General features: G+C 41.2%; 7 protein-coding genes and 1 long non-coding RNA gene across 18 annotated transcripts in view; 3 read left to right on the forward strand and 5 right to left on the reverse strand.

Annotated features, from left to right (window-relative positions):
* wdr70 (WD repeat domain 70) overlaps positions 1-10,127 on the reverse strand; it is a 49,616-nt gene extending 39,489 nt beyond the window's left edge. The window contains exons 1-9 of the mRNA XM_033646131.2: positions 10,056-10,127; positions 9,084-9,143; positions 8,880-8,963; positions 8,689-8,794; positions 8,357-8,558; positions 7,475-7,534; positions 6,776-6,909; positions 5,398-5,551; positions 2,023-2,099 (exon numbers count right to left, since the gene is read on the reverse strand). Coding sequence (XP_033502022.1) covers positions 2,023-2,099; positions 5,398-5,551; positions 6,776-6,909; positions 7,475-7,534; positions 8,357-8,558; positions 8,689-8,794; positions 8,880-8,963; positions 9,084-9,143; positions 10,056-10,080 — 902 coding nt within the window. The 5' untranslated portion in view covers positions 10,081-10,127. The remainder of the gene's footprint in view (positions 1-2,022; positions 2,100-5,397; positions 5,552-6,775; positions 6,910-7,474; positions 7,535-8,356; positions 8,559-8,688; positions 8,795-8,879; positions 8,964-9,083; positions 9,144-10,055) is intronic.
* A 10,409-nt stretch (positions 10,128-20,536) lies between these two features.
* cplane1 (ciliogenesis and planar polarity effector 1) lies at positions 20,537-38,309 on the reverse strand. Of its 4 annotated transcripts, none has more exons than XM_078161986.1 (50): positions 38,151-38,309; positions 37,721-37,858; positions 37,490-37,625; positions 37,285-37,404; positions 36,972-37,204; positions 36,771-36,874; positions 36,535-36,691; positions 36,329-36,432; positions 35,822-36,004; positions 35,262-35,511; positions 34,978-35,160; positions 33,617-34,377; positions 33,274-33,464; positions 33,018-33,098; positions 32,775-32,930; positions 32,230-32,394; positions 31,918-32,149; positions 31,680-31,816; positions 31,372-31,589; positions 31,128-31,292; positions 30,791-30,938; positions 30,594-30,703; positions 30,358-30,507; positions 30,142-30,253; positions 29,326-29,641; positions 28,108-29,232; positions 27,835-27,986; positions 27,671-27,756; positions 27,520-27,584; positions 26,977-27,247; positions 26,555-26,890; positions 25,835-26,452; positions 25,558-25,739; positions 25,387-25,474; positions 25,206-25,290; positions 24,968-25,102; positions 24,730-24,792; positions 24,527-24,612; positions 23,987-24,224; positions 23,653-23,906; positions 23,451-23,535; positions 23,095-23,262; positions 22,836-22,878; positions 22,589-22,720; positions 22,323-22,503; positions 22,162-22,217; positions 21,920-22,087; positions 21,621-21,748; positions 21,214-21,497; positions 20,537-21,114 (listed from the first exon to the last, which is right to left on the reverse strand). In XM_078161986.1, the coding sequence occupies exons 2-50, from the start codon at positions 37,799-37,801 to the stop codon at positions 20,959-20,961; spliced, it is 9,678 nt and encodes a 3,225-aa protein (XP_078018112.1). In that variant the 5' UTR covers positions 37,802-37,858; positions 38,151-38,309; the 3' UTR covers positions 20,537-20,958. The 4 variants fall into 4 exon arrangements, with proteins under 4 accessions (XP_078018112.1, XP_078018113.1, XP_078018114.1 ...); XM_078161987.1 differs by having other exon boundaries at positions 22,323-22,500; positions 32,230-32,397; XM_078161988.1 differs by having other exon boundaries at positions 22,326-22,503; positions 32,230-32,397.
* Positions 38,310-46,226: 7,917 nt separating this feature from the next.
* Positions 46,227-72,764, forward strand: LOC117269305 (protein FAM222A). 3 transcript variants are annotated; one of them, XM_033646241.2, is made up of 3 exons: positions 46,227-46,527; positions 58,901-59,069; positions 70,148-72,764. In XM_033646241.2, exons 2-3 carry the CDS (start codon positions 58,940-58,942, stop codon positions 71,569-71,571), a joined length of 1,554 nt encoding a protein of 517 aa, XP_033502132.1. In that variant the 5' UTR covers positions 46,227-46,527; positions 58,901-58,939; the 3' UTR covers positions 71,572-72,764. The 3 variants fall into 3 exon arrangements, with proteins under 3 accessions (XP_033502132.1, XP_033502133.1, XP_078018199.1); XM_033646242.2 differs by having other exon boundaries at positions 58,904-59,069; XM_078162073.1 differs by lacking the exon at positions 46,227-46,527 and adding an exon at positions 49,142-49,338.
* Positions 72,765-74,194: 1,430 nt separating this feature from the next.
* On the reverse strand, positions 74,195-77,961 carry LOC117269540 (glycolipid transfer protein-like). The gene is made up of 5 exons (XM_033646605.2): positions 77,754-77,961; positions 77,308-77,366; positions 77,041-77,174; positions 76,785-76,935; positions 74,195-75,432 (listed from the first exon to the last, which is right to left on the reverse strand). The coding sequence occupies exons 1-5, from the start codon at positions 77,854-77,856 to the stop codon at positions 75,250-75,252; spliced, it is 630 nt and encodes a 209-aa protein (XP_033502496.1). The 5' UTR covers positions 77,857-77,961; the 3' UTR covers positions 74,195-75,249.
* Positions 77,962-78,069: 108 nt separating this feature from the next.
* git2b (G protein-coupled receptor kinase interacting ArfGAP 2b) lies at positions 78,070-96,451 on the reverse strand. 3 transcript variants are annotated; one of them, XM_033646601.2, is made up of 20 exons: positions 96,242-96,451; positions 95,557-95,690; positions 95,267-95,379; positions 93,776-93,881; positions 92,923-93,009; positions 92,698-92,828; positions 91,504-91,598; positions 91,357-91,402; positions 91,025-91,076; positions 90,849-90,921; positions 90,653-90,750; positions 90,432-90,543; positions 89,754-89,905; positions 89,492-89,644; positions 86,275-86,484; positions 86,027-86,116; positions 85,343-85,425; positions 83,377-83,532; positions 82,068-82,131; positions 78,070-81,786 (listed from the first exon to the last, which is right to left on the reverse strand). In XM_033646601.2, exons 1-20 carry the CDS (start codon positions 96,291-96,293, stop codon positions 81,577-81,579), a joined length of 2,217 nt encoding a protein of 738 aa, XP_033502492.1. In that variant the 5' UTR covers positions 96,294-96,451; the 3' UTR covers positions 78,070-81,576. The 3 variants fall into 3 exon arrangements, with proteins under 3 accessions (XP_033502492.1, XP_033502494.1, XP_078017980.1); XM_033646603.2 differs by lacking the exon at positions 86,027-86,116; XM_078161854.1 differs by lacking the exons at positions 86,027-86,116; positions 86,275-86,484.
* LOC144458712 (uncharacterized) lies at positions 81,747-85,401 on the forward strand. The gene is made up of 2 exons (XR_013488094.1): positions 81,747-81,883; positions 83,449-85,401. It is a non-coding gene; the product is annotated as an uncharacterized LOC144458712 (long non-coding RNA).
* A 2,504-nt stretch (positions 96,452-98,955) lies between the features above and the next one.
* sgsm1b (small G protein signaling modulator 1b) lies at positions 98,956-113,862 on the forward strand. Of its 2 annotated transcripts, XM_033647446.2 has the most exons (25): positions 98,956-99,130; positions 99,235-99,278; positions 101,502-101,577; positions 102,420-102,582; positions 102,798-102,950; positions 103,258-103,325; positions 103,781-103,923; positions 104,017-104,148; positions 104,316-104,440; positions 104,525-104,592; positions 104,673-104,836; positions 104,937-105,066; positions 105,500-105,626; positions 105,711-105,775; positions 105,877-106,022; positions 106,861-106,989; positions 107,086-107,259; positions 107,401-107,472; positions 108,185-109,435; positions 109,516-109,640; positions 109,718-109,800; positions 109,910-110,019; positions 110,112-110,208; positions 110,333-110,500; positions 111,436-113,862. In XM_033647446.2, exons 1-25 carry the CDS (start codon positions 99,124-99,126, stop codon positions 111,522-111,524), a joined length of 3,909 nt encoding a protein of 1,302 aa, XP_033503337.1. In that variant the 5' UTR covers positions 98,956-99,123; the 3' UTR covers positions 111,525-113,862. The 2 variants fall into 2 exon arrangements, with proteins under 2 accessions (XP_033503337.1, XP_033503336.1); XM_033647445.2 differs by lacking the exon at positions 98,956-99,130 and having other exon boundaries at positions 99,137-99,278.
* Positions 113,863-115,452: 1,590 nt separating this feature from the next.
* srsf9 (serine and arginine rich splicing factor 9) lies at positions 115,453-120,066 on the reverse strand. Of its 3 annotated transcripts, none has more exons than XM_033646136.2 (5): positions 119,933-120,066; positions 118,024-118,200; positions 117,649-117,836; positions 116,567-116,739; positions 115,453-116,354 (listed from the first exon to the last, which is right to left on the reverse strand). In XM_033646136.2, exons 2-5 carry the CDS (start codon positions 118,179-118,181, stop codon positions 116,127-116,129), a joined length of 747 nt encoding a protein of 248 aa, XP_033502027.1. In that variant the 5' UTR covers positions 118,182-118,200; positions 119,933-120,066; the 3' UTR covers positions 115,453-116,126. The 3 variants fall into 3 exon arrangements, with proteins under 3 accessions (XP_033502027.1, XP_033502028.1, XP_033502029.1); XM_033646137.2 differs by having other exon boundaries at positions 118,024-118,203; positions 119,933-120,037; XM_033646138.2 differs by having other exon boundaries at positions 118,024-118,223; positions 119,933-120,029.
* Between the last annotated feature and the right edge of the window lie 1,943 nt (positions 120,067-122,009).

Genomic DNA, 122,009 nt, shown 5'->3' on the forward strand with positions numbered 1-122,009 from the left:
CTCGACTCCCTGCTGGATAAGCAAACTTTCTGTTGCTGCATTTACATTAGAGCCGCTGTGACACCCAGCTCCATGGGGTTTGCACTGGCTGAATTTAAGCCGCTACCAACTGAAGGTCAGTCTCCTGAGCTGCTGCCTGCTTTCCTCGCGGGGAGGCAGTCCAGAGCAGCGGGGAGTGAGGCAGGGGGACCATGGGGTGGCTAGCTAGCTAATTCTTGCCTTATTTGTGGTTTGATAAACAGAGAGAGAGAGCGAGAGAGAGAGAGGGAAGGTGCTGAGTGAATGCCATGCTCACATTTCTACAATGAAATGAAATGAAATGAAATAAATCAATGTATGGGAAAAACTGTACTGCATGAAGCGCATGTACATGCCCGTGGTCATCTGGTGGATGGAGCTTAGGACGGAGAGAGGGAGCAGGGTGTATTTTCCAATTATGCAGTATTTACTTTAACTCTGCTTTAACTCTAAAAATGAGGAGTTACCAGAGTACAGAAAGGACTAATGTAATGTGATCAGTATGTCTGGCACCTGTTTAAACCCTGGTACCAACACTCTGTTTGCACTGGAGGACTGTGAAAAAAGGGAGTTTGATTAAAGAAGTGTGAAGTTTGAGCGGTAGTGGTTCGACCAAGAAAATCAAATACAGCACGTCAACACCAGGCAGCCCCTGAATTGCACTGCACATTACTTGAGTGATGATGTGTAAACATGCAATGTGAGAGCTTTGACATGGGGTTACATGGACAACATCTTTCACCTGTAAATCACTATAGGCAGTCACTGCCTCTTTACATCTCTGAGAAGCAGGTTGCTGTGCTGACCTGCTCTGCTGCTGTGAACCCTTCTCGAAAGCAGCTGCTCTGCCTGTGAATGGTTCCCTGTGCGCTCCTCTCCGCTGTTCTACTGCAACTGGCCAGGGGCAACACCCAGTGCTAACGTGCCAGGGGAGGATTTCCAGAGCCTCAATAAGAGCTAAATAAACCAGCCTCCACATCTGGAAGAGCAGTAACACTGGTAAACACTGGGTCGCGGCCTGCCCGCAAAGCCAGGCCCTTGTTTCCACTTAATGATGATAGCCCTGGATGTCTGCACTGCTGCCTGTCACACTCACTTAGACTCATCACTGAGCTCACACTCAAAGTCACACGCTTGCAAATATTCACTCACACCTATACACACGGTAAAGGGTTACAGCTTCAGTCATACAGGACTGGTGCTGCTTTTGAGGAGGCAGAAGACTGCTAAAGCTCTGCTTCCTCAAGTGAAAAGATTAGAAATATGTGTGTGTGACGTCTTGTTATCTCCAGCAGTGTTGCTCTGGTCCAAATCACTGCGTACAAATAAAGGGCTGCATTTGGACTACATCCAGTATAAAATGTGCCATGTGTCAATGCACAGCTGTGAGGCCAAGCTACCCTTTCCAGAGACATAATCTGGACTAGAGGACTCCCTGCTGGTGACAGAGGATGAGAGCAAAGAAACATCTTAGCCATGACATGCGCTAGTGAACTGCCCAGTAAATGACGATAATATTCAAGAGGGGTGTCTATTAATGTTATAATTAAACAAGCCACAACCAAAACGAATTTCACCTAACAAGATAAATGGATATTTTGGTTGTTTCTGAATGTCACTGTGCAAAAGATTGTTTTTCTGCACTTTCCTGGTGCGTGATTTGGAATAATGACACAGTATGAGCAAAATTCTTTTTTACAATTAGAAACAGTAAACACACTTGGCAGGATGTAGTATTTAATATAATAACTTTTACGCACTGAAAGTCTCCCGTTCCACCCAGTAAAGACTGCTCCCTCATGGAGTTATTCAAAATCTTTTAGTAATAATTGCATACTCTAGTGGTAAACCATGGTGTGGCTACTTTGGTGTCTATTCTCTCCCTCTGAATGTAATGGATGATGGTTTAGGTTTACAGTATGTACAATACTGCAGCTACACCAAAGACAACATAATAAAAATCTACCTACAACTCAGAGCTCACAACATTTATTTAAAACTCACCCATCATTAGAGCAGGTCATGAACTCTTCTTTAATTTTGGGATGCCAGCAGCCAGAATTCAGCATGGCTGTGTGGCCCTGAAAAGAGCAGAAAGTGAAAATGAACAAACCACACACTTTTAATAGGCACTAAACTGTTGCTGGCAAGACCCTGTGGCTAGCTTCCAGTTGCTCTGAGATGCAGCAGCAAACACCTGTGAATCATGTGGTTTACTGTGGATCCAGAAGGTATCATGGACATTCAGGGCTGCCATTTGCCCTTCAACTGTTTTGAAACTCATTTGCTGTAGCAGTTGGACTAGGCAGTGGAAACATGAAAGGTTAAATGTCACCAGGAGGAACTAATGAAGGCTGAGTTCACAAAGATGTACTTTGCAATCTTACTGCACACAAATTATGTGCAAGACAGCTGTTGTTCTTCATTGTTGAATCTCGAGCCAAAACTGCTGCGCCAAAGGTCACCTGTTAATTGTTTCAGGGGTGCTATTACGTTTGTGTGACGATGCATTTTCAGAGTTGCGTAGTTTAAACTGCATGGCAACCGGCGGCCTGTATCCACAGAGACTCAGTCATCTACTACGCAAACAAAAATTCCCAGGAGGCACCATTATGTTGCTTGGTCTGAATGCACCTTAAAGGGCTCTCCCTTGAGGAGCCAGTTCTTTTAGGACCTTTAATTTGATCATATTGTAACCTTGACCTTTAGCCTTCTTCGACATGAGCTTTGCCCTACACCTGACCTGTGAACTCTGAGGCAGTGCGGCACGCTGTGTCACAGCTTCAAACAGCGAGCCCTTACAAGAGTAACTTTTAGACATTTCCTCTGCTGGGGTAGTCCTGCGGAGAATTATTCATAACAAATGACTTCAAAGCGGGATAACCCAGAACGCGGCCTCCCCCGGTGCCAGGTCAGAGAGGACCACTTCAGTCAGCGTGCTGCAAAGAGGCTTCAAACATGACGTACCGCTATTTGACAGGATGCTCAAGAAAAGCAGAGCCTTGCATGAGCAGAAGTTGACCAAATTACATTGGTATGTGTGCATCAGAGAAGAGAGGTCTGCCTGTTCTCTGTCAAATCCTTTAAACACACCACTTTAATAATCGATAAAAGGGAACTGCCTAGGTCTTAAATTTTATGGTAAAACACACACACACTATATGATGAGGTTAAAGCTCAAATGGGCTGTGAATGATTGCTTCCCTGCTCTGTGCAGTAGCATTAAAGTAGACTGAATCATGCATTACAACAGCTTCATGATGAGGGTAAAGGAGCCGATATCTTCCTAAACAAATGTGATTCCTCTTCCTCAACAGTTTAGGATGACAAATTGCCAATGACTAAAGAGAAACAGACTGATGCTCATACTAACAGTAAACTAAAATAGAGCAGGTTAATGACAAACAGCAACAAGAATAGAAACCCATCTGATAACAAGAAATGACTAACCGGGACCACACATGCATGCCTAGTTTGTTTTCATTGCAGTAGCATTCAGCAAAGGCTAAACAGGTTTCTGTATTTGTTAGTTAATTAGTTGACTGGCTAAAAACTGGAGCTGAACAGTCAATAAATCAGTAAAGCAAGTTGACAGAAAATATATTTTCATAACAAACAAACCTCAGCAAACAGACATGTGTGTGGCAAATCTATCTGCACACAGACAGATGAGGCAGGAGGCAAGCAATTTTCTGTCAACAGAAGCAGAGCACAAGCTCGGACCTAATTATCACATGAGACACAGCTAATCGACTGGGACATTGTCGGCGGGCCAAAAGGCATTTCCATTGAACCAAACTCTCCCATCAGCTCCAGATGGGACCGAGCGGACAAGAATGTAGGACATCCAGGAACACTCCAGGAAACTCTACTTGCAATCAATGGGCCTTCACTTGTTCAAGTAATTCATACGGGTGGTATAAACTATGTCTAAATGCACTGCAGCTGGCACAGATGGTTACTGACCACCAATACAGCTTTCTTAAACACAGTAATACCCAAACACGGGCAATCAATTAGGATCCTTCTTTGTAGAGGCAGGTACAAGCAAGAGATGAACCACAACAGTCCTGAAAGCATGTGGTGGTCCTCTCCCCCGGAGACTGCCTCTAGCTGGTTAATGCAATACAAAAGCAGACCAGCTCATGGCTACACCTTGCTACCATTACGCGCTGGCAGGATCTACGCATCTATCCAACAGAAGAGCAGAACATCCAGCCTGTGTTTAGAATTAGAAGTCACTCTTAGGCCAATGTTGCTACAGAAGAGAAAACATGAATGCCTGTAACACATTTAAAGTGGCTCTAATCAATATTTATATAATAACCAATCAAATGACAAACTGAAAACAACGTGGAAAGGATCACTTGCAGTGATGAACCTTAAGAGAATTATCCCCTGAATCTGCAGCTCCTCTCGGTTTTACAGGATTACACAGTTTAAGCTCATTGTTTAGCGGTCAGCCCACATATTAGTGTTTTGGTCCACTCTCACCGCTCTCATAGCGTCATTTTGGCCGCAGCAGGCAGCTGTTTTCAGTGAAAAAGAACTCTTAAGACCCACTGTACACTCTTTGCTCAGCACCAGACACAGTTAGCAACTGGCTGGAATACAGTGGAGCATTAAAGAAGAGCTGCCAGATATTTCCCTGAGGAGTTGTTGAAAACCAAAAACAGAGCTAAAAGAAGAGTAAAAATTTAACTTACATTAATCAACTGTTCAGAAACATGACTGGATGTGTCAAGAAGCAAATGTTTGCTAACAAATTTGTAATATCAACTTAAAAGGTGACGATATGTCAATGTTGAAGTCACAAATCTTTACACTGCCCCCAAGTGGCCAAAAAAAATTGTTATTGCAGGATTACCGTTAACTCCAGTTTACTAAAACTTGGCTTTTATTTTGATAGTTTTTGGTTGTCAGTTTTATCAGTAGTAACAACACTGTACTTATCAAGACAATTACTGAATGTAAGAACACTGCGACATTACTAAAATTATATAACACATGGCAAAAAAAAATGTGTAGTTCAACACCCACCAACCCCTTATTACGAGGAGAAAAACAGCTTCATGATTACCAAAACTGTGGTAAAAATCCATCTCAGTTTGAAGATTTTTTGGCTCAACTTTGACCCACCATACTTGCCATACCTGAATGCTTTTTTTTCTCTTAACAAGTTGGTCCAGGATGTGATTAAATCCTTGGCTTGTTCACAACCTGTCTGATCATCTGACTACTCGTCTTTATTGACCTGTCAGACCTTATTGCTCCAGATCTCAGCAGTTACTTTGGTGAGTACAATATTATCATTACGAGGTCAAACAATTACCAAAATTATGAAAATACAACCCAAACTATTTGCAAGCGCCACTTTACCTTGGTTTTAGCCATATCCACAATATACTGGTCTCCCTTCACACACTCCATGACATTGAAGCCATCACGGTCCAAAACCTTGGCCTGTGCATTGCCAGAGACCACCAAGAGGACATCACCAGTGATGCTGTACTGCAGGGACTTGATCTGATGGCTGAGGACACAAACACACACGACACACATGAAGAGGACATCTGAGGCAAATTTTAGTTTGGATTTCTGTGGTGCTGATAAGTTTTAATAAGTGTCTTGGTGACTGTTTGCGAGCCATCTGCGAGCTGTTATTTTATAAGACTTCTGCTCCAAAACAATGTTATACAAGAGGTTTTTTAATCCTTGAAAGGGTTCATATGAGTAGCTATAGGAACAAAACAATACAACATCTGATGTGCATGTGATGATTGGGCTCCTTGATAAACGACACACAACTCATACAGAATAATGGTAACAGTGAGCATAATGGCATTTTAAGCTAGGACATGGAAAGAACGACAACACATGCTTGGAAACATTTTACACCCACAACACATAATGAAACATATTGAATGAAAATAAACACAAAACAACATAAGAAACATTATAAGATATGCACGTATAAACTTGAGCAAAGAAACACAAATATTATTCCTCAATCCACACAGCAGTGCACACAATTGAAGAGACAGATAACTATCTGAACCACTTAACCAGAGTGAGATTTGCAATTCAGGTCAGAATCAAATAGCATTAACACAGCAGGCGGTAGATGGGGCACCAATATTTCAGTACACAGAGCGAGTGAGGCTAGCACCAATGCTGTTTAAACTGTGGGGGGCTTTGGCATCTTCAAAGCTCACTACATAGCACCAAATGCTCATTATCCTCATTGATTTAGATTGACTGAGCTCTTAAGTTGCCTTTTTTGGGTCAAGAAACAGGAACAGTGGACCTCAACCACACAGCTTTCTATATGAAGCCCAGCTTGTTGGTAAATTAAACAGGCTACTGGATCACACTGCAATCAAATTAAATGTAGCGTACATTTCTGTTAATAAGAGGAAACCTGCTCCAGCTCAGCCCACTGGTTCCCAAAAGCAAAAAAGAATTTGATCTTTGATGATGGCTTCAGTGACACACAGTATAAACACGCGCAGACACACAAACACCCACATATCTCCACCATCTGCTTCTGAAAGGCTCATTTTGAATGAAAAGAGAGGATGTCACAGAGTTAACATGAGGCTCAATGAAGCTCAACAAATGTGTTTCTGTGTGTGTGTGTGTACACCTTGGCACAAATAAATGCAGTGAGTGTGCTGGATGTTTGCATGAAACAAATTAACCACATGTTAAGCAACTGTGTTGATGTTCCACGTTGTGTTCTCAGAAGTGGACTCACCACTCACAGGGCTGAAGGGATCGGAAGGCCTGCAGAGCCTGGTCCATCCCGGCAAAATCCCAGAAACGCACATCATAATCGTACCCGCCAGTCACCAGTCGAGCTCCAGAGGGGTCTAAGCCAAGAGCCGATACCTGAGGAGACAATGACTTTATTTAGAACTAAAAGACGACCTATAAGCCTGTAACACTCAGAGGCCAACCGAGTGTCAAAGGCTGCATCTGCTGCTTGAAATATCTGAGTTTAGTTATACTGCCTCCTCTAAAAGGCAGCAAAAATAAATAGAACCCAAATATTTAAAGTTTGTTCTTGTGTAATGATCAAATTAGTCAGATCTAAACTGTTTTAAACCTGAAATCAGGATCTGGATACCAGATTGACTCTGCACTGATGACACTCAAGAAAACATTTTTTTCCTTACTGCTACAGAACAAAATATCATGGAAAACAGATTTGCTGCCACTCTTATTGCTAAAATTCAGCACAATGTGAAGGGACACTGGCTGAAAATCCAATAACTGATGCAGATCTCCAGATGTTTTAGCGTGTGCATAATGTAAACAAAATATGGTGAGGATTATAAGCCACTTAGCATGAATATAGACCACCACCTCCCTCTTCTTTCTAACAGAGAGTAATTGAATAAATTTCCATAAAACCACATGAGCAATTGAGAGCGCTGACAGAAGAAGTCCTTACTGTCTTAGTGCCGTGCTGCAGAGTGATTTCATGAGTGTCTGGAATCTTCTTCACTGGATTCTAGGGCGGAAAGTTGAAATGCATGTGAGGGAATGGTACAAGACTGAAAAGGCTCAATAAGATGTGTTTTACACTGTGGCATTTCACTGCAAGATTCAATTACACATGACATTTTACCTTTAATAGGCTGTGTAACTAAAAAAGTATGGAATCACAGCAATCATCTGCAAATGACTGACTGGGAACAATTACACTTTTGGATGTAAAAGGTTAAGATCTGAGCTTTTTTACTCATAACCTGAGGCATGTGCCTTCCTATGTGAGGGTGTTACACTCTTAAGGCAAAAACCAATGAATCATCACACTGCAAGAAAATGCATGAAAAATGTTGCATCCAATATGCTGATATGTTTCAGGTGGCACTGGCATTTTGGTGTGAGAAAAAAAAACTAGGAGAAAACACCTGAGACAACACTGCAATTACTGTAAAGTGATACTAGATCATATTTGCCTAAGCCTGTAGAACCACTGAATATATTTTCTTGTACTGCCATCTAGTGGTGAAATCTTAAAAGCACCCTACAACTCAGAATAAATAGGTGCCTTTATCATTCACCTTTTTCACTTAAGACACTGTGACATGTCACAGGTTTAAATAATAAAATGAATGATGGCTGAATTACATTTAGCTGCTTCAGTTCCTGGGTCCTGGTACTGTGCATGCTTTCTCACTGCTACACTGAGGCAGCAGGAGGACAGATTGGATGTTTTTAACAAAAAAAAAAAAAAAAAACCCCAAGGAGACTCACTGATAGACCTATATGGAAATATTTTGTAAGCAACCTGTAATGCCTGCTGCTTAGTGAGTTATTTCAGACATACATCATCGTCATCATCTTGTTCCTCCTCTTCATCATCATCTTCATCACTGTGAACCGTGCTGCCAGCTGGACGTGCAAGCTCATCAGCATTGCCCTGGGCTGTGTATTGAGGAGGCAGTGGAGGACCAATAAGCTCTGAGTCTGAGTCAGAGTCGGAGTCTGAGTCTGAACCACTGTCACTACTGCTCTCGCTCTCCTGTTTTCTAAAAAGAAAAAGAAACATAATTGTCAGGAAAAGGAAAAAGGTATCTTACACTTGAATGACAGACAGGTAACTAACCTCTGAGGCAGTGGCACCCTGACAAAACACACAAACAAAAAATTTGCAGTTACCTGGAAGATGCAGCTGCAGCCTTGTCTTTCTGAATGTGGACTGATGACTTCACTGATTTGGAGCTCTCCGCTTCTTCCTCCATCTGACAGTCCTTCTCTCGCTCATCTGAGGAAGCAATAGTTACAGAACAGTTACACACACTCTAGTGACAGAGGCACTACCTAACAGCTTGTTATGTTGGTTATCCTACCTAATACACGCTGACTCCTCTCAATGGCTGTTCGACGGGTCTGTTCAAAAATGGCATCCAGGTCAAATGTGCGGGCCTTCTTACCTGGAGGGAATAAAGACAGAGCTCATTTGAACAATAACCAACACAACCCATACTGTTAGTATACCATTTAAGAAATGAAATAAGTCAAAATATTGACCATCTGGACTGGACTGTACATACCAAACCCAGAGAATCCCATGACAGACGCAATGTCGCCATCGCCACTCGACTTGCCCGATGCTGCAAAAGAGCAAAACTGCTTCATCATAACCTGGGTTATCTTGTTTATCATGAAAGCTGTGGTGACATTTTGCTTTTCATGTAAATGCTCAAGAGTATAGAACGCAGCTCTCTTGGTTGGGTTGTTTTTCTTTATAAGCGCTTGAGAGGTCATTTTTGCTGGAGGGGGGAAATTGCTCCAATGAGAAGGAAAATACTACTAGTATCGAGGTGTAAAAGAAACGCACGACAAACAAGAAAAGAATCCTGTTATATCAATCATGACATATTAATGAACAAGAAAATAATGTTGGGCTACACGTGGTCATAAATTTCATATAAGTCACCTATTGAAAAATGTACACAAAGAAAATAGGCTAGATTAAATACCTCTAAGTTACCTTTGTGGACTACCACATATGTGACACCCAAACACTGCTTTTATACGACGTTACTGACGCCTGAACATCTACCCGAGTTGAAACATAACTTAATTGTTGTCTCAAATGTAAAAAAAAGTCGCTTAAAAATAATATTATGTTAGAAAACGGTAAAATATTAAAACATGGCTGTTTGCTAACTATACTGTATCATTTCGGCTTGAATGACAGTAGCTTTAACAATGAAAACGACAAGAGCACAAATTACTCCTCTTTAGAAAGCCAACTGCCGCTTTAAACGACAAGTAAGCAAGTTAGCAACATTTAAACAGTTTAACTACACAACATTAATAGAAATTGGAGAGCTCCACAGCAGAAAGCACAAGCTAACACGAGCTAGCAAAACCAGCAACAACTGCTGTTTCTTTCGCCCTATTAGCCGATAAAAGTAACGAAAAACTACAAATGTAGCCAAATATAAATGCAAATACATGTAAGTCGTGTGAAATAAATATATATAACTTAAAGACGTGCAACAGCTAAACTTTGCTACCTTCATCCACTTTGTTGGGATCCATGTTTTCAAATGCGCAGATTACCTCTGACCACCGGAAGTTGTTTCTTCTTCTTCTGTTGCGCATATTGCGGTAGTCTCCAACGAGTTTAGTGATGCTTGGGTTGGCTCCGTTGTCCTTGAGTGCACAGTAATGACTGTTCCATGACCAGCTAACTTTACTTTAACAGGTTTGCTTTGTAAATAATAATAATATATATATATATATATATATATATATATATATATATTTTTTTTTTTTTTTTTTTTTTTAAATTTCTTTGGAACTATACGGTCAATATTGTCTGTCACACAGATGCCAAGTATCGTTATTTTATTAAATAAAAAATATATATATAAATTAAACTTTTGGTAGACAACTAGAATGATATAATCAATTGCCTTCTCAGTCCACTAGATGCATGTTACTGCAATAAAATCATTGATGTAAGATGAACAGATTGAAAACTATATCTCATTAGATAAAACAGATGTTGACAGAGTTTTCCTTTCCTTTCTTATGATCTTAGGTCTGATGACTTGAAAGACTCCAGTAAACTGAGACCACTTTGGCGAGTGGAGGACTACTCTGAAGATACCCCATTTGTGTTACAAAGAGAGTTACTCTGGTCTGTCAACATGGCAGAGCACCTTGCACAAGACCTACAGCTAAAGTAAACTGGCAAACAAAATTGTATGTATAGTTAAGCAATTGAATGACTGCTGTTAATAGAGTGTGGTGGCTTTGATAAGAGCATAGATGGGAACTGAAGACATTAATGGCTTCCCTGGTGGAACGGGCTTGGTTGGTAAAGTGGTGAAAATACTCTCAATGTAGCATATTGATTTTTCTAGGTGGGAATTTGTTTTTTTCGGTGGCTAAAATATGTTTTGTGTCTGACCCCCATCTACAGCATGACATTGCTTGGCTTCATTGTTGGACTCCTGCCTAATTCTCCAAACTGTTGGTGTGCTGACTGACATCTGCTGTATGTGATACACTGACTATGGAGAAGTATGTCAAGGTATGAGGGTACCATTCGTGGAAACACAGATATTTGGGTGTGAATGCTTGTTTGAGTCTACCAAAACCAAATGAAATGTTTAAGCTCATAAAAAAACATATATCTATATATTTATTTTTTATTTTAAATAAATGTTGTATTTTTTTCAATTTAAATCATCTTAACTTGAAGTAGCAAGTCATATAATTGTCCATCCATCCATCCATTTTCATCTGCTTATCCAGGGCTGGGTCGCAGGCGCAGCAGGCCAAGCGAAGCCACCCAGACGTCCCCCTCCCCAGCCACACTTTCCAGCTCCTCCTGGGGGACCCTGAGGCATTCCCAGGCCAGATGGGATATGTAGTCCTTCCAGTGTGTTCTGGGTCTGCTGAGCAATGTGGAATAATGCAGGAATGTGCATTTGTTTGATGAGGTAAGGAAAGTTTTTAGCACTTCTTGTGTCATGTAATTATTTGGGTTAACTCACAGTAACAAGTTGAAACAACAAGTGATTAAAAGGTCAATCAACTTTACAACTTAAAAAAAAATGTTAAACAACTAGGACACTGTCATTAAATCAATCTTATGAACTTTATTTTTTGAGTTGAAACAAAGGTAATCCTCAAGTTGAGTTAACTTACATTTTCGAGGGAGCAGGTGAACTTTCATTTCCAAGTTTAAGAGAGTTCCTGGTGTGAACCCGGGGTGGAGGAGCCCTTCTGTGCAGAGTTTGCATGTTCTCCCCATGTCAGCGTGGGTTTTCTCCAGGTAATCCAAAGACATGCAGGTTAATTGGTGACTCTAAATTGTCCGTAGGTGTGAATGTGAGAGTGAATGGTTGTCTGTCTCTATGTGTCAGCCCTGTGATAGTCTGGTGACCTGTCCAGGGTGTACCCCGCCTCTCGCCCAATGTCAGCTGGGATAGGCTCCAGCCCCCCTGTGACCCCCAACATGATAAGCAGTTACAGAGAATAAATGAATTAATTAATGAATTTTATGAAATCTACCATCCTATTAAGTTAATGTGCTACTTAATTTTTACTTAGGTGGTATTTACTCATATTTATCTGTTTGTTTCTTCCTTTCCTTTTGTTGGTGTAGCTTATTCTACTTAGGTAAACTGTTATAAGTGCCCAAGTTGATTTAATTTGTTGATTCTGCTTTGTTAATGAACAGACAAATAAAAAACTGGCTCTATAAAGTCATTCCTATTTTCATATTTTTGCATCAGCCAACATAGTTCTCCAACACACTTGGCACAAGGGAGAAGTTTCAGTTCTGCAACCTCAACTAAATCCTACACACTGGACCTTTAAGTTAAAGAGCTAATATTTTTTATGCATACAAAAGACTTATTTCTCAAAGTGACTTTTGGAGCTTAATATAGTCTTTCATATCTAACTGAATGTGTACAAAAAAAACAAAACGCTTCTTTGAATATAAATGTGATATGATAAAACATGGTCTCAAACCAAAGTTTGAACTCAACAGAATATTATGAGCTTCATAAGGATAGTATTTATCACAGGGCTATTGTATTGGGTTGGATTGGATTGTTGATGGCTTAATTTTTCTGTTCACTGAGCTTGTTGTAATGTGAAAAGGTCTAAAAGGCCACCCTGAAAGCACTTAGCCCTGCTGCCCCTTTTATTCAAGCTGTTTATTGCAAGGTAACAGAGATTTAAACACAAAGAAGCATTAATACAACAAAAAACAAGAACAAAACAAACAAAAATTGTTGAGAAAAAACAGTAGTTGTATTTGGTGTATTTTGTCATTGTGAAATTTCACATTGCTAAGCAGTCACACCTTTGTGTCGACTTATTTAGTCAGCTCCTCCAAACTTTCAGTGTATGATTCTATGAGAAGGACTTTTACTGTGTTTGGTCATAACATTATATTAATAATGTATTATCATTCATTTTGTTATTGTTGCTGTTGTAACTGTTATCATTATTGGCGTTAGAAATGGGCTTGAAATTGGAATTAGAACTGGAACTGGCAGTGGAACTGGACCTGGAATGTTATGCATTTCAGAATGTCTTTGTTAGTCAGTATATAAGACCAGTTCACCTCATAACAGTCAGACGCACACAGACCAACATTCGAGTTACACAACTGTTAACTACTTAGTTACGAATTATTTCCTTGAATAATTTCATTGTATCAGCATTTAACCATCATGGCTGATAAATCTGCACGGGAGTTGAAGACTCCTCACGCTCTGGCCTCTGGAGAGGATCAAGGTGAGTGTCAAAAAAGAGGGATGAACAGTAACTCTGACATGGTAACTAAAATAACTCAGTCAGTTTCCTCTCATCCTGATAAAATATATGAGATTTAGAGAAATGGCTTCCAACCTGTCAGGTTTGTGAAACATTTAAGGGGCAGTGTATGATTGCACCTCACCCAGTTTGCATGGGTCCATCAATTGTGGACAGTTTTTGTGATTTTCTTTCGGATCAAGAAATTAAATTTCAAACACCTAGAAAGGTAAACTATCAAATATATCAGAAGGGAACATGCAGTAGATAAAGATTTAGGGCACAAGCATGCATTGGCAAAATTAACACCAGCAAATGTTCACCGTCTGTTCACTTCAATTCAATATGTGTCAAAGGGGGAAAAAAAACCATTTGCTTCCGGTAGCAAAACAAATTTGAATCTTCAGATCGCATGGAGTTGCAGCCTCAACCAATATCAAAGATGTACATGTGAAAGAGACATTTATTGATTGCCATGTCTAACCAGCCAATAGGCTATTATGATACTGGTCATGACAAATACAAGCAGTCCCACATGAGAGACGCTGCCTGGTTGGCAGTGAGTCAGGAGACAGGCATGTAACGTAAGAAGACGTAACATGTTTCAATAACATCATATTTCACTGTGTGTATTAGCAAGCTAGCTTTTAGGGCCATTACAGGCACTGCCCACATTCAGCACAAATATGGCCTCGGCAGATGATGGTCACTTGCGTGCAGTTGTATATGTGAGCATGTGGGAGAAAATGCACAATTCTAATATGTTGTGACACATTGGGAAGGGGGGGGGGGGGGGGGGGGGGGTTGAGAACCAACAATTTAGTGCCTGTGAGTTAATACAAAGGCCATTTGTTAAAATTATTGACACAACACCACTAAATGCCATCAACTAATTGGTGTTCCCCTTTGTTTTTCCTTTGATTTTAGATAATGACTCCAGACACAACATTGTGGAAGAAGTCAAAGAGCGGTCGACCAAAAGGAAGGCCAGCACCCATGAAGGGCCCTCCAGGAAGAAAGTCAAGACTGACGACAGTACCCACACCCCGCACTTTGAAGGTGCAAGTGTGAGGGGGAGCAAGTGGAAGGCTCAGGAGGCTGATGAAGAGCGCCCCAACAAAAAGATCAGGGGTAGCGATCACGTCAGCATCACTGAGCCCAGCAGTGTGGTGTTTGAGGGTGTCAAAGTGAGGCAGAGTGAAAGAAAGGCCCACGATGACGGAGACAGAGCCTCAAACAAGAGCTCTGACCTCAGCCCAAGGATCAGCGCATGTTCATCCTCATTGTCAGATGAGGAGGAAACATACGACTTGTCCTTCACAGTCAAAACCAACCGAGGTAAGCTGATAGTGTGAAAGAAAGTTAGGTTGCACCTGATTCATGGTACAAAATTTTGAAGAATATGCTCATTTGCTTTGCCAGAAGTTAGATGAGGAGAGTAATACCACTCATGTTTGTACCCAAAATATGAAACTACAGCCAGAAGTCTGATAGCTTAGCTTAGCACAAAGACTGAAAATAGCAAGTCTAGCTCTGTCTGCAGTAAACAAAATCCACCTATCAGCATCTCTAAAGCTCACATTTTAAAAAGTTATATCTTGTTTGTTTAGTCCATCCAAAATCCGAAGGGTAAAATTGGCACATGCCCCTGTTTGCAGTCTTTGTAGGAAAGCTTACTGCTGGCGGTAGCTTCATATTTAGCATAAAGACAACAGCTGAACTTAATTTTCACATCTGAATCTTGGCAAGAAAGCAGATGAGCATATTTCCACTCAATAGGCATCCCTCTAAAGTTACAGTAGTACAAATACACATCATCTCTCTGTGTCTGTGTGCAGCTGAATTTGAAGGCGACTACTACGAGCTTTCCCAGCTTGGTGAAGGTGGATTTGGAGCCGTTTATGAGGGCTACAGAAAAAATGACATGGCACCAGTAAGTCTTACACATTATCCTTCTCTTTATCTCTCTCTCTCTCTCTCTCTCTCTCTCTCTCTCTCTCTCTCTCTTGCAAAAACAAATGTTTTTTAAGTGTATTCTTGGAAAGTGCCAAACACTTGTGTTTCCGTCTTTCAGGTGGCCATCAAACACATAAGGAAAGAAAAGGTCCTTTACAAGGAAGTGGTAAGTGATTCAATCTGGTGTCCTAAGCACTATCATCTGAAACATGTTTGTACTTCAAGTGCTGTTGGTCAGACCACGCAAAATGATAGAATGATAAATGTTGGTATATTTTCATTTCTACGTTTTCTGTATTTGCTTTAGGTCCAGAACGGAGAGGTGTTTCAAGTCATTGAAGAAGTCGCCCTCATGGTGAAAGCAGCAGGTGGAGCTGATTCACCTGGGAAAACTGCAGTCATCTCCCTTCTTGACTGTTTTGATCTGGAGGAGGAGCTAATCCTGGTTGTGGAAAGACCAGTCCCCTCCATGGATCTCCACAAGTACCGCAGGGCCAAGGGAGGCTACCTGCAAGAACACGAGGCTAAGGTACTGAAGCTAGGTGAAGGATGAAGAGTTAGGCTGCAGTCCCTTTATTATTTATTATTGCCATAATTTACATTGTGTAGCGATCACGCATTAATACGTCTATCTTGTTTGTTTAATCCGTATCGACACTGAGGTGTAAAACACACTATGGTGTTCAGGGTGTATACACTGGGCTATTTCCTAGCCCACTAAGCTAACAAATTTTGCTGACGTGAACGTTTAACTTAAACCCCACTCCATTCACTCGTCTGTTTCACTCTCTCCCTCCATCACAGATCATCCTGAAGCAGATGATAGATGCAGCCATTGAGATGCACTCGAACGGCGTCTTTCACAGGGACATCAAGCTGCAAAACGTCCTTGTGGAAACTGGACCCACTGTCCCACGCGTCCGAGTGATCGATTTTGGTTGTGGCTGCCTCGTGAGAAAGCAATACTACAATTACTACTGTGGTATGATATCTGGCCTCTCCTGATATTTTATTTCTACGTCTTGCCCTATGGTTGATTGTCTCTGACTGTGTCCCTCTGTCTTTGTGTCTCACATTGTGTATTTTAGGTACCTTCTCAAAAGCCCCTCCAGAATGGTTTCTGGTGCGAGAATATCAGGCCATTCCCACAACAGTGTGGCAGCTTGGAGCACTGTTGTGGGACCTGCTCGACCGTAAACATTCATTTAAAACTCAGGTTTACTTCCAGGAGGGGCTTAAAATCAACAAGAATCTGTCCAGAGGTAAGACACACACACACACACACACACACACACACACACACACACACGCACACACACACAAAGTTTGCAAGGGTCACTTAATTGAAATTACAGAAGATGATATTTCATACTACAATACACTACATATTTTTATACCTTCATGCCAGCGAAAGCCGTTGCTGGAGGCATTATGTTTTTGGGTTGTCTGTTCATACATCCGTACGTCTGTACGTCCGTACATCCATACATCCATCCCATTCTTGTGAACTCGATATGTCAGGAACGCTCTCAAGGAATTTCTTTAAATTTGGCAGAAACGTCTCTCTGAAGATTTTGTTGGTCATTGGTCAAAGGTCAAGGTCAATGTGACCTCGTCTGTCTTGTTCTTGTGAACGCAGTATCGTCAGAAAACTTTGAGGGACTTTTCTTTTTTCAAATTTGGCAAAAATGTCCACTTGGACACAAGGATGAACTGAGTAGATTTTGGTGGTCAAAGGGAAAGGTCAAGGTCACTTTGACTTTGCAGCTGCCTCATTCTTGTGAACTCGATATCTCAACAACACCTTGAGGGAATTTTTTCAAGTTTGACATAAACGTCCACTTAGATTTAACAATGAACTGATTAGAATTTGGTGACATGAAATAAGTCAACATACACAAATCTTTGGGAGGATTTTTTGTTTTACAGTGGATCACCTCGCTGCCACTGAAACCACTGATCTCCCTAACTCCCCCCCCCCCCCCTCTCTCTCTCTCTCTCTCTCTTGCTCCCCAGGCTGCAGAGGTTTCTTGCAGATATGTCTGCAAAATGACCCTGAGATGCGTCCCACATTAGAGCAGCTACAGCTTCATCCGTGGCTCAGATAATCAGCGACAAGTCACGTGTTGTCAGCTCTGTCCCTCTCATGCATGGTTAGATCACACTCCTATTTTTATTCTTTTTTTAAAAAAAAATGTATATCTATTTTTCATATTTATTCTGCACTTTAAAAACCAGATGCCTCCTAGTCAAGGTCTCTGCTGGAACTGTCCTAACATTCTATGTGTGCTTTTATTTATCTGTATATGCATTCTTTGTGATTTTCTGATTCTGATTCAATCTGGTGTCCTAAGCACTATCATCTGAAACATGTTTGTACTTCAAGTGCTGTTGGTCAGACCACGCAAAATGATAGAATGATAAATGTTGGTATATTTTCATTTCTATGTTTTCTGTATTTGCTTTAGGTCCAGAATGGAGAGGTGTGTCAAGTCATTGAAGAAGTCACCCTCATGGTGAAAGCAGCAGGTGGAGCTGATTCACCTGGGAAAACTGCAGCCATCTCCCTTCTTGACTGTTTTGATCTGGAGGAGGAGCTAATCCTGGTTGTGGAAAGACCAGTCCCCTCCATGGATCTCCACAAGTACCGCAGGGCCAAGGGAGGCTACCTGCAAGAACACGAGGCTAAGGTACTGAAGCTAGGTGAAGGATGAAGAGTTAGGCTGCAGTCCCTTTATTATTTATTATTGCCATAATTTACATTGTGTAGTGATCACTCATTAATACGTCTATCTTGTTTGTTTAATCCGTATCGACACTGAGGTGTAAAAACACACTATGGTGTTCAGGGTGTATACACTGGGCTATTTCTTAGCCCACTAAGCTTACAAATTTTGCTGACGTGAACGTTTAACTTATTTCATACTACAATACACTACATATTTTTATACCTTCATGCCAGCGAAAGCCGTTGCTGGAGACATTATGTTTTTGGGTTGTCTGTTCATACATCCGTACATCTGTACGTCCGTACATCCATACATCCATCCCATTCTTGTGAACTCGATATGTCAGGAACGCTCTCAAGGAATTTCTTTAAATTTGGCAGAAACGTCTGGTGGTCAAAGGTCAAGGTCACTGTGTGTCAGCACCTTGCGTCAGTCTCATTCTTGTAAACGCAATGTCTTGAGAAGACCCTGAAGGAATTTCTTCAAATTTGAGTTACTTGGCCTCAAGAATGAACTGATTAGAATTTGGTGACATGAAATAAGTCAACATACACAAATCTTTGGGAGGATTTTTTGTTTTACAGTGGATCACCTCGCTGCCACTGAAACCACTGATCTCCCTAACTCCCTCTCTCTCTCTCTTGCTCCCCAGGCTGCAGAGGTTTCTTGCAGATGTGTCTGCAAAACGACCCTGAGATAATCACCGACAAGCCACCTGTTGTCAGCTCTGTCCCTCTCATGCATGGTTGGCCTCCTCGTCAAGGGCTCTGCTGGAACTGTGCTAACATTCTACATGTGCTTTTATTTATCTGTATATGTATATACAGTATATGCACCTAGGGCTTCTTCTCAGGAGAGAAGTTCGTAACGCAGCTACGCCTGGATGGTGTGTCGTGGGTGTGCTGCTGCCGTGGCCCTGCCTGATGCCTCCTATTGCTACTGATGTTGTCAGCTATTGTCACTACTGTCTGACCTGTTTCTTGCTCAGTCTCTGACTCTCGTTATGTATAATTTTGTCATATGGATTACTGTAAATGTATTATGTTGCTCTGTCCTGCTCCTGTCCGACATCTATTGCACATCTGTCGGTCCTGGAAGAGGGATCCCTCCTCAGTTTTTCCTCATCCGCTGTGAGGGTCTAAGGACAGAGGGATGTCATAACCTGTAAAGCCCTCTGAGGCAAATTGTGATTTTTATGTTTTTATGTTTTATGTTATTTATATCTATAATATATGTAATAAAATTCAAAAAAATGGAATATGTATATATGTGTGATGTATATATATATATATATATATATATATATATATATATATATATATATATATATATATATATATATATATATTAAACATTTTATCTTTATATTTTTGTACTTGTATGTGTGATATGTATATTCATATTTGTCTGTGTATGATGACACCTTGGTTGGGAGAAAGGGCAATTTCATTCCCATGTACTCTGTATGTGGAAATGACCATAAAGTTGAACTTGACTTGACTTGATTTACTTAATCTTTTTATACAAAAAAAAAAAAAACTGATTTGATGTAGGCCTATTACAACTGTCTCCATCCTACATCACTTCAGTGCAATCTTTGTATAGAATCAAAAGCAGATTAAAACATTACCAAGGCAGCCAACATGGGGATATGTTAGCAATATAAGCTCCACTTCCCATCTAACACACCATTCAGAACAATATCTGCATAGCAATAGTGGCGGGACATTACTCTGCTCTTGACCAGGAAATCACAGTGGATGGATTGGGAGAAGAGAACATGGTGGATAGATGCAGAGAAGATGAAGAGAGCATAGCGGATGGATATGGAGAAGAAAACAAGAATGTGGTGGATGGATACAGAGGAGGAGGAAAAGATAATGTTGAGAACAGACATATAGGAAAGGGCATGTCCCAGTGCATTCAATCTGCAAAACTTGCATTCAGGAAGAAACTGAAGTTGTTACGGGATCATTTTTATTTATCTGAAGACCTGGAGACTTTCGAAAGATCAACTGAAGTGCTGAAGAATCTAAGAAAATCCTTTGTATCAGTGCAGGAGAGAAAAAGTAAAGAAAAAAACATAAAAAGGTGAAGTAAAAATAAGGCATTCCTATAATTGTACATGATGCAAGCCATCGAGAAAGCACATCAGGCACACCACACTCTGTTTGCACACACAAGTTTTGAAGGCGTCCCCACATTTGATATAGGGTCTTCCAACTGTTTTGCAGCTTTAGATAAAGTTCTGTTTAGAGTGTTAACACCAAAGCAAAGTTCAGTTAACATGATTAAAAACTGGACCTTTACACAGTATCACTTTGTTTCAGTTTTAAAAGCAGGTGTGAGTGTGTTTGGATCATATATAAAGATAATAAAGATCTACTGTATATAGATTGTTTATATGTCTATGATTTTAATGAACACAAGACTGGTAAACAGCATGTGATCTGTCTCATGTAGGAGAAGTTTATGGTTTGACCACAAAATCCTTTGTGTAAGGCAATAAAATAATGGGATGAAACGGCTTTGCAACGCTTAGATCCACATATTTAATAGTTGGAACTGTCAAATCTGTACAAAAATAAATTACAAATGTAGAAAACTTTATGCACAAATGGCTAAACCTAAATTCCAAGAGGACATCATTGCTGATGTCAGTGCAACAGATATTGTTTTACAAATTAAATATAAAGTGATTACATCACATGTAATTTATTGTAGGCCTACTTTACCAATAAAAAAATCTGTCCTTACATATTTAATGCCATCACTGACCATATCAAATTCAATAAACATGTCTAGATTCTAAGCACTAAAAATGCTTCAGTGTATTATAATTACAATACATTTATAGGCACATAAAATATAAGAAGCGTTTTTCTCAGTAATATAACATCCACTTAAGTGACAACGTAGCACTGTTCTTCCTTTCCTTGAGAGGCTCAGCTCAGTCGTCCTCTGCAGCCACCATCCTCTCGATAGCCGCCCAGTCTATTTTACTGAGGTTGCTGCTGGCGGTGTCGGAAAGATTGTCCAGCCAGTCCATCGCTGACACACCAGCTGTGGCACCATCATCTTGCTCATCCAGCAGTCCAGCCAAAACCTGACAAGTGCAGCAGTGTATGAAACTGGACATGAAACCAAATAATGTAGTTACAGTTCTCCCAGATGTAGGCTAATATGTGATGAATGTGAGTCTTACTATGTTCGACTCTGACTCCTCTGGGCCCAGCAGCCTATTCAATTCCGAGGTGGGCTCCCAAAGGTTCCCCTCTTCCCTCTCTTCCATCCTTGTCTGGTCCCTCAGGATCCCTCTCCCTGCAGTAGTCCCTGGTGAAAGACCTCTGTTCGGCCCTGTCTTTCTCTGGTGTCCGACACGCCTTTCCTCACTCTGGCTGGCTGTTTGCTGTTTAGTGTGGCTCTTTGTGTGTGTGAGCATGCCACGTCTGGTAAGCTGAGACAGTCGGTCCCTTGGCAGAGACGTAACTAACACAAAATTCACACAACATAAACAAGTTAAGTGAATTTAACATGGTTTGGACAGTAGAGTCAAAACACATCTACAGGCTCATCTCAGTGAGCAATGTAGTAAAATATAATAAATGATACCTGGTCTATGTAGTCCCAGTCTCCTGCGGTAATCCTCTGAAAGCAGTCCCTGTGTCTCAGCAGTCCATGGACGAAGGTGAGGTTGAGCTTGTCCTGACTTAAGACTTCTTTTATCATTAGCAGATACACTGTAAGCCCAATGAAAAGATATTACCTCCATCACCAAATCAGCCAATTCCAGATGTTTAGAATGAACACCCTGTACAAAATCTGATTAATGCCTTGTTCAGACGCTAGATCAGAGTGCAGTTACTATCTAACGAGAAAGATCCTGGTCAGATAACTGTTGCAGGGGATACCTGTGAGTGCTGCCAGAGGGTGGAGCAGAGTTGGGTCGTGTAGTTAAGAGTGCAGGTGAAACTTCAGTCTTTGAAGAAATGAGCAGGGTTGGAGGATTGGTGAGAAACTCACTGGCCAAAGAACAGGCCTCACGGGTCCTCTGGTTGTATTGCTCCAGAAGCATGAACCTATTACATCAAATGGAAATAAGAGTAATGCACATGCATGTTTATTGTGCACAGACAATGTAACAGTTACGTACTTTTCTTTTTCCTCCCTGGTTCTCCAAATGGTTGCTCGATTCTTGGTTGTTGGTTTCTGTGGAGGCACACAGAGGTAACGTCAACAACAATGTGGATAGAATATTTCAATAAGAGCATACAATGGATTATCAGTTCTAATAAAGAGGCAAACACATCTCACCACTTTTCCAGAGGTAGAAAAAGGTTTGTGTTCCCTCTCCCTCAGGCTCTCTCTGTGTTTCTGATAAACAGCCAGTCTTTCCCTCTGTTTCCTTCTCATCCAGATCCTCAGCTCTCTCCTCTCCTCCTCTGGAGGAGCACGTTTCTGCGACATCCAGCTACTCTGCTGCTGCTCCAGCCTGCTATGGGTCACATTACTCTCCAGCTCAGTCATAAATCATAGCTGTTTCAGTAGTCATTCGGACGAAATTTCAGTAGGTACCATACCTGCTATGTGGTGCAGTCTGTGAATTGGACAAATCCAGGTCAGTCGGGGATAAATAGCCTTCCCTCACCAACTCGTCTAGGATTTCGGCTGTATCGGATAACCCAGTCTGACACAGATTCTCATCTGCACGTCTAGAGATGGACAGGTAGAGAGAAGAGTATTGGGAAGTAGGAGAAGTTACAGTGAGGTTTGCACATCTACAACAGATAATGGGCGTCATAACACTTCTGATGTACTTAAACCTACTCAGGAGATATTCCAGATGCTTCAATCAGCTGATCTTTCATTTCTGTGGGAGCAACACAAACAGATGAAATAATTACTTTTAAAATTATGACTACTGAGAAAATATCCATGTATCTGACTATAAAAGAATAAAGTATGCATCTGCATTTGCATTTTAATAATTATTCATCAACTAAGAAGTGCACTTTGCCAAGATACGTGGAAATTGTTTATGTAAGTAGAAATGTTTAGGAAGCGTTTAAGTAAATTGCATCCTTACTCTGAGGAGTGTGAAGGTAGGAAGGAATAGCATGGTGACCAGGCCTCCTTTCGTGAGCCCAGGAGTCGTTATGAACCTCATATTCTTCTTCCTGATTTTCCTCCTCCTCCTCCTCCTCCTCCTCACAGGTATCCAGGTGAGCTGAAGGGTTCAGTTGTGGTAACCATGCTGTTAGAGACAGAGAATATGCATGAATGTCTTATAGAGTTTTTTCAAACAATATTCAAGTTATTTATTATTCAATTAAACCTGCAACTTTGTTTTTTGTATCTAAATTTCGAGGACCTGCTTTGTAATTTAAAATGCAACATAAAGAGTTTTGGCTTTTATTACAGAAAAACAGTTTTACGTCATACCTTCCTGTGGAACAGACAGTCTGACAGTTTTTTTCCTCACATCAGGAGCCAAGACTGGTGTCAGCTTTTCAATAGTGTTCACCAGCTACATAAAGAACAATAAATTGCATTTTAATGTCAACTCTCAAAGACAATTTCTATATTTGGGTGTCACTACTAATAAAAATCAGGACAAATAATGAGAAGCAACATGCTTATATACCATCCTGGAGTTGGTAAAGTCCATTTCCAGATAGTCTGCAATGTTCTGTAGAGCAGCCAGCTGAGCGTCCAGCTCTGAAAGGCGGGAGGAGAACCAAACTGTAGGCGGTGTGGATGAGGCACTGTGAGGTTGAGTGCTCTGGGTTTTTATGGCTTGACAGATTTCAGAGTCAGGTTCATCTACCACATCTTGTGTAGTGATTCTCTGTGGATCCCTGTTAGGCTGAATGTGGCTGGCTGGCTCCTCTGGGATATCTAGAGTGTTCAGTACAACAGATATTTAGACCTCACTGTATTCAGTATAAAGTGATACCTGTATTAGACAATATAAAGACCTGTGTGTGGTCTCCAGTGGAAGTCCCCTGGAACTGTGACTGCTGGTTGTGGATCAGCAGCAGCAGAAGCACTCCTGATAACTGACGTCGCAAGTACATGAAGCTGAGCAGAGGTAGGTGAAGGATGGCGAAGGGGAGGTACATCTTGTGCTTCTGGGCTCAGACAGTGAGGCAAGTCCTGATGCAGGGCTTTGTCTTCTAGATCCAAGACACTTATGAACTGGCGGCCACCAGGACCCTGAGACAAAGACAGAGAAACAGAGAAAAGTGAAGTAAAATGTCCATCAATCAAAGTTAAATCCTGCTCAAATGCATGAATTGGAACATTAGGTATGGAAACTAGGTAACTACATGACAACAGCGCTCAAGAGGCAATGCTTTTAATTGTCATCAACTCAAGACAAGCACGTCATCAGTTAAAGCCACACCATGAAGTGAGTAGCCCTGTTGTATGGTGATGCAAATCCCTGCTGTGCTCGGCTGATGCGCCAAGCCAAACCGAGGCATGGAAAAGTGCTACTTGTATGTCTGGCCTCTTACCAGATTCTGCCCCGGCCCCTGTGGCGTTTCCTCTTTGTCTTGAACAAGGCGCTCTTTGAAAAACTGCAGATTCTCTGAGCTTTGTGCTGGGTGGAGAAAGCACACACATACACAAACACTCAATGTTTAACTCTTCATTATGTGCCCAACAAATAAAAAAAGCAGTGTGTTATCCTTGTTCCTGAGATATCAAATCCACTTACATTTAGGGCTACTAGCAGGCACGGAGGCAGACACAGCTTTATCCACGAGTGCGGGAGGACAAGCTAAAAGAAAAACAATCAACATGTTACTTGCTCAGAATCTAGAATATGGAAAACATGTATCTGAAACAACCCAGGCAAAACAGAGAAATTCAACTACAACTGTGTAATAATATTACAGCAGTCCAAAACTATTACAGTATCAACATGGCATAACTTGTAATGCAAACTATCTCACCTGGGTCTGTGTTAGTGAAAGCATCTTGGCACTCTGGGGGTCTTTTATGTGTGGAAGCAAAGGCATGGAGCTCAGCTGACGTGGACACGGCCCTGTCCAATAATCTCTGACCAGTCAGCAGAGAATCAAAGGACCCTGGGAGGCACAGATAAGAGGGAAAAAAACAATAGATCAATAGAATTATAATATTTCAAAGTGTCCGGTCATGACCTTAATTATACTGTATACTGACACCAACCAAATTGAGCAAAATTGGGAACATCCTGCTCAGGGGTGATCTCCTCTGCAGCTGCAGGTTCCTCGTTTACAGGCTCATTTGTTGGCTGGAGATATATTGGAACAAACAAATGACAGTGAAATTACACTTAAGGAGGAGTAGCAGCACAAAACACTTCTTATTAAAAGTAATACTGCTCTACCTCTTGTGTAGGGATAATAGACTCATCTGGTCTGAATGTGACCTCTGCTTTTCTTCCCCTCTCTGCCTTCTCCTCTCTCCTCTTCCGTCTATAAACAACACAGTGTATTGTGAGTAAAATTATCAGCTTAAAAAAAGAAAGTCAATAGCATGAAAACATAAATGTGATTGCCTCTTGCTGGAGTTTAAGGTGGGGGGAGTGGTAGCTCTTCTAGTGCTTTCAATAGGTGGGTCCACTCTGAGCAGCCGCAGTCGAGCCTCTTCAGTATTCTGCCTCCCCATCACTGAACTTGTCAACTCCTCCATGGACATGAGACGGGCCATTTGGCTTGAAGGAGCTGCCTCGGGTAACATCTGTGGCAGAGACAGATATATCTGTTTGTAAACTACAATGCAAGATTTTATGATACATCACTTTACAGTCTTGAAATAACGGAAGTGCTGCTTGCCATTTGTGGTCCAGGTTCTATATGCAGAAGCTTGATCATAGGTGCTTCTCCCCTCGGAGCTGCAATGACAGAAGAGGGCCTGAAGGAAGGTGCTATGGGTAGTTTGGGGAACGTGGTGTTGCTTTGTGGAGCAGGCTCGAAGCGCAGCAGACGAAGGCCCTCCATTGGTGCAGGTGTATGAGCAGGAGGAAGTAGGGTGAAGCTTCGCCCCCCGGACCTGTCTGAAATCTGACTCTTGGGTTGAGAGTTCATCGGAGTTGTATTAAAACTGAGTTGTCTTTTTAGCACTGAGACAGTTTGGTTGTGTTTTAGCTTATACTGATGGGATTCCACAGTTGCAGGGTTTGTCTTTTGAAGCACCTGGGGGCCTTGGGGATGGTGTGGCGCACTCTGCTGGGGCAATGGAGGACGGCGGAGCTGAAGTAACTTCAAGCCGAAGACCTGGGGAGCAGAGTCCCTTTGTATGCTGTCATTAGAGGGCAGTAATACGGGGGCACTGTGAATAGCGTGGCTGGTGTCAGTAGTGGCCAGAAGCCCCTGTGAAGGTGGGATCAACCTCCTGCTCTCCATAAACTGGATTTCTGGTGACACCGCCTGGACAGAAAGTGGCTGCATTTCCTGAAGAAGAAATAAAAGTTGTATTCAGCTTAGTTATTGTTTACATAGAAGCAAAATGTGACACAACCTGACAGAAAACTTGAGCAACATGTGATAACTTACACCTGCACTATTAGCAGTGGACGTGGTGTGATGCTGGACACCTGTTGGGGAGGTTTTCCCTGAGCTCTGGATGGCGGTCTGGTCTGTAAACATACACGCAGGGACCTGATGGGGCTGAAGGTTGTTGGATCTTGAACTTGGCACGAATGCTTGTGTCTGAGATAGCACTGGCATGTTGGCATTTGGTTGAGGGATGAAATTAGTCACGTAAGATGATGGCACATGAGGTTGTGAGGTGCTGATGTTAGACTGAGCCATGGAAGAGCTCTGCTGGGCAAGTTGAAGGTTAGAAAATGAAGCTCCCAAAACCTCCATCAGGCTCATGTAGTTGATATTCTGCAATGAAACAAAAACACTTCAGATCAAACTCAATCTTGAAAGTCACCTGACTCCAGACATTTTTGTGGTTAGTCTCTTCTTACCTGAACCAATCTGAATAAGTCTTCACCCAGACGCTGTTGCACTAGTGGAGTCTGAGCAGATAATGGCTGATTAGGGGCTGTGGAATCCGCAGGGGGGGCACCAGATGTGGAGCTTTGTGGCTGAGCACTTGGAGGATCCACAGGTGTGTCGGGGAGCAGCACTCCAGTGGAACCAGAAGGCTCCGCATGGACCTGTGCCTCAGGCTGTACAGTAGGAAGAGCTTGGGGCTCTGAGTGCAGGGGGGCTTGTAGGCTTTTAGAATCACTGTGGCTGAAACAACAAAACAAACAACAATGCTAATAAAGATTTTGTTTGTTTTGGCCTGAGGCTTGTAGAAATAACTCAGCAGGGATTGTGCTTCATTATATTTTTATAATGTCATAGTGTAATGTGGAAGAATATAAGTAAACAACAACTATTATTAACATTACATAACACAATAAGGCTAAAAATCTCAAAGAATTCTGCCATCATTTTGGCACTAACTTACGACACTAATGGAGAAAAGATGCAAAGTTATTAAGTTTACATTAAAAACTCACAGAGAGCTGGAACTGGACACGTCTTCAGCACTTTCTGAGAGGTCCAGGTCTGCGAGCTTTAAACTCTGCAAAGAACAAAAACAAGGTATTTGTGTTTTGACAAAGTTGACAGTATGTATGAAGAATGGGAATCCTGGAAGGTAATATTCACCGTTTCAGGTGTGCAGATGTTTCCAGAGATGTTCCCATTGGAAACAGAGGACGACACTTCCAAGCCATCACTCTCACTACTTTTGCCTACAAATATCAAACACATTAATTCACATTCTCTGCATTACAGCAACTTTGAGGATCCAATTTAACTTAGTGATATACCTTCTTTTTCAGGTGTAACATCCAAGTCATCAAGAGATGGTTGTTGTGAACTGGACTGTCTCTGCTGAGCATCAAAGGTCAGCTGATCCTGGTCGTTAGGGAGAGGTGTCCTGTGAAATGTCAGTTCCTCTGGTTCATCTGTAGAAGAACCACTGCAGGGAAACACAGTAAAAAATGTTTTGCTGCTACATTTTTGTTAAATCGCCATCAGTTGGTTGATGTATCTGAGCTAGATTTAGCCCAATATTAAACCACCATAAATAGGGCACTCACATGGACAGTTCTTGTTGTAGATTCTGATCAAGACCAATGATGGGAGTGTTGGCTGATCCAGGGTAGCCTGTATCGACACTGCTCTCTCTCTCCAGTTTCCTATCCACCTCAGGGCGCAGCATGGGAGCTACAGTCCACTGTGTTTCTGGAACTTGGATGTGAGCACTGTAGCGGTCTGTCCTGAGGAGAGCAGTGTACTTACGCTTCAGCAAGCTGAGGGAAGTGAGGACAGCAGGCGCAGAGGCTTTGACACGGATCACCACTCCTTCATCAGCTGTGCCTCCAACTCCTCCTCCCTTCTCTTTCTTCTTTTTGCCATGATGTCCTAGCAGCACCCTCCTATCAGCCCAGCGGACCATCCACTCCAGCAGCCTGCCAAGTTTTGGAAACTGAGCCTCTAGTTTAGGGTCTAGGCCCTGCTGAAGTTCAATCACGGCTTCAACAGAAGTTGAGGAGCCAAGTTTCAAGCTCTCTGATTGCTGCCCTGTGGTAATGGCACTTCGAATAGGACTAGTATCAGATCCATAGTGTCCCCCCTTCAGTCTTTGGCCTGAATGCACACTGCTTTGCTGTCGGAGCCCAAACAAACCTTTATGCCTGCCTGTGCTTAGCCCAGGAAGAGAACTGACAGAGAGGCTAGCTCTGGATATGGGTGCTTCACTCCAGATGGAGGACGTTTGCATATCAGTTGCTGCACCTTGTTTGACAGGCTTGTAGCAGTAGCCGGCTCTGAACACTGGAGGATCATTGCCCACGTGTTTTCTGGCTGGATGGTGCGCATCTCTTTGGCGGCGATGAATGGTTGTGAGCACATCAAAGGTGAGAGAATGCAACTCTCTCTCCCTCAGCTGGCAGGAGAAGCCCCTCAACAGAGGAAGTTCATTGCCTGAATCCCCTCCATCTGCACTGTCCTTCTCTAGCACATAGCTGAGGAAGAGCTCCAGGAAATTTAGATACTCATCATCTTCCAGCTCAAACTCCCAGGTGCCAACCACTGGTAAGGAGGGCTGCTCATTCTCCTCGGCGTCGTCTGGGTGACTCTCCTCCTTGATGACACTTTCAATCTTAACAGCAGTCTTCTTCGCATGTTCTCTGTCTCTTGCTGTTTTTGCTTTTTTGCCCCTGCTAAAAAACAACAACACAGAGCACAGAATAAGGCACAACACAGATACATGAAACCTCAATGTAATGGTATTGCAACTATTCCACGCTGGCTACCTTGTTGTGGCTCTGCTGTGCATTTCAGGAGAGACGGCCTCAGATGTATTATCCACTGTGTCTCCATCGCTGTAAACTGGGGGGAACCCAAAGTCAGTTAAGGTGCTGGTGCTCAGACTTGTACCCAGTGAGAATTGCTTCCACACAGCCATCCCGTGTTTGCTTCCCCTGTCTTCCTGTTCCTCCTCCTTCTCCCACAAATGGAGTTCAGGGGGTGCCAGATGCCTCGTCAAACGCCCAAGATGTTTTCTCCTCTGCCTGAATTTGTCTTGAATGACGATCATCATCAACTCGTTCACCTCCTCTTTTTCGCCCTCTAGAAGCAAATGCAATAACATAGATTGACATTTATAACATATGTTTAAGGAGTCGTGGACAATAAGTAAAATCAGCCTACATCCCTCACTTAAAGGAATACATCGAGTGTTGAGGATGGGTGCTACGCTTCGGTGACAACACTGTTCCGCCACCATGAGTCGGGAAAGCATTATAAGCACTAACCGCCGTACAAGCTTAGTGCAGAGCGGCGCCAATAAGCTAGCCAGTGGGATACACACACAGGGACTCGCATGCGAGGACTGTCCGTCTACTACCACAAAGAACAAAGAGCTGCAGAATACAACAGACAGCGGTAGCATGACTGCATTCTCTGCTCCGGAGGCCATAACTCTAGTGGTTTGCTGCAATATTAATGCTCTGAATGTCGCACACAGCTTCTTCAAAATAAAGAAATCAGTGTCTAAAAAGTGACATTTCTACAGTAGAAGTGCTGTACAGTGCTTCAAAGCAGTTATTATAAAACGGAAGTGTTCGTACCAAGGACATTGCATCGCCTCAGTCTCTGCAGCAGTGAGTTATACTTTTCTCTCAGAGCGACTCTTACAGACTCTTCCTCCTCTGGGAAGGCACGTACCAATGCATCTGCCACCTACAAATAGGAACAAGCAAGGATGAGAATTTTATTCACTCAAGGTCATTCTATTTCACTTCAATAAGCACTGTTTATGTAAGAAAAGGGCATGAAAAAATCACCAGAGAGAGGGGAGGAAGTTCAGACACAAGGCTGAGCAGTATGTCCTGGAGGATCTCCTCAGCGTTGAGAAAGCAAGAGAAAGGCAGGAAGCGACAGGCCCAGCGGAGAGCATCAACACAGGTAGCTCTCACTTCTGAACCACCAGGGATCTACGGGACACAAATACACACAGATATTTACAGGACCTAATGGGCATATTTATACATAAACATGTCATCAAACACAAATGGAATACCTGCTCATCTCCACCATGCTGTCTGGCTGCCTGATACTTCCTGCAGGAAATGGAGAGCTGGTCCCTGACATGAAGCATCCAGCATAAACCACACAGCTCCCTGAAACAGACTTGTAGGAAAAATATAGTCAATAAGCACTATTTGAAAGTACATCATTGATTATGATGACCAAAATTCACTATGAGTGGCGTCTTACTTATAGTTTGAATGGTGTCAGGGTCCAGGTGACCGTCTTTGTTAGGCCCCCGTCTGAAGAATCCGCTGCGGGTGACGAACTTCATCAGGCCCTCTGGGAAAGCCTTTTCTTCTTCAGTGGCTGATGGATAGGAGTACTTCTTCTTGATCTGAAAACATCATCAGATATTTGCACTACTTATTTCTTTTTTGCATGATAAACCAAAAAAAGTATGGTAAAATGAAAAACAGCATTTCTTCAGAAAAACTGGACTGTCGCCATCAAACTGTAAGCCATACTTGAGGACCTTCAATTTTCTTATTAAACCAAATCAAAACCCCATAGTCTTTTAAAGTACCTTGTATAGTACGTGTCTGGCACGACGCAGATTACTGATGTACCACTGAGCAGCAGGATGGCAACAATGTGCAGATCTCAGAAGTAACAGTAATCTCTGAAGAACTCCAGACACTTTGTGACGTGATGCAACCTCTGCAAACTGCCCCATTGTCCCTACTGGGTCCTGAACATGAGACACACACATTTAATGTTATAATTTACATGTTCATACTGTTTGTAAAAGCTGATCTGCTGTTACGTACCTGTGTGTTGGGGGAAGGCTGAGGGCAATAAAGAGGTGGCGAGGGCAGATACAGTCCATTGGGCACCAAGGCAGGCAGACAAGAACACAGGTCTTTGGCTGTGTCCAGCAAGGAAGACAAGGGTGATGACATAACATTCACTCCAGCCATGACTGAAGCCTTCAGAATCTCCTGTATGGAAACCTGTAACAAATCCCAGTCTTCTCCTTCCAAAGGGTCTGGTAAAAGAAGTGGAGACAAAGCACAGATTCCATTTAAACAGTGCTACATGCATTGTGGTCCTCTTACCATTGTCAGATCTCACCAACCTGTAAAGCTCTTGTCACCATCTTCATCTCTGTGCTCTTGGGAGTCAGACTTATTGCCAAGAAGACACTCCAACTCAGCCTGAAAAATGCTGTCTGGTTCTAAAGCTGTTGGGAGGTGGAGCTCTCTCCTCCTGAGCCTGTCATAAAAGATGTCATTGAGATGTGCGTGAAAACAAACATGGTAAAAGTTTGAAATTGAATTTATTCTAGTGAATATACTGTATGCTTTCAAACTGACTGAGTGAAGTCGAAGTGGTCGGCGCAGTAATTTGTATACGCCAAGCTCAGAGAGGCTGCTGTCTTCCAGTCCCCAAGATGATAAGCCAACCACACAGTCTCAGGAAGCAGACCCCCGAGCAGGAGCAGGTCCTGGGCGTAGTCCACTGTCCATACTTCTGACAGCTGCTGCTGTCGCACTGCCCTAGCCACCTCCTCCTGACACAGTGGCACCAAGCGCCCAACACTGGGGGCTGAAAAAGACCATATTACCTAATAGCAATAAAACTTAAAAAATATATATTTTTATCTAGCAAAAATTATAGAAACACACCATGAGGTAGATGTAGTGGAGGCAAGACGGTAACATGGTGAGGGGGCAGGATGTAGAGGGGTTGGTTGGTAAAGTAAGAGGCCATGAATCTCCCCAGGGTCTGAACCACAGCACAAGCTGTGTCACTGTGAAGGTCCATCGGCAGCCACGGGCAGGGAAGAGAGTCTGCTGCAGTGCAGGGCATAAAAGCAGAGCTTATAACTAACTACAGAGACTGAGAATGAGGTCATTTGTGATGAAGCACAGTGTGCTGCAGTAACTGTGTCAAACTACTGATCATCATGGAGCAAGATCTAAGTTTCTAGCAGCTGGATTATTTCATTCTTCTCAGAGTGATAAGTGCCAAAATGACGGACAACTCCCCCATTTACTACATTCATAATCCAGAGAGGTGTTGGAAATAGATTAACCAGATAAAGCACAAGAGAGGACATGTCTCTTTGTCCCCATAACAAAAAAATATTTTTGGCCACACAGCCTTTAAAGGGAGACATTCAAAGCTAACTCACCTCTACAAGACTGAGTAATTATGGACCATTGCTGACCTGTCATGTTGTCTTTCTGGTGTCCGGCCCTGTGCAGGATGAGACGGGCCATGTGGTCCCCTAACTCCTGAGCTTCTCTCAGACGGTACTGGGATAACAGACTGTATAGGAGTGCCAGACAAAGCCGTGTCTCCTTGAAAACGGCACGATCAGAGCCTAATGGAAAGATTTATGATTACTATTTCAGACTGATGATGAGCATGTGGTGTACTTAAATGAAAAAATGTAAGCAGTGGTTCTCACTTTTGTTACTCTCCTCACAAATTTGTGACCGCCATGTATCAGCACTTTTAGGGTACGAGCCAAACAGGAAAAGGTGTTCACCTGGGGGAGAGGAGGGAAATAGTAGATACATTCATGTTTAACTCTAAGTCTTTTTTTGACCTGAGCCACAGATACATTGTTTTGCATTCGGTTTGATTTGATTTAAACTCCCTAGTTTACTTCCTGTAGCTAGTACAATTATTAAAGTTAGATAATTAGTCCTTCTGCTACAGACCTGGGTAACTCAGCAGTGCAGGACCCTCCTCTAGCCTTTCTCCTGTAGCCTGCAAAGCTGTTTGGATCTGGGACATGATGACGGACAACTGCTGCTGTTCCTCCTCCCAGCCATCACAGCCTTGAAAGCTTTTCAGTTCCTCCATATACTGCAGGGTGATCTTGTAAACCCACTGCCACACTCCAAACAATCTGGTCAAAAAGGAAAATCATCAATCTTGTTGGACTTTGTGACAAATTTAAATTCCAGGCAAAACATGACATGCAATGACTAAGGTTGGTATCCACAGCAATAAATAATGGACAATTAAAAACACATAAAAAGCCAGAGAGATGGTCTGTACCTGCTAGACGGTCGCTGGGGAACAGATTGTGCCTGACGTACAAAACTGGACTTCTGTTCCTTCTCATGCTGTAACAGAGGCACACAGTGTGCATCGGAAGACCAGAGATGTGACTCCTTCTCTGCAGAGGACCAGACAGTTTTTTGCTGCAGGCTGTAGGTGTGATCAAGACAATCAGAGACCAGCTCCAAGACATGCAAGACGGACGAAAGACTATGAGAAGATAACTGACAGTGACCAGTCTGGTGGGACTCAGGGTGAGGGGTCAGCAGGAGGCGAATCAGCCGTTTACTGAGCTCCACCACCAGCCCCAGGCAACATGGCCCATCTGAGTGATTGCTATCCAAGGGAAGAAAAGACAGAAGGGCTTTAAGAAGGTGCAGCAGGCAAGGAGAAACCGAGATATTTGTCTTCCCTGTGTTCTCGGAGCTGGGGATCAGATGGAGTAGAGCAGCAAGTCGCACCACACAGAAGAGGGTGTGCTGTAGCAGACGAGTTCTGTTTTCCACAGCGTTTCCGAGAGACATGCCAAACGCCCAAGCTGTTAACAGCTTAGTCTGGATTTTTCCAAGTTCACGATAAAGACGAGGTGTCTTCCTCTCTGTATCACAAAAGTCCCTATCAAAATCTGGGCTAGTGTCGGTCCTTGTGTCCAGGGCGTGGAGCGTGTCAAACATTGAGGCAAACTCTAGACGTCCGCCATCCTCCATGTGAGAACCAGCAGGAGGTCCGTCTACATCTGAGTCATCCTCAAAGAAAGTCTGGGAAGCCACACAAACAAACAGCAGGTTAAAGACAGTTAACATAAGTAAAGTAAGCAACTAAGGGGCCTTTAACACCTAACTCATTTGGTCCGGACTTTTAGACTTTTCAGTTTGAGTCAAACCAAAATTACAAATGTTAAAAATCGCTTGGACCACATTCTGGACCAAAAGGCCAAATCTTGGTTTGACAAAAGCGGTGGTCTCAGTACAGATCAAACTGAACCTTGGTGGTGAACACATTTTTTGGATGGTTCCGACTTTGGGACCAGTAACAGGAAATTTTGGCAGGCTATCATCACGATAGGTTATCAGATGCACTATAGTAATTTGATAGTCATTGTTAGCAGTAATCTGGCATTAAAAATGTCCATATAGCAGAGAAAGCTGCTTTTTTTTACTGAGACAATGGGATATAAACTTTAAGACCGTGAGAATATGTCAGTGCTGTTACAAAAATATGGTTGGGATGGGTGAGAAACCTGATTTATAATCTGCTTTTTACCTTCATGTAAACGCAGCCACAGTCAGTGTATATAGTCCACCGACAAAACTTGAAATCTAAAGCTATACCTTTCTAGTTTACACTATTTGACTGACCTGTACTTTTTCAAGAAGCTCCTTGGTACCACCCAATGTCCCCTGATCCTGCAGGAAAGGTGGCAAAGTGGATCCATCTGTAGCTGCTGAAATGACAGAGTCTGCGGTGTTGGGCCCACATGTGACAAGGATGCTGTCAAGATTCAGGCAAGACAAGGACTCCAACCATGCCCTCGCATGTATCTGAAAATAAGAAAATGTAATGAGAAAACTGTATCGTCAAGAATAGCTCTGCAGAGAGTAGCTAAGTAAGATCCCTGTTCTAGAAGTCCCTGAGTTACCACCTGTGATTTATCCAGTATCCGACTGGCCTTCTCAAGGTCCTTGCTTGCGTCCTTTAGAAGTGTTTTCAGCAACAGGGCAGGAGAAGGCCTATCTTGCACCCTCATAACTGTGGCCATGTAGCCATCAGACACAATGAGGTACATTAGCCGTGGATGCCAGGTCACGGAATACCGCTGTCTCAGGACATCCCGCACAGACAAGCTAGAGCTGGACAGAGAGGGATCTGCTTTCCCTGCAGACATTGGTGCCCTGTAGAGGGAAAGTATCAGGAACATAATCAGTAGATTAATTTATAATGAAAATAATCATTAGTTACCACCCTAAATTATACATAATAAAATAGAACGTGTTTCACACTGGATTTGTACAACTCTTGGGACAACAGACAGGTGAGATGCAATGAATTGGCTCACATAGGGAAGAGTGTAAGTGAGGAAATCAATGGCAAAGATGACTGCAGATGAGAGAGGAGGAATAAGAATTAAGAAATATCAGCACAAATAAATCAATAAATTGTAACAAGGGCTCATGAGTGAGGCAAAATGTCTCAAATGTGTACCGGTAAGTGACGAGAGGGTGCAGGGGTAGGAAGTGTGCAGGCCCAAAGTCAACACTGCAACCACAGCTTGTTAGAGTGAGGAGCCTCCCAAGGCGAGCCAAGATAAGAAGGGAGCCTCTCTTAAGAACACAGGCCAGGAACAGACCGCCTGGTGACCAGCTCACACTGCCCACCCAGTAGGACCTTAAAGAGAAGATATGTAAAGTACATTGGTAAATAAATACACACTGTACATCAAAGATATGAAAGAGGTGCTAATGACATTCAGGTAAAGCAACACATCCTTTAGTGGCAATCATTCCCTGGTGGCTTATATTTAGACAGTCTGGAAATGGCGTGCTTAACGCAGACACACTGTTGACACTACTGTGTTTGTTTAGAGTAGTGAAGAATGAGTCATAAAGCTTCACCAGCAATATTTTAGACAGTGTGACTGAGCAGATGTTGACCCCAGGTTAAACCCTCACATTGGCTGATCACTGCATAACACCAACATGCTTTCTGTACCTTATGTATTTAGAGGGGATGTCCATTTTCTTGCTTCCACATCCTCCAAGGCCACTTGATATTGAGACAAAATTCTGTGTGCTCACAAAGAGGACCTGTGTGGCCTGCATTCAACAGGAAATACAAATCATGAGTCACATTTTCTAGAGATGGACAGACCTGCAAAAACATATAAAGATGTGAAAAAAGAAACAGATAGGCCTCACCTTTGGCTGTCTCTGGTTCAGGACTATGGCTAACAGTCGGCCATCTGGGGAGAAAGCTGGCACCAAGGCCCCTCTGGACTTCACTGGTTGGCAGGGCGGGGTGAGACGAGACATGGGGTATGTCTTGGTGGCCCACTGTATGCTGTATCCCACAGAGCTACAAAGAGAAATACGTACTTTTAACCACTGTAACACCCAGTGAGAGCCCTGCCTGTTATATAGACCTGCTCACTCACCCCGCTCTCATGTGGCCTTCTTCCCATTGAATTTTCAGGCAGGTGAGAACTAGCTTCTTCCCAGATGTGAAAACAAAGGCTGATAAGCAGGCATCACCCATAACCTGAGCGAGTTTGTGGAAAGATAAAATAAGATATAATATAATAAGAGTCATTTACTGAAACATATGTCAACATGTTAAATATGTATTCTATTCAGACCTCTGTCTTGATGAAGATGGTGTGTTGGGATGCTTCTTTGTCTTGCGAGGAAGGCAGAATGGAGTCTTCAAGGGGTTGTATATGTGCCCAGTGTCCCTTGACCGTGCCATCTCGTACCCCCGTCAAATCCCTGACATCCATACACTCCCACAGGAACACTTGCCCTGTTATGGCTACCACCAGTACACGCTTTCCATCCCCTGAAACTTGGAGTGACAGTCTTGTGGCATTCCCTGTGAAAACATACACACATAAATCCAAACACTTCCCCATCTTCCAGGTAACTTTACACATGTACATATACTGCACATACCTTGAACAGCATTGGTCATCTGAGCTACTTCTGGGACCGCTGCAGCAGTCTTCAACAAGTCTTTATCCCTGTTCCACAGAAACAGCTCTCCTGACACCAGAAGTCCACATAGCCACATACCTGGAAAAGGAAAAGAGACAACAAATGTACTCTCTGAAATGACAGCAGACTTGTGTTTTGCTTTGGGTTTGCACATTAAACTCACCATTGTGGGATGAAGCCATTGTCACCACACTGTTGAGCAAAGGATGGAGTTTAGGAGTCCTCTTCTTGGTGCGTCCAGACACCATGTTGATCTCACTGATCCGTTTGTCATCTAACAGGAACACAGACTCCTTCTCCTAAAGAGGGACATGACACAGGATCACAGTCGTGTTCCTCTGACAAGGGAGGCAAAGTTTCAGTGTCTCTGGCTGAAATGTTTGACAGTCCTCACCTTGCCAAGCCAACAGAATCGCGGCCATGGTTTCTTCCGTTTGATGCTGGATGACAAAACAACCTCCAGCTTTAGCTCCATGTTTAAAAGACAGCATCGGTGCCTACTCTTGGTTTTGGGAGGGTTTGCAGGATCTCACTAGACAAGCAAGACGTTTAAGGTTAGCAGACAAGCAACAATTTTACATGTTGCACTGTAAACAACATGATTAGCGACGCAGATAGTAAGAAATATTACTCTTAATTGTGTATATGTTAACAGAAGAGTGACGTATACTGACAATGTCAAAGTACCGTGTTGTTAGCTGGTGTTATACATTGATTAAACCAACAAAAACCATCACCAATGTTAGCCATACCGTTAACTAGCATTAGCCACCTAGCTAATTTTGTTTACTGCGCGGAGCATTGGTTCCGACAAAAAGCCTTACCTGAGCACTCACACTACATTGGTTATAGTCAAATGTTGAAGGGCTCACATTTTTTGGTCGTGTAAATGTTAATATAACTACAGTATTACATGTTTTACCGCAGCTAATCATGAAATATTTCGAAACTCCCTCCGCTCCAGTAGCCAGAATTGTTTCCCATGATCCTCTAGGAGGAAGCTTCAAAGCGTTGCCGTAGGAACGCTGTAACCTAGTGATGTAGCCGACGCCCTGCGGGAAATAATGTGACCACAGACATAAAATGAAATAAAATACAATATTATTTACATGACTGTGGCCCAAACCCTTACAAAAAAAACAACAACTTTAATATTTTTAAACACAGACGTATTCATTTATTGTAGTTTACTGAGCGTGATGTTTTCTGAGAACAGCTTTTCTGCTTCACTTCGCTTTCACTCCTCATTTTTGACTTTTAAATAAAGATGCAACCTCTCGACAGAGTACAGCGCTGTGTAAATGAGTGATGACACAGATTATGTAAACAGTGCAAATATAAGCGATCTTTTTTTATTATTATCATCATCTCTGGTATTTCTTGTTTGGAAATTGGAGTATTTAATTTCCTTTTTTTCTTCCTTGGTCTTTCGTAGGCAATTACTTATTTGAAGATTGTAATCCTTTCCTTTCTTTTTTGTTCTTTTTTTTCAATATTATATATCATATAATTATATAATATTGTGTGTATTTGTAAACTGCTGATAAGTACATACAACTTAATTTCAGTTTCACGAGCCATCAGGGTTTTTTTCCATCTCACCTGTGCATTTTCTTATGTTACTGTATTTTTTATTTCTTATCTTATTTTTTTTATTATTATTTATTTTCCCAGATTCCCTACAATATTCCAAATGAAGGGCTGGGTGTTTTTTTTTATCCTCCCAGAGAGTTTCAGAGCAAGGCCTTTCGAGACAACACTAGGATGGGTTGGCCTTAGATTGACCTAGCTAATGGACTATTCACATTGCCAATGTTAATGCATGTCAGGGTTTTTGTGAATGTATGTTTATGTGACCCATACTTAACCAGGTAAGTCCTATTTTGATCAACAATCTCTTTTCCAAGGGAGACCTGGCCAACACAGCAGCATAAAAAAGTTACAAACAACAATAACCACAATAAAACCCCAGAAGATAAACATTAATATGTCAAAATATTGAAACACCTATGTACAACGACAAGTACCAACTGATTATGAGAGCTGTGAAATAAAGGGAGAAAGACCACTTCTTGTAGTTTCCAATATTTTTGAAGGCTATTCCAAGTGAGGGGAACAGAGCACATTAAATCTTAATTTCCCAGCTCAGTCCTAGTGCAGTGCGCATGGAACAGACAACAAGACTAAATCTGGAGATCTCAGACTGTAACTACAGTCAGATCTCTATCAAAGTGCAAATGCATGAGTTTACCCAATATAGCTTTATAAATGAACAAATGCTGTCCAGCATTTGAACAAAGGACTATAATTGTGTGCTTTGTCATATTATGTTTCAGCAATTATGTTTGGGGATCTTCGTGTTTAATGCCCAATGCTTAATACTACAAAAAGACTGATAACACTCAACAAATTGCATTGCACATTCACAGGTGCCTCAGGGTATTTCTGCACAAGCATACATTTGCCAGCAGATGGCAACCCTACAACAGACACTACTGTAAGCACCCAGCATAGCAAAGTGCCTGAGTCCACATGAAAGCCAGTTCAGGCTAGAGCAGCAGAGATCACTGTGGTAGATAAACTATGGCATAAGAGGCTTTTTGTACTTTGCCTCTGGGCTGTTGCGGATATCTCTCCACAAGGTCAATTTTCTCAGAGGAACACGCAGGCCTATTAACTATCTGAATGTTTGTGTGCAGTAAGTGCTCCTCTTCACTATTAACATGCTTTGGGTTGTGTGAACTCTAGAGCAATAAGGTCTCTTATTGGCTTGTTACAGAGAGTTATTAGGTTTGCCCCCCCGGCCTCTGCTGGTATTTAATTACCCTTGCTTTCTCTCTCCTTTTCATCATGATGAAGACGACAGCAGCCGATAGGTGAAAGAGGAGACTTCACCAGGCCTTAATTGGTTCATTTGCTTCTGCCTGCCAAGCGCAGATGGAGCACTTTATTACTGTCACTGCCAGGTACATGCTGGAGAGCTTGACATCATATAAGGACATGATGACATGACCAAAACAGGATGATAATCAGGATGAGAGTTTGAGAAACAGTTACAGGCCCACAGACTTTGTGCATTCATAACATAAGCTCACCCATTATTTTGTGACCAGTTTGTTATATTGCCATACTGTTATCGTCATGCTTATGAGCTTATAATTCAAAAAAAAAAAATCTAGCTTGGTCCAGGGTTTCAATTGTATATACATTGTATGGTAGCTGTGATTGCATTGTGTGTCTGTTTGTACAAGTTTACAAATGTTTGCAGAAGTGCATAGACTAATCTACAACAGACAGACAGATGTGCAGAAAGAATCACTGATGCCAGCCTCCTCCACCCAGGACTGGCAGGTAACATCACTGCAGACCCTTCAGCCCCCTGGACACAACCTGTCTCAACCTCTCCTCTCTGGTGGGTGCTATAGAGCACTTTATGCCAACACAAGAGCAGCTCCTTCCCACAGGCCATCACTCTGATGAAAAATTTAATCAGTCATACACTGTCAATAACCCTGTAACACCAGACATCCTCTGCTCCTATTATAGACTATTATAGATCACATTTTTGCTAGACATATCATCTGTTACTGTCTATATAAATCCTGCATGCTGTACAGTATACAAACATGTGCATTATCATCCAGTGCATGTTTATATCCATTTAATATTAATTTATTTGCCCTGATTGTAAAGTATTGAATTGGATATAAACATCACATAAATATAATTTTTGTTGTCAGTTATTGGTGCTTTATATATATATTTACTAGTCCATACCCATTGAGTGCACAGTTGCCCATGTACAGTTTCACATGGTGTGTGTTTGGGATACAGGTCATAGGAAATTGCAGATTAAATAGTCAACTGAACCCATTAAGAAGAGCAATGTATTCAGACAGAGTTTTTGTGAATTTGATAGTATGATTGCTTTATTGAAAGTACAGTAGTATCATTGCCAATAGTGGGATAGTTAGTGGGCTAAAACTGTAAATTAGTAGTTGAGGTAGCACGTTGAAAGGCAAATACTTAAAGTTTTTATATGTTGTATTGACTTAAAAGTGGGGCGCACTGGTAGTTCACATGGGAAGGTGCGGCTAGCCCTTGTTGCAGCGGTGGGGGTTGGAATCTGGCCTTTGTTCTTTGCTGCATATCTTCCTTGCTCTCTCTCTCCCATCCTTCCTGTCATGCTTCACCGTCCTGTCAAATATAGGCAAAAAATGTCACCCCCCCACACCCCCCCAAACACACACACACACACACACACACAAAAAAAAAAAGAGGCGTCCTGCTCCACATATCTACCAAGTTTAGTAAAAATCGATATGGCGGTTAGGCCTAGATAAGAAATTAGCTCTCTAGCGCCCCCATTTTGTTTGATCAGGGTCAATAATGGAGGGGTCCCCTCAGATTATGTGTGGTCATATGCCTACAAAGTTGTGTGGTGATGGGTGAAACCCTTGAGATGTTATACACCTTTATGTGATGAGCCACGCCCTCTACAATATACATTGCCTTATAGAAGCTCAGTTTTAATAAGTTTTCCAACTTTTGCCAAGAGGGAACTTTAGATATTGGCCCCTAGATTATGTTCACAGAGTTTCATGCAGATCGGTCAAACTTCCCAGGTAGAGATCGATTTTAAGTGTTTTTCAAAAAATTCAAAATGGCAGAAAATCTATATAACCTGAAGTTATGGGTTCTTGAGGCAGATTTGTTCCTCATGAAGAGAGGCATCTCTGTGCAAAGTTTCATGTCTGTACGACATACGGGGCATGAGATATGCCCATTCAAAGTTTGCATTTTCAATTGGTTGCTATAGCGCCCCCTTTGGCCAATTGATGTAATATTGCTTCATTCGCATCCTCCCATGACCCTCTACCACTGTGCCAAATTTCACATGGATTGACTCAGTCAGTGAGGAGAAAAACGTAGAACAGACACACTCACACACAGAGTTTTCGTCATTATATAGTAAGATATAATATTCATATAAACACCTATTCTTTCACATTCTTGTATACGTAATAGTCCTGTCAATGTTTCACCTTTATTTGTGCAGCTTTGTTGCCCTTCTTTCTGGCTGTTATGTCTATTTTTGTGTCAGTACACTGAGAGCAATGCAAAATGCCAAGTCAATTCCTTGTATGTGTGCATGAACTTGGCCGCTAAAGTGATTCTGATTCTGATAAACAGTATGTTCTTCTTGCAAAGTATCATATTGCTGAGATATTATAATCCCTTTACGTGTTTCATGATGTGACCTTAGTCTACAGTCCTGACTTTGGACATCTTCAGCAGTAAAATGTCTTTACACAGGAAAATATGGCATAACTGAGGACTATAAGTGTATGAATAAAATATTTATAAGCATTACTTGTTAACTCAGTAAGTGTATAAATCCTCTACTTGATTCTGACATTAAATCTCTCTGTGTCATACAACACCCATCAGGAGAGACGTAATAAAATTACCCTAAAATACCATTAGCTAATTGCATCACTAAATGGGAGTAAACAGTTTTTCCACACAAATCTTGTCTCAATTTGTTAATTACTGATCATAGCACACAAGCAGGTTACGACTAAAGGATGTCTGTAAATCTCCCAACACCCACTCTGCTTCAGAAAGAAAAGGAAAGGTCTACTCTGTAATTACTCTATAATTACTATTTATTTGAATGCTGCTTGCCTCTAAATAAAGCATGCCTGCACATAAGGTGGTGACAGTTGGGTTTGGATTTCTGAGTGATCCTCTTGCAAATTGAACAATCACTATGTGTGGATCGTAGAGTGTTTATCGTGTGTTTGACCACAAAGGATCAGTATGATGTTTGCATAATGCTCTTCAAGCACATGCTAACAGTGGACTCCGTTTAATTTCGATAGGCTGTACGGCCGTTACAACAGCATGCCATCAGCCGGAGAACAATAATCCATCTCCGTCTTTGGTGTTCAATATAGGGACATTAGTTGGCATGGTAACCTCATTTGCCATCTGCAGGTCTCATTCATACTGAAAAATGACACTCACGAAGCTGTAAAGAAACAATTCAATATTCTTTCTCACAGCAACGGTGGGTCAGAGTACGTCTGCTGAAATTCTTTGGATGTGCACTCACTCTTTCTTGGGAAAGAACAAACACCTGTATTTGAATGGTTGAATTTGTAGTAATGGTTTCCGTCATCACGTTTGTTGGGGAGATTTGTTGGTGTACGGAGTGCTGAGTGCTGAGTGCAGCACTGCGTGTAAAATATTGACAATTGTTTGCTTTCATGTCAAAAGGTAGATGAGCAAATCAATACAACTCTGATAACTGTCAGTTAAATACTAAGTTAGAGCCAGCAAGGAGCTAGCTTAGCTTAGCATACAGAGTGAAGACAGGGAAACAGCTAGCCTGGCTCTTTCCACAGGTCAATTGTAAATCTATGCAAAAACAGAAGTGTAAAAATGATAACTTGTGGTTTCAGAGGGGATTATGCGGGATTATTTTTTGGCCGGGCACGGTGACTTCTGCAAGTCTAAGAACAAGACCCCAGCCAAGAAATGATCCTGGCCAAATAACTCCCCATACATGTACACATATTTGCTTTCTTGTCAAGAGTTAGTTGTGAAGATTGATTGCATTCAAATTGTTAACAAGAAAGCTAATAAGTGTATTCCCAAAATGTCTCTAACTATTCCTGCAGAAGTGAGTGCAGCTGTGTTTGCTCATCAGACATACCAGTGGTGGAAGTGGGGTCAATGGGCCTTCTTCACAGCTGACATTCTGACTTGCCATAGGCTAGTAGGAGGAGCACAGATGTTACTTGTTTTCAGCAACAAATCATGACAAGCTCTTATTTAGAGATATTTCAAACCTGAAAGACAGGTTTGGTAAAATTAGTTTTCTCTTTGCTGTCAGGCCACATTAGTCATGAAATAATAATTTGCATTGGAAAGGTTTTCCTGTACGTTTTTAAATACTATGTTTTGTCTGTGAAGATTCATGAGGTTAACCTGTACCTGCACACATGGTCAATTTTTAAGGGTTTTTAGGATCAGCAGGCCTCTGGGGTCACAGTGTATCATCCGCTTTGTAGACTGTGTCAGAGAGGTGCTGATTCAATGCTTTAGTATTCATAAGACGACAGTTTGTGGTGTCACTGTGTTTGATTGCATATTACTTTAAGGCAGAGGTTCCCAACTGGTCCAACCACTGGGTCCAGATTTCTGCTTAGTCATTAGTTCAAGGTCCACACAGTTTAATATATTCAGCGCCATACTTGCATTCAGCCATGTCGTCAAGCTAGTTCACTGCCTCTGTTAAGTGGCTGACAGATAGTCACTCACTCTACAGCAGGACACGGAAAGCTCTATGCCGTAAATTCATTGTACTTAATAATAAAGTGTGTTTATTACAAACTTGACACTTTTCCGAGTCACTTGCGGTCCACCAGTTGGGAACCACTGTTTTAAGATGTATCTATGATTGTGTCTGCTCTCATATTCCAATCAGTGGTGGAAAGTAGCGGAGTAGGGTGAAGTCAGGTAATTTGAGACATCAGGTCAAATGGGACAAGTATGGTTTTACATCTTGGGCTCTTTAAATATTAGTTGCCAATCACCAAACATGTTATTGCATTGTTACTATAAATGTCTTTTACATGAAACAGTCATTTTGATTGGTCTGAGATAACTAGGATGGGCAGAGCAGAGAGTCAAAAAATCACTGGTCTCAGAACGTACTGCAGCTGAAACATTTTTTAACTGTTTGACTTAGAATCAAAATATTTCCACAGTACACTTTACTTTTTATGGGAGAGGGTTTTGAGGGAGTACTTACTGCATTCAGATAAAATGGGACAAAAAATTAAGCTAAAATGGGACATTTTCCTGAAGTGAAACCAGCATGTTTTTAGGCTACTATGTGCCATAAAATAAAATAGAGTTATTATGCTATTGTTTGCCACCCTGTCACATTACTTCTTTGCCACTTAAAAAATATTACAGACAGTGCAATGAGTCCAATGCCTTGTCATTCACAATAGTCCAGAATTACCATGACTAATACATGCACACAGAGCACAGGCATTTCCATTGTAGACAATATGGCAGCAAGGAAAGGGCAGCATGAAAACAGGGAAAACATGGCAGAAAAGTTGGACAATCTTTTAAATGAATAGGTAGGTTGCATTAATGATATAATTTAGCTATGAATGTGCTGATAAATGGATTTGACCACATAACAAACAAACATGACTGTCTCACTTTTTCTCACTTGAAAGTGTCACTGGAGTAAGGGAGGGGTTCTTGTTGTGTTTGATGGTCCAACGTTTCTGAAATATTTTACTTGGCAACATATTTTGTGTATAGAAATATAGCAGAGAGCCATAACAAGCTCTAAAAGTAACATTCATGATAGTCTGAAGACTTTTAGGTGGTTTTCTTGATAATCTACCAAAAAAGTCTCATTTTACCTGACTTCACCTGTGGTATTTTATTTGGAGGACATTTATTTGTAATTTCTATCTATTCATTTATTATGTGGCAGTCCCCTCTCCCCAAGTGACAGCTCTTTTTCCAGCTCTGCTCCTGCACACCTGATCCCATTAAGAGTGCATTAAGCACTGCTGATTGGCTGAGCTGTAGAAACACATCAGCTGCACATACAGGATGTGTATGTTTCCTAATCCATTAGTGCAGAAGTCAAAATGGACCTAAAAACTTGCATTAGTTTTAAGCTTCCAAATCAGTTCCTCTTCTCCTTTAAATCTTTCCGCGAAACAGCAACGTGCTTACTTTGACGGGTTTGGCATCACGACAGCGGCCGCCTTCCCTTTCATCCGATTGGCCGAGCCGTGGGAATATTCAAATCCAGCCTTGATTGATTGGCCCACAGCCGGTTTCAACAGTGCAGGGGACTCATTTCCATTCCGACATCACTCTCTGTGGCACACACTGCTTGGTCGGCTGCCGAGATGAGACACAAGCAGCTGCACGGAAAAACACAATCGGTGAAATTATCTTTCTACAACCACTGCTGAATATGTCGAGGAAGTACAATTAATGGAGCCGGCTTCATCCATGGATATATCCCCGGAGGTTTCGCGAAATCTGTGGCGAGATTGCTTTTGCAGAGGAAATACGCCTTCCGAGCAGGAGAACAACCAATCAGCCGTGGCCAACCAAAGATAAACAAGCCTTATGATAAGACTAAACTCTGTAAGACATTCATTATGTTTCTTATAGCCATTCTTAATGTGCAGGGGACACTGTGTGGGCGCATGGGGGATAATCCTCGGTGCGTAAAATGTTTTGTTGGAATTGATTTCTAGTGGTAGCTGTGCAACTACACGACAGTAACAGAGTAAGATAAATATTTAGGTTGTAAAGATGCTTCATTGCATGATGTCAGGATTTGCCCTGCATTGATTTTAAGTCGGCGGCGTTAAAGTGGTGAAAGATGCCCAGTGCGCACTAATGGATAGGAGCGTCTCGCCCTTACTATATATCAGTGTGATGCTATTGGCTAATGTGTATTTATATGGGCCGAGTCCAACTGTGAGGTTTGTAATTTATATTCACTTTGTAGAATAATTCATCCAATGGCAGGCTATTCCCATAAATGTATTTAATGGTTAAATATATGCGCAAAAGACCTAATTTGGATATTAATATACGAGTTATATTTGTATAACAAAATATATAGTTTCTTTTTTTCTCTCATAACTGTTCTGTTGTGATCCAATCCAATCTCTAGTCCCATCCCTTTCATCCACAAATGGCACCTTCAGTTGGGATGATGGTTTTACGCGCAGTAAAAAAAAAAGCGCTTTATATGTCAGCATCACAGTGGATACGGGAAGTGCTTTGAAGTATATTATCGGTCATTCAGGGCTGCCTCTGAAGGTTTCCATTTCTATTGTCTAGAAGCCGGAGGTGGGATCATCGCACCTCACTGCACCGGTGGCAGCCGAGGTTGAAGGTTAGCCGCAGCAGAGGGGCCTATAGATTATTGGCCAGGTGTGAAATTCTACCCCGCATGCTTTTTTTCTGCCTGTGCCAGATCCTTTATTACCCAGAGAGATGGGATGTCACAGCTTCCCACCAGAGGCAGAGAAGGAGAGGTTGCAATTTGGTGTTTTATTGTCCTCTTTTTTTTTTCTTTTCTGGCTGTTTTGTGACCAAAAAGAGGAAAAATACTACAATTTTCCCTTGGCTTATTTTTATTTTGAAGCATGTGGCCATCAGGAATAGGCTCATCTTTCTTCTGATTTCTTATAAACATATTCAAATCGTGGCATTGTGGCTTTAGATTTACCACAATGTCATAATACAGAATTTAAGTGCCTTCTCCCCCTTTCATTATAAACTGAGGTTTGCTTTATTCAATATAAAATCTACAGTCAGACTACTTTATAGAAGCCAGTAAATGTTTAATGTTGCATGTTTTTCATGCCATATAATCTAGCATAGGCGTAGATTTGAGGTGCACAGGGGTCACTCTTCAATATTAAGGACGTGTGCATATGTCCCCCCCAAGAACCCCCAAACCATCAGCTTCATGTGTCCCCCCCACAATGTTGAAACAAAACCTACGTCCTTGCAATCTAGACATCACTGTGGTCTTCAATTATAGACTGTAATGGTAACTACCCTTAATGACATATCCATATTTTGTTTGTTGGAAATGCGCTTTGCCTTTGCCTAGGGTTGTTTGAGAGGCTTGTAAATTGTGTCGTGTTATGAGCAGTCAGTGTGCAGGTATCCCATGGGGGTTTCCCTCTGATCTCACATCACACCCCAGCAGTAATTCCAACTCTGTGAAGGGAAGGGATTTGTCATTTGGCTGCCTGCTTCCCTTTGCTTTCTCAGGAGCGAAGCTGAGCTCTGATTTATTGTGAAGTTTCCCCAGGCTCACTCAATCTCCATGCCTACCGAATTACTGAATGGAGGAAATGGCTCACCACGAGAATGACCTTTTCTTGGATGACTGTTAGCCAGGCCAGTGCAAGGACTGATTAAGGTCGTGCCTTTTTCTGCCATGTCATCGGTAGCTTCACGTTTGAGGCCAGTTGAGTGTACAGTGAGTTGTGGGTTAGTTGTAGGAGCCAGGATGATGAGATGATGCAAAATGACTTGAAAATATTTATGCACCCAACCTTTCTGCCCTTTCTTAGGAATAATGTCAGTGGCTTGGTCGCTTAGCAGTTTCTCTCGTGCACCCTTTGTGATCACATTTTTATCTGCTAAGAGATGTCATGTGTAATTACAGGCAGCCTGCCATCATTTGCAATCTGTCTAATTGGTCTTTTCATTCTAATAGGATGAAGGGGGAGTGAGACGGGGGTTAAGGGTTGAAGGTTAAGGACTGGGCCTCCAAGGTCACTGGGGAGAGGACAGGACTGCAAGGGTTATTGGGAGCTCCAGTCATTTTTATTTTGCCTCCGTGATGGTGCTCAGTCGTTACATCAAATTAATGAATAAGACTGCCGAATTGCAATTGATGCATCATCATTTGCCCTAAATAGAAAAGCAGTGAGATGATGACATTTTTAGATGGTCCAGAGATCAAAGCCCCTTTTTTTCCTCTAGAACATTTTGATGTTTCTGTGATGCATGCTAGAGAGCTTATCATTAGGTTATCTCCCACATTAGAGCCATACAGGCAGCATTTTCTCTGCAGTTTCTAATGAGTTTCATGTTTGCTTGAAAATTTTTTAATGACCTGAAGGAATCAGTGACCCGTAACAGTGTTGAGGTAAAGTAAACAGCCAAAGGATAGGGCTTGGGCAAAGGGGGTGGGGAGGATTGGAGTGTTTGTGTAACATAAAGTCATTTTTCTGTCATTGTTATCCTCTTTTATGGTTTTAACTTAAGTTGATGAGAATGGGAGACTTAAACGGATACTTTGCCGAGTTTCAATCAGTGTGAATGAATTATGGTTAACTTCCTCTCTATCTTGCCAGCACCCAGATATCCCTGCTTGTTTGGCACATGGATGTATTAAGAGACCTGGATACAGCATTGGAGGTGGGATCCCGTTTATTCCTATAAAAGTTGCTCAGTGGTGCATGAAGCTAAAAAAGCTCTATATCCATGGTATGACATTACCCAGATCTCCCGCATTATGGGGCCCATAGAGCAAGCACACTACAGATTTAGGACAGCCAAGTGGTTAACTTCCACTGACCGAATGGCTAACTTCCTGTTTAGCGCTCTGCTAACTTGAAAAATTGTTTAGTCGTGTGGCTCTTATAGACTTTCCAAGTGTTATCAGACTGAATGGATTAAAACTAGATAATGAAACAAGTTAATTTGCAGGGGTTGTGGTGTTTTAAAAATGTATTCACTGATTTCTCTTTCACAATCTTAAGTCTATGGCAAAAAGTCTTTTTGGCCCAGTGGCATTAGTGATGGACCCGGACGGTGTAATTCCACTTTTGGCATTCATGTAAAATTGGCTTCAAAGCCTGGCACTGCCTGGGGGCTTGGGTTGTCAGCAAAAGTGCATCAGATGACACGAAACAAGTCACATGAGCTGAGGCTGTTGGTCAAACTACAGATTGTACTTCTCTATTGTACTACTCATTTTTGTATGCCTGTTGCCACCATGGACACAAAGATAATAGAAGCGGATCAAGAGAGAAAGCTGGCTCTCTTTCTCTCTCTATCATATTTTAAACTCATATCAAACAGTAGCCTAAAACCAGGCAGCCCTTATCAAATCCAAACCAAGATTCTGATACTGCATTGCCCATTTCTTGCCTCAAATGTTAGTGCACTGATTAGCTGTAATATGAGAGTTTGTGGACAGGAAGTGGGCACCATACTGTTTAATGTATTGTGCAAACAAAAGCAGAAAAATCTGAGATCAAACAGTAAAACTAGGCAGCACTGACTAAATATAAACCAAGATTCTGATACTGAATTGCCAGTTAGTGCACAAATGTTAGTGCACTGTTTAGCTGTAATACGAGAGTTTGTGAACAGGAAGTGGACACCATACTCTTTCCTGTATTGTGTAAACAGAAGCTGAAAAAACCCAGAGAGTAAAACTAGGCAGCGCTAATCAAATGTAAACCAAGATTCTCATACTGCATTGCCATTTCTTGCCTAAAATGTAAGTGCACTGTTTAGCTGTAATAAGAGAGTTTGTGAACATGAAGTGGACACTATACTATTTCCTGTATTGTGCAAACAGAAGCTGAAAAAACTGAGATCAGGCAGTAAAACTAAACAGCACTGACCAAATATAAACCAAGATTCTCATACGGCATTCTCCATTTCTTCATGTTAGTGCACTGTTTAGCTGTAATACGAGTTTGTGAACAGGAAGTGGAAACCATACTGTTAATTATTTCGTTAAAATGAAGGTTGATTAAACTGAGGCTAAGCAGTAAAAGTAAGCATTGCTGATCAAATATGAACCAAGATTCTGTTACTGCATTGCCTATTTCTCACCTAAAATATTTTCCGAACTATATTTTAGTGTACTGTTTAACTGTAGTATGAGATTGTTTGTTACAAGCCAACTGCCATAATGTTTTCAAATGAGCTGACACCATCTCCCATTACGTCACCCACCAGCAGGAGCATTTATTGGTCTGGTGTGGTGCAGCTACATTCTGGTAGCTGTAGGTTTTCTACCTCTTGACCAAAAGCAAATGCCACAACCATTTACTTCTGTTTTCTCTGAATGTCAAAAGTATTTGCGTCTTTCTACTGCATAGACAGCCTGGAAAAAGACCATCTTTCCAGCAGTGAAATACTTCTTAAAAATGATTCTGTACCTGATTGACCAACAGTTGTCAGCATTCAGTTTAAATCATGGTTTGATTCTTTTGAAAACGAACTCATCTCTCCAAAAACACCCTCCAGCTCACTCTTTTACCATCTGTTATCTTTGAAGTCAAGGTTTTCTAAAGGCTGGACAGCATGCCCATAGCTCTTTGACAGTGTGCCTCAGTGTGCATACTGGGATAAGGATAAGATAAGGCTGTGTTTACCCTCTAATGCTACCTTGGCATTGCCCAGACTTTACCCCATGCAGTGTGTTTCTTTTACCTTGGCACTGTCTGTGGACAAGGGCAGATTTGGGTCAGTCCAAGTCTTTCAACTCCCTACCAAGGCTGTTCTCGAAGATAAGACTTAATTGTGCAGCTTTGGATTAATGGCTACATTTGTTCTCATCATGTGTATACATATAAAGTCTTAAATTACTGTTTTGGCAAAAACAAATCCATGTTCAAACACTGGAGTCTAACCTCCTGTGTTCCTATAATCCCGTAAATATGATGTTGTGTAGCTGAACTACACAGTGTGTATCTCCACCAGCTGTTTTCTTTTGGTGTTAAAGAGCACTTTGCACAAATGAAAGCTGGGCACAGAAAATGCGCCCTAACAAAAACATGCAAAATGCCAGCTATTCAACACATTCCCCAAATTTAATAATGATGCACAGGGTAGGTTAACCACTAATCATCATGGCAATGTTAGTTTGGAAGACTGATTCACAGAAATGGATCTGTGTTAACTCCAGAGTAAATGATTAATTGTTTGTCAAAACTGTAAACCTCCTAGACAAATAGGAACTTCTACTTCATGCTGGCAGTGGCTGTGGCTGCTGCTGCTAAAATTAATGGTGCGAGCTCTGATCCCAGGGAGTTGGACTGCCATTCGTTTCAAACCATTTGTTGCTCCAGTGTTAGATGTTAAATTTCACTGAAAATATTGTATATAAATGTTCCCTAACGGAGGTGATGGACATTTTTCACTGTTGGACATAAACATGGTCACAAGTCTAATGTGTTACTGTAGGGTTTCTTTGCACATAGCCAAAATATTCAAATATGCAGTGCTTTTGTGTTTAAATTTCATACTCAGTTAAGCTTTTTCATTTAATATGACATTTATTTTGATTTCCAAATAATAGTAGCTAGATGTGATACAGAAAGTAAGTCTGTCATGATGTACTTGCCAAAGAAAGTAAGTGCTGACTATGTAGATTTCATATATGTTAGGTAAGGTTACTTTGTATTTAATGTGATGTCAAGTTGGCCCATCCCACATAGGATTACAGGACACCATTATTCTTTATACATTTTCAGTCCTGCAGACACAGAGTGTGTGAAAATGGAAAAGAAAAGACATACAAACTGAAACAAAATAAAATTATATCCCAAATGAACTGTTAATGTAAGGAACTACCAGATATTTACAGATTATCTCAATAAAGAGGGTTTTTTTTTCTCTTCTTCCAGGCATTCACCAGATTTAAATGTTACACATGTGAACAGCCGTCTCAGTCTTTTTGCATTTTCCATATTTACTAAATTGATATATGTATTTTTATCTTATTAAACAAAGCATTGTGCAGTTAACAATAAAAAGGACAATACAAAACAAAATTGAACAAATTTACCTAATCATTTAGACAACACATTGGACAACATAACATAACACTGAAAAAATTAATAACAAAAATGGCATTAGCAATTACTGAAGACAAATTATAACAGTCTACTTTCTGCTTTTGAAAATAGATGGATTTTGATAAACAACATGTTTTCCTAGAGTATAAAAACCTGCTTGAACATGCAGGAAAAAAATGTAATTTAAATATGTGAAAAATAGCACTGAAGTTACAGTGACGGATCACATTGGGTGTTGCATGTATAAACAAGTTTAATTTATACATGCATTATGCTTTGTTCAATTATGTGTGTGTTTCACAGTTATTAGGAAATGTGTGAGATAGTTAAGAGACTGTTAAAGATTGTCAGTGGATGTTGGTGTGTTATACAATTATGGACCTGTCATTTTCAGTTTTTTTTTTCTTTTTTAGATTTAAATGCCCTTAGATTCATTGTAACACAGCTGTCTTGTGACGGCTGCATGAAATTTTGCATGGCAGAAACTATAATGTTAATGTTTTCCCCAGACACCCAGCCATTAACACTGTATGATTTACACCCAACTGAATGCTCTGGACATCTGTCTGAATATTGCCCAGCCATTGTATTTACATAAATTTAGCATGAATTGTATAGGAAACACTTTTTAACACTGTTGTAATACCTTTTAGCTAATCTCAATGGAAATGAGGCTCATTGTTATCAGCCGCAGGCCTCGAGTGTTCTTGCAGCGTAGAGCAGAGTGGCTCCGGGTTGTTTGGTTATCCTGCATGTGAACCTTTGTGTCCTTTTTTCTCCCTTTTTCTCCAGAGAAGAAGAGAGAAATCTGGGTCTCTCTTATATGCTGCTCTGATACCAATTATGCAAACTATTATAGAATTTAACCAGGCCAGCTCTTATCGGCTAATCCAGAAGTAATAGATTCTATTAAAAATGTATGAGGGGTTGTGTGTGTGTGTGTGTGTGGGGGGGGGGGGGGATCAGTGTGTGTGTGTGTGTGTGTGTGTGGAGGGGTGTAGATGAATCCAGCAGCTGCTGCAGCACTGCTGTCTAATTCTGTCTGTGTGTCAGACTACTTGTCTGGTCTCCATTACTTAGACAGGCTCCTGCAGTGCCTACCTTGAAGACAGTATAAAAGCCATACGTAATATACAATTAATTATACAGTAAGTGGATTGTTATTCATGGACCATGTCACGTTCATTCAAAGGGAGGCACTGCTTTCTCTCTTCTCTTTAATGACCAGTTGCTCTTCGTTAAACATTTATTTCCTCCTAAATTAACCTTCTTTTTTTCTGCCTTTGTGCTCTTTCCCTTTTTTGCTCTTCTGCAGTTTCTGAGTGGAAGGAAGGAAGGAAGGAAAAACATTAGCATAGCACTCACATGCTAATCCTCCCAGAGAGTGAAAAGGGTGCTTGTCTTAGACCTTTTTCATTATCATCTAATTATTAACTGAGGATTCTGAGAACTGCTAACAGGAGCTGAGATGGTAGGGAGGGGGTGTGTGTGTGAATGTGGCAGGGCGAGGGTGTGTGTAGAGCCAGTGTGTATCTTTTTTTTTTTCTGTGCATTTCATGTTTGTTTTGAGGGAGCCTCCTTCTTTGCAATTTGCGTCTGTCTTCGCTCTGACCCTTGATGCCGCGCAAACTCATAAAAGACTCCAGCAGGTCAGACAGATGCTCTTGTCTGGGTTTCTGTATAATTTAGGGCTTTGATGGATATTCTTGTGCTGCCATTTTGTAAACATTGGAGATTTTTTTTATTGAACATAGTTGTGCATTTTCTGGGGAATTATGCATCGCCAGGTTTATTATCTCAAGAAATGTGATCCACATAGTCTAGATAGTCTGAAGTTCAGCTTATTCCTTTTACAGCCTTAATATGAATGCTGCTACTTTGATGATAATACTTCAATAGTTGTCTCTAGATAATTAGCAGAAAGATATCATTTTTCCCCAGCAAAAATCAGTTGACATTGAAGGCATCAACAATCTGTCTGCTAAGGCCCAAACACACCAAACTGGCATCAAAAAAACTTGTAGCGACAAAGGCCGATTGTTGCCTCAAGTCGCCTGTTCCTCGACCAAAAAGTTGTGCTTGAACACATTGCAAAGACTGCAGCCAATGGCCAGCCAGCTTGTACGTTTTGCACCTGCATGAGAGGAAATAGCTCTCCACAATAGCAGGTGGCAGTGGTCTGTAGTCATCATTCAAAAAGGGAAACCGGAAGACCGACAGAACAGATTCAAGACGCTAGTTAGCCAGTTAGCACACTGATAACACAACCCAATGTTAATTAAAAGAATAAGGGATTTTTACCGTGTACTAGCGAACTACAACACAAACTATTCCCAACTCTTTCTTCTATAGAGCTTAATACCCAAAAGAATATTCTTACCAAATATAACACGTTTGGTTTGATCCCACACCCTCTTGACTTTAGCCATTTGTTTACTTTCCTCACTTCTGTGTCTCTTCTCGTGCACTGAATTGAACTGTCAATCAGAGTGATTTCACTGATTGATGGGCTCTGCCAGGTCTGACGCCGCTTCAGAATGCTGAATTGGCTGAAAAACAGCTTACTGCCAATGGTGCAGGACACACTGCAAACACAAAAGTGACAGCCGCTCACTTATGGTCTGACACTGACTGACGGGCAACCTTCCTCAAGACTCTTCAGTTGACCTCATCACTCACAAAGTTTCTTGTCCTGATCCCAAGACAGACGAAACCTTAGAAAATGAGGCATTTTGCATCCTGTTAATGATTAGGGCAGAGGCTTGAAAAATACTACTATCTGCCAAGACATCCTTGGGGGACAGTTAGATGGACTGCGAAGCACAAGGTCTTTATCTCCCTGGCAGGACCTCAATGGACCACATCATGCTGCTTATCAGCTGCATGGTTGTCGCCTGAGAGTGGAGAAGATTAGACGTCCTTGCAGCTTAAACTTTACGCTCTTTTTCTCATTATAGAGAAGTCCTTGAACATGTCAACTTGTAAAACATGGGCAGTGCCAAAGTATAGGCTTTGGAGGAAAGATGAGGAGTTAGACAGCTGGTTTATAACCTCTCATGTCTTACACAAAGGCAGGTTAGATGCTGATTGGAAAGCTAATTAAAGAAAACAGGCTTGGAAGGGAGTAACACTGACCATTATGTTAATGACAAAGAGCCTTGACCTCATTTGTGAAGGTTGAGTTGAAATGCATGCTGCCATTTTGAAGATGGATGATTTTGCAGTTGCCCTGTACCTTATTTCTTTATCATTGCAGCCACCCACAATTGTAAGATATCCTGATATGACACTGTAAGAAAGTGCAAGAAGACATGAAACTTTTTGTTAGGCAAAACATTATGTAGAGGATGGGAAAGTTGATGTTGCTTGAGAACTTAGCCCAGATAATATCATGCATTCTGCGATCACTTTGATCTCATATCTCTCTCTCCCCTTTTTCGGGTAATTCTGCTCAAAAGTCGGAAGGGAATTTTAAGCTTAAGTATTCATAAAATGCCTTTAAATTTAAAATTTAGATAGCAGGATGAAAGAAACCATCATTACTTGCACTTTATGCATCATTTCTAGGTCCCGTTTCTGCTCTCAGTGGAAGTTTTTTTTTTTCTTTAAGCCACTGCTGGCTTCTCTTTGAATTATAATGCTCTCCTTGATGTATTTTATTCCAGCTGCAAATTACGGGAGTAATGGAAGGTATTCCAATTCACGTCTTATTTTCTGCCAGTGAAGGGATTTCCCTGGAGAAACCTTTTCTCCCTTGTGTTCCTTTTTGCGTTTTCGGCACCTCCCTCTTGACAAATGTGTGGTAATGGAAGGGTTGTTGTGAAATTGCCATTATTTTCTAAATGGAATGTGACCACGGCGAGGCTTTTAGCTCTTCAGATGAGTGTGTTCAGATGAGACAGGTTGCACTGAGCAGTTTGAAGTGGGCTTGTCACCGAGGGACAGATGTTGAGCGGAGGAGGGGAGTGGGTACGAGAGAAATGGAAGAGTGAGGGAATCTTTTTTCTTTTCTTTTCTTTTTTCTTTTTGGCACCTGAGTAAAATGAAAGCCACTCCGTCTCTTCTTCCTTTTGAGGCGAAGGTAATCATGTTTCTGCAGCTCGTCACTGAACACTCTGTTCTGTGGTAGACTCGCTTTAGCTGCCCTCTGGACCCTGAGGGAGAAATGAAAGCAAAATCCAAAAGAACCTTAAAACCGAACAAGAATAAAAGACATGACAGCTGTATGCTGCAGGCTTATATCAGCCTTGTTGGGGACTACTGACTGCATTGTAATGAAAAGACTGTGTTTCTTTCCATCTTTAATAATTGCACCTATTAACTATTAATAACCTATACCTCTCATCGCATCTATGGATTGCAGTTTCTGTCTATAAGGTACCTGATTCACATGCGAATAATTGTTTAACAGTAGCCCCAAGTTCTTTTAGTTTTGCAGTGCAAGCATTCAGACTTGGTGACTCTACAAAGAGAATGTCAAATGCGATTATCACTGAAATATTCCCTCAATGCGTGGCTTTATCTTCAGAATGATTGCTTCAATCAGCACATCTGTGGTAAGGCGCCTTCTCTTTCAGACACAGCTTCTCATTTCCTCTGACAATACTTAACTCTGCAAACAGCCTATTTTAGGGAGTGAGCTGCTTTTGGCTTTCTCTGCTGATCAATACGGCCATAAATTTATAAAAGAATAAGCCCAGGCCTCGGGGCTAGTTATAAATTGAAACACACAGCCCGAGGCTACAGGAGGCCTTGTAAATGATTTGTGTGATTGCAACCGACAGAACAAGGTTGATAACAGGAAAGAGCCATCATAACAACTAGGAAGGAGGAGGAGAAGGAGTCGTCATTAAATGATATTACTTTTTGTAAATGCACAGTCTCAGCAGTTCTGCTGAATTTTAATATGGTAAAAGGACCCAAGTGGTTCCAGAGTTTTAGATATGTATGCTGCTGAAGAAACGTGGAGAAGATGGTTCTTTTAAAGAGGAGAGCTTCCTATGGGGTTTTAGTTTGCTTTACCAGCAAGCTTGCAGTTTTCTTCCAACATCAAACCGATGTTTGATGCAAGAGTTTGAATGTATTACACACAAACTGATGTTTTTCCAAACTTGAGGTTGGCATCTGTTTTCTGTCCAGTGATTCTGGACAACATGTGGCCCAACTATGCAATAACAAAAACATTTTAAAATCAAAAAACATGAGAAAAGACATGGTGGGGAATCAATTAGTCTCTCGTGAGGTTGAAGATTTTTGAGCCACACTAGCTACGTCACTCTTTGCAGCTAATGATTATTTTACTGTTGATTAATTTGTCAGTTATTTCCTTAATGTATCGATTAGTTGTTTGGTCTATAAAAGGTCTGGAAATGGTGAAAAATGTCCAAATCAGTGCTTCCTCAGTCCTCAAATGTCTTGTTTTGTCTACAATACAAAGATTCATTTTACTGTCACTGAGAAGTAAAGAAGCCAGAAAACATTCACATTTAAGAAGCTGGAATCAGAGAATTTTGACTTTTTGTTTGTTAAAAGATTACTCAAACTGATTAATGCATTATCAAATCAGTTGGCGATTGATTTAATAGTTTGTAACTAATCAATTAATCATTGGAGCTCTAAATCATGGATGCCAATTGAAGGTTTTTTGTTCCACTACTTTGGTTCAGACTGAAATATCTCATCAACTTTTGGATTGCTTGCTTTGGTATTTGCCACTGACATTCATGGTCCCCAGAGGATCAATTCTACGGAGTCTGTTGATCCTTACTTTAACGCCACCACAAAATTTACATTTGTGAAATGTCTTGACAACGATTCGATGGACTGCCCTGAAATTTCGGTGCTGACGTTTATACAAAAACTGTAATTTCTTGTACATAATACCTGCAAACAAATGGCAATCCCATCAGCCTCAGCTCTACTTCATGTTCTAATGTGCTAATTAGCTAATGGTGTACGTGGTTAGCTTAGTCCTGCTAAACATCAGCATATCTCCACCGCCATTGTGAGCATGGTAACTTTAGACTTTAGCTCAAACCGCTGCAGCCTCACAGAGAACATTAGCATGAACTCTTAGACTCTTAGTCTTCCTTAATGACCATTTTATTTGATGTTAAGTGTATTGGCTATCGAGTTAAAACCTGTTCCTTTCCTTATTCTAGCAGGTTTACCCAGGCTGTGTGCAGCCCTAGTGAACTATCATGCTGGCCTGTATCCAGAGACGGCAGAATCTCTCGGCGCAGAGTCTGGCCTGCACACCTAAAAGCCTTGATGTTCCACCACCGCCATTACTGCTGTCAGTACCTCCACTGCAGCCGTGCACCCACAAAGGTGAGTTTTTATCACACAAGTGAAGACATTTTGCTGGATAGAATTTACAGCAAGAACTATACAGATGCAACAAAAACACTGTTTATATATATATATTTTTTACTGAAATAGAGAAGTACTGCTAACTAATAGGTCGTGTTCCTGAGTTATTTCTTAATCAGTCATGTTCAGCTTGACCTTGTCGCCTCCAAGTGCACACTAAGCTCATGCATGGTTTTAGCGGTGCGCTTTAGCTGCTCTGAAGCTTCTAGAATTTAAAATAATGGGCCTCCTGATGATGATGATGCCTGTTAATTGGACCACTAATCAGTGTGCTCCTGCAGTGCATATGCATGCGGGTCAAAGTGGACTCTAAAATTACGGAGTTAATCAACTCTCACATACAGGGTTACTAATGATGTTCACATTTTGTGCAAAAAGTGCTCTGTGTCTGTGTCGTTTGACCTTCATCGTGACTGATTACACTGCAGTCACTGAAAGGTTGAGTGGGTGTCTCAACCTAAGCCGGACTGACATTTCTGATTAGATTTCTTTGAATTAATCGACTGCATGCGACGTGTTAGCAGATATAGTTCATGCTCTGATGCTGCATCCTTTATGTAGGTTAGTCAACGTCCATGTTATTTGTGCAACGGTCCAAATTGTCGTTTGTTCCTGGACAGCCTAGATACACATAATGAGATCATAGTCCCACAAATGAAGTTATTCTGCTGTGGTTTCCTTTTACCCGATTGCTTTAAAAATTTGCTGATGCCTTTATACTTCTGTGCTTGAAGCTATATTGAAGATCTATACTTCCTAACAGTATAATGGTTCTGCTGGGTATGTCTTGCAGCCTTGTGAATGTACTTAGCCTTGAAACATCTTGAATTATGTGGTCCTGTAAAGATTTTTTGGTATAGGCGTTGCAGTGTGTTGTATTGCTGTTGAGCCTATGCGCTTATATTTTTAGTGGGTTTTATTTGGACCCATGAAATAATAGCTACAGCAGGGATCGTTGTAAATGAAATGAAAGAGTACAGCTCAGACTGTGGTCTCGTAGAACGCAAGAGCATGCACTTATTGACCATTGCTTACGCTCATATTTTTCTTGGACAGTATCACCATAATTTAACTATCACTGTTGGCTTATTCCATGTGAAGTTTATGGACATTTGTCTGCAGAGTGGAACAGTAGTTATGATTATCTTATCTGACTGATCATATTGCCAGTAAATGTTTTATTTCATTTGCATGACCCTGTGTATTCTCATACAGGATATCTTGGTTCATTCAACGTGAAATCTAATCTTCCACTGGGTATCTATTACACAGTAAATGGATGTTTGGGAAGTATAGAGAGTAAAGAAGGCACAGCATTATTTTCAGATGACCCTGTTATGATCACATTTCAGAAACACCTGCACCGACACACACAGGTGTTTTCACTTATTCTGGGTAATTAGACGTATTCTCAAGTGGAACCCTGCTCAGGGTTTTCTGAGGTCATCAAACTCCATTTTGAAAAACCATAAAAGTTTTCTTGATCTAACAGGCTGTTAACAGGAGAGTCCAGGGAGATGTATAAATACCAACATAATCCTGAGATGAAGTCTAATTAGCCACAGTAAGTGAAAACACCTGTTGTCATGGTAACAGACCATGTAGTTAAAGGTCCCATATTATGCTCATTTTCAGGTTTATACTTGTATTTTGGGTTTCTGTTTTTACATGTTCACGTGCTTTTATGTTTAAAAAAAAAAGCATTATTTTCACGTATTGTTTGCCTGAATATGCCGGTATTCACTCCCTGTCTGAAAAGCTCAGTTTAAGTGCCAGTCTCTTTAAGACCCCCATTCGAAAAAGCCCATTCTGCTCTGATTGGCCAGTGTTTCCAGGTCTTCTACATCTGCGCTCTCTGCATTTTAGCACCCTCATTGCAGCAGGGAAATAACTGTAGCAGCTAGGTCTGCCCCCGACTAAAAATTTTCATAGTCAACCAATAGTCATCATTAAGGGGCATTAGTCGGCTAGTCACAGGCATGTTTAGGATATTAATTTAATTATTAAATGATATATTTTGGGCGGGGCAACACAATGGTTTGAGTTCCAGGTCTGAGAAAGAATAGTATCAGTAACATTGTTAACACTGTGCTACATTACCGAGAAATACAAAACCGTACTAATGAACCTTCATTAATATAGGCCTATAATTTATCTACAAGTGCACGTCACACACTGAGCGAGCCGCCTGTTAATGACGCTGTCGGCAAAGCAGTAATGATTGTGCTAAGTGGCTAATGGGCATGTAGCTACTTCCATGTTTCAGATGATACGTCATGTTTGTAGTCGACCAATGAAGATGAGTTTACATATCACCTTGGGTTCGTCCTTCACCTTCTCAAAATGAACCCACACTTTGGATTTCCTGCCCGACATGTTATTAACTAGCCTGTGGAATAACTGCAGGTACCAGGCTTGTAGATTGATGTGACCCCTGTCTGACTGCTGAGTGTGGCCACTTCCTGTGTCTGTCCTTTCAAATTAAATTCCCACATGGTCCAGTCATACGGGTTTTGATTTATTTTGATGATGTGCAGCTCTTAATGGAGTGTCCTTTTTTCTGCTACTAAGCAACCAGTGAAATCTTGCCGACTAATGACATTTCTGGTCGACTAACATTTGGTCGACTATTGGTTAGCAGCCCTTGTGACATCACAAATCCACGAAGTCCTGATGGCTCATTTCAAGGCAAAGATTGGACCGTGTCCATTTCTCTGCGAGCTGAGCATTTATATACTTTCACAGTATTTATATAGCACCTATACTTGCTTTTTTATTTTAAAAAACTTTTTACAATATGGGACCTTTAACTGACAAAAAGCGTGAATGATGTTTTTCACTATTATTCTCCTTGATATACTTGTAGCCAAACAATATGTATCCAACTGTGCTCATATTTGAAATGCTAAAAAATCTCCTCGTCATACACTCAATCTCCCCCTCTCCCATCTTTCTCCTCAGGTGAAATGCCGCTTTGTCTTTTTTGCTATTAAATATTAATTGGGAATCAATGGAGCACTTGTCTGCTAAACGCTCCAACAGAAGGGCCTAGTTTGCCTCAGGCAGAACCAGGGGTGCATTTCTCATCCTGTTTACCTGCAGGGCCTTTCACCCCCCTTTTGAGTTTTATGTACTGCGACTGTGCGTAATGCAGCACCCTCCGGCTCCAGCCTGACATTTCAAGCACAACCGCAGGGAATAGACTGCTGATGGGAGCTCAGTCTGTGTGGCCCAGGCTTCTTCATTAAATGACTCGCTGTTGGATTGAGTTAAATGGGGACGGTCTTTAGTCGCTGCTGCACTTTTGAAAGCCATTTCCATTTTTAGCTATCGATAAATGGAAGGCAGAGGACATGAAAGCTCTCAGCCAGACAAACCCATGTGAAAGATTTCCGAGAAATGAGTGTCAGGAATTATGTGATGAGAGTGAATGAGAGCTGTTCCCTTCTCTGCTATCTCAGCTTGAAAGCAGGGGCTGGAAATGCTTTTTTTCCCACGCTGCTGGCCTGTGCTCGGGTCGGCTCTGAGAGGGGAAAGTTTGCCCAAGCTGGGCCAAGCGGCACAGAAACAAATGAGGAGTGACACTGGTGCAAAGGAGTATTCGCCAGAGCCTCTTTGAGCACACATAACTAAGTGTTCAACCCTGAGGTTACTCTGTTCTGTGAGCACCCTTCATGTAGAGATCAGTGACATGGAAAGAGGGAGGCATGTGAAAATGGGGTGAATGACTGTCTGTATTTTGTATTTTTTGTGTGTTTACAGAAGACGGTTGTGAATAGAGACGTTAGTGTGAGACTTAAGAGCATATGTTCTGGTGTCAGCATGTCCTGGGTCCACTTTTTCCGCTTCACCCATCTCTGTCTAATGGTCCTCTGGGTTGCTAGGATGAGTAAACCACATGGAGGCACTAGCAACCTTCTTTTAACCACATGGGGGATAAATATTGGTGTATCTTTAAATATGTTCATTGACGTAAGAGAAGAACTGCATTTTAGAGGTGACAACCTGTATTAATCAAAAAATAAATTAATTAACATTGTGCCAAATGACTCTAATGTGTAAGGCTTTATTCAGTGTCAAACTAGGAGAATTAGCATTCAACTTTCTGTGCACTGATTTGGTTTTATGACACATTTACATATGGTTTTCACATTCAGAGAGATTTATTGTTGCAGTGGGGAGCAAAACATGGTGCTATATCAGCCAAATCAATCTAAAATTGACCCAGAATCTGATAGTAAAATTATTTCAGAGCACAGATTGTATAGGGTGGTGCAGGGATGTTGGTTTTTTTGTAGGCAAACATGGAAGTTAGCATTGCCCTGTTTGGTTCCCTTGAGAAAAAGCCAATGGAATTTTTCAGTTGAATTTTGGCAAACAAACATTTATGATACTCATGGTTTTTTTTTTGTTTCTGCAAGATGATCTTCACAAATAAACACCACTTTTAGGATTTCTGAAGCGTAAATTCACTCGCCAGAAGTAAAAAGCTAACGAACTATTAATAAACTGCACCACAGTAGCATGACTCGATTGTTGCCACCGCAGTGTGGCCTTAAAGGCATTGTTTGGTGTGATGACTTTTATTAAATGTCCATGACAACCACTGTAGTCTCATTTAGGCACTTGATAGCAACCACCTTGAAAAAGCTTTCAAATTCACAAATAGTCCATTTACTGACGTATTCTACGTCTTCGAACAAACTGTGACAGTCTCGCAACTTGTGTCAACTACAGGCCTTATTTTAGGCGTCTCACCAAAACACATTCAAAAGGCCCATTGACTTTAAGACAATGGAATAGCAAGTGCACAAATGCAAACTAATTTTCGGGTTTTAGGGCTCATTCCTGCACCACTCTATTAACAGTTTTCTCAACAACAAAATCGTCAGCTAATGCCCACTCATTAGTGATGCAACTAACAGAAGTTTAGTTCTGTGACTGGATGTTTCTTATCAAAATGCACTTTGGGAGTTGGAGTTCTTTTCTCATGTAACATTTGTATGTGCGCAGTCTTCTACCTTCAACCAAAATCAGATATTTTCTAACACAGTTGTACATCTTTTGTAGTCATTATTCAACCAGCTCTCGCTCCAGCTCTGAGTCACTATAAATGACCCAAAAAATTGATTACTCCAGCTTTAATCTGCACTGCCTGAATGTTTGAAATGCATTTGAAAGATGGGAATCGGCTGAAATAATCCATCATAATAAAACCAATATCTAATGTCATTTGCATATAATGACATAAATGATGCACAATAAATAAACAACAGAATGTTATTTTCAATTTGTGTGCTGAATGGAGAGGGAGAAGCTAGCAGCTGCTACTTTGGATGTTATTGCTCTGTCTAATCAGCAGATAGTCAATCGCAGAAGCTCATCTTAAAGAGATGAATGAAGACGGGGCCAATTAATTACATGGTTCTAATGACTGGGCTTATTGGGCCAACTGGGTGCAAAGAGGAGGTTGCCATGGTAATAGAGACATAGGTTTTTAATGGGGAATGTGCTGTGCTGAGTCCCTGGTTATTAAGGTAGGCCGGAGTATTTTAAATATCAGGATTATTGGTGTGGTAAACAAGTATTTATGCCTGCTGAGAAGCACTGTTCTTTAATTAACTGCCAGTTCTTGGTGCCATGTTTCCTGCTGAGGATTAGACGCTCGTAAACATGTTATCTCACCAAAGTGTTTCACGACAAGTCTTCAGCGTAACATCAAAGACCTGTGGGATTTTTGCCTGGCACTTCAGCCGACATGTATGGATATTTACAAGGAATTATTTATGGATTTTTCTTTTGTTTAATCTCATGTGGGAATCATATGTAGTGGTCATTCTAATGGTTTTCTTATGTTAGCCCTCTGGGTATGTAATAGTTGGAAGCTGTGGTTTTGGAAACGCAATGAGCATGTCCAACTGCCGTTTTCAGCCCTGCCTCTGGGGCTTGTTTTGCCCATAAATTAGTGATTAACTCAAACTGCTCCGAAACAATGAAGTCTCCGCTCTAATCTGGGGGGAAATGGCTTCAAGTGTGACCACGGGAAAAAGATTAGCCAGTTTAAAGTGGCAGAAAGCATTGAGTGGGATTGTATGGGGGTGGAATCAGGGTTATGAAAGACCATATATACCACGCTATGGTAAGTAGTAGCCAATGTTTTATCCCTCCAGAATATTTTCATGCTAATATTTATAAAATCTCTTTTCTTGAAGTCACAACATGCACACAAACACGCACACATAATAAATCAGGCCTAGTGGTGATTGAGGGTTTATAATTGGCCCCCCACCCCCAACTGTTTCTTTCCTTGCACGTCCCCTGCATGGAAAGAGGAAATCAGGATTAGGTGTTTCCTGTGAAAGTGTGCCAGTTTCACTCAGCATGGTGCCACAACAGTTGAGCAGCATGTTTAATGTGTGGAGCCCCCTTCCAACTGAGAAAACATTCAAGCCTGACTGGTGGGACCATTAAATCTGTCCACATCCAGGGTTGTAGATGCATCACACATCAGCGTCATTATGCAGATTTTTTGAGGGAAAAGAAAAATACAAACAAGCTTTTCAGTTCCACGTAAATACTTCAATCAAAAAGCAAGTGGGGGGAAAAAATGTGAAGGGTCAAAGAATTAAAATTTGTAAGCGCCGCACGGTGCTCTCGGGCAAGGTTGCTCGCGAAAAGTGGCTGGTGTTATTTTCTGTGCTGTTTTTTTTTTTTTTTTTGTCTGCCTCTGCGACCGTGCTCTCTGTCAGGGCTGAAGAGTGAAACAGCATGCAGTCTGCAGGTTCAGGGTGATTAAGTGCTTAAGGTCAGACTGCTAATTATCTCTCTGCCGTTCCTTACCTGACAACACATTGCTGCCATTTCCCCGTTGTCATGTGAACAGCCTCATATTTGTTTTCATTTCTTGTCTTTATTGTACACCACAGAGTTGTGTTGTGTGACTTCACTGTCTCTCAGCAAAGAGACGTACAGTTGACAATCTTTTTCTCCCATAAGATGACCTGTTTTCAGTTTGTCCATCACGTATGCAGATCACTTCTCCTGGCTTATGTGTTTATGATTACGTGCTAAAATGCATTAATGCAAACCCACTTTAACATCAGCGTGAATAATCTCATCTCCTAAAGGCAATATGGGATGATTAAAGGAACCAGCCCGTGTAGGATTTGCAGCTCAGACGTTTTCATCTACTAGGTGAAAATATTTACTAATTTACTGGCTCATACATTTTTGTGTTGCAGTTCCAAAATGCCTGGGATTGAGAAGAGCCAAATGGCTGACTGAATATAATTATTGCAGCCTCATAATAAGTACGGAGCTTGGGGTTCTGGCTTCATTTGGACATTTTTACATGTTTGTTTGCTTGTTTTTCAGGATAAAGTCCAAAACAAGCTGATTTTTCTTTTTTAAATAGCCTCCCTTTGTGGGTGCAAATAACCTCTTTGGACACCTGCAGAGAACCATAGAGGCGATACTTTATGCACGTTGTCAATTATCACTTTCACTGGTATGCATGTGCCCTCATGTTGAGAGTTTGGGTGAGACAGCAGCCTCAGCGCAGTAGGCTCTCGCCTTCTTGGCACTTTCACGGTGGAAACTTCAGCTCTCGTAGTGCCAGATTGTAATTAATGAACCACACATTTTAGACACTATTTGACTGGGCTGTGTTTTGCAGGAAGGCTGAGTGAAGGGGGTGAATATTGTGAAGAATGGCTTGGAGATATGCTTTTATTACTGCTACCACATGCTTTGAGAGAGCCAGCGCTGACTGGTAAACATGCTGTGCTCAGTTTACGGCCATTTAACACCACTGATTGGTATTAAAGTCCTCAAAGATCGAAACAATTACCTCTGGTTGTAATTTAGAGCAGCTTTCATGCTGGTCACAGTGTTTCTAATCTCAGTTTTAACATCACATCACTTGCTCCTGTCAGGATCTGCTAAAATGATCGTATTTCTTTAAATGCACATGTTAAACTGTCATGGTCCTCAGATGATAAATATGTGGATGCAGAGTGGGGAAGGCCTATTTGCTAATGAGGTTTCCATAGTGCCACATTAAGGCAGCCACAGTGGGAAGTGCAGCTGTGTTGTGTCTCCATGGCTCTGACAGGCCTGTAATCTCCGGACTAACAATATCAGACACCCTGTGAAGACGTGTTAGCATTCAAAGTGTTTGAAGTGTTTGTGGAACAGCAAGCCGATCGCAGCATGCCGGGCTCGACACCGACATTTTGCTGAACGAGAAACAGCTAAAAGGCTTGTTTCGCTAAATTATCTATCTTTGGTAATTGAGTAATGTTATCAGGGAACAGACAAGGTTTGTGCAGCGGTGTCAACGCTGGTGTGTGTCAGATTCATGATATTTTTAAATGTGTCATCGCTTCTTTCAAGTGGATATGAACCTCTTGTACTTATCATTTATAGTGATGAATATTGAGCTTTTAGACAAAAGCCAGAAAACGTCAGTGCAGCAGTTTTTCCCTGTTACCTCTTTCTCACATCTTGTTGTACACAGTTTGAACACCTCTACAACAACCCAGATGTTGTGGTTTTCTACAGCAGCACTGCACTGTGATACATAATAAGCAGTGTTTTGCTTTGTTGTATTTCTCTGTAGAATTCATTCATGCTCCTGGCACCATGGTGCCGTTCCCTCGGCTCTGCTGGGAGATTGCTGGATGGATTGAGCACTCCACCTTACCTCTTTTCCTCCATTTTAAACACCCAATTTATTTCTTTCATGAGATGGATCTTGTAGATTGAATCATTTTCACAGTCGGGAGGCTCACTGTAGGCCCGAAATGAAATGAACTCCCAAATCAATTTCAAATGGGAACAACAAGTGAGCTCTCCCCTGCATAGCTGGAATTGGTTTTGTTATTGAAAATGAAATGAAGTGTTTTGTTTTTATTTTTCGCCCTTTTATTGCAGATTACAGCCTTGTTCTTTTGCCTGCTACGATTCCCGCCGATCTAGGTTAATTTCGGCGCCTTTTCTTTTTATGTCAGGAATTCCATAAAAGTGTCACTCTGAAAGGTGGCGGTAATTTCTACCAGGTGATTTATTGTTTTTAAATGGGGCGCCTTTTCCACCTTCCCTTTGTCGCTAGGAGTTAAGCAGCCATGAAATTGCCAGAATAATAGTGTTTAAATCCAATCTTAGTTTGTCCCGTCAGCTTTTCCCGCACACAATTCAATCAGCAGTGCCTTTGGTGATTGCTCTTTTTTCCATCTGCATCAACTTTTTTCTTCACAGTTTAGGCTCCAAGCTTTTACAGTAGAATCGGTTTAGGTTCATAAAAGCATAAAGTGGAACAAAATTTCATAGGCAGGAACTGGCGACGCTGAAATGATCACAGAGTTACTGAGGAACAACTGAAAATGGGGTATGGATCAGCAAAGAGGAATTGAGGCTTTTGGCATAAATATACATCAGTATTCTTGGAAATGATTAACTATATTAATGCTTAAGTGTGTTCTGAGGTGTGTGTGTGTGTGTGTGTGTGTGTGTTTTTTTTTTTTTAATGCCTCTGTGCCAGTGACAACTGTGGCCATAGGTATTGTGTTTTTGGGTTGTCTGTCTGTACTGTTCTTATGAATGCAAAATCTCAAAAACACCTTGACTGAATTTTTTTAAATTTGGCACAAATGTCCACTCGGACTCAAAAATTAACTGATTAAAATTTGGTGGTCAAAGGTCACAGTGACCTCACAAAACATGTTTTTGGTTGAGCTGGTATACAGTATTCCCTTTGTTTTCCCATTACAACCAACAGAGTAAAGATGAAAAATGACTGTACAGAGAAAACAGGAAGCTTTAGGGAGAGGAGTCAAAGAAACAAACAGTCAATAAAACATGTATATTTAGGCGGAGTGAATTTTATCCACTCCATTTTTGAGCCTCTCACCTCTCAACAGCCATGACCTGAGGCATTATGTTTTCGTGTTGTCTGCCCATCTTATTCTTGTGAACTTGATATCTCAAGATTGCCTTGAGGGAATTTCCTCAAATTTGGCACAAACGTCCACTTGGACTCAAGGATGAACTAATTAGATTTTGGTGGTCCAAGGTAAAGGTCACCGTGACCTTGCATCCGTTCTCATTCTCGTGATTGTAATATCGCAAGAAGGCCCTGAAAGAGTGTCCACATATTTGGCACAAAAGTCCTCTTGATTCAAGAATGAACTGATAAGAATTTGGTAGTCAAAGGTCACTGTGACCTCACAAAGGTTTTTGGCCATTACTCAAGAATTCATACGCTAATTATGACAAAATTTCACAGATATGCCTAACAGCATAAAATGAAAGGATGACAATTAATGTCCAAAAGGTCAAAGGTCAGTGTCATTGTGACATCAAAATATTATACAAAAACAGTTTTCTGGCTATAAGTCAATGTCATGAATTAAAAAAACAGAAGGGGAGACATTTGGTCAGGTACTGATTTGGTGATGCTAATCTTCAAATTGTGTGATTGTATAGATCTGTGCTGTCGGATTAAAGAGATGTGTGAAGCATCCATGTTTTAGAATATGTAGCTTCTCTACAGCAACATCCATATTTGAAACATCGCCAACTGCCATGGCTACATGTGAGTCTGGACAGACATGGATGTAAACTGTAACTGCAACTTGACTGGTTCGCTGAGCCATCTAAGTGTCAGGTTGTAATTCTGATTTTATTTTTTGCACTTACTCCTCTTGCTTCCTCTTGGCTCCTCCTGCTGTGTTTTAACAGCTAAATGTCATCAAATAATCTCATTGGAGCCATTTCAGTAAAATTAGCCCCCCCCCCTTCCTTTCCTGTTGCCAATTCCTGTCTTTTGATTTCCTGGGGTAAACTAATTTTGAGTTGAACTAAGTCAGAATTAATTTCATTAAGCACTGATCAAACAGAGCTGGAGGTGTTTCCCTCCCTCAAATTAGTTTATACGACATGTTGGTGTCTACACAGGTTTGGGAATGAAAGGAAAAAACAACAGAAAAAAATGAGAGAGAGACTAATGGCTCATTTTCTGTCTGCTTTCTTCCCAGGCGAGCCAGCCTCCATGATTTCTCGGTACCCTTCTCCTGCAGAGTTGGATGCTTTTGCCCAGAGGACCGCCAACAGCCCGCTGTCCATCAAAATCTTTCCATCTGACGTGCGGGTGCCGCAACATAAACAGCTCAACAAAACAGTCAACGGCTTAGACACCACAGGCCAACGCTATAGCTCCTATTCACACCCGTACTCAGGAGTCTACCAGGGTTTGTTGGCCGTCGTCAAAGCCTCTGTGGTAGTCAAAGGTGTGGTGAAAAACTCTGAGGGCAGGAGGACTAAGCATTCAAACACCCAGACTTCTGTGGCACCGTATAATAATCCTCTGAATAATGGCTACACAGTCAGACACGGGCATAAGGCCTATCATATAAGCTCATGTAAGCCCCATGATGTTCCCATTGAGACACTTTGTTCTAGCACAGGGATGGCCTCCGGAGATCAGAGCCTGGCCCCCCAGTCAGAGCTGGCAGAGGTTCAAAGCCTGATGAGGCAGATGAGCAGAGTTCCCCACAGCCAGGCCCTGCAGCTGGGGGGAGAGGCTCGAGCCAGCCCCTCTCTGCAGGCTGTGGCTGCAGTGGCACATTCAGACTCAGACTTTGTCCTGGGAGTGCCGCCCCAGAGCAGTCTCGCATTTACGGGGGCAGTGCTACCCACACAGAGTGCAGACATAGCCAAAGCGGGGCACTTGGAGAAAGGAGACTACACAGTGTGGCAGCATAAACATCCAATTCAGCAGCAGCAGCCGTATCAGCAGGGAGCAGTGAGGATGTACAGTGTGAGTAACGGTGCTCCGAGGCACAGAGCTGCAGAGGCTGGGGTTGGCCAGTCTCCTGAAACCTGCCTCCCTTTGCCGTGCTCCTCGCAGCTGCCATATAGGCCGCATCCTGCCAGTGTGGGTGCCAGGCAGGAGCGAGTCAGCAGCTCGTCTCTGAACTGTGCCGCCATGCAAGGGGAGCTCTCCGTCGGACAATACTTCGCTCCTCTCTGGGACAGCATCATGGCCACCCCGAATAGCGACTGTTATACTTCTCAGGTGCTGGCAACGGGTACATGTGCAGCCAGGCCTAGAGACCTGGGGCTCTCCCATCCCCATCCCCATCCCCATCTCCACCCAAGCTGCCATCAACACCACCACCACCACCCACAGAGACACCAGCCGCAGATCCACCCTCCTCTTCCTCCTCATACCCAGGCCTACAGCACAGACCAAAACCTCTGTTGTGGGCTGCCTAGTACTAGCCTGTGCCACGCTGCAGTACTTAGCAGCAGCCTGCAGTCTCTGGAGTGCCTCATCAGTGAGATCCACCCTCCCTGCATCAAAGAGCGCATGCTGGGCCGTGGGTACGAAGCCATGGGGATGCCTCAGCTACTGGAGCACCACCAGCAAACCCACATCCAGCTCCCCATCTACAGATAAGACGCGGCGTGCTGCCACACAATGGGACGCGGACATGACAGACCTTTTATAGACATCTATGAGAATGAGACATGCCTTTTTAGTTTGTGCATGTACTGTATTTGTAGAAGGCTTTGTGTTTCAAGCCTGGAAAAGGTAAATGATAATCATGACTTAAGATACAGGTTTATCTTATGGACTTCTCATGTCTTATTTTTATATCTTAAATGGCCATCAGATATGCCTGCTGTTCCTCGTTTGATACTGATGCTGAGCACCCAATCAGAGTTTCCCATTTCATTTTGACTGTGTATTTGGCAGATGACTCCCCTGTAGGCCTTTACAAAAATTACTGAACTGGTATAATCGTTGGTACCCTTCTAAAAACTTAAATCTGGGAAGGATCACTGGTTACAGTTTTTGTGAATATATTGTATATTTTTACATAAAATGGCTTCTTTTTTATTTAACATTCCTTGATTATTAACTGGACTTTTGGTTGTCTGCTGCTTCGTTTTGTCCACTCTTCAGTGATTCCTGTGTTAACAAACATACGCAATCAGCTTCTGCAGTATGTTGCAAATATCCTGGCCACTGTATGGGGAAGCATTTTGATCATTTGTATACAAATGTGAATATATATATTTTTTGTTATGCAGCCATAGACAAAGTGTAATTTAACCTGTAGTCATGCTCAGCACAATGTATTAGGACTTTTGCATATCCAAATCAACACTGTGGCAGTTCAGGCCAAGCGAGATGTGCCCTTCGCTTGTATTTTTGTTGACATTTTCTACATTTTTGGACATTTTTCTTGAATGAAATAATCTCTGGAAGGCTGTGACGCTGTCGCACAACACCTGGGTATAAACTGTATGAGTGCCATGTCAGAGAGCGGGCCACCTGAATCATTTACAGATATCTTCTTTGTAGGGCTATATATCTCTGATGGTGTGAGATGTATGACTGAGTAGGTCTTTGTGTGTCTGCACTGGTTCTGTAATACTATTTATTTATGTCAGCCTGTTGAGTTATATGTCAAACTGTCTCTATAATTATAAAGTGCAATTATTATATATGAACATGTGAGTGCTCTCCATGAAGTATGTTGTTGAAATAACTACATTTTGCAATGTATGACCCTGATCCCTCAACCCCCTTTTTTTGCCTCTTCTTAATAAGGATTGTCAAGTAAATTAAATTTTCTAAACCCAGCACATAGTTCGTGTTATTAGTTATTATGTGCCAGACATGCAGCCCGAGAAGATGGTTTTATTATACTCATGAATGATAAACTAGTTGTGGAAAGATGAGACATTTTCCTGGTGTTATTGCAAAGGGATTTAAGGCTTAACCACCTGGCAGATGTCTTTTTTTTCCCAGTCTCAGATCTCATTTTATTAAGATCTCTCTTTTCACTGGAGGATGTCAGCTTTATAATGTAATGTAAAACGATCCTTTGCTCAAAGATATTGTACTGGTTCCTATATAAATGAGTTGAAAGTGCTAATTCTGTTATCACGGTGAATTACGTTAGTGTGGATGGATGGCCGATGCTCAAGGAAGCCGTTGAATATTTCAAAACGCATGTGTAAATGAAAATATACAGGCCCTCTCTTTCTCTTATATTATATTTGTGTATGAAAAATAGATGCTTTCCTGAAGATAAATCCAGAGGAATATTACTGCTCACATTATGTAGAAATGCTGTTACTCAGCTATTGAATTGCTAATCTTCGATGGCAGCGTGCCTGCACCTCTTATTTTGCTTCATTTGTCCTCCTAAATTGGATGCTATAGCAGTAATGTGGTTTAGGTCACCATAGACATAAAACGCGCACCCATTTTAAGTAGTCCATTGCAAAACAAATAAGCTCGATGGCGTGAATAATGGCATTAGATGCACTGCTGGGAATAAAAACTGCAATATTCAATTGATGACCTCATTGCAGATAACAAATATTTCAGAGTTAAAGGTCAGTGGCTTTGTCATTGAGGCATTGTTGTAAATGATTTCCTGTCTTTAGCCTATTGTGCTCTGGTTTCGTTTGGAGCTTTTCCATCCTATCTATCAGCGGGGACAGGCCGGGCTGCTCTGCTGATAAACCTACAGGATTACAGACATGCTCCTCTTGCTCTCACTCAGAGACGATTAGCTCAGGCTCCTGAGGGAGAGGAACCAGAGCCACTCCGGCCTCTGGGACACACTTCAGATAAGTAAGACTGGGCAGAGGAATAGGTTGGTCGATCTGGGGGATTAGGAGACATGAAGAAGAGCGAGGATTTCCCTCCAATTTACTGCTGATGTTTGAGAAAATTTGTGTTTAAAATCATCCGTGTTAACATTTCTTTTCCTGCAATCAGCCTAAAAAATATTTGCGCTGAGAGCAAATTAAATCATGGTGCACCAAAAGAGCTTATGAAAATGCACATAGCTGCTCTTGCAAATTAACAAACGTATATCCGAACTGCTGTTTTGAGTGATTTAAGATCTCACTTGGCAAAGACTGCAACTGTATCTACACTGCATTTAGTGTATGATTTCAACTCGTGCATAATTTAAAATATTTCATGCAGTGCTGGCACCACAAATGTGATTAACAGACAAAAGCTGAATAAATACTGCCACCTAGAGTACAACTCATGAACTGTAGATAAGATTTTTATTAGTTAAGAGTAGTTCATTCATTTATTAATTCATTCATTTATTACTGAATTATTATTATTATTATTAATAATACATATCACACTTATTTTTGTCACACATTAAGATTTGGTGCTAAAAAAATTGTTCATAGTTTAAAATGCAAGAACAAACAGCCTATCTATAAGTATTTGTACAGAAAATGCAGATCTAATTAATAAGTTATTAATAAATGTCCACATGATGTGCTGTCTGCTCACATGAAAAACATTATTTGACATTGTAATGGTTATGTAAAAGAAGTTAAGTGAGTTCCGACAGGCTCAAAAAAGGCTGCAGAAGAATACATACAAAACAAACACAAGTGAACCACACCTTCTGCAAACACAGACAAACCACTGACTGCACACAAGTTAAGCCCTCGGAGGAAAAATAGTTCTGGCTCTTCTTACTTTTGCTTTGCCGGTAAAATAGTATTGCAAATACACAGATACTGAGCTCACTTTGAAAACACTGTGTATCCGTACAGCATCACCAAGGCATACGTGGATTAATGCACACCAAAAAATGAACAGTTAAAATTTAAAATGACTACTGGAGGCTGCTGCGACGAGGTCAACAGCAGAGGTAACTCCATGGCTCAAGAGGCAGAGGACATCTGAATGTGAGGCATCATCAGAATTAGTTTTCTGTAATATTAACAGTACTTTCAGTCTTGTATTCCTCTTTGGTGTAACAGGTGAGAAGCCACCTGTTAAATGTCATAAATAAAGCAGCAACCCACACAATAACATCATTCTGCGTTAGAGTGAGAGCAGCACTGTTACTTCAACAATCCTGTAGTAACTTGAAATTATATACAAAAACAGCACACAACCTTCTGCTATAAGAATAAATTTAAGGCATTTTCATCATTTTAAGACCAAAATATACAATAATAAGATTTAGTAAGGCATAATCAAAGTAATAAATACCACACTCAAAGAAAAAAAAACACACAATCTTATTAAAAACACCTGTGAAAACTGGACTTGTCTGACAGATGTCCAGGGACATCAAACAGTGTAGTCCAGCTCTGCGTTTAGATCTGCGTACATCTCGTAGATGGCATCTACAGTGGCGGTGTAATTAACCAGGAACTGACGCACGTTTGCCAGACAGACCTCTTCTTTCACTTCCTCTCCTTTTGACAGAGCTTTGAGGAAGTTTGATTTGTAGGGAGCTGCAAGTAACGCTACCTGCAACGGACAAAAAGAAACATTTAAGATTATCACATATGTGAGTAAAATAAGAAAAGTACACTTTAATACATGGTGTGGGTAGGGCTGAGTGATAGAGAGAATCAAATATCACAATATTTTTGACCAGACACCTCTATATGGATATTGCGAGGATATGACAGGATTGACTATTGGTGCTTTCTGAAAATATTTACAAAATGTTTGATCAATAATCATCAATATTGTGGATATAATGACCAAGTGGGTAAAGGAGAATAATAAAATGACATCACTTTACTGTAATGAAGCCTTTAAAACTAGGCAAAGGAAGCACAATATTATGATATCCAAAATCTGAGACAATGTCTAGTCTCACTATCATGATATTGATATAATATCAATATATTGTCCAGATGTAGGTAGGGGCACAACATTAACACGTAAAGTATAATGCAATAGCGAAGAATATGGTGTTGCTGGTGAACAAAATAACAGAAACACCTTATTTAATGCAATCCATTAATTCAACAACACAAACTACAGCTTCGATTAGCTAGTGTGGTTATTATATTGCCTGGGGTGTCAAACATAGGCCCCGGAGGAGAAACTGGTGGCAAAAATATGCCTGGATATGGCCATCATGGAGGCGAAGCTCCTGGACCAGCTGGTGGTACTCCCCGTGATCCACCCTCTTTTTTAGTGTCTCATGTACCCACACAGATCTCAGTTTCTCTGTGCCTGGCAAAGTATTTGCTGACAGCCTCTCACCCTCAACCAGAGCTAGAGGAAGTACCCTCTGCCTGAAAATCTTAGGAACTAGATGTTAATTACTGTCATGTAACTAAAATAAATAAATGGTAGATTAATTATATGGGAAGGTTAGAATAAGGAGGTGAGTCCGTGTGGCGCGCGTCGTGTTTTGCAAATTGCGAAACTGTTTCTGTGTGATTGCGGCCAAAGAGGTGCCAGATTTTTAGGAGCAAATTAAACAGTGAGTAGCTGATGCATGTAAAATGCTGCATCAGAGGCTTTTCACCCTGACCACAATTCAGTTCTCTGAAAAAACAAATACATATTGTGGTAGGATACTGAACATTGTGCAAAAATATTGTCCAAACGGCAGCTTTAGAATAAAATAATTTGCATCACACTTCTATCTTGCAATAATAATGATGGAATCGTATTGCTAAGGCAGGAAATAGTTAAAGTGCTTCTTCAATAGCTTCCACTTTAGTGTGGTGTGGTGATGCCAGTATTACCACACAGGAGTGGAAATGTATGGAAAAACACAGGCACTTAAGGTCAAGGTGACACCCCCTGATTATACAATAAATTATTAACAATAACAGGAAAGAAGAGATTTTCTTCACATTGAAAATCCTTTGAACAACCCAGCCATGGTATTTCTTCAGTGCCTGTTCGTAGGCTTTGGTGACATTAACCCGAATTAGGTTGGGGTTGTTCTCATCCACTTCTCCATCTGCCAAACTCTGCAGCAGGATTTGTATGAAACGGAGACCCCTGCAGGAGAGACCCAGTATTTAAAACTAATACTGTAAAATACAGTTAAGCAGCTGAAAGTTCAACATAGAGTGTGACATAACATTAAGAGCAGGGAGTGCTCACCTTTTCAGCCACATCAGAGCCAATGTTGCTCCAACTTTAGGCCATTCCTTCGCATGGGCTTCTCGCTCTGCAACCACAATGTCCTGCAGGGTGATATACTTGGCAGGATCCTTCTGATACACTGCTTTAATTTTCTGAAAAATGCACATTTGGGTTGAGTTTGCATTGCACAATCTCCATGTCATATTTAAGTATTCCTAACAGTGGTATAAACACCCCAGTGCACAAGCAGAGGCATAAAACTACACAGACGCAGCTGTGTCTTACCATTATATTGCCATTAATGTCTGATTTGATGACTGAAAATACACTTGATCCCAAGCAGTCTGGAAGAGAAACAGACATTTGAGAGCAAAGCAATAAAATATGAATGACTTCATCACACATGTCACAGGCTCAGAGGGGAGAGGGAATACAAATCAGCCTTTAGGTACAAACACAGAGTGGGGAAAATGCAGTGAATGCATAGTGTCAGTTAAAGCACAATGAGGCCAATGTGTGCTCTGTCAATGAGTAAACAAAGAGTTTCTCTATAGGCTCAACTGCCGCAGCTGGTTCGTGACCCAGCAGCTCCACTTGTGGTATGTGTGAAATAACCACGTCCTGGGCTCTGACTGCTGACAAGTCAAACATGTCAAGAGGAACAAGTATGAACCGCGACAACACACACTCTATCATGGTAAGTTATCGAGTTTAAGCGGATGTATACTCACCAAAAAATGCAGGAATATGAGACACAGTCTCCAGGAACAACTTTGTGTCCACCGCCTTGTCAGGAGGTAGATCTTTGAATTGGTTATCCAGTAAAAGAGTCATGGTCCCCGCCGTGTGAGCGCCGTGATAACGCGGGCAGTCGCGAGCAGCTTTCGGCTGAGAAGAACCCGGAACTCTTGTCCTTGTCGGATGGGTGGGGAAGCGCCACCAGCCCCTATCACTTTCGTCCTTCTCCAACAGGTGGGGAATTATACATGGGCGTGTTGAAAACCGCCGTTTGTCCTCGGTGCGTACACAAACACGACAAAGAGCCGCTTGAGGTATGAATTATACTTTATTAAACCTAAGGCAGGGATTGTTTTCAACCACAGAGGCAGTGGGAGGCTAGAAGTTACAGGGAGTTAATGTCAGGGTTGGAACCAGAGGTGGAAAGTTACTGAATACACGCAGTCATTTCTGTAACTACTGTGGAAAGTAGCTAATCAGTTCTTTCGGTTTATAATAATGTAGCACAGTAGATTACTCACTTATGGACCAATAAGAAAGACTTAAAGGGAGACCAGTGTTGGAAAGTAACTACTGGAACTACTGGCCTAATCAGGAAGATTTGAGATGATACCAGTGTTGAGGAGGAACTGGTTAAGGTGGCTGTTTGACAAAAGTTTCATAGTCTTGCACTGATAACATCAGTGCAATAAGGAAAAAAAAAGTAGGCCTTATTGGTGGCTCATCACAAGACAGTCTGTATGACTACTTTTCTCAGCAGACCACCATACAATAAATTTAAAAATATAGGGTCACAAAATAATAAACAAAATAGGTAAAAAGATCCAATAGTTGACAAAGGCAAACTCCTAAATATGAGACATAGTAACTAGTTACATGTAATTAAATTACAAAGTGAATACTAAGATACTACTGGGAAAAATATGTCATTAAATTGAAGTTATTAATAAAAAATATTTTACAGTAATAATACAGAATATGTGACATATAATGTTCATTCTGTTGCTTTGCATCTTTTTGCTATTTCTGGACATTTTTCAGCTTTACTGTCCTATTTAAAACACCTGTTACAAAAGTAATCAAATGCAATAAGTTACATTACTTTGATTAAGTCATTTAAAAAGTTACATTACTTATTACTTATCATTATTAACAGGGTAACTAGTGATCTGTAACCTATTACATTTCAAAAGTAAGGTTCCCAACACTGAGCGAGGCTATGTAATGTGAAAAAAGAAGTAGCATATTCTTTCTCTTACAAATGAAAAGAACTCATGAATAATAAAGTGCACTGTTGCTCAGTTCATTACACTCAGGGGTTTTGCCAAAACAGTCTTATGTGGTCTGGTAAGGCCTCCAACTTATTGGGACTAATTTTGCAAACTTTATATAGATGTTGAAGTGTAATGGACATTTCTGAGTTTACTGACAGGGTTCTGACTGTTCCCTACTTGGGCCACTATTACACTACATTTTAGGCTTTTACCATTATACTATGTGGCTACAGTTTTGCAATAAGAACATCAGTGGAAAAAGGAAAATGAATGACGGGATCCCTTATCAGACCACCATACAAAGGATAAAACAAAAAATATAGTTTAAAAAAAAAAAGATTTCAACAAAATAGGTAAAAATATACATTAATCAACAAAAGCAAACATGAAATGTAGTTGAAAGATCAATTTTAAGTCTTTTTTAAATGATCAGAAGACACTATAATTGTGTAATAACCTCTCCTGAATAAGATTTAAGGAAAATTTAAAGAAACACTTCACCTACAAAATTACCGTTTGTAAAACAATTAGTCATGCCATGCTACCTTGAATCATTAAGAAAAATTCCCGGTACTAAAAAACCTTACTATTGGAGTGTGGCTTTGAAGAGAGCATATATAAGTCTCACTTTAAGTTTAATTCTAATTTAAGTTTAATTCTAATTGTAAGATTTATCAAAGATTCATGTGTTCAGGAAGTACTGAGCTTACAACTTGATAAATGAGATCTGGATTGTTCTGCACGAGTTATGAGAGAGTTTGCAAACTGATGCTTTGATATAGTTTTGCTGTTGTTAAATGTGGTCGCCTATCGATCAATGAATTCATTAGCCATTTTCAATGGAGACATGCAATAAAAGCAAAGTTTTCTTCACAAATTAATGGTAACACGGCATAACTATTGATTCACAAATGGTCATTTTGTGGGTGAAGTATTCCTTTAATACTTAACCATGACACACTGCTGTTTGCGTGGAACGTTTTCTACCTCATTAGGTAGTCTTCTGAGAAAGCTTTTAAAGATGACAAGAAGTTTGCCACTTCAGAAATTACCACTGAATGTGAGAGAGATTGCAAATTCATAAAAGAGTTACAGCTGCATCAGCTCTTTCATGCTGACCAGATGTAACTATGCAACCGTCTTCAAAAGTGACACTTTATACTTTGCATTGAACATCTTCCAACACAGGTAACCTTACTTCTACTTGAGTTAACTGTACTCTTCTTGTGCTGGGTATTCTGGTTGTCTTTCCACCCCTGGTTGAAACTGATCTGGCTCACAAGAACGAGTGACACATTAGACCCGAGATCTACAACAGGTACTCTAACTTTGAGGGCACATTGACTTTATCAGTGATTGTAAACCATAGCTGTACGTATGTGACCACAGGCAGCATCTAACACACTGGAGTTACAGCAGCACATCAAATAAACAGAGATCACAAGTTGCCCATAACTTACTGCCAGCTGAGATGTCCCAAACCTCAGAACAAAAGTTAGTCTGTGCGGAGCATCATGTTAAACAAAAGCTTATGAAAATAAACATTGATATTTTCTTACAGGTATGACATACAGTTTATAAATAGAATAGCATTTGGGTTATTTTGATAAAGAATTACATTGATACATACATCTTATATATTTGCATAATGCTATTAAAATTGATTCAAAATGGATTTCACACGGGCCATCCAGGCCATTTCTGTGACAACTGCGCCCACACACGCATACACACACACACACCCACACCCACACCCACGCACACAACATCAGAAGTATGGCTGTAACATTTCAACTCCAAAAACTACCGATACTTTACTGAACAGTGGAATCACCTGCTGGAGCTGCTGGATGGAATGAAGGTTTGCACACTCTTGGTACTGCTGGCCTTACACGGTGCTCGACGCACTGAAGCTACTTTTATAATCACAGTTTGCTCACTAAACAAACGTTTAACTCTAAGCAAGTGGCGTCACAATGGTTCGAGATTAAAATACTGTCATTGCATCTTAAAAACATTTAAAAATGACTAAAAGGAAAATAAAAAAATGATGTCAGTGGTGTAGATTAAGGTTAATCTATTCTGATCCATGACGCCAGGTGTCTCGCAGACTTTTGTCCCCTCAGGCAGCTCAGCCACGCCAGACACCCAGCTTCAAGGAGCACAAATGATGACCTCTGTCTGGACAAGTACAATGTAGGAGGCTCATCTGCTTGTTGTTCTAATTGCTTTGTATATACACAACATTGTACTGTTGGATTTTTTGTGGATTATCTTTTTGTGAGGGAAGGAATAGTAACAGCTTCTGTCCTACAGCATAAAGATGTTTGATTACCATGATACAAAAACAACAAAATAAATACATGTTTTGATAGACCTGTAATTTTGCATCTTATTTTTTTTTTTTAAAGGAATGTACGGAAATGCTTACACTGATTAATTTGGGAAAACAAAAAGATGGTGTTAACACTGATTTAGTTGAAATTAGGAGCATCATTGATAATAAATTATACTGGTATCAGCAATGTCTTTGGGTTTTTAGTTAGTTGTTGTTTTCTTTGGTTGTCACAGTGACAAGTTGCTTGGCGGCTTTGGCAATGTCATATGCGCACTGGATGACCTGCTGAGTGACCAGCTGGATGTCCGATGGGCAGGGGTTGTGCTCCGCGGCCTTTTGGCACTCTCCGTGGAGCCGGCTGGCGCTCGAAGTGAGCAGACACAGAGACCCTCGCACGGTCTCCGAGGACGGCCTCTGTGAGGGGAAAGGAGGGATGATGGAGACTCGATAAGGGACTGACTTGACAACCCCCATAAATAAACCCTCATTGTGGTCAGCGGGCTGTGTGTGTGTGAGTAAACATAAAACAAAGTAATCCAATAAATGGTAAATATAAAACGAAGTAATGCAATGAGCAGGGCCCTCCCGATCCAAACAAGTAATACAAGATTGCCTTTGGCTGTTTTCAAACAAACAACAAATCCCTTAATTGCTCGGGGGGAGGGATGTCAAGCTGTTGGTAGGAGTCATCTTACCTTGGGAAACAGGGCGGCCATCTCTGTCACAGCCATGCAGATTTTCTCTGAACAAGGCAGGAAGCTGCGGGAGATAAACACAAAAGGCTGAATGGGTGACCAACCACTCCTGTGCAATATATCAAGCATCGATGTGAAACATCTACCAGTTTATGCAAATTCCCATTTAAGTAAACAGTTAAAATGTCTGCCTATCTTCTGTATGATTACGTGACTGAACTGAGATAGCCAGCTTGGGTGAAATGTGTCACAAAAGGTGCTAAGAATAAGCAAATACAACGCGGGTTAGTCGACAGCGCTGTGTTAAGGCTTCAAAATTAACTGCCTTAATTTCAGTCACACCAGATGAAACAATAAATACATCAACATCATGACTTATACTCAAACTGAAAGCACTTTTATGGGCCACAGAGAGCAATATCCTACCAGAGGAAGCCATAAATCAAGCTGTGAAGGCCTGCATTAGACCTGGAGAGATAACTATAGTATAAATATTAATTATTATACTATTTGTGCACATAATGTTTGGTTTGGAGCCACTTTGTAACAGTCAGCTACAACATTCCTCACAAAATTAAACACAAAAAAGGGCAACATTTCCATGAAATAACCTCATTAATACCTCTTCATAAAGCGGTCAGTGTCCATTTAAAAATATTTATACATATATTTAAACTGGAAGGAAGTAAAATGGTTAATATCTAACATCAAGATAAACAAAACAGGACAGTACAGTAATGTATAACTTAAAAACAGGAAATGAATACATGGATGAAACCTCATTGACTAACTCGCTGAGGATTTGGCAGCTCACAGGGGAATACATGACCGTGTGGTGTTTCCTGTCAGCTGTGTTTAAAAACCCAAGGCCTACCCCCAGCAGACATGCCATTTCTAGGCCACAAGCACAGAGGCCAGTCTGTGAGGCTAAATATCAGAGGCTTTCACTGCAGTTCTTTGAGACCAAGAGTGCTGCTGGTTCATGATATTACTGCAATCGCCTTGCAACTCAGGTGTAAATCTGTCTGTGGTTAGCTGGCTAGACTAAATGAAAGCTGGCAGAGCCCGGAGGACAACAATTGAAAACAAGTGACCGAGAAGCAGCTGAGACGGAGGACGGAACGCCATTTACCCTTTTTAAAGGACAGACAGAGTGACAGAAATACAGCTGTGTCTGAGTAGAGTTCAAGCTGCATTAAATAATGAAGAGGTCTGACTTTTACGAATCATTAACCAACTTTGAATATACTTGATGTTGACAAATTTTATACTTTTTACTTATATTACGTATCTATTAATCATAGACTACCTTTCATGTTTGGTCTCTTGGGCAGCTCTCAGAAGCTCCTGTATATTCTTAGTGATCTGCTCTGTCTTACAGATGACGTCCTCTGTGCATGGCAGGGTGGCATCTTCCTCAGCCTCCTCCCCAGGCTCCACTGCTTCAGAGGCTGGAAGAGGGCTGCTACAAATGAACAAAAAAAATGTTACAGCTTACAGCTATATGTACTCTAACTGGTTTGCAGTAAGTATACTGACTGTAAATTAAAGGTTCAAGGTCCAAGATTCAGTGGATTGTCATTCAAACATGTTAAAGAGCATGAGGGAATTAAATGTATTACCCAGGTCCAGCAGCATACAGAATAAATAACATTTAAGATAGATTTATTATAAATAATTAAGTAACCTAAAAGCCTATAATAAATACAACACATAGTTAAAACCAAGCAGCATGGTAAAGTGTGTAATAGTGCATCAACAGCTGCATGCAGTCGCAGCTGTATAAAGTGCAAGCCAGAGCATTCATAAGCCTCACACTAGCAGTGAGGATGCAGGCTGCAACCAAGTGAAACCTCTTCCGTGTGCCAAGTGTGTAGAAGGAACTACAGTGGCTGAAACAAAAACCCAAATGACCCGATGTAAAGTTAGGGCTTGGTTTGTTCATTGTGCACTGCTGTAGAAAGAACATGGCTATGTGGAAAGGGGCCTGCTCCAAATGTAGATATAAATGGCTCATTCTAAGGTCACAAAACCACCACAATCATTATGAGTTTCAGGCTCTTTTACACTAATAAATATGTACAATTTATGCGAATATTCTCCCCTAAATCCTACACACTGAACCTTTCAATAAAACTGAAAATAATATAACAGTCGTTGACGTAAAAATAAATAGTGGAGAACTGGATCCATTCATTTAAATCTACTCTACAAATAGTTGATAACAGTGTCAATCATCAGCCCTACATGTGCGTAAAAGGCAAAAGAACAACCGAAGGCCACTGGCTCTGTCTCGTGTTGATTTTTTGCAACAGGTAGCTTACGTCAGACAGGTGCAAGTCCTAACATGTTTAATCAGTCCAGTACAGCCAGACTGTTCCAATCAGAAACTCTTTCTCAAGATATGTCAAAACTAATATTAGTCTAGCTTGTTGCTCACTGTTTGTGTGACCTTTAACTTTGTAAGCTTCTGCAACAATGATGTCATAATCTGCAGCACCAGAAACAAGAAGAAAAATCGTCCCATTTAACTTGAGTTCAAAGTTCATTTCTTACTCCATCGCTTCACTTCCCTTTAACATTTCTATTTCAGTAAACACTGCGTACATCCTGTAACTATGAGATGCATGATATAAATCACTTTAAAGAGTTAGTGTTTAACAAAAATAAATAAATAAAACAATTTTTGAATTATCTGAAGAATCAAATTATGTATGAAGGTACAAAAATTAATTGATTCTATAAGTGGTACTTATTATTATTGCTTTGTTTTATCTTAAACTATTTACCTATTCTTTTATTTTTTTAAGGGTGAATTTTTATTTTTTTACTTACTTATATTATTTTTATTATTTTTTTTACCAATATGTTTTCTCATGGGTTGAAATATTATAATATTATCGTACCACAAGGACTGTTTTTGAAGGCATAGTCATCTAACAAATGTTTTATCTGTATTTAAATATTTTGTCACTTTACCTTCAAAGAAAAAGGGAGAAAAAAAAGAAACACTTTGTAACTACGATGTGATGAAAGAAATGTGCTCAAATTTTGTACGAAATAAAAATTTTAAAAAATATATTTGAAGAAACACATGGCATTTTTTGTGTGGTAACACTTATCAAAATATACAAATATTTACAAACGTTTGCCGTGAAAACTGTGTTTAAAATCCACAATTTTTTTAAAAACATATAAACAACAAAATCCAAAATGAGTTACACAATCAGTGCCATTTTGCAAAAGGTGGGTACAAAGCTAAGGCACGTTCTTACCCAGTCTCCTCCAGTTCAGAGTGGTTGGGCGTAGTGTCGTAATCATTCTCCAGCATGATACTCTGTCCTTCCAGACTGCAGCCCTACAGAGGCATCGGTAGATTACCATCAATCAACTGTTTCTGATTATATATACTTTATATGATCAACACAAACACAGTACCAGAGCAACTGTAGGCACATACAAATCAGAATCATGCATTTCTGAAATCAAACACATGTTGTCAACATTTGGTTTCAAAGCAGATGAAGAGAAAAAGACAGGAAACATCAATCCAGGTCACTGTGCTGGAACAGTGGATGCGATTAGTAGATGCGAAGAAATCCTGATGTTTACTGTGGGTGCACTTATCAGTGGCTGTGACTAATAAGCACATTGTGATTTTTCTTTCATAGATATTGGACTCCTCTGTCTGATCAATCAAACAGCTTTCTCTGGTACAACATCTCATCATCACTTTGGCTTTAACCATAGCTGCTTTGGCTCAAGTAAACATCCAAAGTTGTCCAGATAACTGAACTGAAGCAGAGGCACTGTGGTGCATGCAGGCAGGCAGGCGATACTGATACAAAGCAGTTTGAAGACAGAGGTCAGGAGAGAGAAGACTGTGGGATCAAGCAGGGGGACAGGTTTCGCCGTCCCCCGGGGCTGCCTCTGAACCGAGGGGAACTCAAGTACTTAACCCTTCGAGATCGCTCATCCCACGACCAGGACAGGGAAGAGGGGAAGGTAGGGAGGGAGGAAGCAGCCGTCCCCAAAGGACCCCTCCCAATCTAGAAAGGGGTCAAACCAAGTTGAGCATACTCTAATGAGATGCAATGAATGAATGACTTAATGAATGAATGAAAAACCAACACCAGCCCCAAGCCAGGCATCATCATTATGTCTCGGGATGGCAATCCAGCAGGAACATTGGTGCCTCTGTGCTTACATTGGTCGGGAAGGGTTGTAAAATGACTCCGTCCTCATGCCGAGCTGTTTCGACTCGGTTGGGGTACTGCCTCGGAGAGGAGCCTGTCTCGTACATGGACATGGCGCGACCTCCGCGGGGTGGGTGTCGACCAAAGGGCCCCTGGAGGTGTTGTTGTCCGCTGGGGGTTTGCCATCGCAGTGTTGTGTTTTCAGTCTGCAGGGAGTTCAGCTGAAGGGAACAAAACATCTTTCAAGTCAGCTCTAGCTGGGGGATGATCTCCTTACAAAAGCTCGGCCAGACATCAATAATAGAGTAGAATACGGCTAAGCCTCTGGGAGAGGCCCAATTCCTCTGTGTTGAGTTTATCATCACCTCTGTTTTGTTTTTGGTTTCTCTTCTAAGTTTTTCTCACAACAGAAGGGTTTGTTCTTTTACAAATGCTGACACTGTGTTGATAACAACACCTGAAATACACATTGAGAAAGTGCAGTATCAGTGATTGCCCTTATTTACATGTAACACACTTAGAAACTGAAAAGAGCCAAGGAAACATGACTTGTGCAGCTTTCAGTCTAAATATGTAAATTATCATAAAGACAACATATTAACTTTGGGGACATAAGATAAAGTACAAGACCTATGATGCGTGAAGAGCAAAGACAGAGAGGTCAGAACTACCAGGCTAACACAAAAGGGGTGTTGCCTACAGTTTGGTCCCTTTCTCTAATTAATGTGTCTGACTGTGACAATAAACAACACATGAATATTAAAAGAGGAGATTTAAGAGGCTGTTTAACTGATTTGTTCGGAAATGCCTTGGGGTCCCACTGTGTCAGCACTACAGGTTTTGGTGGGTGCAGATAAGAAACTGGAATGGCCATTTTTGTCAGATAAAAAAACAGTATGGTTGAGGAGTAAATAAACCCGCAGGAGGAGGCAGCACATTATGTTACTTTCTCTCAGACAGCTGAGGAGAGAAACAAACTGGGTGCTGGAGAACTGTGACGCATAAAAGAAAGCCAAATGATACACTGCCATCTCCCAAAATGGGTGCGTAGGTGACAAACCTTGTCTTTTTTTTAACACAATATATTTTCTAAGCATGCAAATTTGGTCTGTCCCTACGGTGATACACTTGGCAACACTATCAGGCGCTTAAGTATCTAGTAGCAGCAACTGAGGATGGGCAAACAGAGAAATGATTAGGGAAAGGTAACATTAAGATTTTATCGATACTACTACTTTCTTGAGAGCAGCAACAGTATTTTTTACAACAGCAAAGTCACTATATAAATAACATTCCTGACATCACAATACTGAGTGAAGTGAAGGCTTGTGTTTACAAATCACTGTAAAGTCACTCCTCCTGTCCTCTGTCCTGCTCCCTCTCTGCTGATTTGTTCACCACGTGCGGATAACATTAGCGCTGGTTTAGAAAGAGAGGGCTGTTTGCATCAGCTGACAGCTTAGTTTAAACGTACTGCCCAATTTTAAGGTAAGGAGCAAACTAAGCCTAATGCTTATACTACATACAGACAACTGCCATTTTAGCTTATGTGTAACAATCTGCTATTAGCCAAACTAGCGTGCTGTTTACACGTGCGCTGATAAAGCAATGGTTTTTTACTTGTGACGATTTAATTGCACTTGCAGTCACGAGTGTAGCTGCCATCAACCCGAGTAATTTTTGAGTTATCTTCAACAGCCTCTCTGCTGCGCACTGACTTTACTCCATTTTGTGTGGGGGGGGGTGTGTGTGTGTATGTGGAAGGGTTCAGCCCCGGCCCAGAGCGCAGGTGAGAGGCTGCAGGGTGATAATGAATTAAAATAAGTTATTAAAAAGTACTGATAAAAGAACCGATAACATTGGAGCTTATCAATACTACAGTCTTTGATAATGTAGCCCCAGGGCTCATTTAATACCTTGTTTCGATACCCATCCCTTATAATGATAGTGTGGTTGCCTGTGAGAGAATACAATCCCATTAATACTTAGTCACTTAGACTAAAAACAATCAAACTTACTCATTTGGACGAAGTGTAAATCTGATATTTAGACAGACTGGATAGCTGTCAGATACCGATAAAAGCTAATGCCTCCCAGAGACATTTGAGTCAGATTGAAAAGTGATTGCAAAACACTTAAAAGATTTATATATCGCTGTATTTGGTAGAAATGTATTGGCATACAGAATAGTGAAAACAGTCCACACTAGGGTGGATATATTTTGCTGAATTACCAGGATGTTGTGTCAAGAAACAGTTGCTGCTGTTGTATTTTTTCTAGCGTCATTAAGTATTGGAGGATGGCAGAAATCTTAACAGAGGAGGATTTCCTCAAAACCTCCGCAAGTAAAACAAAACAAAACAAAAAAACATGCATGGCTAAGTACCACTGGACGATCTAGTTTAAGAGATAAAGAACTGGGTGATGTAACATGCTTGGAAAAAATCTATAGAGATTGTTGCCAATGCTTGCTACATGCCTGGAGGTGTCAGGGATCCAATTTAATGACACTTGTGCAATGGAGAGGACAGAGTTCCTAACTCTGGTGATTCACCCACACTCAGACTCTAATTACTGCAACATTTAGGTAGTTTGTGGCTGGTGGCTGCAGGATGGTTCTATAGATTTGCAGTGATGGATCATAATGTCCTCTGTGATTACAAATCTGACTTGTGACTCAGTTTTAAACCATAAAGAATTATAACATCCACTCTTGTGTTGCCGTTTCACTGAGCAGCATAGCAGAGGAAGTCTGGTGATTGTTAATTATTACCACAGGAATTTTACCCCATCCAGAAACATAGCAGCCATGTTCTCTGTAGCAGTGAAGAATTTCAATTGAAATTCCAACACGTATTGCATTATGACCTTATGGCATTTTCACCCACTTATATGTCAAAATCTGGTCTTCACTGCAACTGCAAATTCTTACACTGTATAATTTATACATTGTATAATTCTAAAAAGAGAGGAGGCAATGTCTGACACATTCAAACAGGCATGACCTCAACATAAATTACTAATGTATGTGGGGGAAATCAAATTACTACAAGTCTCTGGTAACATGGGGGAGGATCAAGTCTTGCACACACAGACTTATATTTTCACACTAATTGTGTTTTAGAGCTACAGTAAGAGGAAGTAAAGGCTACCGACACGAGCAAGTGTCACGAGCAAAAGAAAAGAGAATAAACTATCTGCAGTATAATTATATATGAAATGATATACCTTGCTCTGCATCGACCGCAGCTCCTCACTGAGGTGACAATTGACTTTAAGAAGCTGCTGTATTTTGGCTTCAGATGCAGTGAGGGCACTCTTCACCTCCATAAATTCCTGCACTGTGATAGGTCCGTCAGAAAGGTCAGACGACTCTGAGCTCTGCAGCAGAATGTGACATAGCATAGGAGCACATTTGATGAGTTTAAAATGCAAAGCAAGGAGCTGCTTTAAATATTGTAACAGTAGTAGGTTCAAACAAGACATGAACCTTGGTCCTTCCATCGTTGCAGCTGTCCCCACAGGTGGCCTCTTGCACTGGATCTTCATCTGATGCCACGCTGTCATAATCAGGCTGGTCATTGTCCTGGCTCTCACTGTTGTGGCGACTGTTCATTCCCTGAAGGATCAGCTCCACATTTTCTGAGGGCACACCACCAGATCAAAGCACTGGAGATCAAACAAGCCCTGCTGGCTACAGCCTGCTTTATAAATCAAACAGCTCAAGGAGCACATTTTATTTTCATTCACTGCATCCAAAAATCAGGGCTAGCTCTCATTTATTAAACCCCTAACAATCAAACCGGCTGTGATGTGGTCTTCTATAATTTAAGAACGTAGGCGTTTTCATTATTAAAGCCCCAATTCACAATCTGTGTTTGGCACCACTTCTGCACAAACATCAGTACATATGGTCCACATTCTAATGGTGGCCTATATAACTGAGCCCACATGGTCCACATTTATATGCAGTAGTCAACACTGAGTTCCTGCATCTTATTTGCAACCAATTTAGGCTCTCTTCACTGCTTGTTCTTTTTTTTTCTTGTGCGTATATGCTAATGAACACATTTACTGCAGTACAAGCATTAATAAAACCCAACACAAGAGTGCATTAGCAAGGAAACTCAAGGTCTGTTAAAACTAAAAACTGAAGGATATACTGTACCTTTGGGACTGTCGCAGGAGTTACCCCACTGCCGTCGCTTAGCGTCAGTTAGAATATCAATAACCAGGGTGGCAAATTCATGAGCACTAAACCTCGCCAATTTCTGACGACCCTGAGGAAACAAATGCATCAAGATACAAACAGAAAAAAAATACGGCAGCACTGTTAGATCCAGGATTCACACAAGAAACTGAAGTTTAAACCACTGGTGCATCACTTGCCTGGTTTCTGGTAGATGAGTACTCTGGATTGACAGGCAGAAAAGGCACAACTGTGGTGTCTGTTACGAGTGTGCTGTGGTTCTGAGTGGCCAACCACACTGAAAAAGCACAAAACAAGATATAACGTTAAAGATAGAAATTCAAATACAGGCATAAAAAGCTTTATACATGATATATTTTTACAAGTCAACCTCACCTGCATCTGTTTCTCTTCTGTCAACTTCATCATAAACATCCATGGCGAGTTCTTCAAACTGATGGTTACTTAGCTGGAACAATATAAAGCAGAATTTCTGGTTGACATCTGAAATAATTGAACAGCAGCTTAATTTTGGCCTTTTGGACCTTGAATCACATGTAAAAATCTCTCACCGACTGGAGCTTCTTTTTTGCAGCTTTTGCAAATTCTGACAAATCCAGGCTGCTTTGGGCAGAAAAAAAATCAAATTTATAGATCTGCTGACAAAATTCCACACAAACAAGGCGACAGACAATGGTAAAACATACTTACTTATTTCTTATCCATCAAAAGAATGCAGCATAGGAAAAACAAGATCATTATTTTAAGTACAACATATAGCACTGACTAGTAGCCAGGAGCCTGTCGGAGCCGATAGTATCATTTGGGATTGTTTTCTGTGCATTAAAAGATCTTGGCTCTTGTAACTAAAAGATATGAAACAAACTTAAAACATCAGTATTACCTGTCTGCCATCTGTGGAATGATGAAGTGTTGCCCGTTTCTGTGATCTACAACACAACATGGACATGATCGTGAGCAACTACCATTAAAAACAAAACCTTCAGCTCCAAAATGCCGTGCAGCAGCTACACTTGATGCACCAACTTACCTGGTCTTCTACCACAAAGGTAAAATGTTAACCGGTCAGTGAGTTCATACTGTATCTCCACTAGCCTCTCTGCCAGCTCCTGATGCCCAGCTTGTCTGCACAGATTAGAAATAAAAGGTTGTGTTTCAGGAATATGGCATTATGCTATGGCTACCGAATGCCTCACGTAGGATATCGTGAAACTGAAACTGTGTGTCCACAACAATTCCTTTTTAATTAAGAGGGTGGAATTAACTCAGTGTCTAAGTAATGAGCGTAAAATTGAAATAGAAAGTGTGTAGGGGTACGCTGGCCATAGTGACTAATCATGCTTAGACTTATGCCACAAACACCATGAAGTATATCATTTATTTCCTCACATTGCTGTGAAATCTAAATTGTCTTAATCAAATATCTGTTTTGTAAATTATGTATACTAATGTGTAATATGACAAACCCCTGTCAGCTCCAGTAGTTTCATCTTTTTTTATCTATTCTTTATTTCTAGGTGTTCATTCCAACTTTTGCTCAACAAAACTAGTCAAGCTGAGTCAGCTAACACACTGTGTTATGGACTTTTTTCCTTCACCCCCTGCCTCAGTTAGTCATACTCTTATTGAATTACTAAGACTCTAACAGAATGCCACTGTGTCTGTGTCTAATGTTCATTGTAGTGCTAGAAATGCTAAATATTTTAGCCATGTCAGATGAAGTGTGTTTTTGCCCTTGGTTTCTAACTACACTTTTTCAACCCATTTTTGTTTTCTTACTGTCACTCCCCCTTCAAGTCATTATTTGCATCATTTCCTTATTAAGACCTCAATGTATGAATAGTACAAGTTATACACCGTTTCTGTGTGCACTACGACTGTGTTCAGTCTCCAAAGGATGTGTATCATTTCCTGTAGCACAGCCACCACTGAGCTGGGCTGTGTCTGTTAAGGCGATGCTTGCAGAAACACTAAAAGTTAGTCATGCGAACAGCAACAACAGTAAAAACTGTTGGCAGTTTGCAAAGTTTTTCAACATCGCCAACAGTGTGAGATTAAACCACAGTGCACCGGAAATCAAGGGTGATGGAGAAAGGCTGTGAACTTACTCTGACTTTTGCCATCTCTAGAACTGTAAGGTGTTAGTGACATTATATAGTGTTGGTACAGACTTCCCACTGCTCATAAAAAAAACATTTTATAGCAGAACAAATTCAAGTCTTACCTTGCATAATCAATGGGGGTCTTTCCACTGGAGTCCAGAGCCCCGGGATCAGCTCCATAAACTGCCAACAGTTCTGCTTGTAACATTTGTCCTGCCTTTGCTGCTATGTGTAGTGGAGTGTTCCCTTTCTCCTGTGGTCCCCAAAACAACACAGTGATGAAGCATTAGTATCATGTCAACTTTAAAATTGCAAAATGTGCTCTTTGTTTATTCCACAACACTTACTGGATGGAAGAAGTTGGCCTGTGCTCCCAAAGATAAGAGTCTTAGGCAGGTCTCCAGATTTCCGGTCCTAACACTGGAGTGGAGTTGCTGAAAGGAGATAAACAAGTGGTTTGATTGTGATGTCAGTACACACAGAATGCCTAGATACACCTGCCCAGAGCTGAGTGGCATTGTGGTATTTTTCTGCTGGCATCATTTTTAAAAGGTGCACAGACATGACAATATACATTCATGGGTGCATTACAGACAACAGCAGATTTTATGCCTTCTGTGCATACACCTACATGCACCTCTCTCTTTCTAAATCACAAAGACTTTCCTGTTAATCAACCATAAATGGCTATTGAAATGCCTACTACTAATAAGCATATAATCCAGCTTGTCCTTAAATTATATGCAAGGAATAAATAGAGAATTCAGAACACAAATCCAAGAAGAGACTGAAATAGATGCAGCAGTCACAAGACTTGAGGTCGATAGATTATACTACATGATAGTCACAGTCTTAGCGTGACCAGTGCAAAAAATTGTAAGTGGCAGATGTCACAGCAGCACTGCTGCTAAATATCAATCTATAAATAAGCAGAACCATTTCCGAAATTTCAGGGAAGTGGTCACATATCACAGTTAAAAACCAAAAAGCACTTGTTGTGCAATGGTAAAAGAAGTGAGTGCCACTTAGTAGTGTTCAGAAAACTAACGTCTGGCTTTATTTCATCACACCACCATTAGTTACACTTCATGAAGCTTATTCCTCATGGGACAATGTTGGATTATTATTGCATCTAAAAAAAATACTGGCAAATAAAGAATGGAGAGAGGTTAACACTAAAACCAGAGACATTGTTCTCACCTTGCTGAGGTCTTTTGCGGTTACACTGTCATCTTCCCGACAAGGCATCCGATGGACATACGCCAACATCTGATATTTGGCCTTGATGAATTCTGTCTTGTTCGGACTGGAAAACAAGACAGATACTTATATTTAAAACCAAGAACACTAGAAATCTGGACCACCATTGCTATTTTCAGGTTACTATCTTCTCATATAATCAACTATATGTTTGCTTAAGACAAAAGCCATCAAACATATCTCAACTGGGAATGTCCTGATGTCTACTACTGAAATCAAATACGGCATCCGTGAATTGAAAATAGGGTATTTGATTGGTGGCAAAGCAATTTATTTATTTAAGCCATTAATTATTCCACTATATCATTTAACATGATTCTGGATACCTTTCTGTCCCTTAAACTGAAAAAAGGTTCCCCATTTCAATTAAGGCTGCAAATTCATGGAGACATTCTTATCCGAACTCTAACCATATCTTTCCTTCCTCACTGTCATATGACCAACTTTGTCTCTGTTGATCTCTGTACAGACAGAGGACAGTATAGTATCCTATACTAGTGGGGAAGCCAACAATAAAGCCTAAATTGTTTTTAATGTCAATAAACAATGACAAAACTCCACCCGAGCCCTAATATCAATACTAGAATACTTCCTTGTTTTGTGAATGAAGGAAGTTGAAGCAGCTGCAGAGTCTGTGTTAGCAACTTAGCAACTTACACAACTCCACCCTGATAGTCCCCGTACCATCAGAGAGTACAAACCCCCGGGAAGGGACCTGCTGTTTTACACCTGAGTCTATCCTACAAGTCCTCTGGTCAAACACAGGTTTAGTTTCTGAGCTCCTCAAAAGGCTTTAACTCCCCTGAGAATTTCCCCAATAAGACACCCAAATAAGAGCATTCATCCTGAAACCTTTATTTGGGATCAAGGATTACTGTCTCCTGTTTGGTGCAGTGCGTACTCTCTGTCTGTTTCTGTCTGTTGTCTGGTGATTGAATGTGTTTGCTCAGAGTGTGAGGGTCGGGCTCAGCGTGGCTGTGTTTATATGTGGCTGGCTGTTTATCTTTACTGCACCAGGCAGACACTGGAGCGACACAGTGTTTATACCTGGCAGAAGATGTGGGTGACTGCATCACATCTCTCATTTTGTTTTTTGTTATGTCTTCTGGGTTACAGTATGCATGTGCTGCTTATTAAAAAACATTTAAAATAAAGGAAAAGCTGCATTAACACTTTAAAATTCACTTTCTTGCATAGTCATTCAGCTCCTATGCATTTCCCATCTGCACATCTACAGATCAAGTCACGCCATTTAACAGAGTTACTTGAGACTGACTGGGCCATGAGTCATGCCATAGCACAGAGAACCAATTATGCATGTTCACTGACCTTAACCGTGAAAATCAATGTTGCCAATAGAGTTTTATATCAAAGCCCAAACAAGCATATCAAAATCGGCATTGATCCATTAAAATCCCTAAATGCACTTACTGAACTCGGTCCTGGGGGTTGGCTTTGCGCTTCCCACTCACTGAGGAGGAAGGGTCCAGAAGGCTATGCTCCCATATGGAATTAGCTCCATTGCCATACAGTGTCTGGACCATCTAAAACATGAAACCACAGAACAGTTAACCTTAACCCATATGCATAATATATAAGGTTGCCCTCTAGTCATTTGAGGTGTTTGGTTGTGCATACGCTGAATAATCTATCACATTAGATTCTATGCATTTGCATCTTGATGTCTGGTGTATGTAGGGGCTGTGTCCTTGTATCATCACCTGTAACTGGGAGGGTGGCCACGAAGAATGAGTCAGATGTCGGACTTGAGAGCTGTGTCGCCCCAGACCTCGATGGATGCTGCAGCACTCATCGCAAATCAACACACCCCTGTTGACAGAGGCCCAGCGTGGCTCTGCAATAAGATGCAAATGTTAGTTAACCTCCCAGTCTAATGTTAAATGGTTAATAACGTTCACTTTAACACACAGTTACACACGCTATATGACAGCAAATTACACCTCCAGGTTAGCTGCTTCCTGATGTCTTCGACACATCCAAAAATCACAATCACAAATGCAACCAGGCGTGGGTCTGTTGTGCGACAACACCAAGTTAGCTACTTGTAAATTAGTCTTCGCAAGCTAGCTAAACAAGCTAATTTATGTGGTTAAGCTAACGTTAACCCGACGTTGACGGTTAACCACTATAAACCATCATTTAAGCAAAGAGTTTCAGAAGCAGACAAGTTAATGTGATAACACAGACAAAACAGACACGACATACGTGAGAAAACGTTTCCCCATGAAGAACATTTACAATCACGACAGCTACCAATCACGTTAATTGCTAATCAGTTACCGGCGGTTGGTAACGGTAACTAGGTTAGCTAACTGGACGTTAAGTTGTAGTGAGGGGTTAGCTGGTTAGCTAGGCAGCTAAAAGCTAGCTTGTTTGACATCCTACCCGGAGCACTGCAATCAGCGCAGACCTCTCTGCTTCGTACTCGCTTTGACATCCCTTGATAGCGCTCCTTAAAGTCCAGGAAAGACAAATATATAACGGATACGTTACACCGTAGCTACACTAAGATAAGACGGGACTGCCCGCCCTAACAGATTGTATTCACCGATTGTAGCAGGCAAAGCAACTGAGTGCTCGTATGCCCCCCCTCCCCTGCTGTTGAACAAAGCAGTGTCCCATTCCAACACGCACGCAGCCTCCTTGTCTACGTCCTTGTCCGCTTCCTTCCTTGTTTTCTTTTATGTCTATCCTTTGCAACTTCGTATAGTGAACTCGCAGCATAAAGGTTTCAAAGGTTATAAAGAGGAAAATCTTGTGTCTGGGCAGCCTGCAGAATATAATTTACAATGTTTATCAGCATCTGTTCTCTCCTTTCCTCCAGTTTTGGAGAGTAAGTCACTCAAGGGCATGGAAATGGGGGGGGTTTAAGGTCCCTTCCTGAATTAAACATCAGAGACTGATTTTCCTGCATTCTTCTAATTTTATGCACCAAATGTTGCCTTTTTTGCATCAATTTATTGTGTAAATATCTTAAATTTTGTCAAAAAATAAAAGTCCTCTGCTACATCCATGTTTTTATTTGGGGGGGGACAAATGCACATTTTTGAAATACTGCGGGAATGTGTCCCCTGCATCCCTGAAATCTACACATATGCATTCACTCAAGTACAGTAGGTTTTCAGATTATCCAACTTTAAACCTGTACTGCATCACATTTCAAATGGGATTATCTTACTCCATTACCGTTATTTGACAGCTTTTACCCTAATTATAGTTACTTTGCTATACTTTGTGAGATTTCACACTATGACCATCTCATAAATATGAGAGATTATTAAATATGAAGCTAACCAACAATAGTTTGGTTGAAATTTGTTCTGCACTGACCAGCTACAACATCACAATGCTGCTTATACATGAATGTATCAGTAATATCAATATTTCCTATGTGCAATAATGTAAATTTAACAGTTTAACAGTTTTTTTAGCTTATAGTGTTTATTTAGGCTATGTATTACAGCTTTCCTTTTTATACTGATGCCTCTTGTTATTGCTGCTGTAGCACTGCAAATCCCCCCACTGTGGGACAATGAATGGATTATTTTATCTTAATATTAATACATAATAAGAATTTAATATGCTAAAATGGACTATTCTGAATAATAAGTACTTTTCCTTTGATATTAAAGGGCATTTTGCTGACAATACAGACCTGAAGGATTCAGATCATTTTTAGTATATCTCTGCATGTTCAAAATGCATCCTATATCGGCGAGATTTCACGGCCTCCCACTTCATGTCAAATGCTAGTTCACGGTGAATTGCACCATTCAGTTCATCAGAGCTCACTCACTGCATCATACTGCTGATGGGGAATTTAGATTGTGCGTCCTGCAGTCTGTGCGTTCATTTATGTTGTTTATGTGAGTGGGATGAGGAAATGAGATTGTCTGGTGTCTGCAGACAATGAATGTGGCTTCTCTCTCCTTTAATTTCAGGTTGTGGCTAGTATCAGTATCATATATACTCATTGCCTCTTATCCAGTTCTTTTTTTTTAATATAATGTGGCACTGATGACCCAGTGTGACCCTGAAAGAAGCCCGGAGTAGAACAACAAATGTACTTGCCAGAATTGGCATTAGCGTCTGTGTGTTATGTATCTGTTCCTTTTATATCTGTGCGTTTCCCCTTGTATTAGTGGGCTGTCTACAGTTGAGGCGTGTGGTTTATATGTACTGTGTTTAACACCCGAGAAAGACGTGAGTATGGGTGGGTGAGAGGACAATATATAGCCAATGCTCAGATGATGTAAATGTGTCTACAGTCATGTTTTTTTCTGTACTCTTTAATTAAGGTGTATAAACCCATTGTCGTTCATGTTGCAACACATCAATGAGCATGACAGGCAAGATATAGATATACAGATACAACATCATCAAAGTAACATGAACACAATTTAATGCAATTAAGTGCAACAATGCCACAAGCTACAGCCACAGAGACTTAAATCCTGTCTCAATAAAACCCAACCATTGTGGTCTCAACCATATGCATTATTGGCATGGCCATAATGAAATACAGTATTGACAAACTTGTACAAGGTTTACAATGTAAGAGACATTAAATGGTTTACATATTACTGCACTACGTACACTATACAACTTACTATTGAGATAATATACTGTGTCTGCATGGGTAAATTTTGAGACAGTGGGCCCCTGGGCACAGATATATGCAAAAGGCCCCACCCCATAGGAGCAAGACACATGGACCTGTGTGTGGTAGGCTCATCCATGAGATGCAGTTTAACAATAAAAAATAAAGTGAATGTTAATATTTTGGCGGTGGTTGCATATGAATGTGTCATATCAAAGTGTCCCTGTTCACTTTCTGTGGTATAATTGTGATGATTAACTTAATGAGACCTTAATTAATTTGACCTGGGGCTCATTAACTGTAATTATCACATGTTTGAATCAGGCTCTGAAGATTTTCATGGATAATGTGGCTGAGAAACTTTTCATAAAAATATTTGATATCTGTATTTGACTCATTTGGCACAGTGAACAAACCTTGCATATGCCCAGGGAGTGGAGGATACGTGTGTAGGTGTTGGCGTTGCACGGCTTAATGTATAGGCTACTGTGACTTTAAAGGGGTGTTGGTTCCCTGAGAGGTAACAGACAGGTTTAATTCAGTCACACAGACCACATCGCACATCTCGGAGCCTCTCTGCCTTTATACCACTGTTGTCTTCATTGCATCCAAGAAGACATCCTCCAAGATAACCGTGCGTGTCAGCCGCTACACCCTTCCCGGAGCGATGGGAGGTACAGCCGCGGTTATTATTTTCCTGTCGTGAGCCCTGTCATCGTTTTTATTTCCCACACTGGCAGTCTGATCTGCATATTCATAATGTTTTCTCCCGTGACAGAGGCCGAGACGCGTCAGAAACTGCTGCGCAATGTGAAGAAAGAGGTTGGTTGCATTTTTTATTTCTCTCTCGCTCATCACAGTTTATGTTTACTGGCGCTGAACGCTTGGACAGTGTGTGTGTGTGTGTGTGTGTGTGTGTGTGTGTGTGTGTGTGTGTGTGTGTGTGTGTGTGTGTGTGTGTGTGTGTGCGTGCGTGCGTGCGTATGCGTGTGTGTGTGTGTGGCACCGTTCATCGGGTCTAAGCCACGACTACGCCACAGGCCTGTTTATCATCTAGCTGAGCATTTATTGTATTATATATAAGAGCGGATGCAATTAGGCTGCCGGTAAAATGATATGTTTTTGACTGTGGTTAGACTGGCGCAAGATGATGGTGACGATGGTAGTGATGATGATGATGATGACGATGATGATATAGATGATGGTGGTGATGATGCTGATTTTTTTCAGGAGGAAAAAAACTACACATTCAAGAAGCTCTGTACAGATTCATTCGTATATATCCATACAAAGCCTGTTTTTTTTCATATCCTGGAACAGTCCCCACCCCCCCTCTGAAGAAATCACTGACATCCCTCCCATGTTATTATCTAAAACTTAAAGGTGTGACCTTGGCATCTGTTTCACTGATGTTTCAGTGTTAAATTAAATGCAAAAACATCCAACCCAGACTGGGGTGATTTATTACTGAATAATGAGCCATTTGGATATTAATGGAAAATATCAGGGAGCACCCCTCACACTCATCCAAACTGCTCAGTGACTCCATGACTCCACAGGGAGAGAAAACAGGATGTTTTATTCATTGCTGAGAAAGACCGGTGCTTCCAGTCTTATCGTGTCTGTGCTCCCCCTCACCTGTGACTCATTGCCTCTCAAATATCCATGACTCTGGTGCTAGATCCTGCAGCAAGGAGGGGCTCAGCTGTGATGTATAGATTTTAAACACATCATAGAACTAAAATTATGGTCTTTCAGTATGTACGTTTTTAGCTCAGGTTGACAAAGCAGACTTTTCAGGCTCTTTATTCATATGAAGAACAGGGACATAAACAATTTTGTGGTCTACAGCCATCTTGTCTGCAATATTGTGATTCTAAAGGTCAGAAAATTCTCTTAATGTATGACAGGTCTGTTGCAATACATGTTTCTCTTGTTCTGTCAACATACAGCACAGAACTTAACATTAAATTCAGTCAGTTTTACAGTTCAATGTCACTTATCAACACACATTTTTAGGTTGTAGGAGATGACCTTTTCAAAAATGTTATGAGTTACAAATAATGTATATATGTTAACGTCAGTAAATACAATGATGCAACAAGCGACATGATGTAAAATTGTGTTCACTGAATGACAACAAGTCAGTTGAGAAAGCTGGCATTTATAAAGTTACCTCAGGTTCGGCTTGGAGACTACAAATGTAGAAAAGAAAGCCTATGTTACAAACATGGTTTTAAGATGTATGCATTTGCGTGACAGAGAGGATCTTGCATGATGCAGTGTTCAAGGGACTAAACATCAGGATATGTCTGCCATTTTTAAAAATCTGTTTGTCACAAGCTCTCCAACTTTATGAAAGTACAGTACTAAATTACAGGAGTGCCCTTTAAAGCACACAAGAAGAAATACTTGTACTCACCTGGCAGTGCCCTGTGACATTCTTCAATGATCAGTGGTAGTTTTTTTTTTTTTTAAGAACAAGAACTCCACAACATCTAGAAAAAGTAAAAAACATTTGAGACTGGAGTGATATCTCAGGGTTTCTGCGCTTTCCTCCCCATGCTCAAATTGAAGTTATGAGATGAGACAGCCGACAAAAGGACTTAATGCATGTCCATTCATTCTCTGTATGGGTCGTGGGGGGGGTGCTGGAGCCTCAGCTGACACTGGGTGAGAGGCGGGGTACACCCTGGACAAGTCGTCTGACTATCACAGTGCTGACACACACATACACTCCTACAGGCTATTTAAAGTCAGCAGTTAACCTAACCTGCATGTCTCATGAGAACTCAGAGAAAACCCACTCTTAGACGGGGAAAGTCCACACAGAAGGGCCCCAAAACTGGGGTTTGAAATTTGCTCTGTATGTTATCCTCCTAAATGTGTTGTGGGACTGTACCACTCCTTCACTGCCCGTCACAACCTCTTGTAACGTATTGCCCCATTGTTTCCTGCTGTGCGTCTCGTTTTGACTCCCTGTCACCTTATGCAACTCTGTCAGTCCGATTTGGTCTTGTCTCACCGTGTACCTTTCTCTCCTAGGTGAAACAAATTATGGAGGAGGCAGTAACGAGGAAATTTGTGCACGCCGACAGCAGCCACATCATATCCTTCTGCGGTAAATGCTTTTTTGTGATTGCATTGCACGCCGAGCCATCTTTCTCCAGCAGGGTTTCCCAAAATTCAGTGGACATGCTCAAGGCCTTTTCCATTAGCTTTAATGGTGAACATTAGGCTGCACAGGAGGGGGGTATAAAGAGGGAGACACTAGGCAAAGTAAATAAGAGAGATAGAGTCATTTTGTTTGTGCATCTTAGAAAATGCCTTTTTTTGCCTAAAATAGTTCAGCCTTTTGTATCTAATTTCAATAGTTATAGCACTGGACATGCTGTATTAGATAGTAAAGGTCACAGTAGTTGTTACAACAACAATGACATGTGCAGAGCAGATGGTTGACATGAGTTTGTGTCAAGCCATCACCTCCTACGAGTTCACTCTCACAGCACAATATGGTCCCTTACAGTCTGTTCAAGCTATGAAAGTCCTAAAAATTTCTTTTCATAATGCTATTATGTATGTCTATTTATATTTAGTGGATGGAAGGTGGATGGATAGATGGATGTGTATTAAAGTAGACTCACACCCTTCAAAGGTGTTGATACTAACCAGGAGTGAGGCATGTGTGATTCACATCCCTCATATCCTAGCAACGGAAGACAGTGTTGGGCAGTCTGTTTCTACTTGTGGCACCTGTGCCTGCTTTTAACTTGTTTTTATAAATATATATTAAGGCTAAGGTTTCACAAAGGGAAAATGATAGTGTCCTCATGAGATAAAGACAGAACTCAGGGGCACATAAAAAGACCCCACCTAAGGAAACAAAAAAAACATTGAAATGAAATAAAAAATGAAGTAAATCAAATATTGACTAATGCTCTTTGTTTGTGTATGTGTGTGCAGCTGTAGTGGAGGCCTGCATGCTTCATGGGCTCAAGCGCCGTATCGCAGGCCTGCTGTGCAGTAACAAGGTCGCAGCACTCTTTATGAAGGCGGCAAAAACCTTTTCGCCTGCTGAGGAACTCTGCAACAAGGTCCAGGAACTGGAACAGCTCATCGACAACAGGTGAGATGTTAACTTCAGCCTGTGAGAGGCCAGTGACATAAAATCATTACGTGCATTCGTTCTCTTCTTGTCTCGTATATCTCTGTCAATTGTGTCCTACTTTTATGTGCCATAATGCATCCTAATTTCTCATCCTGTCCTGTCCTATAAATGCGATTCATTCTGATGACCAATGAAGACGTGTCATATGTCAAGTTTCCTTTTCTGTTTTTCAGCAAGCAGAACAACTCCTCACTGAGTAATGACCGCAGTCGGCAGTCCAAGCTGGCCAACCTCCCCCCTCAGGCACTGAAACACCTGTGGATCCGGACTGCACTGATGGAGAAGCTCCTGGACAAGATTGTCCTTTACTTGGTGGAGAACAGCAGGTATGGCTGTAGATCATTCAATGCAATTATAAGCTACTGGCTATAGAAGATTACGTCCATTTATTACCATCATTTTGCCGTAAGCAGTTCTCTTCAAAATAATGATTCCCTAACTGATCTCAGAAACAGCTGCAGGTGTGTTTATCTTTTTTTTAAGAATCTCAAATTCAACAGTTTTCTACTTAAAGGTCATGCAAAACATTTTATTGTTCTAGCCCTAGAACATATCATGTGGTTACAGCTATATGTAAACAGGAAGTTGGGTATGATTTCCAAATCATAATGTTCTAAATATTGCTTTCTGCAGTGCCTTCTATGAGAAAGAAGCCATGCTGATGGATCCGGTGGATGGACCAATTCTTGCATCTCTATTGGGTATTTATAAAACGCACTTATCTACACATGGACCACACTTAAACAGTCCTACCTTTCTTTTGCCTTACTGTTCTAACTTTAAAGGTCCAGTGTGTAGGATTTAGGGACATCTATTGGCATAAATGGTATATAATATTCTTAACTATGTTTTCATTAGTTTAAAATCACCAGAAAAAAAAGAACTGTAGTGTTTTTATTACTTTAGAATGAGCCGTTTATATCTACGTACAGAGCAGGTTGGTGGTGCCTATTAAGGAAAGAGCACAGGGGCCCAAAATGGCCAAGAACAGACAAAGCTAACACTGGCTCTAGACAGGGCCATTCATCTTTTTTTTAGTTATCGTGTTGACCATCGTAGTTCTCCTAAATGCTTGGCACACTAGACCTTTAAGTTTATATTATTCATAACTTAAAAACATCTAAATTACTTTAAACAGATTAACCTTGTTTTACAGTGGGCCCTTGTGCTTTGGAGTACACCAAAGTTAAGACAGCAGACCACTTCTGGACGGACCCATCTGCTGACGAGCTTGTTCAGCGGCATCGCATCCACAGCAGCCACTGTCGGCAGGATTCGCCCTCCAGACGGCCTGCCCTGGTTAGATAGTGAAATAATTAATTGATTTTAATCAAATAATCAGCTATAAACTACTGTGTGTAATGCTTCTGATGTCTTCTTAACCTGTATCAGATCCAGAAGAGACAGTCCAGTGGTAGCATGGATGATCGCCCTCTCATGTGGGTGAGGGACTATGTTGAATCACTGCACCAAAACTCCAGAGCCACGCTTCTGTTTGGAAAGAACAATGTCCTGGTGCAGCCGGTGCGTTTTTATCTTTTTCTCAGTTTAATACAATAATAGTACAATCCTTCAAGAGAGACTTGTTTACTTACTGGGGAACTTGGATGCATCTGTCAACTGATATATAATCAACTTATCTTAATAGTATTGTGAACATGTGATTTGAAAGCTCTGACTTGTGTCTGCAGAGAGATGACATGGAGGCCATCCCAGGCTACCTTTCTCTCCATCAAACTGCAGACCTCATGACACTGAAATGGACGCCCAATCAGCTGATGAATGGCAATGTGGGGGAGCTGGATTCTGAGAAAAGGTTCGCCTGATAGAGCCTAATAAAAACAAATCTTGTTTTCGCACAGCTGACTCAATGGCTCCTATTCTCTCATCTGTCTTCCAGTGTTTATTGGGATTATGCCATGACAATTCGTTTGGAGGAGATTGTGTATCTCCACTGTCATCAGCAAGGTACAGAAATCCCATTTAATGTTTTAAGCACCCAAAGTAGGAGTTTTAAAAGTTATTTATTGTGTTGTGCATTTCTCCAGTGAACAGTGGTGGAACAGTAGTTTTGGTGAGCCAGGATGGGATCCAGAGACCTCCTCTACATTTCCCCAAAGGAGGCCACCTACTCCAGTTTCTCACCTGCCTGGAGACCGGCCTGCTACCTCACGGACAGCTGGACCCACCACTCTGGAATCAGAGAGGAAAGGTCAGCATTAACATAGGATAATAAAATACCTGCTGTACACTAATGCAACATTTCTTTACCTCCAGCTATGATCAGTTGTAACAATTCTCTCCATTCACAGGGAAAGGTTTTCCCCAAATTGCGAAAGAGGAGTCCACACGGCTCATGTGACTCTGTATCTGATAAGGAAGATGATGAAGCAACCGATTATGTATTTCGGATCCTCTTTCCTGGCAATCAGATGGAGTTCAGTACGTGTCCTTAATCTTCCTGCTCTGCCTGCCTGAGCTAATCTAATAAAACATCATCAGAGATTACATCTATGATTGCATTACTCTCTTAATACTCATTTACAGTTCTAACAATTTCACTTTAGATAAATCTGTTTCCCCATCTCATATATTCAGTGTGCAACTTTCTAATTAATTTCTCTCTAATTCAAACTGCCACATTTTGTATCTTTTTCCTGCCTATTTAGTGCCTAAGTGTTCATTTTACATTATAGTCCCATTGACAATAAGGAGACTTGATACGGACACACAATTTTTTTTAAAAAAAAAAGTTTTTCATTTTATTTGTAGGCATGCACTTTTATGTCCATATCTATGAGTATTTCATCTGGTTTTATTTAATTATAATGATGATAGTAGCAATGGGAATGATAAGGGCTATTATGCTGTGCAGTGGCCCTGGAGCTGATGGACCAGGGCGTTAACATGTGGCAACCGACACCTAGAAAGTCCTCGTGCTCCTCCTGCTCACAGAATGGCTCCTCTGATGGCTCGCTGCCTAATGGCTGTAATCAGGAAAGGTAAGTATTTCCTAGGGACAGGCTCAAATATAAATTCAGAATTAATGCATTGGACTAAATTTGCCATTTTCCCTTTCCTACCAGGGCTCCCTTAAAGCTCCTTTGTGACACCATGAAGTACCAGATAATCTCCCGTGCTTTTTATGGATGTGAGTACAAACAACTGTTGGTTAACTTTGATTCATTGTGTAATCACTTCATTCCCGATGAAGCAATAGCTCTTGTCATGATGTTTTTCTGTCCTCTCCAGGGCTTGCATACTGCCGTCATCTGTCCACAGTCCGTACCCACCTTTCTGCTCTGGTCAACACCACCATAGTGGACCCTGATGTGCCCTGTAATGCCCGAGGAGGCCTCTCTGTGGAGGTTTGGAGCCGATTCCTCAAAGACAGCTCTGTAAGTTTCACACTGAAACACCAAGCCATAGGATATATTATTTGGTTTTAATTCACTACGGTATTAAAGGGACCCCAAAATCAAAAATACATACTTTTCCTTTTATCTGTAGTTGCAGAGTTTTGGAGATATCGGCTGTAGAGTTGTCTGCCTTCTCTCCAGTATAGTGAAACTAAATGGTACACGGTTTGTGGTAGTCACAGGGCCAAAAAATAAATGTGAAAAACTCAAAAGCAATGTCTCTTTCGAGAAGTCATGACCCAGTTAATCCACAGACGTTGCCGTTAGCAGTTTTGTTTCATGTAGAAACTATTTTCTTTCTACCAAACTACTTCTACTGACCATATCACTGCACAGAAGACGCATGCGTCTGCTGCTACCTCACCAAGCACCACTGAGCTAGCTAACATTACAGCTAAGCCGAGAAGAACGGCATTAATGTTTACATCTTGCACTGTCACGACCACATGCAACCACAGACGCTTCCCTCTGCGTGGTGTGTGGTACAGTTGGAACTATACACAACAAGGTCTGCAGATTGTCTTGAGTAACTGGGTCATGATTTCTGGAAAGAGACATTTTTTGTGTGCTTTGAGCACCACAAGCCGAGTGCCATCTAGTTCCATTATATACCAAAGAAGGCAGACATCTCTACAGCTGATATCTCCAACACTCGGCTACTCAGACCAAAACAATCTAGTCTGATAAACAGCACTACAGGGAAGAGGAAATATATGTATTTTTTATTTGGAGGTGAACTGTCCCTTTAAACTGATCTATTTGGTGTAGTGTGTGATTTCAGTGTGCATTGATAAATACCAGACTTAATCTTGTTCAGGCGTATGAGGAAGAGGAGATACACAGGCTTGTGTATTTTGGTGGTGTCGATCCCTCACTACGTAAAGAGGTCTGGCCCTTCCTGTTGGGACACTACGGCTTTAACATGACTGAAAAATGCCGGCAAGAGGTATTTCTATGTGCTGCCAGACTGTAGTACTATAAGGTAGAGATATACATCACGGGGTGTGTTACAATCTTTGTTAACACAGGGTTTCTGTTTCAGATTGACGAAAAGATACGGAACATGTATGAGCAGACCATGAAAGACTGGCAGGGCTGTGAGGCCATTGTCCGTCAGAGGGAGAGAGAGAAACACGCTGAGGCCCTCGCCAGATGTTCGTCTGGAGCCAGTGTGGAAAGAGGGCCGGTGCAGCGGGACTCCACCATCAGTACAGATGCAAGTTTGACCTTTTGACATTAAATGTGCTGCATTATGTAACCATTATCACAACAGATAACACATGAAAGGGGAGATTTCTGAGCAAGCTGGCTGATAGTTGTGCTTTTGTCTCTCATGTGATGCTTCTCTCCACTGCAGTCGTCTCTAAGTAGCAGCTCAGATCCACAGAATGTCGCCTCGCAGAGTGACTCCAGCAGCAGCAGTGCACAGGTAGTTCCTCATGAGCATGAACATCACAAGAACATTTATTTTCCATGAAATAAGTGTTAGCTAGAGGCCTGCAGAGAGAGTGGTTGGAGGACCTGCTGTGGGACAGTCGAGGTGGGCTACAGGAGTGTCCCAGGGCAATCTGTGCACCGGGCACAGAGGCACCTTGTCAACAGAGGGTTGCAGGAGAGGAAAGCCACCAGAAACATGAGAGAGAGGCTGCAGAAAAAGCCTCACGGTGGCTGTGGATCAAGAGGACAGATCCATGGTGTAGTGCGCTGTTTGGACACAAGACCCAAAACACCCTGGGTTCATCACTGACGATGTTTCCTGCCTCTCATTAAAATCAAATGACTAATGTCAGCTTTATTTTTTCTCACAGTTGTATTATTACTAAAAGAATAGTGGTGCCTTCAAGGGCATGCCAAGATCTGACATTTCATAGTTCACTGGCAAAATGAGCTGAGCTGTGAGTCAAGAAGTTAAATGGGAAAGTTAAATAGTAAGGTAGATGCAGACAACATATAAAGACTAATTTGAGTTTTGTTGTTTCTTACATTAAAAAGAAGAGAGTCTACAGCCATGCTAGGCTCTGTGAGTACTGGACAAAATTTTTGACCTGATGATGGTGCAATATAATAGGTCGGAGGTGTGATTACAAATCATCCTGAGGGGTCACGTTGGAAATCATTCACCACTTTCCTTTGGTTACCAGGTATTTGGGTCGGTTGAGGCAGTGGATCAGATTGAGACTGAGCCCAGGGCTGAGGAAGGAGAAGTACAGCCCAGCAGCCCGTTGAAGGACATCACGAGTGGCACTGCAGACGCCCCGCAACTTCCCTCCTGCAGCCCGTTCTCCCCAGACCTGTCAGATCAACGCACAGTTTCAGAAAACAGCCTTCTTGTAACAGACTCAGCTGTTGGATCTGCAACCAATGAGCAGTCAGAGGAAGCATCAGAGATCTTACATGAGAAAGACAAAACTGGATCAAAGCCAGAAGGAGAGGATGTAATGGACCCAGTAGCCAAGGATGAGGTTTCAGAGACAAAGGTGGAGACAGTCTCAGAGGGTGAAGTGGTTAAGGACTGTGGAGTCAGTGAGTCGAGACAGACATCTGAATCTGAAGAAAAACCTGACGCAAAAGAAAAAGACACAGCAAATAAGCAACCTGCAGATTTAAAAGCAGTAGACACAAATACAAATTTAAGAAGTGCTCCAGAGAGCACTAATGTTCTAAAGCTAGAAAGAGAGATTCATAATGAGTATTTCCAAGCACCTCCACTCGGGCAGATCTTGACTTTTCAAGCGCACAAGAGCAAAGGTCCGGAAGTAGAGCCATTATGTCCGCCCGCAGCAGAAAAAGACACTAATCCAGAGAGTGAAAAGAAGTCTGAGATTTCTGACAAACCTGAAACAACTTCTGAAAAAACCCCATCACAAATTCCAAAGGCCTGCACCACAGAGTCAGAAAGAAAGGATGCAGAAGCAGCAGTGTGTGACTTGGCTGAAACCAAAAAAGCCGCAGAAATTCCATTTGAGAAACCTGGTTCAAACTCACCCGTCAGACAAGTCCTGAACGCTCTCCAGTCGGCGTCAAGGGGCAGCCTTTCTCTATCGTCCCACTCTCGGCAGTCTCCGGACACAGCAGATTCAGATGACTCCCCTTCTGCCCTGGAAATGGAGGACATTCCTGCAGGGACGTGCGTGACATCTGAGGATATCAAGGCCAGGCCTTTGGCGTGTCTTGCTGCACCTCCTGTCTCCCTTGCGCAACGACAGAAAATGGCTTCAGAGGACCTCGCCCCAGATCACCATCTGGACACAGCCTGTAACACCAGTCCTGAGGGCACCGACCTGGGCCTTTCTGAAGAGGAGCCTGAGATGGAAAATGTGCTCACTGAACCCGAGTCTGCAGAGGTGGGAGGCACCAAGCATGATGAATCCTCAGAAGAACAAACCTATTCTGTAAGCATTACACATAACATGCAGATATACTTCTTCTTTTCATCATGAGCACGCATTAACACTTAATTATATTTTTGTAGCAAGAAACACTGGACATGTATTTGATTAATTTGCATCGCATCGACAAAGACGTCAGACGTTGTGACAGAGCGTATTGGTACTTCACTCCTGAGAACCTGGAGAAGCTGCGTAACATCATGTGCAGGTAAATGTGTCGCCATGGCAAATATCTCTAATGTTTGTCTAACCCAAGTGAATTAAAAAAAAAGGTTATCTCTGCAGTTACGTGTGGCAGCATCTGGATACAGGTTACGTCCAGGGCATGTGTGATTTGCTGGCTCCCCTGTTGGTTATTCTGGACGATGGTCAGTGACTGTTTTACTGCAAACTCCATCAGTGTACACTTTGCTGTAATGCATGTAAAAGTGTATATAAATGGCTAAATTAGTTTTTAAATGTGTGTGTGCTTCCCAGAGGTTATGGCATTCAGCTGCTTCACTGAACTGATGAAGAGGATGAACCAGAATTTTCCTCATGGAGGTGCCATGGATTCTCACTTCGCCAATATGCGTTCTCTGATCCAGGTATGTACATATGTGCACAGCAATACATGTGCATGCATGCATGTGCAAAAAAGCTATAGTGTAATGGTAAAATTTTGTTGTTACACGGATAGATCCTGGACTCCGAGCTGTTTGAACTGATGCAGCAGAATGGAGACTACACTCACTTCTACTTCTGTTATCGCTGGTTTCTACTTGACTTCAAAAGAGGTGATGGGAAGCAAACGGAGGCATCATGATTTTGCTTGAATTGGCCCTTGAAGAGATCTGAGCATTTTACATAATGTGATAGTTACTATAATCTAAATTCTTCTTCTTCTTTTTTTCCCCATAGAAATGGTGTATGATGATGTGTTCTCCGTGTGGGAAACAATCTGGGCAGCCAAGTACACCTCCTCTGAGCACTTTGTGCTCTTCATTGCTCTGGCACTTGTGGAGATGTACAGGGACATCATCCTAGAAAATAACATGGACTTCACAGACATCATAAAGTTCTTTAATGGTAAGATGAGACAAGAGAAGTATTAATGCTACAATACAGTGCAAACTGTTTTGCCGATTGCCAACTGGCAATTTCATAATGTAGGATACTTTAAAAGTAAAACTCACTCACTCAGTCTTAAAGGTCCAGTGTGTAGGGTTTAGGGGGATATATCGGCAGAAATGGAATGTAATATAATAAATATGTTTTCTTTAGTGTATAATCACCCAAAAATAAGAATTGATGTGTTTTTGTGACCGTAGAATGAGCTGTTTATATCTACATAGGGAGCATGTCCTCATCCACAGAGTCTGCCATGTTGCGCCACTGTGTTTCTACAGTAGCCTAGAATGGACAAACCAAACGCTGGCTCTAAATTTGAAATTTTGCGTCTGCCACCGTAGTTAGCAGGCCCTCCGCAACCAACCAAAGAGCTCCAGAAAAACACTGACTTTTTAAATGAAACCAGTTTAAATAAGCATGTCTGGGTTTTTTTGGAAAGGAAGGGACCTCTGCAGATAATTTAGCTCCTGGTAAAAATGTCCTGAACATCTTGATTTTAAGTTACCAGAGAAAAAAGCAGGTGCAGGGCTTGCAGCTAAAAAGCTAGCAGCCGAAAAGCATTGGAGAAACACCGATTTGTAACGTGAAACTGCTTTATTCAGTGTTTTCACTGGTGTCAATCCCCTGTCCATTTGTTTTGAAGAAGGGACCTCTGCGGATAATTTGGCTCGCGGTAAAAACCTCCTGAACAATGAACACTGGAGGAATCCCAACCAGGTGTCCAGGCTTGGCACGTGGGTGAAGTTTCAGCTGGTTGCAATCTGCAATCCTCCCTGCGAGACTACACTAAATCCTACACACTGTACCTTTAACATAAAATATACTATTAAATATCATCAGCATTGCTAAACAATTTGCCTCTTGTAAGTTAATGACTTTCAAACTCTCCTCAGAAATGGCAGAGCGACACAATGTCCCCCAGGTCCTGATGATGGCTCGAGACCTGGTCAACAAAGTGCAGACGCTCATAGAAAACAAGTGATGCTGCTGTCCTGCTGCTGCTCCCATGTTTCTTTGTGCTGAATTGTTTCAAAAATACTGACACAACCACTTAATAGTCATGTATTCAAGAGGAATGGGAATCAGTGTTTAATGAAATGCAGCGATTGGTATGTGCTGAAAAGACAATTGGTCATTAAAACTGGCCATCATTACATAAGATAGTTGTATAACAACTTTCCAGTTTCTCCTCTCTATATTCAGGAGATGCAAATATTGCCAGTAAATTTATTTTTTGAAGTGTTATTGTTCACCCAGTGAATGTACCCTTGTTGAAACTGCTTCAGGATGTTATTTATTTTGCCTTAAATTGAGCTATTTTTTCAGGGATACAGCAACCAAATTCCTTCACCGTATTGTTCTTCTGCGAGGTTGATTTTGTTCAGTTACACCCGCCACACATCTCGTGATACACTTGAATATGTTTTCAGTATTATTATGATTATTACGTTGTATTTATTTTGCTGAAATTGTAGCTACCATGATGAAACATCTTGTAATGCACTTGAATATATTTTCAGTAATGATATCTGGCATTGTTAGATGATTTGGTTTTGTGAGAGGTACTTTAGACGAAGTTGTGTCCACGTAGCATGTGTGGTTTGCTTCTCAACAGCCATTCTGAGGACCACTTGCTGGCTTCTCTGAGGCTCGGTGGTCCTCGTCCCGTGTTTGCCTCTGATGCACAAAAGCTTGCAGGATATCCGGACCGAACCTGGGAACTCTGTACAGTCCTGCATGACTGCACACAGTCTCCATATACAGTACTGCCCTCTGGTATCAAGCTGTCATACTCTGTGCTCCTTTTATCTCAGACCTCCTCTTTGCATGATTCGCTTTTATTTCTGTGCACACTGGTTCAAACTCTCTTCTCACCTTACATGACACAATGCTGCTCAGGCTGAAGTATTCAGCATCATCAAGACAGTACAGTGCTAACAGATTCTGCTTTCTTGCAGTGCCATGATAGCTGCTGTGGTAAATTCAAATGGGGTGTGCAGTGAAGGCAGCATGCTTCCTTTACACTTCTCTTTTTCACTTTCATCTTAAGATCAGTTCCTTGGTTTTCTGTGTCTTTTTTGCCCTACCAATCTTGGCTGCCTTGTCTTCAACACGCTCTAGTTCATTTTTGTTACATGCCCAAACTTTTGGCAACAAGCCTTACAAGAAATGTTGGTATTTTTTGGGGCAAACGTGCAGTTTTCTTCATTATTACATCAAGATCCCGTGTTCATACCTGTACTCTGGACCTCTCATTCAAGGCGTGATCCAGTGTCAGATTAGCTTCGACACTTTTCCTCCGCTGCATTTTGTTTCCTGTAAAGCTAGTTTGTACCAGAAAGCACCCTCCACCTCGATGGGCTCACCTCCTTCCTTCATTTATTCATTCAAAGAGCAGTTAACTTTTGCTCAGCCTGCTGAATTTTATCTGCTGCCCTCCAGTTCCTTGGAGAGCTCTCTTTTTGGCCAGACTGCCAACCTCCTCACACAAGAGTTTCTCTTCATTGTACTGTGTATCAGTACTGCTTAGACTTTCAGAACTTCAGCTACTTTTAAATATGATTTTTCGAAGCCCTCATGAGGTTTTCACAATCTAGCAAGTACCAGAGGGTCAGGTTAATACATTTAAAGGGTCATTTAAGGGTAGCCAGTCCGTGGTATGTAGCCATTCAGATACTTTTGGTTTTATGTGTGTATGTTTACACTATTTAATTTTCTGCTGCTAATCCAATTTCATTTGTTCAGCTGAGAATGAACATTTAACGTTAGTGTTTCCATACAGAAACAATGTCCCGGAGACGCTGACGTCAATAGCTTAAATTGGTCTAAGGTTTAACAGGGCCTGTGAATCTGATCTGTTCCAACAGGTCTTGACACATAAATACAAAACTATGTACATGGCTAGATACCAGCATGTCAGAAAATATGATTTATTGGTGCCACTCACGGTTGCAAAATAGCCAAAACACACTCATGTTGGGTTCACTGTGGCTGAAATACCAGTGTTTTGATATCACTGCTAAGGTGTCTCCATATGATCTTCTAAAACATGCCTGAGTATTGCTGTTTGTGTATTGCTGTGTTTGTTGTCAGAAGATTTATTGTAAACAATGTGTTGAAAAGAAATGGACTAATTGTATAACTAAGCTAGAACATATTTATTAAATGCAATACAATGTCTGTATATGGGCTTTATCTGATTATAATGAAGAGAAAGAAGTATGCCATTGGAAATAAATATATTTTTATTTTTTTTTCTGTCTTCTCAAATTGTCACCTGGTATAATTAATTTCGTGTATTAAAAATATTATATTTTGCATCCCATGCATCCAGTGCCATCTTTGAACGACCAGATCCTTAGTATTGTTCACTTTAGGAGTGCTTTTTCCCCCCAGTTCAATCTAAAACAACACTCTCCTCTCCTTATGTAATTTGGAGGAGCTGCAGGACAAAACTCAGTCCTTATCCTGCACAAAAAAAATGCATTCCAAGGTTCAGCTGAAGCTAAAGTGAGGCTTCAAAAAGAATCCTACTTTATCTTTCCTCCACTGCTCAGAGATTGTCTGGCAAAACACAAAGAGGGAATCTCATGGCTTCATACTCGATTTGGCTGAACTGAACAAAACTTTTTAAAGGCTCTTGTGAAGTCACACAAGAGGGTTGTATTTCAACCACACTACACCCATTCTAACATTAAGATTGTATAAGATACATTTCAGGATGTGCCGTATGTTCACAGACCATTAGTGTGGGATATTTGACAGCTTACTGCACAGGTAACATACCAGCCAGGCATTTAGAGGAAGAAGATGAAAAAGGAGGAGAACTCTTAAGGACCAAAATTATCATTAAACCTATAAGCCGTGTGTCTCTTATTCACACAGCACAATACCTGAGTAGATCTAAGACTTTAAGTCTCAACCTCTGCCCCCAACAGTAAGTCATTATCCTGTTCAGCTCCCTGACATGTGAGAAACCATTTAATGGTTTTACACTATGACTTAGGCAATCACCAGGGTTGCCCATAAAGACAGATGTCAAAATAGTGTAAAAGATGAAGGTGTCAATACACAATTCTGAGATTTTGTGTACTTCATCTAGACAAAATAGAGATGTTTAAAGATACTGTTTCCATTGACTGAAATAGTTTACTTGATAGAATTCAGTGTTGTGAAAATTCAGTTCCTGAATTACATTTCTGAAATTTACCTCACTACTTCAACCATGATGTCGAAGTACTGTCATTTGTTTTCATGAGAATTGGAGATTTATTTAGGGAGATTTGATTTGCAATCAGCCGTTTACAGTACTGTCTACACTACGGCATTTTGCTGTACTCAATTTTTGACATTCAAAAATCTGGCTGGTTTGTTTGAGGAGTGCAGGCTGGGGACGCTGTGAAAAAGGTTGGTGTTAACTGAGCAAAAAAGGAGGGGATTGGTTGAAATAGTTTTATAGTTTTTGAGAAAAAACGAACTTCATAATTCCTGATTTATGGGATCTAATTCCCATCTGAACATTTTCACAGCAATTGGGGCTATTTTGGTGGAGGTTGCAAAGTCGTAGCATGTACGACATATTTCTTATTAATTTTCAAAGTTTTAAACATTAGATGGTTGCTATGGCACCACCATCAGGACAACTAGCCCATAAGGCCAGTTGATCAAGTCTGGCATAGGACCTGACTCGTGCACTGTTTTGTTAAGGCAGATTTCTTTATAGGTAGATAATTACGGTTATCAGCTTCAGGCCTGTTATCGTCCCTCCTGGCTCATTGGGGTACTTGAATAATTACTAATAACTTCTGTGCTTTTCCCACTTAATAATTTGAAATGTCTGCTGTTAATAAGGCCCTGATCTACAGCCCACTAGTTGTGCCAGGTTTTAGGTCAAGGAATGAAACAGACAGTAAAAGTTTGCTTTTTATTGGTAAAGAAAAAAACCAAAACACAACATTAGAGACGTATACAAATTAAAGTCCACCTACAGGCCGCCTCGGTCAGAGGTTCACACATTAAAAAATAATCTGACAGGTGAGGCCCACAGTAAATGTGTCACTACTTTAAAAAGGCTCATATATCTTACGTTTCAAATCAGAGTAGGATACTGATCAGCTTCACAGGTTCTTAGATTGGCAAATACTTCATACTTAAAGCTACAGAAATGCGACACACAATAAGGAGAATCTTGTCAAGAAGCAAGAAGCAGTATGACATTTAGCCTGATGGCTGCATCATCGTGTTACTTGTTTTGGACATTAGACATTACCATGTCGAGGTTTGACTTCACAACCCAGATTTCTTTATAAAAGAAACCTCCATTATGTTATATGATAATCAAATAGTTACCTCGCTAAAAATTGTTTTTAGATTCCACATAACACATATGGGTGTTTACAGAACAAAGAAAAAAGACTTTAAGGCTGTGGAGGGGAGCAGGGTATTCAGGTGATCATGACCATGGAATGTTTGTAGCAAGAAATTATGACGTATCCTATGAGGAGGCCTGGGGTTAAAAAAATAAAAATAAAAAGTAGAATTACAAAATATTTTCCCCCAATTCCTCTATAAATGGCTGGCCTTTTTACCGGTAATGACGTGGCGGTGGGCTATGGTGCTGTGGAGGGTGCCTCCTGGGGGGTGGGCTATGGCGCGACATAGCATGGCGTGGAGGTGACTGGTAGCGTGGCGGGGGAGATCCTCTGTTATGGTAGGGAGGTGAATAGCGACCCCTGGATCTGGAGCGAGAACGCGACCGATTCCAGTTGGGAGTGCCCCTCTCCTCGTAGACACGGATGTAGGCAGTCTCGCCCTAGAAAAGAAAAATGTTGGACATTTGTTCCTTTCTCCATTGACAATTTTTTCCCCTACGATGGTGAAGGCATGACCAGCCCTACTCTTTCTCCGACTGGCTACTACTTGTTGCCTATGTTGGTTAGCAACGAAGGGTGGGTCATGCCTTTGTCATCCGAGGGGGGATTAAAAAAAAAACTAATTTGGACAATTGAATCTAAAAGAACTCACTTGATGTGAACGGAACTCAGTCCGATCCAGTCTGCGCAATGCGTACTCCATGTCCTCTCTACGGAGAAACTCCACCACACCCTCTCCATCACGCTGCACATCTGCAAAACAAACATCTCCTGCCTCGCGCATATGATCCTTCAGATCCTGCCAGCTCCCAGTTGGTGGTAACCCTGGAATAGGAAAAAGACAAATGTCATCTTAGGTCCTGGTGTTACATTACTTATCACTTCAAATCATTGCAGGGACAGGTTCATCTTTTGCCCAAAGCCTAAACCCCTTGAATTAAACAAAACCTTTACTAACAGCTTTTAAGGTATTTTTTATGAACTATGAGCTAACAGCAACTGAAATTTAAAGTCTCAAATTGAATTTATTGGGTCATTTTTTTTTAGTGAATCTCAATATTTTTAAACCAGAACCCCACAGTGTTGTACTTCCAGATATCTGCTCTAGTACTACCAGTCTAATCAGGCAACTATGTACCTTAAGACTTTAAAAGGGTTGGTCTTACATAAGCACTCAATTTCTACAGCTTGTACAAGCATGCTTGTATAAACACCAGATAAATGTAGCATACAACAAAAAATTATAAACAATAACAAAATTACACCTACCAGTCACTATAGTTGATGTTTGGGATTATGCAGCCAACATGAGCACTTTCAGTTTACTGTTTTGGTTTTCAAGACATAAGGAGCTGACTTGACCTCATCCACTTAGTCCCCTTGACCTCCAGTCCGCCATGAGAGAGAGAGAACCATATCTGCCTACGACTCATGACGTCCCCTTCTAGTCCCCTTGTCCTCCAGTCCGCCATGAGAGAGAGAACCATATCTGCCTACGACTCATGACGTCCTCTACTAGTCCCTTTGTCCTCCAGTCCGCCATGAGAGAGAGAAAGATAACTGCCTACGACTCATGACGTCCTCTACTAGTCCCTTGTCCTCCAATCCGCCATGAGAGAGAAACATGTCTGCCTACGACTCTTACGTCCACCATCCTACCACTCCCTTTGACCTCCAGGATGCCGTGAGAGAGAGAGAAATATGAACTGGCTATGACTCATGACGTCGACCTACCAGACACTATGACCCGGAATTCAGATCTTCGAGTTGGGGGTCCAAATCTTCCCCTAGGTCCTCCTCCTCCTCCACCACCACCTCCCATAGGACCAAATTTAGCACCAGAGGATCGAGGATACTCCACACGCAGCTTGGAGTCTCCATATCCATATCCATTCCTTCCATAGACGGCATCGTCTGCATCCCTAAGAGAAGAGAGCAAAGAACCCCTTACCAAAGTACGCTTGTTTCACTAGCGGACATAGAGCTGGAAATGCCGTCTCCATCCATTTCCTGCTGCCAGTCACTGGAGACGATATTATACCATAAAACTTAAGGTATCCAACATGGGGAATGAGATTCGACTTGCCAAAGACCATCCCTAAAACTCACCGTGGGTCTTCAAATCGGACGAAGGCAAAAGGGATAGTGCCTCTATTATTCTTCAATTCAATGTCACGGATTTTTCCATATTTGTAGAAGAGATCCTCAATGTCTCTCTCTTGGACATCCACAGGAAGATTACCCACATAGATCCGGCCGTCCGACATGGTGATTGAGTGAGTTGCACTGCTGACACAGAATGGGGGCACCTGCGGACGTTAGTCTGTTTGCACTACTACAGGCTGTTAATTGAACAGTGAGCTCCGAGTCCTTCTTCTCCCTTAAGATCACTTCTTGCTTTCACAAATAGCTGTGGAAGTGGTCCTTATCCTAATCCTAGTTCCAATCCGAAACTTAGTCCATCCGCTTCCAATTCCTTAATTTAGACAAAAATAAAAATCTAGACCAGGGATGTGGCCATGACAGTAGCAAATGATGAGTTCAAGACAAATGGTACAGGCCCTCGGATCCAAGCCTGAAAGCTTTAAAACACAGGGTCATGAATGTCCAACAACCTTAATGAACGGTTACAGGATTATACAGCTAGAAAGTATGCACCGTGTGGAGAAAATCTACTGGCAAAATAACTCTTGAGTAACAAACTTACACCTGCTTAAATAAACACTACTTCCTCCGGTCTGTGTGTGTGTGTGTACCTCAATATGTATGGATGAGTGATGAATTAAAGGAAAAATAACATATTTTCTGATGGTTCTCATAACTCCCATAGGTTGGCAGTTAAGACTTAATGATTGTAAAGACCTAGAAAATGATTCACGTTGTTTACATACTCATTAACCCTGTGTGATCTGCATTTGTTATGGTACTCTACTGTTATTTAGCATTGCAGTGTTGTAGTGTCAGTGCCATTACCTGAATGTGTTGCATTTTTGTTTTAATATCTTTTACACGTCATTTACAAAATGTACAATGCAATGCAACACCAAACCATAGCTTTACATATTGTCATAGTTCAGCACACATCTGATAACGTCCTCGACAACGTATAATATTAATTACAACAAATTATTTATATATATAAAACTCAGACGGATTTATGGAATTCCAATATAATTTGCAGGTGTTTTTATTTTTCAGGGCAATATAAGATCAACATGGCGGACAGCGGGCTAATTATTAATAATAACGTAAATGATGGTGAACGCCTAATGGCATGTCAGATATTCAAAAATATTTCCCTTGTATAAGTATAAATTGTATATCATCAAAGATGTAATAGTCTACGGTACGTTACAACGTTAAAATAATATTGGTCTGGACTTATTTACGTTTCCGGTGCCTTGAAACTCGCGTAACGTAACAACAGTTGGTGAACCGATCAAACCTGTTATCATTAGCTGCCTGCCAGCTAAACACCGCGGTTGATAGGCTGAATATTGGATTTAACAATAACGTTAGCTTATATATAGGGAGCGTCTGGTCAACACAAGAAAATAACAGTAGTTATAAGGCAGTTAACGAGGGTGGCTGCCAGGCTTTAACCTGTTTGCCCTGGTCTAAACCTGTGTTGCACGATGGCTAAACTAGCCCGCAGCTGCTAGCTAACTTTAGCTAGCGTCAGTTATAACGATTAGATTGCTTACAGAGTACAAGCACTATATTCAATGTAACGTTACATCCTTAGTGAGCGACCATGCAACAGAAATCATTTTAACTGAACTCTTTATTTTGACACTTGTAGCTTGACAGTTGACGCCAACTTAAGACGTGCTATAGTCCAGTAATTACGATACCATAATCAGTCTCTTTGTTGATAAAGTAAGGTCAGCTAGCCGAGCTAACGAGCGTCTGCTCGGCTAAAATGCTACGATATTTGTCACACTGGAATACAAATTTTGGACAATACACATTAAATACGTGAAGTAAACAACACTTAAAATGCCAAAGGTGCGTTTACCTTTCAAAAAAAGCAAGGGCACCTTCTTTAGTCGATTTAATGCTAGCAGTTGGCACGCTGTGCTGCTTCCGTGTTAGTTAGCAACATTAGCTAGCGGCTCTGTCTCTTCTTCGACTCCGCATTTCCGGCAGACTGTAGTAAGGGTTACTGCAATGCTGCCACCCGCCGGAAAGAAGGGGAACATGTTACTGGCTTAGGCATATTTCACCCCTATAATAAAACAGTCAAGTAGGCTAGGTTTAATACTTATTTGTATCCAAAACAGTTGTAAATTGTAAGAAAACAAACCAAAAATACACTAGAAAATATTTAGCATGTTGTAAGCTACCCTGCTCCCTTTCCTGAGCCACCAGAGCAGCTAAAGCATACTAATCACACACCACAATGCCCACAGCAACTCAATCTGGTAAAAAAAAAAAAAAAACCTAAACATAACACTGAAGTCACATTTGCCTCTGTGGTGTATCGCTAGTGGCACTGTCCCTGTCTACCAATGTAGCCCCAGGACTCCAATCAGTCATCAGATGCTCCGTCTCCACTTGAATCACATGATGCCCCGTGTTGTTTTTTAATTGTTACTTGCACATTCTCACATTTTCTTTCCCAAGGCCCTTTAGTTTTCACTTCGCCTCTGTGTTGGCTCCATCCTGTTGTGGTTGGTTCTCTCAAAGTTTCACGGATGAGGTCTCTGGGTGGGCTGTTATACAACCAATTACATAATACTTTCTTCAAGCCACTGCCATTCTGTGACAATTAGATGTGCTCTAATAAGAAAACACATGGGAACTGGCTAATTTCATCAAGAAACACAATATTAATAAAGGCAATAACTCGTAAAAACTAGATTGTTCTGTAATCATTACACTGATATTTTTTCATAAACAAGCACAGCAAAACATGAAAAATTATTGAATTATTACTTGCAAAAGTTCAGTCAGGGAGACAATACTTTTCATGCTTAGGGTGTAATTTTTCTTTCTCACCCTGCCATTCACTCCTTGTACCTTCTCCATAGCCTATCATCTTAGATAGATAGATAGATAGATAGATAGATAGATAGATAGATAGATAGATACTGGAACTACAGTTGAGGAGATAACCATGGAGGAAGTGTAACCTATGATCAGCATTGTCACTCTCACTTTTACTCACATGGGCCCACCTCTGTAGTGACATAGTGAAAATACAACATTTGCCATTTTTGCTGAGGACCCCCAGAGAACCACTCATGTAGAATATTGTTATTTGATGGTATGGTGCAGCCATAAAAACTTGTGAGTCTTGTGGGTCTGAATATTTCAATTAGTATAAACATTATACAGCTTTAAGTGCTAGAACAAGCTACAGTTCTTCTTTCCTTGATTGCTTACTGTCAGGCAGTCAGTGTGGAATAAGTAGACCAACCAACCCTGCTATTTATGGGGAAATATGTATGTATGTATTTTATATTAAACTGAAATTAAATTTGTGAAGACAGCTAATGGAAGAAAAGGAGCATGAAGTCAGAAATTAAACTGAAATCTTGCTGTGGTTTGTAAGGGGCTTTGAGGCGTCAACTGTATTATGGCCTTGTATTAAAGCCACTAGACCAGGGGTGTCAAACATATGGACCAAGGCCCACCAAAGGAGCTAATCCGGCCCTCTAGATGACTTTGCACACCTAATGTTGATGCATTTGTGAAGGCTGGGAGCTTTCAGGAGCAATTTAAACAGTGGATAGATACTTCATGTAAAGTGCTGCCTCAGAGGCTTTTCAAACTGACCAGAATACAGCTCTCTGAAATAACAATGAACTTACTGTGGTCATATTTAAATATATTGAATATCATGCAGAATATTGTCAGCGAGCAGCTTCAGTATAAAAGAATCTGTATCAGACTTCTATTTTAAAACAATATTAGTGGAATCTTGCTGCCTTGGCACTGTCAAAACTTCAGACTGTAAATGGTTTGTAAGGCAGAGGATGACTTAACCTGCATCTTCAATAGCGTCCTCTTTAGTGGAAAATTATGAAAAAAACGCACATGAATTGAAAGTGAGTAGTAGAATGACTAAATGTGGAAAAACTGAGACATAC

The sequence above is a fragment of the Epinephelus lanceolatus genome, chromosome 19 (assembly GCF_041903045.1).
Source record: "Epinephelus lanceolatus isolate andai-2023 chromosome 19, ASM4190304v1, whole genome shotgun sequence".
NCBI lineage: Eukaryota > Metazoa > Chordata > Actinopteri > Perciformes > Serranidae > Epinephelus > Epinephelus lanceolatus.

Coding starts and splice junctions, on each gene's coding strand:
- LOC117269305 (XM_033646241.2), top strand. CDS start 58,940: ATGCTGGCCTGTATCCAGAGACGGCAGAATCTCTCGGCGCAGAGTCTG. Junction 59,070..70,147: donor GCAGCCGTGCACCCACAAAG/GTGAGTTTTTAT, acceptor CTTTCTTCCCAG/GCGAGCCAGCCTCCATGATT.
- sgsm1b (XM_033647445.2), top strand. CDS start 99,216: ATGTTTTCTCCCGTGACAGAGGCCGAGACGCGTCAGAAACTGCTGCGC. Junction 105,776..105,876: donor CTCCCGTGCTTTTTATGGAT/GTGAGTACAAAC, acceptor TGTCCTCTCCAG/GGCTTGCATACTGCCGTCAT. Junction 110,501..111,435: donor CATCATAAAGTTCTTTAATG/GTAAGATGAGAC, acceptor AACTCTCCTCAG/AAATGGCAGAGCGACACAAT.
- cplane1 (XM_033647522.2), bottom strand. CDS start 37,801: ATGGAGCTAAAGCTGGAGGTTGTTTTGTCATCCAGCATCAAACGGAAG. Junction 35,161..35,261: donor GGATACTGGATAAATCACAG/GTGGTAACTCAG, acceptor TCTTATTTTCAG/ATACATGCGAGGGCATGGTT. Junction 29,233..29,325: donor CACAGCAGAGCCACAACAAG/GTAGCCAGCGTG, acceptor GTTGTTTTTTAG/CAGGGGCAAAAAAGCAAAAA.
- LOC117269540 (XM_033646605.2), bottom strand. CDS start 77,856: ATGACTCTTTTACTGGATAACCAATTCAAAGATCTACCTCCTGACAAG. Junction 77,175..77,307: donor ACATTAATGGCAATATAATG/GTAAGACACAGC, acceptor TGCATTTTTCAG/AAAATTAAAGCAGTGTATCA. Junction 76,936..77,040: donor GCTCTGATGTGGCTGAAAAG/GTGAGCACTCCC, acceptor TCTCTCCTGCAG/GGGTCTCCGTTTCATACAAA.
- git2b (XM_033646601.2), bottom strand. CDS start 96,293: ATGTCAAAGCGAGTACGAAGCAGAGAGGTCTGCGCTGATTGCAGTGCT. Junction 91,403..91,503: donor CCTTTGTGGTAGAAGACCAG/GTAAGTTGGTGC, acceptor GTTGTGTTGTAG/ATCACAGAAACGGGCAACAC. Junction 91,077..91,356: donor ATTCCACAGATGGCAGACAG/GTAATACTGATG, acceptor TTCTGCCCAAAG/CAGCCTGGATTTGTCAGAAT.
- srsf9 (XM_033646136.2), bottom strand. CDS start 118,181: ATGTCGGACGGCCGGATCTATGTGGGTAATCTTCCTGTGGATGTCCAA. Junction 117,837..118,023: donor GTCCGATTTGAAGACCCACG/GTGAGTTTTAGG, acceptor CTCTTCTCTTAG/GGATGCAGACGATGCCGTCT. Junction 116,355..116,566: donor CTGAGTTCCGTTCACATCAA/GTGAGTTCTTTT, acceptor TTTCTTTTCTAG/GGCGAGACTGCCTACATCCG.